General features: G+C 36.6%; 2 protein-coding genes across 2 annotated transcripts; one reads left to right on the forward strand and one right to left on the reverse strand.

Annotated features, from left to right (window-relative positions):
• Window positions 1-4,538: 4,538 nt before the first annotated feature.
• LOC113006250 lies at window positions 4,539-6,919 on the reverse strand. Its single transcript, XM_039453945.1, has 3 exons — window positions 5,943-6,919; window positions 5,671-5,795; window positions 4,539-5,586 (listed from the first exon to the last, which is right to left on the reverse strand). Exon 3 carries the CDS (start codon window positions 5,571-5,573, stop codon window positions 4,851-4,853), a length of 723 nt encoding a protein of 240 aa, XP_039309879.1. The 5' UTR covers window positions 5,574-5,586; window positions 5,671-5,795; window positions 5,943-6,919; the 3' UTR covers window positions 4,539-4,850.
• A 3,736-nt stretch (window positions 6,920-10,655) lies between these two features.
• On the forward strand, window positions 10,656-108,024 carry LOC105198758 (cilia- and flagella-associated protein 58). The gene is made up of 12 exons (XM_039448497.1): window positions 10,656-10,930; window positions 11,178-11,264; window positions 22,345-22,473; window positions 22,595-22,827; window positions 30,146-30,422; window positions 65,216-65,448; window positions 65,557-65,968; window positions 77,094-77,364; window positions 95,299-95,558; window positions 102,998-103,252; window positions 105,538-105,759; window positions 107,637-108,024. The coding sequence occupies exons 1-12, from the start codon at window positions 10,895-10,897 to the stop codon at window positions 107,910-107,912; spliced, it is 2,691 nt and encodes an 896-aa protein (XP_039304431.1). The 5' UTR covers window positions 10,656-10,894; the 3' UTR covers window positions 107,913-108,024.
• The last annotated feature ends 36,155 nt before the right edge of the window (window positions 108,025-144,179 follow it).

Here is a 144,179-nt window from a genome sequence, read left to right on the forward strand (position 1 = left end):
AAACACGTAGTTTTCAAGGAAAATTAATTTTTTTTTATTCAAAATATTGGCCATCGACTTCTATATTCGCCCATCTTTCAGGTAATTTATGAATACCATGCCAGAAAAACTGCTTGTCTTTTGCGGCAAACCATTTGTCGAGCCATTTTCCAACTTCCTCGAAATTGCTGAAGTGCTGCTCTGCGAGCGCGTACCCTATTGATGCGAAGAGGTGATAGTCAGATGGCGCCAGGTCTGGGGAGTACGGCGGGTGCGGAAGGATGTCCCATCCAAGAGATTTTTAGGTGTCTTTCATTGGTTTTGCTATGTGAGACGGCGCATTGTCGTGTAACAAAATCACTTTGCCATGTCTTCTGGCTCATTCCGGTCGTCTTTCGATTAATGCGTGGTTTAAATTAATCATTTGTTGGCGATAGCGTTGTGTATTAACGGTTTCGACGAGCTTCAAGAGTTCATAATACACAATACCGCTCTGGTCCCACCAGACACAGAGCATGGTCTTCTTCCCGAAGCGATTCGGCCTTGGTGTTGATGGACCGGCTTCGCCAGGTGAAAGCCACGATTTTTTCCGCTTCGGGCTTTCAAAATAAATCCATTTTTTGTCACCCGTCACAATTCGATACAAAAATGATTTCCTTTCGTGGCGTTGAAGCAGCATTTCACAAGTGACTTTGCGATTTTCCATTTGACGTTCATTCAAATTGTGTGGGACCCATTTACCGAGTTTAGTGATCTTTCCCATTGCTTGTAAACGTCTGCTGATGGTTTCTTGTGATACATGTAATGCTTCTGCTAATTGCCGTTGAGTTGGGTCATCATCCAATAATTCCTGCAATTGCTCGTCTTCGCATTTTTGTGGTCTACCAGAGCGCTCACTGTCTTTCACATTAAAATCACCACTTTTAAATTGTCGAAACTATGTCTCACATGTTCTAATCAATGGAGCGTGTTCACCATGTTTCTACCAGCAAACGATGACTTTCAACACCTTTTTCTTTTGATTAAATAAAAAAAGCAATGCGTGCCGCAAATGTTGTTTTTCAGGCACAAAACTCGACATGATCATTGAACAATAAAACAAAGACGCTAGTTTTTGGCGGACTCAACTTGTGTGTGTTTGTAGTTCTATGTCAGACGAACAAAATGACGTATGTGTCAAATTAATACGCTGCGTACTTTTCGTTGGCGCCATCTCTTAGTGAAACCGGAAAAAACTTTTGCATACACCTGGTAAGTGTTACGTCCAGCTTTAAAAAACAAATGGTTAAGGAAAGGACATTTGGAATTTGGAGAAGGCAGAGAAGGACGCAATAAAATCCTTAACTTGTGGTCGTACTAAATGGACGTACGACACGAGGACAAACGTACTTTTATGACTCTGGAAATTTTGGTCACCGTGCCACAACAGGCTTTGACGCCCTTCCAAGAGTCATACAATCGTCGGTCCTTATTTGAGTCAGAGAATCTAATCTCATTAACTTGGGATCGGACCTCGCGTGATCTTTTCATTACAATCCAATGTTACTGCAGTGTTCCCTTTATCAGCACGTGTGAAAATAATTTTCTAAAGCGGGTTATCTTTAACATTTTGCATGACTTAACCAATTTGTTGATTTCAAGATTTGTGTTGTTAATGGAAGATGTATTATGTTGGCGGGAAAGATTTTTAATAATCGGAATTATGCGTTTCCTAATATTCAATTTATTCTTCGTGTCATATTTATTAAAATTACACTCAATGTTTTTAATGAGTTCTATGGTCCCTTTTTTCATATTATGTAATAGGAGGAAAAAATTTGTGTCTAGTTGTAATAGACGTTGTACATATGTACATACACCAGCAACTTTGATTCTGTCCATGGGGAAATTTTCCAAACTGAGAAGTCGCTATCTTTCTACATACTTGCAGTTCATGATTAATGTAACAACTAGAGCTTATTGGTCGTTACCATAATCATGAACTGCGAGTATGTAGAAGGATGGTGACTTTTCAATTTGGAAAATTTTCCCATGGACAGAATTAAAGTTTTTGGGTGTATTTTGTGTGGAATCGTGTTTGAGGTTAAATTCATAAGCCATTTGTTTTTTAAAGTGTTAAATAAAAACATTAAATTATTTTTAAAAGAATTGGCCTCTGTCTCTATCCTAACACTTTGAATGTCTAAAGAGGGGTTATCAAGAAAGTTATTCAAAGTAACCTTGGAATAAGCTACGGTATTGTCATTTAAATTAATAAAAGAACTGTGTTACTTGAAATCAGTGTTCTATTTAATTATTACTGACGACGTTGTTAATCCATTGTTCATTTATTTAATTATTTAATTTTTGTGGATTTAATTTGGTTTGCGTGATTTAATTCAAATGTGTTATTTTAACTAAAGCTTTTTGTTACAGATTTGATAAATAACATATTTGATTTTTGCAGTGTATGTACTACATACACGCGATGCGGCAAATTCAAACCGTCGCGCCGTGCCAATTCAGACAATGACGCATTACTTTTCTCATCGCGCTCCGTTGCCTACGAGCTAGGCGCGATGACGCGGCGTCGCCGCACATTTTATTTTATGACTTAATAATTATAGCGAATATCGCAAAATGATATAAAGGTTCCTTTTCATACGTCGTTAAGTCGCTCAAATTTTAGCGACAAAATTTTTCGATCGCTATTTTACTTTTGGCGATCATGAAAATAGAATGCGCGATAAAAAGTAGCGATTACAGTTAACTTTTGTTTCACACAGTCGACAATTTCTTTTGAGCTGAATAAAATTATGTCATTTATTGCCAAGTATAGGGAGTGGTACAGTCGTACTGTTGAATATGTACACAAATATCAGGAATGGCAAAAAAAATGTTTAGAAATTGTGATAAAGCAAGAAGAAATTAGGAAGAAACGACTGTTTAGTGCAGCATTTGCTGCAATTGTATGTATTGAAAGAAAAACATATAGAAAAAAAAGATTTTGGGAGACTCCTATTTGTGCAGAAAGAAGATTTCATGGTTTTTATAATGCAATTCTTCCATCACTTCGACTGGAAAATTTAGGCTTTCATAACTATTTTCGGATGTCAGCGACAAAATTAGAAGAGTTGTTGCAGTTAGTTCAACCTGATTTAACAAAAGAATATCGTGTAAGACAACCAATTGCTGCGGAAGAAAGATTAATGTTGACATTAAGGTATGTAATAAACATAAAGCATTCCTGATGAAATATATTCCTTATTAATCCTAGATATGCAATACATATATTATATATGCAGTATATATTTGCATATTTATATGCAATTTGTGAGATTATTATGGAAAAAATTGTTACTAGATGTATATAGAATTAATTTAAATAATCAATTGTTATTGACATTGCTATTATTTAAAAAATAATAACTTAATTGTTCTGTTCAGATATCTGGCTTCGGGTGACTCTATGATACATTATCAATATCTAGTAGGATTGACAACAGCAAGCGCAATTATATCGGAAACTTGTGCTGTCATATGGAAAAAACTTTGGTTCTCCCATCGACTATAAACACTGAAGAATGGCTACGTATTGCTAAAACCTTCAGCGATACTTGGAATTTTCCTCATTGTATCGGAGCAATAGATGGAAAGCATATAGTTATTCAAGTAAGATTCGTGTTAAACAAAGTAAAATATATTCGGTTGAATTCGTTATTCTGAACACTGTAAACTAATATATTCTTTTTTTTAATTATAGTGTCCCAATAATTGTGGATCTATGTACTATAACTACAAAAATAGCCATAGTCTAGTATTATTAGCTGTCTGCGATGCCAACTATGTATTCCGGTTTGTGGATATAGGTGCTTATGGGCGAAGAAGTGACGGAGGCATCTTTAAAGATTCAATAATGGGTACAAAGTTGGAAAATAAACAAATGCGTATTCCAGAAGCAGCACCTATTTCAGATGAAAGAGAGACACCCTTACCATATTGCATTGTTGATGATGAGGCGTTTCCACTGAAAACGTACTTGCTTCGTCCATATCCTGGAAAACAGAAACTTACACCGCAAAAACGTATTTTCAATTACCGTTTAAGTCGTGCTAGACGAGTAATTGAAAATACTTTTGGTATCTTGGTCAACAAATGGCGCATTTTTCGTAAACCAATAATAGCGAATATATCCAATGCGTATAATACAAGCATTTATAGTTCTTCATAATTGGTTGCGTAAAGATGATCTGAGTAATTGTTCAAATCTTTCGTATGTTGAATCACACTTAGTTGATAGAGATTCTGAAAATAGATCCATTGCATATACTTGGGAAGATGAAGATACGACGGCATTTTCTGACATTACTCGTGCCGGTACTAACACAAGCACTCGAACAGCAATGGAAGTACGAGAAGAATTTTGTGCCTACTTTAATAACGAAGGTGCCGTTAGTTGGCAGAATGATTATTTGTAAACTATATTATATTAATAATTAATAATTTTTAAAATTTTCAGTAATTGTACAAGAAAATCGTGTACTACAATTTCAAGACATGATAATAATAATTAATAAGTTTATTTTTTTATTTATTTAGAATTAGTGAGCTCAGTAATTCGAGACAATTAATACAACTTATATAATAGAGATAAAAAGTTTTTAAGAAAACTAAAATAACATTCAACTAAAATAACATTCTTCAACAAATCTATTAAGTAACATACAATGTGACTAACAAATAAAAATAAGACTGAGCATTCTGTTTCTTTTTGGTTTTGTTTATATAATACTTTATATAATATTTTTAAGTTTTAATATTTTATGTAATTTTATAAATTGTTTTATAATTTAATAATGATAAAATATTTGTTACGTTTTATAAAGTTAATATTAATTTGTATCTTTCTTTTTTTCCTTGTGAATATATGTATGGATATTTAACATGATATCGCTTCTTGTGTTATCGTTAAGTGAACGTAATTCATGTCCAATCATAGTCAAAAATGCATCAACAGCATCCATAGGAGGTGGAGGTGGTGGAAAAACAGGTGGTGCAGGAAACTGTACAGGTGGCTGTGATGCATTTAGAGCGTCAGTTAATCTGTCGATTGCTTCTTCTTTGGTTCTACTTTTCTTCCGCTTTGATGATTGATTTTCTGGGGCTTCATTTTCGTCATGCTCATCGTCATCTTCATAACTATCACGCGTGTTAATATTCGACACAGTAATTATCTCAGAAAGTTCAATATCACGCATGAATCCCATTTGCTCGTAATACATCCATTTATTTTTTTTCTTTCTCGCAGATCCACTACGAACACTTTTTTCTTCTTTAGCATATCTACGGTGAGTATCACAGAGATTTTTCCACTTCTTCTTAGCTGATTCTATTGTATATTTTCCATTCATTTCTTTACACACTTCCTTCCATAAGGAAGATTTTATTTCTTTGCTCCTTTGTGCAGTTGGCAACTTAATATTCCATAAAGGTTCATGAATCTCTATCGCTGAGATAAACGCTTCATCTGAGGAACAATTTTTGGAATTACTGACTACCTCAGTGTTAACCTCAGTATTTACGATTAATTCCTTTTCACCAACTGCTCTTTTCATAACGTACCATCATCTGTAACATTTGTTTCCTTTATTACATTTATACATATTTACATAATTTAGTTATAACGTACTTAAAAAATAATAAACTATTTACCACACTGAGGATAAAAATAATAAGAATTATTGTCTAGAAAATAAGCTTTGAACCCATGCAAGCATGGATGTAATATCATCACAAATAGTTTCACATAATCCACATGTGAAAACTGGTTCCAATTCCTAAACACAGATTTTTAATTATTATTTAATGTACATTTACTTAGGTATATATCTTTTAGAGGTTAAAAGAAATATACTACACTAAGTGCTATTTTATACGATTATTTATAAACCTACATTAATAAATATCAACATTATATTGCTTACCTCGTTTTCCTGCTCGGAATCACTCATTTTGACAGAAAAAACAAATTGTGTTTGGTTAACGCTTAGAACATATATTACTGGAAGGAACATAGACCTATGTTCTCTGTACATTCGAGTTGACGCAGAGAAGATTGACAAAGATGGAGATACAATACGCAAAAGATTGACGAGGATGGATATAGAATGCGCCCAGTCGGCAATGCGCATGCTCCGATAAATAAAACCATAGATACGCGCGAGCCGCGCGAGCACTGCGGGGTTATGAAAAGCAGCAACAGCTAAGCCTAATTGTAAGTGGAAAGAAACAGTGAGAAAAATAATAAAATTTTGTATAAGTGATTTGAACGCGGTGATATAGATGTATTGCTATATCTGCAAAGAGCGAGATAAGGCGTCTACCTATCATGTGTAAGTATAACTGTATTATATATTGAAATCTTGAACTCTGGTAATGCGAATTTTGAAGTTATATTGCTAATTTATTTCATTATTTCTAGCTATAAAAATAAATTATGAACAATTAATAAATTAAAAAAAAACAAGTGTCTGAGAGTAGTATTTGTGATAAATAAAATAATATATGGAATTCTTATAGATTTCCGAAGAACCTTGAAATCCGCACAAAATGGTTAGCAGCATTTGGATTAAAGGAAATAGATATTTCAAAATCCACGCGAATATGTGGAAAACATTTTAAAGAATCATGTTTTCATATTGTAAATATTCAAGGAGAAAAAAAAATGTTAAAAAAAGGATCAAATCCAGAGTTGCTTCTTTCTAAAGAGAGAAAGAAATCATTAAAAAGGTACATATTTTTTTGATACAATGATTTACTTATTACCCTCTGTAGGCCGCAACTTGGGGGCCTCTGGGCCTTCTCAAGTGTGCTCAAATTTGTTTGCAATGTGATTGATGAAAGATTGATAAAATGTAGGTTAATTATCTGAAATATAAGTTATTTTGTTTCAGAAAACTAGATGAAATGTTCGATTCTCCTGAAACTTCTTCAACTGTTCCGGCATCCGTACAACTATGTGTTCCGTTAGAAGATAAGAACGAGAACCCAGAATCCCAACAAGAAGAAGCAACAGTGGAAGATTTCGTAAATGATATTCACATGGAACATAATGTAGAGGATGAAACATGTATATCACTTAGATCGCCAAAATCAAATATTATTAAGCAGAAAAGATGGCGCCCAGCTTATGTTTCGCAAATAGATATAGATCATGCATTTGATACACCCCGTCGTGCAAAAAGAAACTTTGGTATAGTTGTCAGTAAATTAAATGCCTTGAAAAAGAAAGTGGTTAACTTAAATCAGAAAAATCGTAGACTGACTAAAAAGGTCGAACATTTACAGTCACTACTCAAGCTTTTAAAAGACAGAAAATTGATTTCAGAAGAAGCAGAAATGACTATACAGGTATATTGTATATAAAATAATTTTTTTAATCATGCTGAGATTTTTTAATATAAAGTAATATCGTTGCTATTTGAAATTGTAAAATAATAAGATACTAATGTATGATTATTTAATATATTCTTTTACACATTGTATGTATTTATCAATATATTATTTTCACTGTTATTTTCACATTTTTATTTTCCCTTGTAGACAATGACATCAGATAGCATGAAGGATATTATCGCTAGAAAGTTACAATCAAAAACGGCTAAAATTTCTCCCAGTTTAAGAGCATTTGCTATGACGTTGCATTTTTATTCGGCAAAAGCGTATAATTATGTTAGAAAACAGTTTAAGAATTTGTTGCCGCACGAAAAAACTATAGCTAAATGGTATAAAGTAATCGATGGTAATCCTGGCTTTACAAAACAAGCTTTTGATTCAATTGCCCAAAAAGTTAAAAAAGAGAAAAATGTTATTGTCAATCTTACAATGGACGAAATGTCAATTCGTGAAAACATTCACTGGGATGGTTGTAAATTCTACGGTTACACTGATTTAGGTATCGACGGAAATGATAATCAAAGTGAACAAGTACCAAAAGCTAAAAACGCCCTGGTATTTATGGCTGTTGCACTGAATAGTAATTGGAAAGTTCCGATAGGATATTTTCTTATAAATAGTTTAAATTCCATTGAAAGAGCAAATTTATTATCTAAATGTTTAACAATGTTACACAATACGGGTGCAATATGTAATTCTATTACATTTGATGGTGCAGCTGTTAATTTAAGCATGTGCACCAACTTGAAATGTAATTTTAATTATGGAAAGCAGTTTCAACCATGGTTCGAATCCAGTTACCAAAGAAATGGTACACATTTTATCTATAGCAATTCAAATAATACTTAAAAAAAAGAAATAAAATACCTAAAAGAAATGTATTAGATTTTGAAATCTTTTACAGGTTTTCGTTTTCTGGGATGCATGTCATATGCTCAAATTGATTAAAAATTGTTTTGGATCAAAGAAAATGTTGATTGATGCTCAAGAACAGAAAATACTGTGGCACTATTTGCAAATGCTCCAAGATTTGCAAAAGCGCGAAGGATTAAGATGCGGCAATAAGCTAAAGCAAAGACATCTCAATTGGCAAGCCGAAAAAATGAATGTTCGGTTAGCTGCACAGTTATTAAGTAACAGTGTAGCTGATTCACTGACGTATTGCGAAAATCAAAATATTATAGGTTTTGCAGATGCTAGTCATACTGCAGTATTTTGCAAAACTATAAATAACTGTTTTGATATTTTGAATAGCCGTAATATTTTTAGCAAAAATCCCTTTAGTCAAAAAATCAGTTTGCAAAATATAGATAGCGTCATTGACATCATAAAACATTATATTGCTTACATAGAAGGTTTGAAATTGCAAGATGGACGTTCAATTATTAATTCGGAAAGAAAAACTGGATTTTTGGGTTTTATTATATGTTTGCAAAACTCTATTGAACTATTTAAATTATTAAATCTAAAAACGGACGGACAATTTAAATATTTGTTAACGTATAAGCTCAGTCGAGACCATTTGGAGGTATTTTTTAGTGCATTACGGAGTCGTGGTGGTTTTAATAATAATCCGACAGCATATCAATTTCGTAATGCTTACAGACGACTTCTAGGTAGGCATCAAATTTCCGGATCTGAAAAAGGAAATTGCTTAAATTTTGAGGGAATAGAAATTCTCAATGTTGAAAGTAGTAATGCTGAATGTTCACCAGATTCCATTTTTGATGAATCTGCTACTGTGTCACAAGACACAGTATCAGATCACGATTATATATCCACAATGTGGAAACTTACGCCGTACGTCGAGGATACTTTAAAATATATAAGTGGGTTTGTCAGCAAAGCAGTAAAGAAATTAATTCATTGTGAGTTTTGTGTGCAATTGCTATTTGGCTGTGAAGATACATGCGCACTTAATCGTATCAAAAATAGAGGAGGATTAACAATTTCATCAAAAGATGTTCAATTAATTTGTCGAACTTGCGAAATGCATTATCGACCAATAGAAAATAATTTGAAAAATTCCGATATTACAAAATTTCAAAATAACATTTTCCAATTAATAAATACAATAGTATTTAACAAAAAAGAAATTTTTAATCACATTTCAGAACAAGATATTTTTTCAAATCACAGAACACAGTTAATTAGATTAATTATAAAAAAATATTTACAAGTTCGCATACACCATACCAACAAACAAATAAGTGAAAAAAATAATTATATAAGACACAAATTTACTAAATTAATATTATTCAATAATCAATAAATATAATATATATTATACGAACAATAAAATTTATCGCAACATATATGTGGTTTTCTTTTCATATCCCCAAACTCCGCGCGCATCGGTTTGTTTTGTTTTAAGCATGCGCTCTGTCGACTAAGCGCATTATATATCCATCCTTGTCAATCTTCTCTGTGTCAACTTTTTAAGCCTATGTTCCTTCCAGTAATATATGTTCTAAGGGTTAACGTTGTAGCGACAATAGCTATTTCGCTATTGTCGCTACAACATCGATGAAATCGAACTATAGAAGCGACTACTTTCAAGCGACTAATGAAGTCACGTGACTCTTCAATTGCCAGAAAAATAGCGATAATCGCCTCCATGAAATGGTACCTTAAGACTTTTTGTCGCTTTTCATCTCCTTTGTGTTCTCAAAGCGGTAGGTTTCTTAGTTCCCGGACACCTTGTATACACGTGTTTATACTAAATATATAAAATTATAAGTTTATTTCTTACTTTAGAAAATGTTACATTCATTTTTAACATAAAATATGTATAGCCAACTGTCCATTAATACTGTGGTCATCTTTTCCTCAAAAATTTGATAAAATGGCCAATGCATATGTTATAATATCCTAATAATATTAGATTTCTAATAAATGTTTTTTCTTTAAATTTAATAGTACTATTAATTTTAAACTTCAGTGAAGTGACATATCAAACATTAAAAATTAACTAAAATAAAAATATTTGCATTTTAAAAAACTTACTGGGCATCTTACTCGAATTTACTTTACTAGTTAACAAATATGTTATTGATAATAATCATTATTACCAGTTAACAAATAATAAAAATTTATTTTGAATCATTATACTGTATAAAATTCTAAGGCAAAAGGCCTATAAAGATATTTTCTTATCGATTATTTTGTAATATGTGAATGTAAGTAGGTGAGTGCTTTGTTGTCATAGTGATAGTCAACAGTTTGACACGTACCTCAGAATATGGAAGCATTCCAAAGCATTTCTTCCTTCATATAGTCAATGTGTTTATATAAAAAGCTATTTAATATTACAACAACTAGATAATTTAAAAACTTGCAAAACATTTGCAATTTTGCAATTATAACAAAAAAATAAAATTTTAGGGTCTAATATAAATCAGTATTTTAAAATAATATTTATCACGTAAAATATAAAAATTTATCTACACATATTTATTGAAAAACTTTAACCTCGTTGATCATGATGGATATGGAGATGAATGCTGAATTGGACGGTGTAAGTACTATTTAAAAATTTATAATTTATTTATTTAGCAATTAAAAATTTTTTGGCATGTTTTTGTGACTTGAGCTTTGAAATTTGTATTAAAAATGTTTCAAGAGCACAATAGATTTAGTACTATCACTCGTATAACCCTTCTATCTTTAATGTTATTTTTATCGGGCTGTCTATGTGAGGTTTTGGATAAGCAATCTTTCTCATAGAAATATTCTGGAATAGCAATGAGTAATACTATTTTCAGGATGACGGAAGTGAAAGCAGTCAACCGTCTTTGGAGGGTAGTTCGGCAAGTAGCACGTTTTGTAACTTGGAGAAAGACTATGCAAGGGTAAGAGCATTTTTTTTCCAAAAGTTCTTAAAAAGTATTTTCTTGTTTCCTCAATTTTATTGCATTTTTGATGTGTATGATTTATTTTTTAAGATTCGATTTTTACACCCTACTTTCTCTTAAAACCTATCACAATGATTCTGATACATGAGAAATGTACCATTAATTTCAAGAATTATTTTATGTGTGATATATTGAAGCAGATGTCTCAATTTTATGGGTATTTTATAGGTTTTAAGATTACGAAATTATTATATTTTAAGGAAAACTAAAATGTAAACTTGTATATAGCAATTAATTTATTGCATGTCATTTATCATCTCTGAAATGTATACAATGTTGTACTGTGAAAGAGTTGAATCTTACCTTTTAATTTCTGTATGTATACTTCTTTGCTAGTAATATTTTATTTGAAATATTTTGGCTCTTTTCTTTATTTATAATATATTTATCTGAAAATTCTTTAAAACTTAATTATTTACTGTTAATTAATTTTATAACAAATATACTTTAATATATGCTTTGTTTGATTTATATCTAGCACACGCAAAGTTATATAACAGTAATATGATTTAACAGAATAAAATAAAAAATGACACGCAATATAATCTTTACATTACAACGTCCATGTCAGTTATAATTTCCCACTCATAGAAAATTATAATTATACGCAGTAGTTAATTTTTTTAAATCTTGAATTTATGCATATTTTAGACCGGGTTAGAGTGGTCTGATCCCTTAAAAAAAAAGATTAATGATAGTGGTCCGCTTATGCTTATAATTAATTGCACGATTCATCAATTATGAATCTATGTTAAAATTGTCAAATATAATATGTAATATGTCAAATACAAACAATCATTGTTTTACAAGTAAGATGGTGGAAAAAATAATGCGATATTTATATGTATTTTTTCGTAGAATTTAGTGATGCTATTAGATAAATCAAATATATTGTTTAAACAATCATTGTTCAAACAAATTATATTTTACAATTCTGACAATACATTCATAATCGGTAATTCCAGAAAATGTTATGTACAGGTGAGTATTTAAATTGCGTTACCAGACCATGTTTCTTATTTTAACTATAATGATTAATTTTAATTTGCAGTTAATATAATCAGAACAAAATTACCTTGTAAAAGAAAAGATAAGAAAAAGCGCCAATTGTGTGTATGTGTGTGTGTGTGTGTGTGTGCGTGTGCGCGCGCGTGTGTTTGTGCGTGCGTGCGCGCGCGCGTGTGTGTGTGTGTGTGTGTGTGTACCTCTCAAATCTTTATTCTTTTCTACAAAACCCAAATGGCACTGTCTTTGTATCCACATTGAAAAATTTTCCTATTCTAATCATGTGGTACTCTCAATAATTTCTACACAAAACCTAAATGATACTCTCTCTCTCTCTCTCCCCCTCCCTCCCTCCTTCCCTCCCTTCCTCTCTCTCCCTCCCTCCCTCCCCCTCTCTCCCTCTTCCTTTCCTTCTCTCTCTCTCTCTCTCTCTCTCTCTCTCTCTCTCTCTCTGTATTACGATTGAAAAATCTTCCTACTTCAATCTAAATGGTATTTATTTAAAAATAAATATTTTAGATTTAATCAAATCTAAATGTATTTTTTTTTAATGTATGAAATCTTTAAAATGTGCCAATTATAAGGAGAATATATTGTTTTTTGAAATAACTGCTGTACTATTTTTAACAAATAAAATAAAAGAGAATATTTTTATTTTTTTAATAAAACCCAAGTAGTAGTATATTTAATTTTTTTTAAATAAAATTTAAATGATACTATCTGTTTATTTCTAATGAAAAATCTGTTCTAACCCAAATAGATGTATTTAATTGAAAAAAAAGATTCAATGGAATACATATAACAATATACATATAACATTTAATCTTAAAGAATTAAAGAGGAAACAAAAATATAAAATTTTATTGAAATAAAAAGTTTTTAAACCACAAAAATTTGGCGCTGCTAGATGTCTAAATATAATGATGTAACAATAAAAATAAAAATTATTTTTAAGCTGAAAATATCTAATAATAAATTATAACAAGTGACAAACAAGGTCAAGTAGAGCGAAATATTCATCAATAATACTTTAAAATTTAAAGTTTCTCTATAAGCAGATTACGCATACAATTATTTGCATAACCATGTTTTAGACTTACTTGTCCGTCTTCAATATGTTACAATTTCAATTATGTTGTAAAATATAATAGTAAGGACCTCGTAGAATCCTTATGAGAAATAGCTTTCGGCTAATTTTTTTAAAAATTTGATATGTTATAGTTCTCAACACGTAGAATGAAAGTGTTCATGGCCGAGATTCGATCACGGGTACTTTTTGAGATACAGCACTGCAAAGTTAAACTTTTCCTACCTTATTGCAGCGCAAAGTTGAACTTTGCAGTGCTGTATTTCGAAAAGTACCCGTGATCGAATCTCGGCTATGAACATTCTATTCTACGTGTTGAGAACTACAACATATTAAATTTAAAAAGAAATTAGCCGAAAACTATTTCTCATAAAGGTTCTGTGGGGTCCTTACTATAATTATTATATTTTACAACATTACCGGAATTGTAACACATTGAAGACAGACAAGTGATCAGACCTCGAGACCATGAACACTTTTGTTCTACGTGTTGAGAACTACAAAATATCAAATTTTTAAACAAATTAGCCGGAAGTCATTTCCCGTAAGAATTCTGCGGGGTCTTTTAGAAAATGATAATGACTTACAATGTTACTTATTATAAATATTAGAAGAATTTAATCTTTAACTTATTTCGCATAATTATAACGCGTATGTTATATTTATCGCATTCATTTTTATGTCAATTCCTTTCATTGTTGTTCTTTTCAAGTAGCGCCAAGTTTTTGTAGTTTAAAAATTTTTTATTTCAATAAAATTTTATAGGCGAAGGTCGGATAATATCGGACACCTAAACTTTTTTACAAATAATTTTTTTTTGAATAGCTAAATTTGAACACACTATATGCAATGCAAAACTTTATTCTTATACTTAAACACTTCTGGAAACCCATTTTTTAAAATAAAAATATCTTTATAATATATTTAGTATAAAATGCTTAACTCTGCGTAGCGTAGACGTTCGTAACGCAGTCAACGTAAGGTTAGAGTTACCCATAGGCGCTGCAATCAGTATGAACGAATCGCCCCGGTGCTCGATATTACGAATAGCCCCAACGTCAACTGTGCGCATTATTGCGTATGATCGACAAAAATAGACATCACACAGCAAAAAGTAAACATGAAATGTTTCAAATACATTCAACTGAACACGATACATTCAAAGTTTTCAGAAAAACTTTATAATCTTACTTAAATTTCAAAGAAATGCTGACTATCAGAAATTACTTCGAATGTTGCAAAACACATTTTTCACTATGATATTTTTACTATGACTTCAATATGACACTGTTGCCAATAAAACTTTGTTAGCAACATCGTTACATTAGGACGTGTTTACAGTGTTTAAAGTAAATTTTTAGTATGTACCCATAAAAAGATATTTTCTATTATCGAATTACTCCGTCTAACGATTATTTTATAACAATATAAAATTATAATAATAATAATTTTATATATATATATATATAATTTTATATTGTTATAAGTAACATTAGTTAATAAATGAAAATAAACATTTTTTAACGTAAAAAAATAAACAAGTCTTTGAAAATAAACAGTTTTTTAACATTTTGTTCTATATAATATGAAATAAAATAACTATATCTTATTTACTGTTTTTGGTACAAGTATCACATTTATAAAAGGATTGCTATTTTCAAGGTCAGCACAGTTTTCGTAAGCCTAATCTTTACAAAAATTGCATTGAATCCAATCTTCTTTGAACGTTTTACCACAGATAATGCAGTGAGTTTTTTGGCTTTCTTCCCTCTTTTCTTCTTCAAATTTTAGTGCCTTTTTAGCTTTTATTTTTAACAAATCTTCCTCTATTTTTCGCTTTTTTTTCGTCTTTTTAATTAGTTTTGATCTCTTGGCTTAAATTGTTTTCTTTAATAATTCTTTTTTTTTCTTTATTTAAACGATTTTCTCCTTTTAGTCTTTTCTTATCTACAGCAATTCTTTCTTTTTTCTCTTTTATTTTTTTTCACGTTGAACTTTATATGGAGTTGAGGTTAAAATTTCACTTTTTTCTCTATGACTTTGTCTTGAGATGAATTTGATATTTGAACTACTAGAAAGAGGTGAAATTTTTTCTAACATCTTTCGGAATGCATTTGGCTAGGGAGAACACTGCTTTTTTTGAAGTTAAGATGATGAGAAAACCTCAGTCATAGGTACAGTCGTGTTCATTATAGTTGCGATATTTTTTCTTAGATGCGTCTCTGAACACGCAACTATAACAAGAGCTGAGAACATGATTGGTTCTTACTTGTGGAGCCAACCAATTACATTCTCCGCTCGATGAGCAAGGCTACATTCCAAAAACCATCGAAGAAAGTGTCGCAACTATAATGAACACGACTGTACGTTTGTAATCTTTTTACCAACTGCTCGCACTTCCTCCATCTGCTCGTCTACTGCTGATTTTGAGGGCCCAGGTAAATTCAAAATCGTGGTAGATGAGGAAGGAACAGCTTCATCTTTTATAAGCTTGGTGGACGCATCACAAATATTCTGTGATTGTTTGGATGAGGACAATGAAGAAGCATAATCCAAATCATCGAAAACATTGCAGTTTAATGGATAAATGCCTGTACATTTGAAACCTGACTTGGCCAGTTTTATTCTACATTTTTTTAAAAAGACAATATTTACCAAGCTAGCTATATCTTTGAGGATAATCTTTATGTTTTGGTACTTTCGCATCCAAAGTGAGCATGTCTTGTTATACGCATTTTTGAAAGGCTTCATAGCTATTCTATCAAGCAGCTGCAGCTTATGTGATGTATGAGGGGGCAAGCTGAGCATGTGAATATAATGCTATTTTGGAAATGTAATCACATCAAGGGCTTTGTGACTTGCGTGACCATCCAAGATTAATATGACAGGATCTTTCTCACTTGACTTTGCCCGTTCCACAAACATTTTCAGCCATTTAAGGAAATCTTCTTTCGTTATTCATCTACTTGGTTAAATATCAAAAATACTTTCTAACGGTGCATCCTTTTTCAAATCATTGTTTAATCTCCTACGTGAAAATACAAAAAATAGAGGAATAAATTGATCCCCAGAAGCATTGATCATCTTCAGCCTGTTTTAATAATATTAAATTAGATTAATAATCATCACATTAATTTATTTTCTATTATAAATGTTACGTCTAGCGTTCAAAAAAAGTTTTTTTTTTATCACGCCATTCAATAATATTTTTCAATTAACACATTCTTAAAACAACCGCGTTACCAATTGTTTAAGTAGTTACAAATTCACACAATTCACAAGTAGTTAATTATTATATCAAACTCATTTGGCCTAAATATATTGAAAATTGTGATTTAAAAATATTAGAATTTTACAAAGTACGCTCGCGAGCGCGCGCGGTCGTCCAGCGGTTTTTGAATGTTTGGCAACGCGCGGCCACCCGGCCGAACGCGACAGCCCTCCTCCACCTCTGCGGCTCGCCCCCGCGCGAGCATCCATAAACGTGGGAGCCGGCGCTGACCACAAGGGCGCGTTGCGGCGACTTTTTCAAACCCATAATCACCCTCGCGTACACGGAGGGTATAAAAGAAGCGCGCGCGGAGCATTTTTTGGACAGATCGCTCTCGGCAGTCGGAGTGCGCGCTTACCAGGCAACAGCCAACGGTAAAACTGCCAAAGGGATAACAACGACAGGAGGGTTATTTTCAAGAACGGAGTAGCCAGGGAATACCATTGGGATGTCTCCTTTTTTCCCCTCCCCTCCTACGTAGGACATGGAAGTTGAACCATGCCGAGCATATGCTTGAGTGCGGCCTCGGCCTAAACTCTGTTCCCTCTCTCTCCTTCCTCGTTCTCCTTTCCCTAGGTGCAGGAGTCGATCGCGGCGTAACTTGCTTGCACCACCTTCCGGTACTTACTATTCCGCCCCCTTCCAATTTTTTTTCTCATCTTAAAAAAGGTTTTTTGAGTTGCGCGCACTAAGCTCACACTTGTATTGTACCTTCTTCGTCACCTTTTTTCTTTCTATGTCATGTTTCCTAATCTCATTTCCTTCTTTTTAACCCCCACCGGTATCCTGAGTTATTCTCGTTCCGCATTAAAACTTCGTATTCTTCTTTTATAGCTGCTTTTCAGCTTCTTTTTTGTAGAGCTTCTTACACGTTTGGTGGTTTGTTTAAATCAACTGTAGACATATTAAAGGTTACAAAATCTAACCAACTTTTCGGTTTTCTTGTTTGTTTGTTTCGTCTAACTTCTGGATTTTCTTGTTTTTTTTTGTTCTATCTTCGATTCTATCTTCTATGTTTTTATTCTTAACTTCATTTACTATTTGATCATTATTTGTTTTGTGAAGTCCTTCATCATTTAACTTTTCGTCAATATTTATTTCACAAACTGTATTATCGTTTTCTTCATTGTTGTCTTCATTATCATCTATATTATCAATTCGTTCTTCATTCTCGATCAAGTGTACCTCCACTGAATCAGAATCCTCTGTAGAATCGTTAGTAGCAGGTAATATTATTAGATCATAACTTGATGAAGATTTTTTTTTCTTGTAAATATATTTCTTATTTTCATCTTTTGATATCTGCTTTTCATTTTCTTTTCCTTCTGTATTTTTATTTTTTTCTTGATAAATGATGACATCTCTACTTTTGAAAACTTTTATTTTCTTTTTATCCCATAATCGGTATCCTTGAGTGTGTTGCAGGTATCCGAGAAAAATACAGGGTTTCGATTTTTCATCCCACTTTTGCTTGATCTCTTTTGGAATATGTGCTAATGCCTTGCATCCGAATGTTTTTAAATGAGATAAGTCCGGTTTTTTTCCTGTCCACATCTCATACGGTGTCTGATTCCGTAAGTTTTTTGACGGTGAACGATTTATTAGATAAATCGCCGTTGATGAAGATTCGACCAAAATTTCTTTGGTAGTTTTGTGTCAATGAGCAAGCAGCGTTTTTTCTCTACAACCGATCTGTTGCTTCTTTCAGTTAAGCCGTTTTGTTGCGGTGTGTAGGGAATAGTAAACTAATGCTGGATTCTTTCCTCTTCAAGAAATCTTTCAAATTCTTCATTAATGTACACCCAAGGATTTTGATTCTGTCCATGGAGAAATTTTCCAAACTGAGAACTCACCACTTTCTACATACTCGCAGTTCATGATTAATGAAACAACTAGAGCTTATTGGTTGTTACGTTAATCATGAACTGTAAGTATGTAGAAAGATAGCGACTTTTCAGTTTGAAAAATTTTCCCATGGACAGAATCAAAGTCCTTGGGTGTACTCTTTTCCGTTGTTTGATCGTAAAGCTAAAATTCTCTCATCCGTCTTTTTCTCTACATATGTCTTATATTTTTTAAATATTTTTAACGCTTCCGACTTACTTTTTAAAAAATACATGCTTAAATATCTCGAATGATCGTCAACAAAAAGTATAAAATATTTTGCTCTACCGATCGATTTTATTTCTATCAGTCCGCAAATATCAGTGTGCACTATTTCTAACAGTTTTGACGTTTTCTTTTCTCTATCGCTATATTTAATAAAAGGTTGTCGCGTGTGTTTATCTTTAATGCATATTTTGCAAGGTTCTTCTCCCGGATCTTTAAAGTTTAATCCGCGCGCGTATTGATCTCGCAAAATTTTTATTCCGTATTGATTTAAATGTCCTAGTCTCCTATGCCATTGTATGGTGCTAACTAGCTTAGAACTACACGCAAATTCCGTCTTACTCTTACACGCAAATTTTTTTTGATTAATTGATATAAATTATTTTTAATTTTTGCAATTGCTATTACATTGTTATATTTATCCGATATTTCGCAAAAATCTTTATTGAATTTTACAGTCAGATTCTTTTCCGTCATTTTGCGCACAGATAAGTTAATTTTTAAATCAGGTACAAAAAATACATCTCTCACCGTGATTTTGTTGATCTGCCCATTTAAATCAATTGCAAGATTTACTGTACCTTTGTCTTTGATATCTAACCGCATGTCGTCTGCTACCGCACTTCCGCGTTGGCCAGTGGGGTGAAAGAAACAAACAGCTCCTTCATAAATGACATGTGCGCCGTTGCCGCTGAGTCGACGATCCAAGTCCCGTTCTTGTACGAAACGCTGTCTGCTATGAAAACAGTCATCAGGAATGCTGCTTTGATGCTTTTTTCATTTTTCTTTCTCTCTGTTCAGGCTTCTTCTCCTTTTCTTCCTTTTTCTTCTTGCCGCGTGACCGGGTTTGCCGCAATTCCAGCAGACAAACTTCTTTGGTTTAAATTTCAATTTTCCGTCTTTGAAATGACCCCTTGTGTTATAGACCGCGTCTCCTTCTGCTGTGATTTTCTGGCAAATTGTCTCTTGTAATAACTTGGTTTTAATGGAATCTCCAGTGATTTGAATTCCTAAAACTTCCAACGTCATTATTAACGGTTGATATTTCTCAGGAAGGCCCACTAACGAACCGTTCCCAGCCTTTTTGATTTATTTCAAAGTCGATCGAAGTCAGTTGGTGCGCCGTAGACATAATCTCACCGACGTATTTTTCAATTGAACCGCCGCAGGTTTCTAATCTCGTGATCGTTATTTTTTGCAGGAGACCAACCTTCTTCGTGAGTCCAAAGTCTTCGAACGTTGATTTTAGATTCTTCCACGCTTGTTGTGCCGTCGTTACTTTTGAAACATGCACAAAGATTGACTCATCTACGCTGAAGATAATCTTTGCTCTTGCCTCATAATCTTCTCCTCGTTGGTCTTCGTTCCCTGAACCGTTTTCCACAGACCGTCTAATTAAGGTAGACTCTTCAAAGCGATCTTCTATGTGGAATAGTTTTCTCTTCCTTTTAATTTTGTAATGGGAGGATGATTATACGATGATTCCGTCATTATATTTTCTTTGAATCTTTTCTTTAAATTTTGGAAATTCAACGGGAACAAGGTCTTCTTTGTAACACCGTTCTTCTTGACGTAATCATTATATCTTCTTTGAATCTCTTCTTTAAATTTCGGAAATTCAACGGAAACAAGATCTTCTTTGTAAAACCGTTTTTCTTAACTAATTCCTTTCACTATTTTTTGAATGAGCCCTAAAGTATGTTCAGGGTCAATAACCAAGGTTAGTTTAAATTCTATGAAAGAATTAGGTGTTTTACAGTTCACAACTTAATTATTATATAAGCAAACTACAAAACGTTTTATCACAACGAGGAAAAATATAGAAGTGAAGAGAATCGCAGAGATAAATAAAAGATACTGTTTTAGTAGTAACACAGCAACTAATTTTATTTTGTTTATGAGATTAGCATGATCATAGATTTGTGCAAAGCTCATGCAAACTAAAATCGAACTACGTTAACTACTTGCAATATTGATTTCAATATGTGCTATACATATGTAGTAATCGACTTTATATATGTCAAAAACGTTAAATTTATACCTTTTTTAATCTAATCTTTGTCCAATATGGCATTTAAAGTTAGCAATGGGTGCCAATATATGCTTTATACAAATATTTGTTTTTTTTTTACAAAATGAGTGTATTATAAGGTGCAGATTTCATGCAAAAATAACATAAAATTTCCAAAATTTGTCTTAAAAATCTAATATAAAAGACTTACGTCTACGAAATTTTGTGTATGCAACGAAGATGAACCATGGTAAATAGAGCAATTATTGTGGGACACAGTAGATGATAGAACTTGTATTAGATGGTGCTAAAGTTGAAGAACAAGAACAGATAATATATTCATGAATGCGTTGGATAAAGAGCACTAGCCTACTCTTCCGGCCTTAGCGCTATTCCCGTTATCCTTTGCACACGACCGCGTGCCGCTCGACTCTTGCTCGAAAAAAGAATCTGTAATACCGACATCAAGTGAGTTCGGGTATCACTTCAACATTTCTTTAAGTTAAATATTTACTCTTAATACGTTACTCTTAATACGTTACTCTTAATACGTTACTCTTTAATACGTTTTTCTGTTATATGAAATTTATGAAAGTAATAGTTAAACTTTGTTAAAAAATATATTTAACATCTTATTAGTATGTATAAAATAATTGAAAATACAAATTTATTTACTTTATAAAGAAATATATAAAAAATTCTAGGTATTTGTTTTTTTTAATATAAAGATATGTAGTAATGGAGTAATAACTAATTGTTCTCAAAATTCTGAAGTTTTTCTGTGATTATTCTAATATCTCTATAAATGCGAATTGTTTGAAATGTTGTTAGACCTCTTACAAGGAACCATTTTGGTTTGTACAACAAGTTATCAAAAATCTTTGAAATTATTAATAGTTAACAGCTTAAAATGTGAATTAAAAGAGAAAGCGAGACCGTATAAGTCATAGGTTCCAAGAAATTGGGTATTATAACGCGTGATAAAAGTTTGAAATGACTAATAATTTCAAAGAATATTGACTTATCTAAAAAAATGTATGATACAAAATTAATAGAGTTTAAAAGAACTATTGTTGATATTTATTTAATACACTTGGAATGGACCTTGAGAAGGAAGGGTGATAGTCGCTGCTTGAGTTGTAGCGTTTGTGCGACGTGCGCAGAACATATTACCAGATATTTTCATCACTTTTAACATCGACTTATAGTACCATCTCTCTTCTAGTCTCATTATATCAGATAGTAAATCTTAGATATGTCTTAGATAAATAAATATTTTTTGAAATTATTAGCCTTTTCAGAACTTTTATCAGGCGCTATAATACTCAATTTCTTGGAACCTATGACCTATACGATCTCAGTTCCTTTTCTAATTCATATTTTAAGCTGTCAACTATTACTGATTTTAAGGATTTTTACTAACTTGTTGTACAAACCAAAACGGTTTTTTGTTAGATCTAAGTTTACATTAATGTTTTACGCATTCATTAGTGTTTTAGAATTAAAAATATGTTGTTTATTTTTATCGATCTAGATAATGAAGGAAATGAGTACTAATGAAGCACTTGCTCCTTTCGAAGCTGAATATAGAAGACTCTACGAATCCTTGTATAAATCTCACAAAAAGGAGAAAGAACTATCAGGACAATGCATATTACTCCAGGTAAAATTGAATAGTATCGAATTGCTCGAAAAAACTAAATTTAGTTTCTATCTCTGTTTTCCGTCTTTATCTCTATCTCTATGTTTTAAATTCTTGTGACTTATTGCAAATGCTTTTTTAGAATGAAATTGTGGACAACACATACAAGATGGATGAGATTAAAAAAACACTAGAGACCTACGTATACGAGATAGCTCAATTAAAAGAAGAAGTTACTAAAACAACGAAACTGGCCGATGCGGCACATACGCGTGAACAAAATGCACAGGAAATGATTGAGAATTTACGTATAAATATTAAAAAGTTAGGTGTGGAGATTGAGCAAAAAAATAAACAACTGGCAGCTGAGAAGGAGTAAGTCTATTTGTACGTAAGATAACTAAAAAAACTTCCATTGCGAGATGAAATTATAATGTGAGTAGCAATGTATAGGATGAGCAAATATTATCAAACCGGTAAAATATTTTGAAAACAATACATCAGAATTATATTTCCTTCTACATAATACTGATTCCTCGATTCTGCAAATAAAAATATTAAGTTATAAAAAATAGAGTTATCAAAAAATAATATACAAGACACTTTATTTTGTGTAGAAATATGCATCAATAAAATATAGATTAGAAGAGAATATTTATTTTCTTTAGCAATGTGACAGTCAAGAAGATCCACACAACACAAGGATGTCCTTTGGACGCCCAAGGGACATCGCGGTCCGACATATCTTGACGTCTAGATGACATACTAATTGTGTCTTGTAGACGTCAGAAAACGATCTAGAAAACATCCTTTGGACGTATAATATATCGTCTTTCGACGTTAAATGAACATCATTATGTTGTCTTGGCAGGATATAAAAAGGTTTTTTATAGACGTTGTTTGGACATTATTTTATAATGTGCGATTAAGACTTTATTTAGTAAAAAATGATATTTGTTGATAAAAGTAATATTAATATTCTCAAATAATGTAATACAACATCATTAAAATGTAAAAATTAACCCTTAAACGTGTAACGATACGCCCCTCTACCGTTCGCGCGCCTTTGTTCCGTCCACCGAATGACGAATACCGAGCGTGGCAGGAGATCACGTGCGTGCATAGCCTAACTTCGCCGCACGACCACGCGTAGAGTCCCTAGAAGTAGAGAGTTTGGACATTTTGGGGTTCCACGTGATTGGATGCACGTGATTGTGCACCTAAAATGACAGCACCAATACGGATCCTTGTTTAATCCTCTTTAGCCAATGCGATAACAGCATACAACACGTTCAAGTGCACACAACGATAAACATACACACACATAAAGCTCACGTACATACACTGACATATTCATCACCGACATTTTAGGGGCAGATGTCCAGACTCTCTACTTCTAGGGACTCTAACCACGCGGCCACACGCGCGCCGACCGTGGCGTTCCACAACGCACCCACTCTGACTTGGCCGACCGAGCGCGCGAACTGGCTCGCCCAACCGCGCGTTCGAATATATAAGCCGGCAGTGGGAACGCAAAGGCAGAGCCGTCCGACTCTCCGACCTGTCCAGGCGACCGAGCACTCTCGATCGCTCCCGAAGACAAGCATATTCGTCGATCTCCTGTTCCCCGACGGGCATTCCCGTCGCTATCCTCGGCCGAGTATTCTCGACCGGTCGACTCCGATATCCTCGACGAGCATTCTCGTTACTATCACCGGCCGAGCATTCTCGACCAATCACCGTCATCCTCGAGTATCTCGACACCAGAGATAATTTTTTTTTTAAAGTATGACTCTTTAGCTTTAAAACGCCGTATATTGTAAAGTCTTTAAAAGTTTTTTACTGCAAAGATATGATTTAAAAAAGAAAAAAGATTTTTAGACACCCAATAATACCTCATATTCTCCTTGTTATATAATTCTACTTTTCAAAAGGAATGACAATACTATAACTTTTTTTAAAAGTATGACTTTTTAACTTTAAAATGCCGTATTTGAAAGTCCTTATAAGTTTTTTATTGCAGAGATATGATTTTTTAAAGGAAAAGTGGATTTTTGAACATTTTCTAATATTTGCTTAATGGTTTTTCTTTTATAACTTAACAATAAGTCATTTTTCGGCAATATCAATTAGGCAGTCACATTTTTGAGATTCTGAACTCCCATATAAAAAAAAGATTGTTAAAAAATGTTGATTAGAACCAAAGTTATATACGAGGTGTGTTCAAAAAGTATCGCGAATTTTGAATTTTCGCGGGTTACGTATATTCGAATTTCGATCTTTTTGTGGCGTTATGTTGGTACTCATGTCTCTTACTTATGCCGACAAGCTCGGCCATTTTGAATGTTCACTTAATTGTTGACAGCTGCTTTGCTTGCACGTGTTTTGGATCGTCTTCGATTTTTACCTATTCAAAAAAATGGATCAAAGAACCTGTATCAAATTTTGTGTGAAAAACGAAATTAAGTGCGCGGATGCATTCCGAATGTTGACTGTGGCATACGGAGAAGCTACCTTGGACCGAAGCAACGTTTATCGGTGGTACAAAATGTTCTCAGAAGGCTGAGAAGATGTGAACGACGAAGAGCGTGCTGGACGCCCGAGCACTTCAACAACAGACGAAAAAATTAATGAAGTGGAGAAAATGGTATTGGCCAATCGTCGAATCACCGTTAGAGAAGTTGCTGAGGACCTAAACATATCGATTGGCTCGTGCCATTCGATTTTTATCAATGATTTGGGCATGAGACGGGTCGCCGCGAAATTCGTACCAAAATTGCTCAATTGCGACCAAAAACAGCATCGCATGAACATTGCTAATGAGATGTTGGACTCTGTCCGCGACGACCCAAATTTGCTCCAGAGGGTCATAACTGGTGACGAATCGTGGGTTTATGGTTATGACGTGGAAACCAAAGCTCAATCATCTCAATGGAAGCTGCCGCACGAACCAAGACCGAAAAAAGCGCGCCAAGTTCGGTCGAATGTGAAAGTTTTGCTGACAGTTTTCTTCGATTGCAGGGGCGTGGTGCATCATGAGTTCTTGCCACAGGGTAGAACGGTCAATAAGGAATATTACCTGCAAGTTATGCGCAATTTGCGCGAAGCAATCCGCCAGAAACGCCCGGATTTGTGGAAGAACAAAAATTGGCTTTTGCACCACGATAACGCCCCTGCTCACACATCGTTGCTTGTGCGCGACTTTTTGGCCAAAAACAACACACTAATGATGCCGCAGCCACCGTATTCCCCAGATCTGGCCCCCTGTGACTTTTTCTTGTTCCCTAAACTGAAGAGGCCCATGAAAGGACGACGTTACGCTACGCTTGACGAGATAAAGACGGCATCGAAGGAGGAGCTGAACAAGATAAAAAAAAATGATTTTTTGAAGTGCTTCGAAGATTGGAAAAACCGTTGGCACAAGTGTATAATATCTCATGGGGATTATTTTGAAGGGGACAAAATTCATGAATAAATAAATAATTTTTGAAAAAACACAAAATTCGCGATACTTTTTGAACACACCTCGTATTCCTCTGCTCCGTTTGATTTTTGTCTTATTTCCTTTCTCAGTTTTCTCTTTAAGGTTCTTGAGAGGATTGTCTTCGACTGTCTGATAAACCATTTATTAACACATAGTCTTCTAGATCCTTATCAGACTGGTTTCAGGAAAAAGTCATAGCACGCAGTCTGCCTTAATCAAACTTGTGGATGACGTTAGACTGGCTATTGACAAGCGTATGGTCACCCTGCTCGTCTTGTTTGAACTCATTAAGGCTTTTGACTCAGTCTCTCACTGCATTTTAATCGAAAAATTAAAAAACCTTAATATTTCGTCATCTACCTTAGCGTGGCTTCAGTCATACTTTTTCGGGAGATTCCAACGGGTCAAGGGGCCTAATGACTCCCTCTCATCCTGATCGCCGGTTAGTGCCAAGGTTTCTCAAGGCTCCATACTAGGCCCCTTGTTGTTCTCTATTTCTATTAATAGTCTGAGGCACTCACTTCGTCATTGTCATCACTTACTTTATGCTGATGATCTTCAGATCTACTTTCATTTCTTCCCACATGATCTTACCAAAGTTGTCATGTTGATCAATAAAGACATAGTTGCGGTTGAACGCTGGGTTGGGAGCAATCGGCTCAGGCTCAATGTAAGTAAAACAAAAGCCGTACTTTTGGGCAGCGCCAAATTTGTGAATGTTATCTCTCTTTCAAACATAAAGCTTTATAAACTAGAAAATTATTCGATCGATACATGTAACATACAATCTAAATAAGAAGGCCTATTCGGTCATAGCTGGATTTTATTGCTTTATGTATACGGGTGATTTTATATATTTTCTCAGACTCAACCAAACTGCGCGCCATTACTTTTGGTCATATAACGCAGTTATTATCAAATAAGAGTTAGTAATATCACATTTATTAAATTAAAATTAATTTAATAATACTTGATGCTTACTAGCATCTATATTAACCCTTTTCCTCTTGAAAAAACTGTAAAGAATTTATTGCAAAAAATATCGCCTTAGCCAGGGTTCGAACCTGAAATCTCCCGAATCTCCGGTACGGGTGTCTTAGCCAGGTTCAAACCCTGGCTATGGTGATATTTTTCGCAATAAATTCTTTACAGTTTTTTCAGAGGGGAAAGATTTAATAGATGCAGTAAGCATCAAGTAAGCATCAAGTATTAATAAATTAATTTTAATTTAATAAAAGTAATATTACTAACTCTTATTCGATTATAACTGTGTTATATGACCGAAAATAACGGCGCGCAGTTTGGTTGAGTCTGAGAAAGTATATAAAATCACATGTATACATAAAGCACTAAAATCCAGCTATGACCGAATAGGCCTTCTTATTTAGATTGTATAAAGCTTTATCTCAATAACAATCCAATAGAACTAACGGATTCCGTTTGTAACCTGGGACTCCAAATGACAAGCAGTCTGAGCTGGAGCGATCAAGTTTGTGATATATCATGTCGGGTAAACGGGGTACTTTTTCGATAATCCATTCCGGTTTTCCTCTCTTTCTGGCACAGAACCTGCTTCTAGATCTCTCTCCCATCTTCGCTTTTCTTTTTCTCCTTAAGACTTGGCTGTCCCGTCCTGTCGCACCTCTACCTACCAGCATTCTTTCCTTCTTTCTGGTTGCCCCATGTGGGACGCTCTCCCGCTTCGCGTAAAAGAAGCGAACTCATTAAAATCATTCATCTTTTTCTTCAGTTATCTGCGGCAGAGGAGAGGGGACTGACCTCACGTTTTTTACTCTTTATACTTTACTTTTCTATTTTATTCCTTGCATTTTTCTTGCACACTTTTATATTTACTTTTTCATTTTTCTTTCTGCGTCTTTTTTCAATGTATATACTTAAATAATCTTTCTTTTATTATGTTTGGCCTTTTTGTTTACATTATGTTAGATTTCTAGTTTTATTTTTAGTTTTATTTAGTTATAATTTTCTTTTGTTGTCTTAATTTTAAGCACGGTATAACTGTCTAAATAACCTTGTTTTTGTAATATTCTTAGAGGGCTGTGCCCTAGAATATAATAAAAGCTCAGTCAGTCAGTCAATCAATTTCACTTTAATTATGCTATATTTAATTTGTCAAATATCGATCTCCGTCATCCGGCCGTCAAATACCGATTTCTGTCATCCGGCCGTCAAATACCGGGATGACCGTGAAATTTTCAAGTTTACGGTTACAGGTGCGACACATGAGTGCAACAGTATTGTTGCGTACAACTACATTAATAACGCACATAGCAACAGAAAATTAAGATTCCTATTGCTATGCAGTGGATTTGAATACGCGAAAGAATCGAAAGACTCTAATGGTTAGGCTTCCGGCCCGAAATACTATCGCGCTACGCCAGCTACTGCTGAGTCGCTTTCCGGTATTCGGATTTCAGCTAAGCCAGGGAGCTACATGCTGCAGGAACACAATTGGCCGAACCAAACGACAGATTTCTGTATAAATATCGCGACAAAATCGGAAAGCGACGGAAGAGTCTAACGAACAACTATCCGATGTGTTACTCGCCGTGCGTGATTTACACGTCGAGCCTGTAACACAATCCGGAGATAACAACCGACCTATATATACCGGGCCGTCCGACAAGAAAGAGTACGAGTAAGAAGCCTCAACATTGAGCAAGTGTAACCGGGAACATTAGACAAAAATATACATTATAATAACGTTGGAACAGCAAGTGTTTTATCTTCGACCACCAAGCGGCCCTTCCTAAGAGTCCTAATTCCTAAGGCGCTGTAACGATCCCGATATACCTACCGACGTGCCTCGAGCCACCACCGGACACAACAGTATTATAATGAATGTACGCCCGCGAATAATAAAATTTAATGTAAATGGAATTACTTAATATCATTTACAAGTTAAAAGTAGCATTTAAAACGCACAAGAAGCGAAGGAAGAAAAGGGAGAGAGTTTGAGAAGTTTGAGGGTGTTCAAACAAGTTTGAGCACGTGTACTCACACACTATCCCGTACGGCGATTAATTTATTGTTTCCACGATGCAACAATTCAATTAAAATTTGTCCTTTATTCTTTAAAGTTGTTTCACATTTCACTGCATTTATATTATTTACTCACTTGATCGATAAACGCGGAACGACGCGACGAACTGATCGATCAGTTTTATTAATTACTATTAATCACTACTGATTACTACATTATTCGACGCGTTAAAATTACTTAAACAAACACGTGTTACGTTACAATCACACAACTCGATGATAGCAAGCAGTCGAATGGATGTTATTGGTTCTGTTGTTATAACAGTGGAATGATTGGTTAAAGACGTAAATTAAAACGCGGCAATTCAAAATAAAAATATTAATTAATACGATTTACATTAATACAATTTATTTAAAAAATGTTGCAAATGCATGTTTACATTATTTGTTAAAAATTGTGTGATCTATGTATGTCTATCAAGATAATTATTATTTATTCAAAATATTTAAGAATTGATTTTATTAAAATCAATTTCTTCTAAATATTTTTTTATTTTTAATTATTTGCAAAAACCATGAAAATATTTCTCAAAATAAAATATTTTATTTGGTTACCCTGAAAAAAGCAGATTAAATGTATCCGATTTCACGGTTATCCCGGTATTTGACGGCTGAATGACAGGGATCAATATTTGACAAGTTAGATATATCCTAATTAAAGTAAGAGAGAGAGAGAGAGAGAATGTTTAAATGGAAATGTGTTTCCGTGTACTATTGTGTCATTTGAGCGCAGCAGGCGCCTCACGGAAACATCCGCGTGTAATAGTGAGTCGCGCCTGTCTACCACTTGTATCCGACCCGTCATACGCTAACTATTCCTTCTCATAACTTAAAAACTAAGTTCCGGACAAACTTTTATTAAAGAAAAAAACGTCTCAGAATTCGATTACGAATACGTCTGTAAAAGGAACAATATTTATTCTGACTCACCGTGTATTCTTTTTTCTCATTTTAATATCTTTTAGCTATATTTTTTGCCCTACATGTTTTAATTTTTTTTTCCTAGCTCTTATACCCTAACACATGGCACCCTTACTTTTCCATTTTCTTTTGTTTGTACTTCTAAAAAGTTTATAAAAATTTCTTTTTTATGAATAATATCATGATTCTATTTGTAATCTTTTTTTTTTAATTTCACAATTATAGTATCACCGTTAGCAAGAGGAAGGAAAATCTGTTGAAAGAAAAAGAGATGCTCATTGGTGAGATAGAAACTATGCGTCAACGCATGAAAAATATGTCCCTTTACATAGAAAATCTTGAGAAAAAAAATAGCGAAATCGATCAGCAAATGACAGAAATGCAAGAAGTTATCAGCATGCAGCTAAATGAAATCTCACGAGAAAAAAGAATCCGCGAGAGAGCAGAAACGGAGATACGACAGCTTCAGGAAGAAATCATCATAAAGAAAAACGATCTTGAGGTAAAATTCTCGTAAATGGTTATTAGAAATTAACAGGAAGATATCGTTGTATATGTAATTTAGACATACAATTTAAAATAATAATTTGGTTATTAATTAATATATCTCTATACTATTTATATAGGGTGATTTAGTTTAATCTTAGAAAAGTATGCGTTTTAAAAAAATTTTTATAATAGATTGAAGTTATAAGAGTTATAAGAAAATAAATAATAAAGGAAAGAAGAAACTCATGTGCAGATCGTAGGGGTGAGGTGATGAAATGTCATGTTATCTTATATGATTCGCGTTGAATTTTAAGAGTCACCGTTAAAATTAATTTATTACAGTGTTACGGAACGCCGCAATTATTACTCGCCAATTTTCGTTATCAATTCTAAAGAATGTTGCGAAACATTGCAATTATAATTTTGAGCTATTGATTCTTAACTTTAGAATTGTGTTATTATTTGCTGACCGAAGTAGCGCGGCCAAGGAATCGGTTCACGGTTCGTATGATCGGACGCGTGGTCAAGCGCTACGCGCCGTCACCAGCCAATTAGCGCTCGCTATGCGACGATTTTGTTCGTGTATTCAAACAACTAAGACCGGCACGATTTGTTCCCTACGAAACCGCGAAAGTTTCATGTGAAACCTTCGGGAACCAATTGTGCCGTAAACTATATAGGTTCCCACAAACGGCGAAAAAATGCCTTTTCGCATTAGTTAGCGAGGAGTAAAAATCGTGGTAATAGAGTAAATTTCAGAGTAATCTCAGTATTAATAAAACTTATATTTTTCTTTAATTGCATCAAGCGTCTTTCATTTGATTTCTTCGGCATTTCCATCTTGCCGCATTGTGTCCGTGTCCATTCGCGTTGCAGAGCATCAAACACACAATCTATTTAAATTTGTAGAGTGGTTACTGGTCTAATTAATGTTAACTACGTTTTTATATAATAAAAGTTAAATTTTAATTTTGCAGGTAGCAATAATTTTTACATCTATACTATATATTCTTTACATAATTTTAAAAAGTATGTTAAATGTTATTCTTTAACTTTAGTTCAGCTTAAAAGCCTTGAATGTAGCTTTCAAATAATCGAATAATGTGTGCCGTACTGTGTATATCTGAATTTGGCATCTAAAGTAGTATTATGTATGAAAGAAGATCGTGAACATCGCAAATCTTAAGAAGTCATTTGTCATACGCTATAAGATTGGTTATTACGTACAGACAACGTAGGACGCCAGTTTTCTTCAACAGCAAAGTAGTAATAACTACACGAAGGAAAATGATTTTGGGCACGGACAACTAGTACTACAGCGTAGTATATTTTGATGCGTTAAGGAGATGCAAAAGTAAAAGACGAACTCAATCAGTGTCGATAATACAGAAGTCCAGCGCATGCGGGAACAGCCTGTCAGTCGCCAAGCCTGAGGCGCCATGGCAGGCGACGCGTTGAGGAGAAAGAAGTAGCAATATCTATCGGCCAGCAGCGGCGTAAGATTCCCGTTCTGAGCCGCTTATTCCCTTGTTCTCTTGCCGCGCCGCCTGCATCTAACTAGGCGGTTCTCGCATATGGTGAGTAGGGAAAATACGCGCTCATTCACCAACTATACTAATTTTTATCGGTAATTTCTGCAAATTTTGAAAAATGGTAAAAGACTTCTTCTCAGTTTGACTTGCTCTATCAATCCACGAGAGCATAAGTGAACTTTACCTGATACCGAATATATATACATACAAAAAAGAAGAAAAGTCTTTTACCATTTTTCAAAATTTGCAATAGTTACAAGATAAAAATTAGTAAAGTCGGCAAATAAACGCGTACTTTTCTTACTAATCGCGTGCGGGAACCGTCTAGCAATTGCCTAGCTAGGAGTAAGTCGCGCGGTGAGGGTGTTAATGGCACTCTTAGTATTTATTACAACAGTATCGTTGAAATAGACGCTGTTGGTATTTATTTTATTAATTAAAGGTGACGCTCTATAGCAGTATCGTCAAAATAGACGCCATTGGTATTTATTTTATTAATCAAAATTGACGCTATTAGTAAATTCTTTTATGCTAAACTTGAAACGGCGCGCGACCAAATATTGTGGTATCTCAATTGCATAATGCAGAAAGACGCGAATAGTTGCCCAGTATCACCTCGTATCATGCTTTCTCTCTCGATCGTGTATCAAGCGAGAAGTATGCATTATAGTAGTGTTCTCCACCACTTTCCTTCCTACTCTTCGATCTCCTCCGCGCTACTAAGAGACATGTATGTACGTGCGCGACTTTACGTCTGTGCTGAGGTGGAGCTCCGAGAGCTAAGGGACATTTATGTCGATGCATGTACAAAACCCAGCTTGCAAGCCAAAGTGCTTCCATCTCTCCGTCCGTTGCCTTGATAGAATAAGACAGAGAGTAAATAAAAAAGGATAGAGGCTCTTAGTTCTGCCTGCATTCGAATCTTAAGAATCTATCATTCTTTGTTTATTTTCTGTCTTGCTCTATCGAGGCAACAGAGAGGTGATAGCGAATTGGCTCACGAGTCGGATTTTGCACAGGACTGATATTTTAAAGATGATATGATAACTTATGTAAAAATACTACAGACATCAAGATTCGGTTTGACTGAAAAATGGCACTTCTTATTTTTTAACTTTTTATTTGTATATTAGTTTGATATTCTACTTATTATTGTATTATTTTTGAAAATCAATAACACACAAACGCGAAGACGCGCACGCATGCACGCACACAAATATAAAAGCATTATTAATATTAAAAAATAATACCAGGGTGAGTCAAATAAAAACGAGACAGACTGTATCCGTTACGTTATACAGTCTGTCTCGTTTTCATTTGACTTACCCTAATACAAGTGTACAATCTAATGTACAAGTGTATAACATAATGATATAAGAAAAGGAATCAATGACGGAAGAATGTGAAGCGTACTATTTCGTAGAAAATTCGTGGATCAATAATTTTTTAGAGTTCTGCCTTTGTTTTCAATAGTTTTATAATTCCTGATAGTATAAACAAATAGTTCGGATCATTAACAAAAAATTACGTAATTAGAACAAAATAAGGTGCTAGATTCACACAGCTTCAGTCTTAGTCCTGCGAAAGTTGTCGACATAATTTTTGCTTGGTTTTGAAAGATCTACAGTTCTATATTAGTCATAAAAAGAGTTCTGGCGATAACCATTTTTTAATTTTTAATTATTTTTATTATTTTCATAAAAACGAAAGTAAGATGCAGAACGGTTTTCCCAAATTTTATGCATTAGAAAATGTATCTTATGTATTGAATGTATTTAATCATTCTTTAAAAAGTTACAAATATTAATATTATTAATTGTTAAACAAAAAATTTTTATTGTCTAAGAAAGACATATCCATGAAAACATAGGTGAGATTTTCAGATTTTAAGAGTTCGTAATTATAATTAAAAATTACACTGTGACGACTTTATTGATCTTGCGACACAATTTTCGCCGTCCATGCAGGATATTCGCAACAGTATACGTCAAAATTTAAAATGTTATTACTCGAGCGATTCCGCGTCCAAAACAGAATTACCGCCGAACGTAGTTGTAGAACGGGAATTTTTATTTAACAAACTAGACCCAAGCATAATTCAAAACGGACACAACAAAAATCCAGTACCGCCGACGGACAAACAATCAGTTAAAAATGTAGGCTCGAATATTAGCATTACCTTACGGAGGGAATTCTCTCTGTCATTGTTTGATAGCAGTGTATTCAACCCGGAAGAGTTTTACACCGCGGTGCGTAACCTAAGAAAAATGGTGAGTCAACCAGAAGTCACATCGCGCGCGGGTGACAAAAGTCCAACGCAGAGATATTTTGGTTAAGAACCGCGAGCGCACGAAGACGCACCAGACAGTAGCAACCCGCGCCGCAGCGGGATCAACGAAATATACTAGACGTGTTAGATCAAGTAATCGACGGAATGCGAGCTTTACAAGATGGAATGACGAGAGTAGAAAGCGCACACTACGGAAATCAAAACACGTCGGACTTACGCAAAAATCCAGAATCTCTGGAACTGCCAAAAATAGCATACAGTCGCACGGTAACTGACATTAAAAATTCGCGTGGACTTGTATACATGTATATGAAGCTAAAAGAAGCACGCGACATGATCCCTACAATGGACGAAACAGTTCAAGCTGACGTAATAGAATTTTTAAACCCAAGCTCCTACGCAATAAAAGAAATAAATCCGCAAGACAAAGACTCGTTATTAAGAGTTAATAACTAATTAGATATTAAGCACATAGCTAAAATGTAAAACCTTACATGATTTTCAAACGCGCGATATACACCCAATTAAAACAAGAAATAGAGATGTGTAATTTAGCAAAGCGCGGCACCGCGCATATCACAAATGGATTTAATCAAGCTCGCCAAAAATCTGGCGAGAACGCACAGGAATACGGCTTTCGCGTAGATAAACTTGCCATGAAGCTATGTCAGTCTATGATCGAGGGGAAAAGACAAACGCCCGAGCAGAAAAAAGGGATCCTGGATACAATTCAAGCATTAGCACAAGAGAACTTCCAGCTAGGATTGCAAGAAGATATAAAATTAATAGTGCGATCCCGAAATTACGTGTCGCTGACGGACGCAATACAAGGCGCGTCCAACAAAGAAAAACTGAAAGGAGTAAACGCAAAATCGGATAAACCTACTGACCGCTACATAGGCAACAAAGAAGAACAGTACGGTGACAAGCAATTAAAGTGTTTTAAATGTGGTAAAATAGGTCATCACGGGTGCAAATGCAGATCGGGCCAAAACCGATATCACTTGCCCTGGCCAAAAAAAACGGCTAGTACTAACACGGTGGATAAATACTGCACGGTAAGCCACGAAGAGAAAAACCGAGGCTGTCAAAGAAGAAAAGAAGAATAAACACTGCTGCAGTAGACCAAAGAGGCAAGCAGCGCCGTAATAAAGAAAGCAAAGCATCATACAATAGCAATGACAGCGAAGAAGAAAGAAGGAAAAAGAGGACAAGAAAACGCGCCATGCGCGAGTATACAGTTGTACAAGTGACATGCAAGCAACGTAATCACAACGGTCTAGACCTAATAACATTACCAGTACGAGAGCTCAGGAAAAAAAAATTGAGCCTATTACTAGATACAGATGCAACCATCACCTTGATAAAGGCAAAAACCTTGAAAGGAGAGACCAAGATGCGCGAGAAACACGTGGTTCTTACCGGCGTGACAGAACACAAAATTTACACGATTGGAAAGTTATGAGTTACAATAAACATTGGAAGTCAAGAAATACGGCACACGATGCACATTGTAAAAGATGCTTTTCCCATGGACTATGAGGATATGCTAGAAAGAGATTTTTTAAATAAACAAGGCGAAAAATACGACTACTGTAAAAAACAAGTCCGAATAGGAGAAATAATTTCTAAGTTACATCTATATAAAAAATTTACGTTAACACCCCATAGCAAAACAATAATACAGACCGAGAGCAACCAAATAGGAATTATCAAAAAAAACAAAGCCTGGAATATTCATCGAAAGCTGTCTCATACGCCCAGCGGACAATACTTGTCCGGTCAGCGTAATGAATACAACCGTAAACATCATAGAAATAACTATACCGAATCACTGTAGAAGAGATAAAAACAGAAGGCACCAAGCACGCTCATGTTACGGGAAGCCGAAAACAGCAATAAATCGACACAAGAAAGAAAAAACGACTATTTAAGCAATTAAGAACAAAACATTTAAATGTGGAAAAAGAAGAAACTTGTCGGAAAATTTGCGAAGAATTTTGCGACATCTTCCATCTAGAAAGGAATGTACTAACCCACACGAAGGCAGTGGCGCACGAGTTACCTATACACACAGACAGTGTACTGCTTAATGTAAGACCGTAAAGATTACCAGTAAAACACAAGAAGGAAGTGAACCGACAAGTTAAAAAAATGTTGGCTGATGACATCATCTGACCGAGTATTAGCCAGTGGAACGCACCATTACTGGTTGTTCCCAAAAAAACAGACGCCTCAGGACAGAAGAAACTGAGAATAGTAATAGATTTTTGCAAATTAAATAACTTAACTATCGGTGACTTGTTCTCTCTAACATTACGAAGATTTTGGATCAGCTGGAAAACGCAAAATACTTTTCTATCCTCAACCTAGCGTCGGGATACCACCAAATTCCAATGAAGGAGGAGCATAAAAATAGAACGGCATTTTCAACACCCCACAGACATTACGAATTCAATCAAATGCCGTTTGGGTTAAAAAACACGCCACATTTTAAAGGTTGATGAATGCGGTATTAACAGAGTTACAAAGGCTATCAAGGTGTATGGAACTAAATTCAAAATAATAACGGATCACAGACCGTTAGTGTGGCTTTTTAACATTACAGATCCAGGCTCGAGATTTATCCAGTGGCGATTGAAACTCGAGGAGTACAATTACAAAATCGTGCAGTGCACGGTTAAAGGCAATGTCAATGCTCTTAGCAGATATCCGGTTACTAGTAACAAAGCAGTGAATGACCTCAGAGACGAAGATAACGAAGCAGAGAATAAAGAAACAAAGGAAAAATATATCGAGGAAGAAAAACGTCAGATACTATTTGAATATCACAATGCTCTTTTAGGAGGGCACCAAGGAATGGCAAAAACACTTAATAGAATTAGATTAAATCACAACTAGCGGGGCATAACAAGAGACGTGAAGGAATACGTCAGCCAATGCCAGTACTGCCAGAAAAATAAACTGAGCAGAAAAGCAAAAATGCCCATGGTGGTCACAGACACACCCGAGAAGTTTTTTGAAAAATGCGCACTGGACATAGTGGGGCCATTAACAATAACGACCCGCGGAAATAAATACCGGTATCGGTAATGCCGACACCGTGACACGGTAACCGGTACCGGGAACGCTGAACAGGCGATCTTCTTGAGTGGACAACGGATCTGCCGATTTGGCAAGGCCAAATCGGCCAGCTCTCCAATAAGTAGAGAGCCGACGGCAGACGCGACAGATTCAGACCAAAAACGTGCAACAGTACCGCATCGCGTTCGGTGTTAGATTATCTACCTCAAATAAAAAGATAGTGTGATTAAATTGAATAAAAAACTTTATTGTTATCCGCACAAGTGTTTAATTCAATCATCTCCGATCGACGAGCTCCTACCAAACGCATCCAAAAAACCCTCATAACATAGCGGAGTTTGGGGAAAAGATATTAAAAAAAGCGTTCTTTGGGACAAGATGAAAATTAGGATATGTGAAGGGGAGAGAGGCGGGAATCGTGGCTTCAGGAGGAAGTGTTGGAAGGATGGAGCAAAGCTTTTTGAAAACAAAATCGTGTGTTCCGAGGGCATACGTGCCTCGAGGAGAGGAGATGGAACGACAGAGTACAATGTTAGTAGCGATTTTAGCGTCTGGTAAGGACCTGGAGTGAAGTGAAATTGAGGAGGGGGAGGTACGGGATTTCTTCTAATATTACTGTACTGGGAGAGGCGGAAGGAGAGCAGAGACAAATAATTTCGTTTAAGAATTTCACGCTGGTGGTGAAATTTGCTGGGGGAACAGGACTGTTTGGACTCGTTGATTATGAGAGACTGGGAATTGAGGAGGGAGGAGTATCAGGAGCAATTCTATACGTAAGTACCGAAGAAATTGAGAGGGTGAGTGAAGGGGGTTGGTGTTCAGGTTGTACGAGAGGGGAAGGTGATGGAGACGGAAGACGTTGAGAAACCTGTTCAAGTTCTTGAGTGCTTTGATTTATTGTTTGAAGGAATTTTTCGTAAGTCCGCTCGAGAAGGTATTGCGTTCCGGCGAGTTGTTCCAAACGGTAACGCTTCGTGCGTCGTTTAGTTGGGTTAGGACGTGATCTTCTCACTTGAAATTGATTATAAATTAGTTAAAAAAAGAAAAAAAGGAGGAGCGAACGGAATAAATAACAAGTTACTTACTACTTTTGCGTGTAGCTGGAGAACTTTCAAAGCAATTCTGCGTTACCACCCGTTTACAATAGTTGCCAACAAATTGTTGATTTAGAGATTTTCGTGAACAAATTTGCTTGCAGTAAATGGTTGGACTCATGACAGTTGGATTTAGTAATGGTCGGCGGATGCAGTTACAGATGTAGTACACTCGCGACAGAATTACTTATAAATTTTCTAGTAAACGGTTCGACACTTAACACTGGCAGAACTTGTTGCCAACCAAATAACTGAGTACTAATGTAAATCCGAACGCACAGACTTGAGTATGAAAGATACCACGGACTGTGCGTCGAACAGGAATGAAATAGTAATGCCCACTCTGTTTGAAAATTCTTCTATTTATAACATTGCTTCTTTTGTTTTAAGAGAGCCGTGTGCACCGATTTTTATTATCTAATCGTCTTCGCGCGAGCTTTCGGCTTAACCCTTTGCTTACGGGATACGTGTCCGGTATCGAATTACGCTGTCCGTTCAATGGGTCTCGTCATTTCTTTTCCGGTAATTATTATCATGAGAACGTGAGCCACCCGTCATCTAATTACTGAGAATCATGACAGATTTTTTATTTAATGTTATATGAGCACTGAGTTTTTGGAAGCCGAAAGTGGTGTATACTTGTGTTTTTTAACTTCCTGATTTTAATGTTTGCTGACGGAGCTTGTACATCTTCGATGTTGAGCAACGGTGTTATCTTGAAAGATACCCATAAATTACTTTTTGTGACGAGTTCATTCATCCGGCTAACATAATGATTCGCGGTGGATTAGTTGATATTATTACTTGACACTTTGGTAATTATGCAATAATAAAAACCACCCTCCAATGACCTTGACCTTGACATGTGTTGTCAAAATCGTGACCCTGAGTAACGTCCAATAAGTTTTAGCCGTCGCTTGTCCTTTGTTAAAAAGTTATAATTATAAAAAATTTGTGAAAATTAGAATGAATTTTCGACTTTCCAAGCGTTTGTCAATTGTTACTACTGTTTCATATGGGCACAAAGGACACGTGGGGGGAGGGAAGTCTCCATCTCTCCCCCTGCACCTCCTCCTCATATTTTTCTAAACCTAACCTAATCCAATTCTATTTTAGTTGTAATTTGGCCAAGGATATCCAATTAACCACGTTGCGATATTCGATTTAAAATTATGGCCAAATTGTAACTAAAATAGAATTAGGTTAGATTAGAAAAAATACGGGTTGGGAGTGCAAGAGGAGAAGTGGAGTCTCTCTCCCGTCCAAGCGTTCTTTGCACCACATGTGAAAATTTGACGCACACACACACACACACACACACACACGCGCGCGCGCGCGCGCGCGCGTGCACGCACAATCTAACAAAATTATGAAAATTACAGTATTTTTTCATATTTTTACTTTACATAAATTTAGCCAAATAATGATTAAAATGTATTTCTTTACGACCATATTGAGGAATAACTTCGCAAATATCTCTCAACATACATTCAATACTTTGAGTGTGGACGCCTGTGTTTGGATCAACAAAATGCTATGAATGATTGACTGTTTTGTGTTGATATATTTAATTGATTTGTTGATATGCCTTCGAACAATCAATATAAATTATTGATCCCGGAGCAATGACTTCTCAATAAGTGGTTATAATGTTTCTGCTGTACGGGATTCAACCGGTATAACAAACATTTTTTTTTTTTAATTTGTTCTATCCCACCAAAAAGCTATTGTCTTTTAATGAGATGTCTGCGATTATATTTTTGATCCAACGTCCAAATTTTGCTTCGCCAATTTTTACAATAATTCAGTCTCCATCATTTTGGCTTTGGTTTTTTATCAACCATTCATTCATGAGCTAAAAAGACAGATTGTTGTAATTAAATATGTAGTTTCTTTTGTAGAATTGTTTGTTAAGGAGTATTTAATATTAACACATAACAGTTTAATCGACAAGCTGTATCAATTTTTAAAAGGGTTTGTGAAAACCAAATCCTATTTAAAGCACTTAATTTAAAATTAGAAATAACTCTTTTATGTTTTTGTCCTTGTATTTGTTTGTAATAATGCTGTGTACAATAAAAAAATAACTGTCCACTATTTAGTTCAGCAACATTTTGACAACGCGGACACTTAATTTTTTTAAGAATCACCTTTTTCGCCCATAAGTAGTTAATTAATTTATTATACTTGTTGTTAGGGCAAGAAACTCGTAAAATTTCATGTTTACCCAGATAACAAAATGCTTGCATAGTGATATCATGATATGGTATTAGGAGTACAAATTGAAAACCGCCGCTTTTTGTCAAAATTTGAGGATTGATTGTTGAAAAATGGTTACATACTTATTCTTGAAAGTATTGTCCATCGCTGGCCACTATTTTCTCCCACCATTCGGGCAGCATATGAATCCCGCGTCGAAAAAACTGCTCGTCTTTTGCGGCGATCCACGAATCGACCCAGTTTTTGGCCTCTTCGTAATAATGGAAGTGCTGCTCAGCCAGGCCATGAGCCATTGATCGGAACAAGTAGTAATCTGAAGGGGCGATGTCAGGAGAATACGGCGGATGAGGTAAGACGTTCCATTTCAATGTTTCCAGATAGGTTTTAACGACCTGAGCAACATGTGACCGAGCGTTGTCGTGCAGCAACATCACTTTTTCGTGTCTTTGCTCGTATTGTGGCCGTTTTTCCTGCAATGCTCGGCTCAAATGCATTAGTTGTATTCGGTAGCGAGCTCCTGTGATAGTTTCACCCGGTTGCAACAGCTCATAATAAATCACGCCGAGCTGGTCCCATCAAATACACAGCATGAGCTTCGAGCCATGGATGTTTGGCTTGGCCGTCGATGTTGATGCATGGCCGCGGTAGCCCCACGATTTTTTTCGCTTTGGATTATCATAATGGATCCACTTTTTATCGCCGGTTACAATACGATGCAGAAAACCCTTCCGTTTTTGCCGTTGGAGCAGCCGTTCGCACACGAAAAAACGCCGTTCGACGTCTCTCGGCTTTAATTCGTATGGCACCCAGTGTCCATGCTTTTGGATCATTCCCATGGTTTTCAAACGATGTGAAATAGCTTGTTGAGTCACGCCCAATGAATCTGCAAGCTCCTGTTGCGTTTGAGATGAATCTTCATTCAGTAATGTTTCCAATTGTGCGTCTTCAAACTTTTTCACCTGTCCGGGACGCTCCTTGTCTTCTACGCCGAAATCACCACTTTTGAAGCGTTGGAACCATTCTCGACACGTTCTTTCACTAATGGAAGCCTCACCATAAGTTTTTACAATCATTCGACGCGCCTCAGCCGCAGATTTTTTCGAATTGAAGGCAAAAAGCAAAACTTCCCGCAAATGACGCTTATTGGGCACAAATTTCGACATTTTCGATCACAAAAAAATATATAACGCCGATAAAAATTCACAACTGCAATGATAAGGAATTGTTGCCAGATGCCCAACCTTACATTAAAAATTTTTGATCTAACGTTTGGCGCCAGCATTTACCGCTGGCGCCATCTACTGGAAAACGGCGGTTTTCAATTTGTACTCCTAATATATTAGAACATATGGTATATTAGAACAAAACAGGCGCGTGCTACGCGCGCGCTACAGAGTTTTTAATATTATATAGAAGAAAAGAGAGTAATATGGCATTCATTTTCATTTTATTGAATAACTTTGTTTATAATTAATATTTCTATTGAACGATTACATTCGTCAGAGTGTTGTTTCACAGATTCTAGACTCAAAGTAATGAAATATTTGTTATTTAGGATGTGATTTATAAAAATCTACTGCACTGCATAATCAGTGAAAGAAAGAAAGTTGTTGTAATGTAGCTACCCATAAAAATAATTTTAAAAAATTAGTTTAGTTAAAAAAAACACAGTACCTTGTTACAAAATTATATATTTTTGATTTTCCATTGTTTAGAATTTTTCTGATTTAGAATTTCTCTGCGTTTGGAAGCTTTAAAAATACCATTAGAAATTTCATTAAAAATATCATTTTATCGCTGTTTAACATTAAACAACAAGCATAAAATGATGTCTCTAATGTTTTTAAGCACCGCTCTTTAGAATGACAATCGATTTATCGAAGAAATATTTATATCGAATATTTTGATATAAAAATTTCGTTTAAAAAACCATATTAACAAAATTCCATGTTATTTTAACTTTGTATAACTCGAAATGTATACGGTCAAATAAAAAGTTAAATAACAAAAAGACACTCGACTGTATGTTCCTTTGTATGAAAATACACTAAAAACTTTACTAAAATACATAATACTCTATTAGAGAAATTTTTATTTTTATGACACAAAATATCAAAGTATCATGTAAAATTTGCCCATTATTAAAAAAATAAAAACCTTTAATCTGGTGTTTAATTCATATCTAAACTTTACTCATCTTGTATTTAAAAATTTTTACCTTCTCCAACACCTTCAATTCCTTTCTCTATTTAATTTTATTTCTATTCTACACTCCTTCAATTCTTCCTTTTTATATTATTCTATTTCTCATCTTTCTATACCTTCATTTTACATTTTTAAATAACTTTACTAAAACATAACATTTTATTAGAGAAATATTCATTTTTATGACACAAAATATCAAAATAGTATGTAATATTCGCCCATTATTAAAAAAACAAAAACCTTTAATCTGGTGTTTAATTCATATCTTAACTTTATTCATCCTGTATTTAAAAATGTATACCTTTCCAACACCTTTAATTCTTTTCTCCATTTAATTTTATTTCTATTTTACACTCTTGATTTTTCTTTTGATATTATTTTATTCCTCTTCTTTTCTATATCTTCATTTCACGTTTTTAAAAAATTTACTAAAATACATAATGTTTTATTAGAGAAATTTTTATTTTTATGATACAAAAATCATGTAATAATCGCATTATTAAAAAAACTTTTGATCTGGTGTTTAATTGATGTCTTTATGATGAAATTTATTCTTTTTTATTTAAAAATTTTTACCTTCTCCAACACCTTCAATTCCGTATGCGACTGGACCTTCTTTTTTTATGACATAAAAAAGACGCTCCTGGAGTGTTAGTTGGCGAGCATGAGCCGCCGACTTGAGGCGACATTGTAGAAAAGATGGCGACAGAAGAAAGTCACGAAGACAATCGCGTACAAATAAAATTGTTGAAACCAGGCAACCAGTTTTTCATTTCACAACAAATAAACATTCAACTCCAAAACAATTTGATGCCTAAACAGGGACTCGTATGAGATTACGAGTTATATCAAGAAAGTGAGTATAAGAGACAATTATATCTCACAAGTGAACCACGTGTACCGGTATCTACAGCGTCGTGGAAAGTCGTCGCCAGGCTAACGAAAAGCAAGCAATTGTTACAAGAAGCATTTATGTAAACAATTGCATTGTTCCACGTATTCGTCTGTGTGTTGAAGCAAGGTTCACACACATAAGCAACGTCACACGTACGCGTCGTTCCACTTATTCATCCATGTGTTGAAGCAAAGTTCACACACATAAGCAGCGTCACACGTACGTATTGTTCTAAGTATTCGTCGGTGTGTTAAAGCAAGTTTCGCACACATAAACAGGCGTCACACGTACGCAGCATTCATATATATTCGAGCAATGTGTTGAAGCAAGGCCCGCGCGCATACAAGCGGTGCCCAGTCGTAGCAATACAAAGAAGATTGCATAGAAACCGGCTCGTGCATTAATCTCAACGGGCGTCAGGCGGCGCTTTTGCATTGAAAGAAGACTCTGGAAACAGCGACAGGAGGCTAGCGCTCGCACACAAAGGCGATTGCAACAACAGAAGTCAGAACCAATGAAGCGAGTGAATTTTGACAAGAGATTACGGCCAACTGCTAGACAGACGACGGAAAGATCTTCAAAGATATACAGGTTAGTCAGTTTCCTTTCTTATCCTTTCGAACATTCCTATATTCAATTTAATTATTAAAATGGATAACTTAAAAGCATTAAACTTGAAGCGGTCAAATGAAGGTGCAACTCACGAAGTTTGGCTCATTTTTGGAATCGGAAGTCACGAATGATACATTAAAAATAGAGCTTAGATTATCTAAAATCAATTATTTATGGAATAAATTTGAGGAAGTTCAAGAAGCAATAAAGCTTCTTAACATAAACAAGGAAGGCGATATTGTAGATGTAGATATTGCTGAAAAGAATGAAGAAGAACGTTCTGCATTCAAAGATGGTTACATGGATTTAAAAGCGCGGGCAACCGTGAAGCTTAGAGCAACAACAAATGAAATAGGAAATAGAGAAAATTGACCGCAAAATGTTGACGAATTAGTTAGTAACTGTCTGTTTTGGTCCCTCGTGAACTTGAGACAGATCAAATAAAGAAACGTCAGTCAATGTTGTGCTAAACACCGTTAGGTTGGATTCTAGGTGGAGAATTCATAAGTCCACCAAAGCGAACAACGTCGCGAGTTTGTCACTTGGTGACAAAACTGGAATTACAGCAACAATTAGAGCAATTTTAGATACAAAAAAATATAGTAAACATACATTCGTCACGAAACTCGAAGAGAATTGCAAAAAATTTTTTGCCGATACGGTAGAAAAGCAAGTTGACGGAAGATTCATAGTGAAGTTGCTTAAAAATACAGAAGTTTTGTTAAGAGATTTAAGAAAACAGGTTTTTCAAAGATATATTCCTTAGAGCGGCGGAAGAAGAGACAACCGCAACTGCAACAGGATTATTTTGCATTCATGAACGAATACATTAACCTAGGACACATGTCACTCAAGAAATTGGAAGATACAAATGAACAATCGAAGACATACTTCTTACCACATTAAGCTGTGATTTGTCCTGATCATGTCACTACAAAGATAAGAGTTGTTTTCGATGCGTCAGCAAAAACCTCTACAGGAGCGTCTCTTAATGATAGACTCTTAGTAAGTCCAAATTTACAAAAAGAATTATTAGACATTCTAATAAGATTTTGTACATATCAATATGTGCTTACTGCCAATATAGCGATAATGTTTAGGCAGGTCTTAATTAATGAAAAATACCAAAGTCTACAGCAAATTCTATAGAGAACCGATGTGCACTTACCTGTCTTTGTGCTAAACGCCCTTACGTACGGCACTACTTGTGCCCCATTCCTAGCGATGCGCTGTCTAAAGCAATTGGTGATTGAAGGAGCGGAAGATTTATTGTTAACAACCAAAGTTCTAAGAAGAAACTTTTACGTGGACGATTATATCACAGGAGCAAACAGTATTGAGGAAGCGATCAAATTGCAGAAACAATTAGATCAACTTCTATCTAGAGAACATTTCAGTCTAAGGAAGTGGCGATCCAACAATCCAAGGATTCTCGAATGTTTGGCAGAAGAAGCAAAAACTAATGATATGTTGATCTTTAACAAAAAAGATACGCAAAAAACACCGGGATTATTGTGGAATTCTAGGGAAGATACACTACATTACACGATAAAAACGTCACAGGATCAGAAGATTACGAAATAAAATATTCTATCCAGAATTGCACAAATTTTTGATTCCTTGGGACTCATAGAACCCGTGTTAATTAATACAAAAATAATAATACAGAGATTATGGGAATTGAACCTAGACTGGAACGAGTCTTTACCCACGGAACTACATTTCATATGGAAAACATATTATGACTCGCTGGACAAAATTAACGACATAGGTATCTCTGAAAATGTTAATCCAAGAAACCAGACTGAAAAGATAGATATAGTAAGATTTGGAAGTTATTCAGAAAAAGCATATGGCACATGTTTATACGCGATCAGCATCAACAAAGAAGGGAAGATCACTTCCAGCTTAATCTGCTCGAAATCAAAAGTAGCCTCTTTGAAGACTATTTTCTTACCCAGATTAGAAGTCGGCTCGGCATTATTGCTGGCAAAGCTAATTCAGATCATAAAAAATGTTTGTCAAAAGAAAATTAAAAATATTTATCTGTGGAGTGATTCAACGGTAGTATTAGATTGGATTGGAACTCTTCCCAATCAATTAAAAACATTCAAACCTAATTGAATTGCAAAGATACAAAAATTGACATTAGAAGCTATGTGGTATCATGTGCCATCTATAAATCTAACCTTATAAGCCTAACCTAACCTTGCAGATAAGCTATCTAGGGGTATTTCGCCACATTTGTTAATCGACAGAAAACTCTGGTGCAAAGGACCACAATGGTTTACAAACAAAGAAGATTGGCCGGAACAGTCAGTCAATTATGCAGCAGATATGTCCAAAAAAAACTAAGCTGGTAATGGCGATATCGTTTACACCACCATCGAAATTTTCATCATACAACAAATTACGCAATGTGATAGCCTTTTGTTTCAGGTTTATTAAATTGTTAAGAAAAAGGGAAAACAAAGGACCGTTGCAAGTCAAAAAATTGCTGAAACTTCAATTGCATAGATGATGCAGAGGAAAATATTTTCAAGCAAAATCAAGAAATTGTAATAAGATTTGCCTGCTAAAAGGGACAGCAAGCTTGTAAAATTAGATCAATTTTTAGACAAGCAAGGACTTATTCGTGTAGGAGGCCTGCGGAACGCAGACATTTTAGAAGAACAAAGGCATCCGATAGTTCTGCCAGACAAACACCACGTAAGTACATTAATTTTAAGAAACGAGCACATTAGATTGCTGCACTGTGGGCCAGAGCAGTTATTAAGTTCAGTTTGCCAAAGGTATTGACCAATAACTGGTCGTAGGGAAGCAAAAAAGATAACGCGTAGCTGTGTTCAGTGTTTCCATTACAAACCTCGTACACCGGAATTAAAGATAGTAGATTTACCTACAGCAAAAGTCGGTGAAGAGTCAAGAGCATTTGTTATATCCAGTGTTGACTACGCTGGACCATTTCAAATCAGAGAAAGTCAAAAACGTGGGAGAGTTAATGTCTTAAAGGCATATATAGTGGTGTCAGTCTGCTTTCATACAAAAGCAGTACATTTGGAACTTGTTACAGATCTGACCTCGAAAGCGTTCATAGCAACATTAAAGTGTTTCATCGCAAGAAGAGGCTTGTGCTTACAGTTGCACTCGGATAATGGTACAAATTTTGTCGGAGCAACAAGAAAACTACGCGAAATTTACGAATTTTTAGCAGAAAAAGAAAAAGTAATAGCTATAGCTCTAGCAAACCAGAAGAAACAATGGAAGTTCATAGCACCTAGACCGCCTCACTTCAGAGGACTATGAGGGGACGGCTGTGAAAACAATAAAACGTCATACTTACTGTATCTCGCGGGTTGTTACTGATCTTCAAAGAGTATTACACTTTGTTAGTAGAAATAGAAGCCGTGTTGAATTTAATTCCTTAATTCCTATTTCCTCTGATCCAAATAATTTACCCGCTTTAACACCTTCACAATTCCTTACTGGGAACTCTCAAGTAGAGCCTGTTAAAAAAAACTATCTTAATGTACCTGATAATTGTTTGCCAGCAGTGTTGGCAGCATTTTCAAAAGCTAACATTTCTGGCGATGTTGGAGCAGAAAATATTTGCAAACTTTACAGGTCCGCAGCAAATGATTTTCTGGGAAAGAGAACATAGAACCTGGTACAATGGTACTAGTCAAAGAAAACAATTTGCCACCATTACAATGGGTGTTTGGAAGAGTGAGCGAAACCTTTTCCGGCAGCGACGGAATAGTACGAGTTGTATCTGTAAAGACCAGTGGTGGAGAATTCAAAAGACCTATAAAAAAGTTGTGTCTTCTACCAATAGACAATTAAAACATTATTTCCAAAGTTACTATTTGTAAATTAATGAGGTGCAACGTACGCATACCAAAGTTATTGTAATGAGTTCAGTTTTTAAATGTACATTTATGTATTATGTTCCTTATGAATATCAAATATTTCTTTATGTTATATTCACGTATAAGTATGTTAACGTCGTTTATGTTATGTTTATTTGTGAGTTCAGATATTTTCTTTAAGTTTATTTAATATAATAGTCATCATATATTTTTTTAAATGTACACATTTTCTAACGTGCTAATACGTATCTTAATATTAAATGTAAATTATTATGACAAACAATATTATATTATAGATTTTAAATGCCAACTGTTACAAAGAAATTGTAAATCGTAAAGATTTATATAATATAACTTTTAATTTTGTTTGTTCAGTGCTTCACCTCCATCATTTTCTTCCTTGCTATTTCTTTTTTTTTTATTATTAGCTTCATTTTTATTTTTATTTTTTTGACTCTGCTCGTTGCTTTACCCTTAAAACTTCTTGGATCGCTGCTTTAAATAGAGTTTTATTTAATGGTCCCTCAAAAAGAAGGCAGCTTTGTGATGCATCTAAAAAAAGAAAAATATATAATATGTTATATACATATATAATATGGTCATGTTAATACGTGCACATAAAGACATTATTACAAGACTAATTCACGGTGTTTTAAAGGGGGACATCATAGTGATGAGTAAAAAAATATTGACTTTGGCGTTTAATTATGTTCTTAATAACATACGTTGAACGTTTAATGTAATAGGAATGAAAAATTTTTACGTTTCATACAATATTTAAAAAAAAGTTAAAAAAATATTGCTTATCACAAAGATATAAAACATTAAAGAAAACTTGTTTTTTTAACGTGGTTGACACCAAATTTCTCAAAAGCCATTGAATCAATCGCTTTCAATTTTTAACAATATATTTAAAAATAATATGGCTGTCACTCGATTGTAGCTTATTTTTAAAATATTTTCTTTTTATAAAATAGCAACTTTCTAAAATTGATTAGTTACGATTTTTAGAAAAATTTATTTGTTTTTAAGTGTTAAAATAACAACTTAAAATATTTAAAAAAGTTACAATCGAGCGATAAATGATATATTTTTAAATATAGAGGAGAAAATGGTAATATGGCATACGTTTTTGTTTTATTGAATAATTTTGTTTATAATTGTAAAATCAAACGAACTTACCAAGTGAAGTTCGATTTGAAGTTCGATGCCTGTTCGTCTCGTCCGGATTAATTATGTAGTGGTGCTTCTGCATCACGCTTTTGCCAACAGATTTTAGGAACACCGTCAAATCGACAAGAGCGACGTCCCCCGCTTCCGTTGCTAGCGCCCTCGCGCTTGTGCCCTACTTCATTATTGAGAAAAGGAAACAAATCGCCAAAACATCTTTAACGCTTTAGGGGTTGGGCTTGAGCTGAGAGTGGGGAGGGTATTCGGACGAGACGAACAGGCATAATTCAAATCGAACTTCACTTGATAAGTTCGTTTGATTTTACAATTATGCCTTGTTCGTCTCGTCCGGATTAATTATGTAGATGTTTAGAAATCGGCGATTTTTTTTTTTTTTTTTAAAGGTGTCCGTTTTATTATAAAGACATACAAGATATTTGAACATTTTCCAAGGTATAAGACTAAATATGAAAAGTACAGAACTGAGCTAATAATACTAATATAATGCTCTTAAGACCGCAGAATGGCATTACTAAATTCTTCCGGGTTTATTATAGGCCGGTTGTAAAAACGAGCAAATGTGCGGGATAAGCCCGACCAACCTGTTGCTTTCTTTATTAAATCGAGAGGTACTTCTCTATGTTCCGCTAACGATGTCGCCGCGTGACGCGTGCTATGTGAGGAGAAAAGATTTGTATCTATCCCACTTTCTGCAAGGCCTGATCTTATCCACCGGCTTATTGTCTAGTGGCCTACTGGTTTGTGTGGCCATGCGATTGAAAGAAAGAATGCATCGCAGGACGGATTTCGTAGCCCTTCTGTTATTTGCAAATAATGTTTAACTATGTTATAAATGCATATATTTTCGTTGCTCTCAAATGGAGAGAACGAGAAGAAAGGTTGGAAACGTCCCGGCGCTGAGGTTTTAGTCCGGTCCGGAAATCGGATGACTAACTTGTCTATGAGAGAAATTTGGGACAGGCGCAAAGATGCCAGAGTTTGCACACGTTGCCCCGTACCCAGAGCTAACAGAAGGATTAGTTTCTTTGATACCGTTTTCAGCGGAAACTTGTCGTGTGGATAAAGGGCTGCTAGACTGGCAATAACCGGAGCAGAGTCCCAAATATAGTCATAGCGCGGGTGCGGAGGTTTGAGCATTCCTGCTCCCTTGCAAAATCTCTTAATAAGCGAGTGTGAGCCGATGTTGTTTTCCGTCACCAGGAAAACTGCCGAGCGGATGTTATTAATTGACGAGTAAGAATTCACCCTCTTCCATTCTTGCGCTAGAAATTCTAAGAACTGTGCTGCACTTGGCTTGAATATGGGAATCTCCGAGGTTTGACAAAAAACCCACCAGTCTCGTAGCGGCTTAGAATATTGCTTAATCGTCAAAGATGTGATTGACGCCATTGTTACGTCCATTGCATCCGGTGGTATCTTGCGGTTAACTAAAGCTAACCTGATAATTTCCCTGCCGCTAGGGAAAGCGATTTCCATGCCGGGTGACGATTCCTGAAAGGAGACGAAAGCAGTTTCTTAAAGGGAGAGAAGATAATGGGATCTCCTACCAATAAGCGAGAAAAAACTGGAAACCATGCCTGGGATGGCCACCAGGGGGCCACAACTACTCCTTAAGCTTTCTCGTTAATAATTTTCCTGAGAACGCGGGGAATAAGGATAAAAGGGGGGAAAGCAAAAAATTTTTGTCCCGCCCACGAAATAGTAAAGGCATCTACTGCTACTACGCCTGGATCTGGGAGCCAGGACACATAGTTCGGGCACTTCGCATTAATTAAGGATGCAAACAAATCTATTTCGAATGGACCCAGCTCATCCGATATCTGTGAAAAAACTTCTTGCGATAATGACCATTCGGTATGTTTGCTGATGGCTCTAGACTCTCGATCTGCTATTGTGTTGTCCACTGATGCTATATAAGATGCAAAAATAAAAATGTTGCAACATTCGCACCATTGCCAAATTTTTCTAGCTATCTCGGATAAGTAAGGGTATTGAACCGAGCCGAATCGATTGATATAGGAGATTGCCGTGATGTTATCGATCCGGAGAAGAATTTCGCAGTCCTGAAGATCGGCTGCAAAGCAGAGTAAAGCGTAGTAAGCGACCCTGAGCTCTAAATAATTAATATGGTTAGATCTTTCAGATTCTGACCACCAATCGTGTGTACGGTATGGGCCGCAGAATGCGCTCCAACCTGATAGAGAGGCGTCTGAGAAGATCTCTCGCGTTGGTATTCCTGATCGAATTATATTGTGCTGGTTCGAGTCTGAAAAGACTGCAGTCCACCACTGAAAATCTTGAGCTAAACTTCGTGGAATGATCATTTTAGCGTTATAATTTTCCTGAGTTCTTGAGAGAGCTATAAATTTCTCTCTCTCAAAGTTTTTGATGTATAAGATTCCGTATTGGACTGCGGGGCATATAGAAATCAAAGATCCTATCATACTAGCAAAGTCTCGAATTCTGCTTTTCGACTGTTTCGAATAATAAGATATCATTTTAAGAAGATTATTACGTCTCTCTAGAGGAATTGCTATTGATTATTGTCTCGAATTGAAGATGAAGCCCAAGAACCTACAATTCTGAGTAGGTTTTAGTTGCGACTTTCTGCAATTAATTTGGAAACCCAGTGACGATAGTAGGTGCCAGGTTAGTGAAAGGTTTCGTTGGCATTCTTCTCTTGAAGTTCCGAGGAGAAGGAAGTCATCGAGGTATGCTACAGAACATTGACTTTTGCTTCTTAGTAGTGCCAAAACTGGTCGTAATATTTTCGTAAAAATATACGGGGCTGTACTCAGACCGAATGGTAAGGCAGTAAATTCGTAAGTCCTCTGGCGCCATTGAAATCGAAGGTACCGACGATATTCCTGTGCTACCGGCACCGTAAGATACGCGTCTTCCAAGTCCAACATCGCCATCCATGAATCTTGAGTCATTAATTGGACGACCTTGCGCCAATCTTCCATTTGGAAATGCTGAGAATGTAAGAAATTGTTAAGATCTTTGAGATTTAAAATGAAACGCATTCCCCCTGACGCTTTTTGAATTAGAAAGAAGGAGGACAAGAATTGTTCTGGTGAAGAGTCCATAGGAACAATTGCCCCCTTAGCGAGCAATCGAGCTATTTCGTTATCGCATGCAACTGCCATTGATTGCGGAAATACTGGCTCTAATAGAGCGGCACGAGGCGGAGGGAGAGAAGAAAATGGAATGCGATATCCTTTAATCGCCTGCAATATCTCCGAATCCTGCGTTATTTCTCTCCATTTAGAAAGAAAAAAGGATAACCTTTCCGCGGTTCTTACTTCGTCTAATGGCGTGCTCGAGAGCGGCGGTGCGAATGGCGGCTCGTCTTGTGCGTAGTCCCTGTCTGACGAACCTTGGCTTGAGATCGTTGAGCAGGGACTCTGTAGTTTCCCGAACGCTGAGCCGACGAATGCTGCGCCGGTTGCCGTGTGATCGGTTGATGAGTTACTTTAGGCAGAGCCGCTGGAATCTGGATGGACCTTGATAACTCTCGTCCTGTTTTTTCCAGAGCTTGCGCTGATTTAACTTTGTTCGCAAAGGTTGAACCAAATAGTCACTCGTCCACAGTCGAATGATCTGCTGCGGACTTGCCTACGTAAGCTAGACACGGTTTGATGAAAGCTCGTCTTGCGAGAGAAAGTCTATATTGGTGATCCGCGAGTAGGTGTATGCCCTCTGCTATCTTGGTCAATGCCTCTTTCTCATTTGCAGACAAATCAGATCGAGTTTTCAAAAATTTTGAGACACCCGTGCATAGTGCGTTAAGACACGCGCCAACTTGCTCCTGAGCTTTGGATTGATAATTGTCTCTTTTCAGTATGCTTTGGCGTTTGGAAAGCGCAGATGTAACCTCTCTATTTAACTTAGGCGGGCCTAAGCATGTCAACTCGCCCTTGAGTTGGTGCTTGGATAATAGGGCTGAGCGTAGCTCTTCTTTTAAGCCTGCGTGAATCTCATCCTTTGTTGATGATAATATGACTGGATCCCAAGCCTCTTCGCTTGGAGCCGATTGCTGATCTCCAAACAATTCGTTGGCAAGTGACAACTCATTTTCCTTATTCGCATCGTGCATTTCCAGCGGATCTGCAAACGCCACACTGCATCCAGGCGCTACGTGAAAGTTACAGAATCAGATTTTTGTAGTTGGTTATGTTCTCTCTGTGCTTAAACGAGAAAGCATACCTGGTTCGCTGCCCCGGTCCTGGAGGACCGTCTGCTCATTTGTCTGTGTTAGTACCCCTGGAAAGATCGTCTGGTCATCGACTTCTAGGGAAAGAACAGAATCCGCTGATTCTTCTACTCGTGAGGAGGTTGCTAGAGTTATATAATACGAGGTGTGTTCAAAAAGTATCGCGAATTTTGTGTTTTTTCAAAAATTATTTATTTATTCATGAATATCTATTTTGTCCCCTTCAAAGTAATCCCCATGAGATATTATACACTTGTGCCAACGGTTTTTCCAATCTTCGAAGCACTTCAAAAAATCATTTTTTTTTATCTTGTTCAGCTCCTCCTTCGATGCCGTCTTTATCTCGTCAAGCGTAGCGTAACGTCGTCCTTTCATGGGCCTCTTCAGTTTAGGGAACAAGAAAAAGTCACAGGGGGCCAGATCTGGGGAATACGGTGGCTGCGGCATCATTAGTGTGTTGTTTTTGGCCAAAAAGTCGCGCACAAGCAACGATGTGTGAGCAGGGGCGTTATCGTGGTGCAAAAGCCAATTTTTGTTCTTCCACAAATCCGGGCGTTTCTGGCGGATTGCTTCGCGCAAATTGCGCATAACTTGCAGGTAATATTCCTTATTGACCGTTCTACCCTGTGGCAAGAACTCATGATGCACCACGCCCCTGCAATCGAAGAAAACTGTCAGCAAAACTTTCACATTCGACCGAACTTGGCGCGCTTTTTTCGGTCTTGGTTCGTGCGGCAGCTTCCATTGAGATGATTGAGCTTTGGTTTCCACGTCATAACCATAAACCCACGATTCGTCACTAGTTATGACCCTCTGGAGCAAATTTGGGTCGTCGCGGACAGAGTCCAACATCTCATTAGCAATGTTCATGCGATGCTGTTTTTGGTCGCAATTGAGCAATTTTGGTACGAATTTCGCGGCGACCCGTCTCATGCCCAAATCATTGATAAAAATCGAATGGCACGAGCCAATCGATATGTTTAGGTCCTCAGCAACTTCTCTAACGGTGATTCGACGATTGGCCAATACCATTTTCTCCACTTCATTAATTTTTTCGTCTGTTGTTGAAGTGCTCGGGCGTCCGGCACGCTCTTCGTCGTTCACATCTTCTCGGCCTTCTGAGAACATTTTGTACCACCGATAAACGTTGCTTCGGTCCAAGGTAGCTTCTCCGTATGCCACAGTCAACATTCGGAATGCATCCGCGCACTTAATTTCGTTTTTCACACAAAATTTGATACAGGTTCTTTGATCCATTTTTTTGAATAGGTAAAAATCGAAGACGATCCAAAACACGTGCAAGCAAAGCAGCTGTCAACAATTAAGTGAACATTCAAAATGGCCGAGCTTGTCGGCATAAGTGAGACATGAGTACCAACATAACGCCACAAAAAGATCGAAATTCGAATATACGTAACCCGCGAAAATTCAAAATTCGCGATACTTTTTGAACACACCTCGTACATAAATAGCACAGAGTCCATGTATATAGCGAAAGCCGTCATGGATATATATATATATATATATATATATATATATATATATATATATATGTATATGATGTACTTATACATAGATATACACATACACGTTTTTCTCGTGATATGAAGTTTGCAATACTTACTGGATCTTTCCGTAGAGGTTTGTATTTTCATAAACGAGAATATTTCTCGCAGGGCCGAAGCCACCTCGTTACCTGAAGCTGAATAATCCGGAGGTTTCCTATCCGATCCTAACCTCTAACGAATGATCGCTAGAAACGGATCTTTCTCTCGAGGATCGCGATCGTTTACGGGAACGATGTGGAGAACCGCTTCTATGCTTGCGTTTCGTCATGTTGAAAGATGATATAACACCAGAAAATCTGAATATGATAAAGGAAACGGACACGACTAACTGTTCGCTAAGCGCAACAAAAACACAATGAAGTAGGGCACAAGCGCGAGAGCGCTAGCGACGGAAGCGGGGGACGTCGCTCTTGTCGATTTGACGATGTTTCTAAAATCTGTTGGCAAAAGCGTGATGCAGAAGCACCACTACATAATTAATCAGGACGAGACGAACAAGGCATAATTAATATTTTCTATTAAAACTTGAACGATTTATTCATTAAAGTGTTGTTTGACAAATTCTATAAGACTCAAAATAATGAAATATTTATTATTTAGGACGTGATTTATAAAAATCTAATGCACTGCATAATCGGTGGAATTTAAAAAGTGGTTATAATATGGTTATAAAAATAATTTTAAAAAATTAGTTTAGTTTAAAAGAAACACAGTACTTTGTTACAAAATTACATATATTTTTAATTTTTTATTGTTTAAAATTTTCCTGCATTCAGAAATTTTAGGAATACCATTAGAAGTTTTATTAGAAATATTACTATATTCCTGTTAAACATTAAACAACAAAAATAAAATTATAATGCTTCTAAACATCGCCAACTAGAATGACAATTAATTGAAGAAATATTTTAATTATTTAAAAATTTAATTTAAAAATTTCGCTTAAAAAACCATGTTAACAAAGTTTCATGTTATTGTTTTAACTTTGTTAACTCGAAATGTGTACAACCAAATACAAAGTTAAATAACAAAAAAACACTTGAGTGTATGTACATTTGTATGGTAATACACACAAATTTAAGAATAATGAGGAAATATGTATAATTAAAACTTAAAAATGTACCTTGAAAAAATGTAAAGTGCTCAAAAGTAAAAATGCCTTATAACAATTGTCAGTCATTATGTATTGGTATTTGAGCATTACTAAAAAACTACTAAACGAATAACTTTATAAGCAATTAGAATACGTCACTTAATAATGAAAATAATAGGGGTAGCCGTATTGTCGACAGTTATAACCATAATACACTCTTCTCCTCTAATAATATTGTACTAATTTTTTAACAATATTAGCACTTTTATTTATGTGTATTATTAAAATTATTAATAGAATTGCTGGTATTCTTGTTTTCTTTATTTATAATATTGTTACGTTCACGTTACAGTCGTGAACCACGTACTCTCACGAAACCACGTTCTCACTCGCGCACAAAATAACGAGATAAACTTTGTAAAAATGTACGCTTTTAATCTTCGTAAGTCTTACAAATCAAATCAAGACGAAACAACAACACGAACTCTGTCACTCATTGACACAAGATGTTTTCAACTTAATTCACGCCTATACCGGGCGTAACAATATTGTTATGACCGGGTGAATCGACTCGTGCTCTCGCACTCGCACATCTTCAGTAACACTCGCGCACACTAATAAAAAACCTTTTATTAAAAAGAACTATTTTATTAGCAAGACAAACTGTCCAAAACCAAAAGTCCGAACATAACAACAACACGTCGCTAACGAACGACAGTCTCTTCATTTAATCGATCTACACTTTACAACATTCACGGCCGTAACACTGCCCCCCTTTTTCAAATTATTGTCCCGACAACCCAGAGAGTTTTTGAAAGACTTTTACAACTTTTTGCTCTTTCCAAATTGCTGCAAAGGGATTTATGAGCTGCGTATCTTTGTCTTTGAGTAGCCCGTTCTCACTCTTTATTTGAGTCTTAAGCACTTTTTTCTTAATTCTTTGGACAAAGGGGGGGGGGGGAATAAATTTTCCCGTGGACCCAGCGTCTCCTGAGAGACTCCCCAAGTCCCCGTCTCGGCATTCACCCTAAGTCCCTTCGGAAAAACCACGGGTCAAAAAAACCCGTGGAAAAGACGGACTTTTTTCAAAAGTTATTGACTTAAAGTAATCAACTCCTTTTCGTCGTGATGCTTCTTGCTTCAATCCGAAGATTTGAAGAAAACAAATTTCTGCAAAAAAAAAACACAATCAACAGCAAAGAGTGTTTTTCAAGCCATTAAAGAACTTAAAAATAATAATAACAAAAAAAAAATATTCTAGGCTCCATCAATATTTTAAACAAATTTCTCTTTCCCTACAAAGATTTCCTGTCTTAAAATACAGCAAATCTATCTAAATGAACAACCTTGTTCCTATGCTTTTCAGATTTCCGCACGCGATAAACTACCTCATTAATTTTCTTAATTATCTTGTAAGGCCTTTCCCAATTACTTTGTAATTTAGGAGCCCTGCCAAGTATTCTTTGAGGAATATACAACCAAACTTTCTGACCTGGTTCAAAAAACAAACGCCTATCTTTTGATCATACAACAATTTCAATTTTTGAGAGTTGATTCCCAAACGCTGTCTGACAACATCATGAATTGAAACTAATTTTTCTCTAAGTTTAGAGATGTATCCTTTCTCCGATTCTGAATTTTCTTCTGGAGGACGTCCACAAAGAAGATCTAAAGGTAACCTTAACTCTATACCTTGACATAATTCAGAAGGAGTAAAACCAGTACTTTTATGCTTCAAAAACCTGTAAGCTAACAAACTCAGAAAAATCTGACAAACTCAATCTTTTTAATTCTCTGAAACAAATTTTATTAAGAAATTCGAAAGTATACAATGCTGACGCTCCTCTTGTCCATTAGATTGAGGATGAAGCGGAGTAGTACAAGTTTCTTTGATTCCCAACAAACGAGAAAGTTCCTGAAATAACCGAGATTCAAAATTTCTGCCCTGATCAGTATGAATTTCTAAAGGAACGCAAAATCTAAAAACTACCTGGTTAACAAAAATTTCTTCTACAGTATTTGCTTTAATATTTCCAACAAGAAAAGCTTTAACTCACTTAGAGAAGCAATCAGCAATAATTAATAAATATTTTTTTCCAGACGAAGAAATAGGAAGAGGACCAAGAATATCTATTTGGACTCTTTCAAAAAGAACTCCAACATTATAGATCTGAAAAGAAGATTTTCCCTTTTCAGAAGGATTTTTTCAGAAAAACAAACTTTACAAGTTTTACACCAATGTTTGACATCTTGCTTACAAGAAGCCCAATCGTTTTCAAATTTTTGCTAAAGTTTTGTTCACTGCAAAATGCCCACCAGAAAGAGAATCATGAACTTCTTTCAATACCTGTCGAATTAATTTCTTTGGAACTATTGTCTGAAAAACTTCCGTATGATAATCCGAAGAAATCCATTTCCTAAATAATACTCCATCTTTGATGACCAGAGAATTCCACAAAGTGCAATAAACCTTCGAGGAAGAGTCATTAGGAGCTAACTCCTGACGAGAAAGACGAACACCAATCTATTTTCCATGATAAATCTTCACAATAGATTGATCCTCCAACTGAGCCTTTTTCCAATTTTCAGATTTAATTTCCTCAAAAACAATTCTCCACAAAAAATTATTTTTCAACTCCTCCTCCCTAGATTTTATTGCAATATCTGCAAGAAAATTCAGCACAAGGACGCCTAGACAATGCATCAGCATTACCATGTAACTTCTCTGCTCGATGAACAATTTCAAAATCATATTGTTGGAGATGTTTCAACCATCGTGCCAATTGACCATCAAGCATTTTAAAAGACAACAAGCAACGTAAAGAAATATGAACCATTCTAATCGTGAATTTTTGTCTATAAAGATAATGAAAAATTTTTCAAAGAAGCAACAATTGCTAAAAGTTTACGACAAGTAACACAATAATTCTTCTCCGATTTACTTAATACTCAACTAAAAAAGCGATAACCGATAATTTTCTTTTCTTTCCTGTTTTTGAGACAAAACTGCACCAATGCCATGATTAGAAGCATCAGTATCAAGAACAAATTTTTCTATTTCAGAAAGAAAAGATAAAATTGATGAAAACAACAAAAATTGTTTAAATTTTTCAAAAACCGATTGACATTGCTCATTTCAAATAAATTGACTTTGATTTTCGGTTAAAACATACAAAGGTTTAGCAAACAGAAAAGAACCCTTGATAAACTTTCTGTAATAAGAACAAAAACCAAGAAAACTGCGTAATTGCTTTTTGTTACGAGGAATAGGCCAATCTCAAGTAGATTTAATTTTTTCAGGATCAGTAAAGATTCCATCTTCTGAAATAATATGACCCAAACAATTAACCTTTCTTTCGAAAAAAGAACATTTTTTAGGATTTAATTTTAAATTCGCTTCTCGAAAACAAAGAAAAACTTCTCTAAAATTAGCTAACTGACTTTCAAAAGTCTTACTGAAAATAATCACATTATCAAGATAAACGAGGCAAAATTTATTAATAATTTGACGAAGAACTTTTTCCATCAAATGCTCAAAAGTTGCTGGAGCATTGCATAAACCAAAAGGTATGACAGTAAACTGCCACAACCCTTTTTCTATCGAAAATGCAGTCTTTTCTTTGTGTTAAGGACTTATTTAGCTTGCCAATAACCGCTCTTTAAATCCAATGTAGAAAACCAGGAGCTTTCGGATAAATAATCAAAAAGATCGTCAATTCTAGGCATAGAATAAAAATCCTTTTTAGTCATAGCGTTTAACTTTCTGTAATCTACGAAAAACCGAAGAGAACCGTCCTTTTTTTAAACTAAAACACCAGGAGAAACCCAAAGACTATGAGACTCCTCGATAACCCCTTGAAGTTTCATTTCTTCTAAAATTTCCACTTTGTGACGCAATTGAAATGGTATTCGTCTTGGTGTTTGTCTAATAGGATTTTTTTCCTCTAAATTAATAGAATGTTCCACGACTGTGCAATTTCCTGCAATGACTTCCTCAGAAAAGATATCCTGAAATTCCTTAAAAAAGTTCGCCAACTGTCTCTTTTCAGAAATATTGAACTCAGAAGAATTTTTCTTAAAACAATCCCACAGAAAAGATGGAACTTTGAGACTATTAATCCGAGCACAAAAAAAATTTTCAAATTTTGCACGATTTTTTCCAAAAGCTGAAGCAAAAATTTTCCAGTGACCGGTTTTAATTAAGAAATCTGCACCCAAAATATAATCATCCCCAATTTCTGAAACAAACATGGGAAACTCTAAAGAGTGTTTTCCTTAAACAATTTTTGCATTGAGTTTAAAATCAATGGGGACCTCTTTTTCAGTAGGATACCTTAAATTACAATGTTAACGAAAATCCGCTGTTTATTTTCTTTAACGAACTTTTTGTTGAGAACGGAAACATCGGGACCTGTATCTATTTTAAAAGTACAAGATTGACTATCTAGACAGCCAGGGAAACAAAAATTATCACTTAGCATAAAATTAGACTTCAAAGAAATTTTTTTCTTAATTTTTTTTCCGTCGAGCCATGCAAAATTACCTTGCAAAGCTCGGCTACTCCGAGTTTTCTTCCTTCTCCGCTAACCTAACTGATGGACATTTTAAACGAAAACGTCCTTTGGAACCACATTGCCAGCATTCAATATTTTTCCAAAAAAATTTTTTTCTTTCCTTAAAATTTTTAATTTGTAACGTTGGTAATTTTCGTGCAGTTTGGAAGAAACGGGGGGGAAAGGTGGTTACGGATAAACTCGCCGGATTGCCGGGTTTGCAAAAATAATCGCACTTGGATTGGTAGAAAATAAAATATAATAGATTTATTGAAAAAAAATCTTATACTTTTTTACTGGTCGGTTTACTGGTTGGTGTCGGGGAGAGCTTCCCGGGTGTGATTTTCTCGAGGATGCAGCGGATTGGTCAGGTATGCCTGGCCTAAGGATTCGACGAGGATACTTGTCGTGATTGGTTACGACGAGGATGCTCACCGAGGAGAGGCTCTTGGTCTCGCCGAGAATTCTCGGCTGCAGGAAACGACAAGGATTCTCGTCGAGAATGTGGCGGAAGAGGCGAGTATGCTCGTCCTCGAGGAAGTCGGGAGCGTCGAGGATGCTCGAAGAGTCAGGTTCGGTAGACCGGGAAAATCTGCTTTTGATGTTCCTACTGCCGGATTATATATCCGAGGGCGTGGCTGGACGAACCAATCCTTGCGCTCGATCGGCTGGAATGAGAACGTTGCAAAACGCCACGAACGGCGCGCGTGCTGCCGCGTGATCGCGCGTCGAGAGGTTAGCCGGTGCGCGCACGTGGTTCTCGCTGCTGCGGTGCTTGGGTGTACGGAGCAGAGTGGCAGTGCGCGCAAAGTGGAGGGGCGTTTTGTTACAAATTTTTAAAAACTTATTAATAGAATCTTTCCTTTCTGTACTTTTCTGTATAAATTTTGATTTTTGTGGAAATCTAGAAAAACTATTTTCTTTAATAACTTTAATAGCCATTGCTCTTTCTACGGCTGCACGTAAAGAGATTATTCCTTCTAATTGAATGGTTCGCTTAACAAAATTATTTGAAAGCGCAGCAACAAATTGAGAACACGCAATTTTATCTTGAACTATCGCGAAGCGATAAACAAAACGAGATAATCGTTTGAGATTAGCTCCTAGAGTGTAATATCTTCACCAAAACGCTGCCTTCTATTAACGAATTGTGTGTAACATGATTGAGTTAAATGACTTTCTCCAAAACGTAATTCTAAACGCGATTCTAATTCTTAAAATTGTATTTTTCCAAATCCAAAATTCTATCCAAAACCGACCGTGCCTTCCCTCAGACATAAAGTCAAAACCGCTACTTTAACCGAATCGGACCAATTATTCACACGAGCGAGTAAATGAAATTGCGTGAGAAATTCGCGTAACGGAACACATCATATACATCTGGCTTTAATTTAAATCCAATATTATTTTCAACAATTAAATGAGTTAAAATTGGTGAACGACTGGTTTTGTTCCGCTCGTTGTAACCGTTTACAAAGCTCCTCCTCACGCTGCTAAAAACGGAGACGGTCCTTTTTCATCTTACGGAGCTCCTCCAAAGCAGCTCCGCAGTGCCCGTCGTTTCATCACCCACCGTCGGTTCGATGACATCTTCCGTTGTTCGATGACATCTTCCGTTGTTCGTTTGACAGTATCACCCGAAGGCCGTGTGCATGGATGTTTTCCGTCTTCCAAAGGACGTCCAGTAATTGTTGAGGAACGCGTGCACATACCCCTCCGTGGGCTCCGTGGAATATGTGCAAAAGCCATGACTCGAAGTTCGTTTACACGTAAACGAAAAGATAGTCCGTCTCGATCCCGGACGAGCCTCCAAAATGTTACGACCGGATGAATCGCCTCGTACTCTCGCACTCGCACACCTTCAGTAACACTCGCACACACTAATAAAAGAACAGGCTTTTATTAAAAAGAACAACTTTATTTGCAAGACGAACTGACAAAACCCAAAAGTCCGAACATAACATCAACACGTTGCTAACGAGCGAGTCTCTTCATTGAATCGATCTACACTTTACAACATTAACGGCCGTAACAATATAAACCAAAAACTATTTGTATGATAATAATTGAAAGTAAATGAATAAAGTCTCGCAATAATTGAACGTAACTAACAAAAAGAGAATTGAAATGATCAGACTTGATCTAATCGAAAATAACGTTGACTCCTGGTCTTGGCACGCGCAGTTTATAACTATCTATATATACTGTTTTATAGCTATCTATCTAATGTTATCTTCGCCAGGGTTATACAGACACGGCGTTGTCGGGAAATCGTGGAACGCGTTGTTGGTTTGTAATGCGCGTGGTGATCGGCGCGACAAACGCGGATTGGTCGGTGTGCCGATGGCGATTCCGCGGTTTGTCCGAGCGGCCTCATGCAAGGTGAGGCAATCAAATCGTCAGGGTGCAAATGCCTTGGCGAAATTTTGGTTTATGAGTGGCCCGGTCGGCGTCGAAGATATTCGACGGCTGTGCCTTCCACGAGTATGCTCAAGGATGGAGCTGAATGGCCAGGAATACGCCTTGCAGGCTTGACGAGAATGCTCGTAGGACGAGGATGGGTTTGGCCGAGAATGCTCGGCCTCAGGATTCGACGAGGATGCTCGCCGTGATTAGCTGTGATGAGAATGTTCGTCGAAAAAGCGGTTACGGGTTAGCCGAGAATCCTTGGCTGCTTAAGACGACGAGGATTTTTGTCGAGAGTACGGGATGAGGCGAGTATACTCATCCTCGAAGGAGTTGGGAGTCGAGTATGCTCGACTAAAACACGTCGGTAGAGCAGAAAGATTTAACACTTTGGTGTTCCCGCTGCCGGCTTATATATTTAAGTGCGCGGTTGGGTATACCAATTCGCACGCTCGGTCGGCTGGCTTGAAGTGAGAACGTTGCAAAACGCCATGGCTGGCACGCGTGTTGCCGTGTAATCACACTGAGAGGTTAGGCCGGTGCGTGCACGTCGTCCGCGGAACTCGGACGGTTGAAGCAGAGTGACGATGCACGCAAGATGGAGGGGCGTTTTGTTAGACTTCTTATTCTTCAAATCGAGAAATGAATATTTAAATGCTGTCTCCTTTAGTTTTTAAAGCAAAAAATTTCTATTGCAACAAATAAATACCTTAAACTTGTTTTTATACACAGAAAGCAACTTTTCCCACATTTGATGAAACGTTTTACTTGATAGCAAGTATACTAATGGACCTTCTTCCATCCTCGTGACAATTATTTCCTGAGTTTTTGCGTAAAGTTTATCCCATTCTTCGATAACTTCCGCCGGTCGTTTCTTTGTACCTAACTGATCACAACGTTGTATGCATTCTTCGCCTTCAGAATTACCGCAACTTGAAATTTTAACGTAATCCGAGTTTTTCCAGTGAATTTAATTACCGCTTGGCTTGAACTCCATTTCTGCTGTTGTACACTAAGCCTCTTAACTAATTTAATCTCTATATCTATGTCTCTAGTCGTAGTGATATTTTTGGGTATCTCTCTTCTTTTTACTTCGCAAGTGTCTGAGCCCATAACCTGTTATCTTGAGAGGATATTCCAATATAATTCACTTATTTATGGAGTATATAATATAGGATTTATTATACTTCTGTTACAACAATCGGTGGGCGCGGAAAGTGCAAATACAAAAAAAGGAAAAGACAGAAAGTGAGAGAAAGCGCGCGTATATATAAAAAGCGTTTAAAGTGACAAAAGAGGAGGCTAACATCACGCTTTCTTAGAAACACATAAAAATGTATCAATCTGCCATTAACAAGTTAATTTTTTTTTTAGTTTTAAATTGTTTCTATTTTAAAATGTTCAATTTTAATTTGTAGTCTGTTATTATAAAATTTGTTGTTTAATGTACAGAAATACATTACACTACTCATATTAGTAATTTATTTCATAATTAACTCCTCCACTGTAAGGTCACGTATGAATTCTGCTATTTCTGCCTATTATATCATTATTTGATAGAAGATACTTTGTAATTCATGTTTGAATTTATGTTTTCAAAACTTTATTTTTAGATTTTCTTTCTAAGAAATACAGTCTAAGAATAAAATGACATAACTGCCTTGTTGATCTTTCTCCATTATTAATTGTACTATATGTGTTATATTTCTTTGGAATTATTAAATGTATGGAGTAACTTAATTTTTTGTGAAAGTAAGAAAAATTTGATAAATAAACAAATAAATAGATTTTTAATTAGTATAGAAAATTATTATGATTAAACTTAATTTTTTTTTTCTAATAAGTATACAAATTAAGAGATTATTTCAAGGTTACTGATGTTGAAAATTATTTGTAACTCAAATTAATATTTACTGTATAAATTTAACACAATTCATATTTAATAATCATATTTAAAAAATGTGTTGAATAAAAATAGATTGCAAACGCATCTATTGAGAGCAATTCGAATACTTTAACGAGGTTAGAGAGTTTGATAAAGAATCAAAAAATAGCAAACGAGAAGATGCAAAAGGAGATAAACAAGCTCATGCTAAAAAAAACAAATCTGCAAACAGATCTTGATAATGCAATCTGCGAGATAGAAAAACTAGAAAAAGAACTATCTGATAAAGAAAAACATGTAAAAAGCATCAAATATGAGATTAACAGGTAATAGAAGAAACTCATATAGTATTATAGAAATATTCATATTACATATTTACGTAAATAAACATTTCTTACATAGTTAAACATTACAAATTACAATAAATGTTTTAGAGCAAAAGAGGATAGTGCTAAATATAAGCACGAGAAGGATTTGATAGACAAGCGATTGCTGAAAACAGAATCCGAGCGATCCAGGTTAGAGCGCGAATTAAAGCAAACTCTGATCAATATAAAGAATACTGAACACAACATTCAAACTTGTCGCAAACAACAACTCGAGGACAAGCAACGTATTGAAATTCTGTTGCGAGAGAAAAATACTATCGCCCGCAGCAAAGAGACTGCCTACGACCAAATTAAGCGATTGAATCACGAGCTGTTATTGTGCGGACATGGCAAAACAAAGATTGAACAGGAGTTAAATATACTGGCACAAACTATCGACGATATGAAGAAACAAATGGAAGTTGTGGAAAAAGAAAGAGACAGATACAGCTCGGCGGTAAAAGCATTAGAACAGCAGGTAAGTTGTAAAATATTTGTTATGTGTAAAAGTTTTTGCGATTTTTTGCAACTTTTTTATTACAATATAAATTAATATAAAAATCGGTACAATATAAATTAATCGAAATAATTAATAAGAAAAAATTGGGCAATTAGAAGTCGTTGATTTAACTCATAATAATCTTTAATTAAACATTTTGAAATTTACACGATTATTTTGCAAGTACAATACAGATTCGGATTAACTTTAACCTATCTTCAGTGTATGATATGATGATGCAATATGGCAGTTTGTAACAACAAAAGATAAAATTAAACCATTACCTCCGTTTAAAAGCAAAGCTGCAGCACGTTTGTGTCTTAGCCGGTTCCATAGCTGTAGGAATAGGAATTTGTCTTATTCCTATATGAACATACGTGATAAGTTTTTTTCTTATTTGTTATTTGTAACATAATGAATCCTAGCTATTAATTACACAGGTCTATAAAATTAAGGAAAATATTGAACTTTAAAGAATGTTTTTATAGGATTTTTATAAGCTAAAAACGACTATGTTGTTCGTTTTCTTCATCATCCTCCATTTCTTAAATAATCGCAAAAATGTTGTTCGTTTGTACCTGACCTTTAATAGTTATATTATTGTATAACAATAATGAGTAAATGATAAATATTTAACAATTAACATTACTTCTCACTTACACTAGCTTATTTACACTTTATCTTAATAGTTATCAATTTTTGCCACATGCACGCTAGGGACCTTTACTTCTATCACTATACCCTTCTCGTATTATTTTCCTCGTTTCCTCTTTACGTTATGAGGTATGTTCAAAAAATATTGAATTTTACTTTTTTCTATCAAAATAAATAAAATTCTGGAGGCATGTTCTAGTGGAAAAAAATAAAAAACCCTATTACGCATGCGTAAATTTTCTCACGTTTGTAGAGAGCGTCAATCGCTGGCAGTTGATTTGTGAATGCATAAATGTAGTAGTCATACGTCGGATTTTCAGTTGCCGCAAAATGACAATATAACTCTTGAGCAGCGGTACTGCATCAAATTTTGTCAAAAGTTTGGCGACAGTCAAATGAAAACTATTCATCTGTCGCTAAACTGAACTCTTTTTTCTTTCTAGCCATAAGACCAAAAGCGTTCCGTTTGACCACGTTGCGATTGACCACAGCCATTCACAGCCAATGCCTAGAGTTTTTCCACTGTTCTAGCGCTATGGGTGACTGATGATCAATGGCAATGTGATCAAAAGACTCCCACATCTCAAACGACTGTATCTGCAGAACTTTCCACCATAACAACAGCATTTTTAGAACCTGCATAAACTCTGTCCACTATCCTTGCGTCAATGTCTTCCCCTCGAGGTCTTGCTACGAGAACCTTCATCTTCTCTTCAATTTCTTTGTTATCATTGACATCTGATTCCATCTTGGTCCCACGAGTAACTAGGAAACTAACAGTCTGCCACGCAGAGCCCCGCATGTATGGGTAAGGTTAAATACTCTTAGGTTTCGCTCGGTTTCCTAGAGGAGAGACACTGCTTCTTCAGAGGTGGAAGTCTTTTGACCACGTTGCGATTGATCATCAGCCACTCACAATGTTTGAACAAAGGAAAAACTCTATGCGCCGACCGCTGTGAATAGCTGTGGTCATTCGGAACGTGGGCAAACAAAACGCTTCCTTTCTTCATTATCATACAGTTGTCAATACAATAGCTCCTAGCTTGGCTTAGGGAACTGGTCCGCGACAATAGTCTTTTCCAATCCAAGATGGGGTTTTACCCATCGAACCAGGTTATAATTGCTATTACCGCATTATCTCCTCTAGAGACCACACACTCCTGGATATCTCCTGTCCACCTAGAGACGCGCCTGGTATGTAGACAGACCTTCCGGGATCTTCTATCCATACTACGGCAAAAAAATTGATCCAATTCCATTTTGTATTTAGCTTTCAGCATTATCGTTTTCTATACTTTTTTATTTCCGATCACATAATCTAATACTGATTTCTTCCGTCCTCCTAAATAGGTTTATATTCTCCTTTATCGCATTCATTATAAATGTATCATTCCACCTCTTCTAAACTATTTGCAAGATAATTCTTTTCTTTTTTCATTTTTTTAGTCCTTGAATTTTTTCTTCTTTTTTCCATCGCTCATTCTTCCCTTTTTATCAATCCTCTAACTCATTCGTCCTTGCATTAAAATCTCCCCGTGCTAATGTTCTCATTCTCTTTTCTTTATCTTCTACTTAGATCTTAATCTTTCCCCATTTTTTCTCATTATTACACTTTTAGAATTCTCGTTTTTTTCTCCCTAATTCTCATAATTCTTAATATCATTTTTACTATCACATTTTCCTCTTCTCTATTACATTTCACTGTATTCCTCCTTCTCTATTTCTTTTTACTCTTTCCTCATTTTTGTTTTTTTACCTTTCTTCTCTATCTTCCAATTTTCTCCTTTTTGCTTTCTTTTCTTTTTTCTTCTTCCACTCCTCAAACTTCTCATTCTTCACTTCAAGTTTTCAATTTTCTTCTTTTTTGTCTTTATCTTTTTTCTCATTTTCTCTCAAATTTATTTTTTTATCTTCTCTCTCTCCACCTTAATTTTCTTTTTTCTTTCCTCATTCTAGTTCCCTCATTATCATCTTGTAACAATACACCCCTGCATCGTTCCTCCTGGGGCCAATAACCATCCCGCTGTCCCGTTGACCATCCGCCGAATAGCAGGACAAGCGCACAGCGTCGATAATCTCACCATACGCGAGCGTCAGAACTAGAAACGCGCCGCTACCAAAACACAAACAGCGCGTACACGCACAATACAACGTGTGTTCCTGGCGTTGGTGCGAGCCCGTAGATGCGAGCAAGCGCGCAAAACCGAAACCGATCTCGGAACAGCGGGGATGCTGTATTCCGAACAGAGTCAAACTCTACCCAAGCTTCCCCGACTTTCCAAGATAAAAGGGGACAATTCTATGAAAAAATCGCTCTTTCTTGGTCCGAATCTTCTCAGAGCCAGACCGATAGGAAAAACTGCGAGGTAGAGTGAGCTCTGCCTTTTCAGAGCGATCTCGGTGTTTTCTGCTATTTCTTTCCGATATTCCGGAGTGGGAAAAATTGCGAGGTGGAAAGAACTCCGTTTCGGTCGAACTATCTCGACGCTCACTCTAGCTCCCCGCAAACTCCAATTCCTAGCAACAACTGTCACCCAAGAAGTAAAGAGATCTCTGCCTCCATCGAGAGCTCTCAGGACAGTCGCCGTCACTTCGACATTGCCGTGAGACACGCTACGATCGGTATCCCTATTAAAGAAATTTTCCGCGCCAAAACATCTGTTGCGAACAATTATTCGGCGCGTCAGAGTTAGGCAAAATTCGGCGAGGCCTTGTCTACGAGTCCCCCGCGAATACGTAAACACACGTTGCGGAAATACGCTGTCACTTGCGTAGAAAAAACTGTCGATACACACTCTATTTAGAGACAAGATCAGCTGTTCTGCTAAACAGCGGATTGTCCTGTAAATATATCCCGTCCGTTGTAAATATACTGTGATTAATGTTTTCTCTAGATTAGTAATTTGTAAAACAGTAGATTATCATTACATTTATTATAATAAATTAGTATTTTAGTTTTCACCGAAATTGTCTCAGCGTTGATTTATACGGTAAGCTTCCCTTCGAGCCCTGAGTACCACGTGCTCGAAAAAACACGCGTTGGTTTAATCTTAACCTTTTCCTTTATTTTCTCTTACTTTTTCTTAAACTTCTCTATCCATTCTTTCAATAATCCCATTATTAACAATTTTTTTTCCCATTTCTTTCACCGGCAATCTTTCTAATTTTTTTATTTTTAAAAGAATATTTCCTTGCATTTCTGGCGCTTTCATTCCTTCTTATCCTTTTCTCTTTCTTATCCGCTTCCCCAACATTTCCTGTATGTTCCCTCCCCTTGTCTTCATCTATCCTCTCAGAAATTTGTTTAACGCAGGCAATTTTGCAGACAAGAATTCGATGCAACAATCGAGAACTTTTGGCGTGAAACTCCAAACTTGACAATGTTTGTCGCATCGATGGATGCGGAAAATATTTAAGAACAAGTTTTAGTGGAATTCTCAAGAGTCAGCCAAGACACTTGACTGTTTAGTATTGAAGAAAACGCTCACAGACAAGAAACATTAAGCGTTCCACATAGAAATTTTTATTTTTCTCCAAATAAAAGTTTCTTATTAATACATCTCATTTTTTTGTTCATCCGTTAACTTTTCATATTTTGAAGTTGACTAATATTGTAATATTATAATTATAAAAATAATCTCGAAGTACACATGAAAAAAAAATGGTTTCTTACAACTTCCATAAAAATTTACAACGGCTTTTTTGATGGCATAGAAAAACACCTCATTTTTTAACGAATTGCAGTAACATGTAAGCGATATTTATAACATATGTACTGTCGGTTAGAGATGAATTACATTGTTTTTACCGAAGATGACCGCACTTACAACTCAAAAAGTTTAAAATTTAAATATATTATTATTATTAATTGTTTATGTTAGCACAATAATTGTTTATATTAGACGATCCAGCTCTGCTCCTATAGTCCTTGCTAATTGTTGGTTTTATTATAATTATGTGGTAATATACCATAAAATAATGCATATTTAATAAACTTTGCAGCAAATCCCTTCTATGTACAGAATATATCGAAATTATTATTGTTGCTTTTCCACGATGCTGATTACTTCTCTTGCTGTGCTAACTTTGTGAGCGGCTGTCATCGCGGAGATCTCGCGTATTTTGTTTATGTGTACTGAGGGATTAATAGTGCTTTCTTCTTGGTTTTACGGACAAGGGAGGGATAAATAACTTTCAGGGACCCAACGCCCTAAAGGCTCCCATGTCCCCGCCTCGGCATTTGCCTCCAAGTCCACGGAAAAACCCTGAATCAAAAACCAGGGCGAGGCGGTCTTCTTAAAAAAAAAGAATTTCGTAGACTTCCCTCTACGCGTCGAAATTCGCGTCCAAAACGCGGTTCCACCTTGCCTCCAAACTGAAATAAAATAAGATCTAACGAGTGCTCAATTCACGAAACATTAGTCTGCCTCCCTCTCTCTCTCCTTCTTTCACACCCCTCAATTTTGGAAAAAAAAACAATCTTCAAAATCCCTTTTCCCCAAGGCAAGGATTTCTAGAGAAGGACGACGATTTCCTGCTCTACCCCAGGCTCCTGCCACATGTTACAGAGCGTCGCTCGCGTTAACCTCACACCAACACCTTTTTAGAAGAAAAAGAAAACCTTAGATCGTCACAACTTCCAACAGACTAGAAACTTCAAAACAAAACATAGCACTTCAGACCAAAATTAACGATCTTCTGCTATACCTTGGACTCCTGCCTCAGGTTACCGAGCATCGTCCTTTCCCGCAAACTAGAAGAAAAAGAATCGAAACTCATTTTCAACTCCTGACAAAAGAACGATTTTTTAGAATTCATTCTCCCAAGGTGAAGATTTCCAGGGAGGCTCGACGACATCTACCCTGGACCCCTGCCGCAGGTTATCGAGCGACGTCAGTGTCATTTCCAAACCAGCACCTTTTTGGAAGAAAAAGAAATCCTAGATTTTCTTCTGCTTCATCCCAACTTTTGCCACGGGTAACCGAGCGTCGTCCTACACGATTCAAACCAAAATGACGACCCACTGCTCTACCCTGGGCTCCTGCCACAGGTTACCGAGCGTCGTCCACGTCTGCAATCACAATCTGCTCGATGACCTTCTGCTCTACCTTGGGCTCCTGCCACAGGTTACCGAACATCGTCTCAAGCAATAACAATTTTCTGCCCTTCCCGGGCCTCTGCTTTGGAAAACTGAACACAGTTCGTTGCAAATCCATTCCCTTGTGCTTTTTCAAAAAATTCTAAAAAAGAAGAATCAAAACTCATTCTCAGTTTCCGAAAAAAGAACAATTCTCCAAACCCGTCCTCCAAAGCGTGGATTTTCAGGGAAGCACGACAACTTCCTACTCTACCCCGGGCTCCTGTCACGGATTACCGAGCGTTGCCCGTGTTATTCCCAATCCAATGCCCTCCAGGGAGAAAAAAAACGAGAGAACGTCTCCCTCCCCCTCTGAGACAAAATTTCAATTTCGAAAAGAAGAAATCTTAAACCTAAAACCGTAACTCTCTCTCAAATCTTCTATTTTAAATTACAAAACCTAAACTGAAACATTCTCTATTTCTTTATTTTTCCCTTTCTGAGAAAAACTGTTTTCTTGAATAGTTTTAATTATTTTCGCCCTCTCAATTGCAGAATTCAAGGAGGAAATTCCTTCTAATTGGAAAGTGCGTCTCAAAAATCCATCAGAGACTGCAATAATAAATTGACCACAAGCAATCTTGTCGCGCACTCCTTGAGGACACTCCGGATAAGCTAAACGTGACAGTCATTCTAAATCAGCTCTTAACGAAGCTAAATCTTCCTCAAATTTTTGTCTACGATTCATAAATTAAAGTTTGAGACAAATGATCTTCTCCAAAACGTAATTTGAGCTTCGATTTAATTTCTCCATAACTTAAATTTTCTAATTCCGTTATTCCGTCTAAAACTGAACGCGCTTTCCCCCGCAAACTCGAGGCTAACGCGACCGCTTTCGTAGAACTTTCCCAGTTACTCGTTTGCGCAATTAATTCAAATTGTGTAAAATATTTGCGCAGCAGAACATTCCCATCAAAAATATCTGACTTTAATTTAAAATTGACGCCCGCGTTTCCGGAATCCCGAGGAATCTCCGCGGTTGGAGGACAAATAGAAAAAGGTAACGACTGGCCTGAAAAGTGTTGTAGCTGTTCCTCTAGACACTGAAGTCTTTCATTGCGCTTTTGGAGCAGTGCCTGCATTTCCTCCTCACGTTGCTGCTGCTTTCGTCTCTCAGCACGAAGCTGACGCAATTCCACGGCAACCGCTCGAAGAAAATTTGCTTCGGTGGAGAGTCGAGGTTTCGCAGATGTACGGAGATGCATTCTCTTACGAAGAAGACGTTCCTCCGCTCTCGCAGAAGTTGGTGCCGTAAAGTTTTCTGAGATGTCCATTTTGTGGTTTGATTCCGAACAAGTCCCCAAAATGTTACGACCGTCTGTGGCACAGGACACTCACGCGCACTCTCGCACAAAAAGCGACTCGCGTACAATAAATGATTGAGCAGACTTTTAAAGAAACTTAGACGTTTATTGAAACACGTCCGTTACCAAACGAGGCTTCAGACAACAGCAGCATAACAACAAACGTCGCTAATAAGCAACTGTCATTAATATTGATTACAAAAACTACACGGTAACACCTTACAAATATCGCACGGCCGTAACAATAGTGTAATATTAAATTTGTTATTTGTATGAAATTATGTAATATCAAAAGCTTTGTAGGGCGCGCTTGTTAGATCTAGTTTTTATAAAAACGGTTTATTTCAACCCAAGTTGCACTAATATTCATTTTCATCAATGTAGAGTAACATTAATCTCGGTTTAATTTACTCTTTACCCTTTTTTAATTCTGAAAATTAGAAAAAAGTAAAGAATAAGCTAAACTGAATGAAATTTACATTGTGGAAGTGATTATAAATAAACGTGTTGCTAATTCTTCATGGTCTAAACATGGTTCTAATTCTACAGCTCTTCTCAATTCCTATGACACATCTTTTAACCATATTCTAAATATACAACGCGTTTTTAAGTGATAAATTTAAGGACGTTTACCGGCTGTAATCGTAGCCAAAAGTTTACTGCACGCTTGCTTCTCGATGCATAGCGCATTTCTCCCCCCACTCCACATCTCATGCAAATACTTTTTCTAAATGTACTTATGAACAAGCAAACGCAGTTTGATATCTTGTATGTATACACACACACTAGCTGCGCTAATGTTACTGCGTACATCTGCTGCGAGCACGGCGTGACGTTGCCGCATCTCAACGGCGGCTCTTCTTCCATGCGGCAACTTGCATCAAAGTGCTGTCGGTTACACCACTTCAAACTTTGTTAACTTAACAACGGCACCGCTACGCATTTCCTTTTTATGTTAATTTTAACATCGTTCTGCATCATATCCTACTTTTTTAAAACAATCGTATAGATATCACAATCGCTATGAATTAAAATGTCACTTAAGCGCACGCTTGGGCTTTACCTTACATGTTAAAAGTTGCAACTTTGAAAATTAATAACTCGAATTCGGTACCGTTGTTTTCTGGAATTTGGGGGATATATCGATAATGATATTAACAACATATAGTCCAAATTTGAAGCATTTTGTATAGAAATCGAATAGCCGATGAACGTCCTTAAAAATGAGCTTTATTCAGCTCAAGTACCCCAGTAAACATTAGATATTCTATCTATATATATGTAATGTTCGTAATGTGAAAACAATATCCTGTATTTGTTATGTATATACATAGAATATTCAGAAATGTATATATATATTTATGAACATTCATATATACATTTATGAATATTTATAGAATATCGTATGGATATACGTGGTATGCATATTCATTCAAGATGATAGCTGGAATATACATAGTATATACGTCATGTACATTTCATGTATGTACACGCACCGGCAGAAATGGTGTTCCTCTGCGCTGACGCTCGGCTATCGCACACACGCGAACTACGCGAGGCGCGCACGTACGTGTTTCGTGACAGCGCGGCGAAAGTTAGGGTGCCAGCAGAAAGTAGTGAGGAGCGTTTCGATACCGCATCTTCCATGCTCGACGCTGGATCGAGAGAGAAGACACGAATCGAGGTGCTCGAGAAACTGCCAGAAATGATGTTCCTTGCGCCTATACGGGCGGTACACGGGATACCGCGATTGGTCGCGCGCTATTGTAATTTTTAATTACATAATAAAATTTACTCGGATACGAAGATTTGTTTGAAAAATAATGTAAATAGAATTACAATTTTTAATAATAAATTAAAATTGTGTTATCACGGCAATACAGCACTTATACAAAGAGAAAAATTTTCTTTGTTTAAGCAAATTATGTGTGTTTAAGATCATAAATTCTTCTAAGAAGATTTTATATTGTTGCTTATATATGAATGAATTGTTGAGTTGATATTAATTTTTTTCTGTACAATAATAAATTAAAATTATGTCATCACGGCAATATATTAGTTTCAATTTGTGGGACTGTTACTTTTAGTAGTTCGCGTTTGTGCGGCAGCCGAGCATCAGCGCGGAGGGACACCATTTTGGCCGGTGCGTGTACATACAACGCGTTGCATTTGCATATACCTGCGATATTCAATGTGTGTGTATCACTGTACGTGCATAGGATATGTAATATCCACTGAACTATATGCAATGTATATACATTGCATGTTAAAATGTTTACTGAGGTATTAGGTTATTGCAAATAAAATGGCCTTTTTTTGTATTTTAAACTTTCTGCCTTTGTAGTTTATCTTTTTCTTGCACATAATACTAGATGCTGCTAATGAAAGGACGACGAGGCATTGGTTTAAAAAGTTTCGGTCTGGAGGCACAACTTTAACAATTTATTTTGGGTGTACGAGGTGTGTTCAAAAAGTATCGCGAATTTTGAATTTTCGCGGGTTACGTATATTCGAATTTCGATCTTTTTGTGGCGTTATGTTGGTACTCATGTCTCTCACTTATGCCGACAAGCTCGGCCATTTTGAATGTTCACTTAATTGTTGACAGCTGCTTTGCTTGCACGTGTTTTGGATCGTCTTCGATTTTTACCTATTCAAAAAAATGGATCAAAGAACCTGTATCAAATTTTGTGTGAAAAACGAAATTAAGTGCGCGGATGCATTCCGAATGTTGACTGTGGCATACGGAGAAGCTACCTTGGACCGAAGCAACGTTTATCGGTGGTACAAAATGTTCTCAGAAGGCCGAGAAGATGTGAACGACGAAGAGCGTGCCGGACGCCCGAGCACTTCAACAACAGACGAAAAAATTAATGAAGTGGAGAAAATGGTATTGGCCAATCGTCGAATCACCGTTAGAGAAGTTGCTGAGGACCTAAACATATCGATTGGCTCGTGCCATTCGATTTTTATCAATGATTTGGGCATGAGACGGGTCGCCGCGAAATTCGTACCAAAATTGCTCAATTGCGACCAAAAACAGCATCGCATGAACATTGCTAATGAGATGTTGGACTCTGTCCGCGACGACCCAAATTTGCTCCAGAGGGTCATAACTGGTGACGAATCGTGGGTTTATGGTTATGACGTGGAAACCAAAGCTCAATCATCTCAATGGAAGCTGCCGCACGAACCAAGACCGAAAAAAGCGCGCCAAGTTCGGTCGAATGTGAAAGTTTTGCTGACAGTTTTCTTCGATTGCAGGGGCGTGGTGCATCATGAGTTCTTGCCACAGGGTAGAACGGTCAATAAGGAATATTACCTGCAAGTTATGCACAATTTGCGCGAAGCAATCCGCCAGAAACGCCCGGATTTGTGGAAGAACAAAAATTGGCTTTTGCACCACGATAACGCCCCTGCTCACACATCGTTGCTTGTGCGCGACTTTTTGGCCAAAAACAACACACTAATGATGCCGCAGCCACCGTATTCCCCAGATCTGGCCCCCTGTGACTTTTTCTTGTTCCCTAAACTGAAGAGGCCCATGAAAGGACGACGTTACGCTACGCTTGACGAGATAAAGACGGCATCGAAGGAGGAGCTGAACAAGATAAAAAAAAATGATTTTTTGAAGTGCTTCGAAGATTGGAAAAACCGTTGGCACAAGTGTATAATATCTCATGGGGATTACTTTGAAGGGGACAAAATAGATATTCATGAATAAATAAATAATTTTTGAAAAAACACAAAATTCGCGATACTTTTTGAACACACCTCGTATGTGTCCTCCGTCATTGATAACGCTATTTTAATTTTTTAAAGAATGGTATTGGTAGACTTTTATCATGTTAGCAAAAGTGCATTAAAGTAAATGGAGACTATTTTGATTAATAAAGCGAGTGTTAAGTGTGTATAAAATATAAAAATAACAATTTTATTTGTAGCAATTTAATAACTTACATAAAACAAAATGATGCAAATGATAAGGTAGACTATAATATATTGACAGCTAGAAGGTTCTTTAAACGAGACCAAACGGAAACAAGCGGAAATTTTAGATTACAAGAAGCGTTTAACAGATGCTGATACGAAGTATCGTCAACATCAAAGCTTATTTGAAGCCATTCGTGCGGAACGAAATTTATGCAACAGAAGTCTGGTTGAGACACAGGAGGAAGTTCGAGATTTAAAAAACAAGTTAAAGATTACAAGTCAACAGATTGAGCAATTGAAAGAAGATATTGCGATGAAAGATGCCAATCTTATTAAGGAGGAATTCTGTAAGTCATTTCAACATTTTAAACTTCATATCAGTCTATTGACTCGTTTTAATTATTAATCAGTTCATTAACTATAAATATAATAAAAATTTATTATGTAATTTATCATTTTTTAAACTGCTCTTATGATTTATTTGAAATGTATATTGTCATATTTATACAGGGTGTCCCATTTTAAAAGATCCAGCCAAATATTTCGAAAACTAAACCCAGTAAACAAAAATGTTTTAGATAAAAGTATGATTTTGAGAGACATAAGATGGTGTCATTAATTTGACTTTGAATAGTTGCTTGAAGGTCACCTTCAATTTTTTTAATGGAACTGCCTCTTTTTTATTGCATATTCTTATAGTTTATCTCGAGACCTTTCCAAAACATTATAATTTTTTTTGGTTAAGTATTTTTCGAGTTACATGACTGGAAAGTCATAATACCGCGGCATTAGCGTTGTTTAAGATGTACCACATGGAGGTTGCCACGGTCAGATGTACATTTCGTGTGTGTCTGCGTGTGTGTCGGGACTGATCCGGCCGATTAAAGCAAGATCGGGACTGATCCGGACACTAACAATCTGACACTGCTTATTTCGGCGTTCTGCGCATGTGCCACCGATTTACATCGACTTATCCTGCCTTTTCGTCGAATGGTTTGGTGGCACACGGTCTGACACTCTACGCATTTCTGAATAAGCTCACTGGAACGCACACTGAGTACTCACGGGTGTTTCCGAACCGCTAGTGTGCATTAGTGGCACACTAGTGTGTGTTTCTGAACGCAGTCTAAAATACCGTATCTTAATCTATCCAACCTAAATTGATCCATAATGGCTGATAACAAAGTTTGATTAGTAAATGTGTAAATTTGCTTTAGTCGTCCAATATCATCCAGGATAATAAATCTATCGGCTCTTACTTTATTTTGTAACTTAATATACGCAAAATACCGGATTATACTTTGAACGAAATTATTGATATTGTTCTGATTCTTGGAGAATGCCATAATAATTATCGACAAGCAGCGGTATTGTACCGTAATCGATTTCTTCATAGACAACATCCAAATCATTGTACAATTTCTAGACTTGTATTGCGGCAACATCAACGTCAAACACGACAAAGACGTATTAACGTACCAGAAAGGAATGATCCAACAGTACTTGCCGTATTAGGAATGATAGCTATTAATCCATGCGTGTCAACGAGGCAAATCGAAAGAGAATTAGGTATTCCGAAATCAACAAGTCACAGGATCTTGACCACTTATAACTTCCATCCTTACCATATCACTCTAAAACAATAATTAACACTCAATGATTTTCAACAAAGACTAGAATTTTGTAGATGAGCACAAATATTGTTAAATCGTGATCGAATGTTTTTTAGATTTGTTTTATTTAGTGACGAAGCAACTTTTCATAACACTGGACAATTAAATCGACATAATTCTCATTATTAGTCTGTTGAAAACCCACGTTGGTATAGAGAAGTTAATCTTCAACATTGCTGGAGCCTCATTGTATAGTGTGGCATATTAAACGGAAACGTTATCGGCCCTTATTTCTTTGAAGAAAATGTTAATGGTAACAATTGTTTACACTTTCTACAACAAAGATTGCCGAAATTGTTTGAAGATATTGATCTAGATACAAGACAACGTATGTTCTTCCAAAAGGCTGGTGCGTCTGCGCACTGGAGTAAAAGAGTTAGAAACCATTTAAATCTCACATTTCTGGGTAGATGGATAGGACGCGGTGGACCAGTATCATGGTCTCCTAGATCTCCAGACTTGTCAAGTCTAGATTTCTTTTTATGAGGATACTTGAAAAACGTAGTATATTTAAAAACACCCACAAGAGAGAATATGATGAAGCGTATAACTCTTGCCTGCCGAAGCATTCCAAGAAATATACTTTTATTGACATTGAACGTCGACTTTGAACGTCGAGTCCAATTATGTGTAGATAATAATGAAGAGATATTCGAACACTTATTAAGATCATAATCCTTTCAGATGAAAACTAGAATCTGATATGAATCAGTTTGATCAGTCCCGATCTTGATCTAATCGGCCGGATCACTGCCGATCTTGCTTTAATCAACCGGATCAGTCCCGACACACACACACACACACACACACACACACACACACACACACATACACACACACACACACACACGCACACACACACACACACACACACGCACACACGCACACACACACACACGCACACGCACACACACACGCACACGCACACGCACACACACACACACACACACACACACACACACACACGTGGGATGTACATCTGACCGTGGCAACCTCTATGTGGTACATTTCGAATAACGCTAATGCCAGCGGTATTTTGACTTTTAAGTCTTATAACTCGAAAAATACTTAACGAAAAAAGAAAAAATTATAGTGTTTCGGAAAGGACTCGAGATAAGCTACAAAAATATGCAATAAAAAATAGGCAGTTTTATTTAAAAAATTGAAGGTAACCTTCGAGCAACTATTCAAGGTCACATTAATGACACCATCTTATGCCCCCCTCGAAATCATACAATTTTTGTCTGAAACATTATTGTCTACTGGGTTTAGTTTTCGAGATATTTAGCTGGATCATTTAAAATGGGACACCTTGTTTGAACAACATATATACATTGTAACTTTATATCTATTACAAAGAAAGAGAAGAGAAAAAATCAAATAAATAACACAGGAAAATGTAACGTTGGTGGTTTTCGGGCGGTGTCGGGAAAGCGAGGATGCGGTTACGGATACGCTCGCCGGATTGCCGGGTTCGGTGAAATAATCGCACTTGGAGTTAAATAAAACAAAGTACTAGATTCTTTATTTAGAAGAACTTAATAGTTACATATAAGATGGTTTGTTAACAAAAAAGCCTCATAACGAATGAACTTGATACAGCGGAAATGTGATTGGCTCCTGAGAACCGAAATAAACAAAACGCCTTGAAGATGCAAAAACGCTAACTACAATGAACGAAAATATCAAGCGCGATTCAAAGTAACGAAATGACCACTTGATTAGACGTGAGAACGAGCATAAACGAAAAGATAATAACTATTGTCGCTAATTTGTTATGCGGAAATACATTTCAGTCGCAGGTTATACGGACACGGTGTCCGCAGTAGTCGGGGACTCGCGGAACACGTTGTCGGTGCGATGGACGCGGATTGGTCGGCGCGCCGGTGGCGATTCCGCGCTTTGCCCGACCCTCCTCGTGCAAAATGAGGCGATGAAATCGTCAGAGCGCGAATGCCCTGACGATATTTTGGTTTACAATTTTGGAGGAACGAGTCTTCCCTGGAAGTAGGACGGAACTGGTGGGCGGGGATACCTAGGATACCTAGCCTACGGACTCGACGAGGATGCTCGTCGTGGGCGGTGATGTGATTCGCCGAGGATGCTCGGCTACGGGACACGCCGAGGATGCTCGCCGTGATTGGCTGAGGCGAAAGTGTTCGGTTTGGAAGCTCGTCAGCCGAGGATTTTCGGCCGGTAAGGACGACGAGGATTCTTGTCGAGGATACGGAAAGAGGCGAGTATTCTCGTTCTTGACGGAGTCGGAAGCGCGGTCGAGGATTCTCGACCCGTATGGTTCGGTGGACCGGGAAGATCTGTTCTCGGTTTCCACTGCCGACTTATATATCCGAACGCGCGGCTGGCTCGGAGTGGGAACGTTGCAAAACGCCACGGACGGCGCGCGTGCTGCTGCGTGCTCGCAACGAAAGGTTAGCTGGTGCTCGCACGTGGTTCTCGCTGTCGCGGTGCTCAGGTGTTTGGAGCGGAGCGGCAGAGCATGCGAGGTGGAGGGGCGTTTTGTTACAAAGAAGGTCAAATGCGTGTAAGTGCGTAAATGAACTTTTTCACTTTATTATAGTCAATAATATGAATAATGAATAATGTGAATAATAAATAACTCGAATAATGAATAACGCAAATAATAAATAATAGTCAACAATATGAATAATAAAAAATGCAAATAATAAATGAAGCAAATAATGAATAATGCAAATAATATATAATAGTCAATAATATGAATAATGAATAATGCAAATAATAAATAATGTCTATAATAAAAATAACAAATACCGCGAATAATAAATAATAGACAATAATATAAATAACAAATGATGCGAATAATGAATAATGCAAATAACAAATAAAATTTTATTTAAATAATCATCTAAATAAAAATTATTCAAAAAATAACGAATAATAACCCAACTCTGTTTAACTCTAAGAAAATAAAAAAAATCAGTTGATAAAATAATTAATAACATTTTCACTGGATGGCCATGCTTGCACAGGTTTTGGCCTTCTACTGCTCCACTTACTGCCATCAACGTTTCGTTTAGTTACCGAGTGTATGACTCGCAAAATTTTTAATAAATATAAATAATTTTTTTAATAATAGATATGGCATTTATATAAAAATATATTTATCTACTTTTAACAATAATTGAAAACATTGTAAATATAAAAATAGTTGTTCAAAAGTTCTTTTTCATGGTCTATTTTTTTCACGATTTTCATATCGAATTTTTTTGTTATTTTTTTGTCATGATAGTTCTCAGGGACTCCTTTTTTGAGTACATTTCCTCTTTTTTTTGTCGTACATTGTGTTTTCAAGGATTTATCAGTGTGTGCACTTTTGTCTTGAATTTCACTGTCTTTTTTACTTTTTTTGTCACTCTGTTTTTTTTTTCATTTAATTTCTCAAATTTGATTCGTTTTTCATTTTCTTGTGTTACTACTATTTCTATTCACTTATCGGATGTAATGATATACGGCAGTTTCTCGTGCTTATATTGTATTTTTTTGGAAGGCTTTGAGTTAGGGTAAATGAAAATTATTGACAAAATTTTGTCTAGTGATTTGTTCATTATTATATTCGAGTCCACGGATGTTAGCCAATTGTTTCACAGAGTAAAGTAAAAATGCTTTGTTGATTAGAAAGCTCATTAGACTAGTTTTAATCAGCTGTTTAAATAACTTTTCTTCGATGTAAAAACCAAAAACTAGAAGAGGGCTTATGTGTCCCGATGTTTCTGGCGCAGAGTCTTTAATTTTTCGTCTCAATATTGTACGTGAAACACCAAAAGATTTACTTGCCAATGAAAAAGAACTCTTATTGCATATAGCATTCAAAACATTTTGGACGTGATACGAAAAGTACGTAAACAATTTTCTTCTCATTGTCTCTTTGTTCTTTTTGGTTGATTTTTTTCGTGGTAGGCTAAAAACACAAAAAAATTTTAATTATTATCATAATTGTTATGACAAATAAGCACCATTTTTAATAACATGGCCAAAACTAACAATAAGTCAAAGTGAGAATTTAATATACCGGTTTTGGCTATCGTTATTAATACAAATAATTTTTAGTATCTTTACTTTAAATGTTTTTAAAGCTTTTAGAGAAACGTTATTCAACCAATATGTATAAAGATTCAAAAGCAATTATAAAATTTATAACCTAAAAATGTTAAGCACTTTACCTCGAGATTTTCTTGGCTAACGTAACAGTTGCAAAATTATTTGATATTTGTTCTTTCACTTTTTTTATACCGTGGACTATTTTCAATAATATGTTATTGAAACGTTTAACAAATGCATGTTATTCAACTTTGAATGTTGCTAAAATAGACAAACTCTCAAAAAATTACTGTTTCATATTGTATTCACTGACCATATGTAGATACAAAAACTTTTTGAAAATATTTGTGATGGCCATATCGGTACAGTGGCCAAAACTAATACTTCTACCCTATATCAACAGAGATATTAGAAAAACTAGTTCGCATTAACGAGAATAATAATGCATTGCAATAAAGAACGTTTCTCATTTTTTATTAATTTTATTTTATTAATTTTATTTTAGAAAACGTGCGTACGCATAAATATATAAAGTTAAACATGGAGAAAATTTGAAAACTGAAATTTCTGAGAAAAGGATAATCTGATGCATTTAAAATTTTTAAAAAATCTTCCTTTTCTGATCGCGTTTTTAAAGAAAGATCACCTTGCAAATCACAAAGTTCTGCCTGAAGATTTAAACTTTACTTCTCGATTTGCGCATGAGAGGATTTTCATAAAAGATTAAATCCTTTCTGAGGCTATTAAAACGGAAATTAAATTGCTCTATTAAGAACCCTATTATACATAAACGTTTTTTAATAGTTTGGTTGGTCTTTTACAGCTTTAGATTTAAATTATTTAAATAATTCGTTAAATCTGTAATAAAAGCAAGCTTGTAAGTAGTATATGGGCAACCATGGGGCTTCAAAACTAATAACGTCAGGAAAAAGGAGAGAAAGGGAACGCAGAGTGGGGTCCTAGGCCCCGTCCAAACAAACGACGCCACAGACAAGAGCAAGAGGGAACGCAGCAGGGGTCCTGGATCCTGTCAAAAAGTCATTAACAAGGTCTAGCGACGGAGAGTAGAGAACTCGCTGCTTACTGAAACAATTTGATGGTAGATACAGTCGTAGCGTAGGTGGTTTCCAGTGGGAGTAGAACGTTTTAATTAAAAGTTCCCATAGCTGGCCACGAGTTGATTGGTTGTTTCCAAAGCTGCCCACGAGTTGATTAGTTAGACACTGAGATTCCGGAAAAAATTTTTGCATCGCAAGGGAGGAGGCGGGGAAAAGAGGTTCAGAAGGAAAGGTCTAGTGGGGAGTAGCAAAACAAAATGTCAGAAATTCTTTCAAAAGTTAAAAAAATATTTTTCAAATAAAATATTAATACAAAAGAACGTTAATAGAATGGAATTTTAGAAACAATACAAAATTTTCGAAGTTTTGATTCAGTTTTGAGACATCTTCAGTTACAATCTTTTTTCTTCAGCGTAGTTACAAAAGTTTGTTTTTGCGAGAAGCGGCTGGGCAATCCGGTTAGTACCCCTCCTCTTTTTTTTTTTATAACGGAGAGGAAATGTGTTACCGCATACCCCAGACCCCGGGGGAGGCCTGGTGGTTATGTGGGGCTCTTCCCCGCCGACGACATGTCGCCGGGAACATACCCACTAAAACCTCTCCGGGTGTCCTGCCCTGGTCCGTGACTGGGGGGCTCCGGGAACGCGTGCAGCATACTTCCGGAGCCCCCCGGACCCAGTCGGCCTAGGCCGATTCGACACGCCGGGTGCACTCTAACGTGGGCGCACCTGGCAGGGCTTGTGGGCCTGATCTGCCCTAGGTCGGGGGAGGGGGACACCAGCCCCCCCCCCGCCTCTTCCCCTGGTGATTTGGGGGTAAAGGCCTCCTCTCCCTAATGGTTTCGGCCTCTTCCTTCTGCCGCATTACTTGCTCGCAGAAGGAGGAGACCGCGATCCAGGCGCTCTCCCTGCAGACCATCTGGCGAATGATGGCCCGCAGGGAGAGATCGTCTCCGATCTCTCTTCTCAGGACTCCGCGCAGTTCCTCCCACGCTGGACAATGTTCCAGCGTGTGCTGCGCGGAGTCCCGTTCGGCGTCGCAATGGTGGCACTCCGGTTAATACTCACGAACAATTTTTATGAGCTTTAATTTCTGGCCACTGTATAAAACATGAACGTTGACTTTTTAATCTCTTGTTAACAATTTTTTGTAAAAGTTTTGTCCATTACTCTCCCACTGTAGAATTACTCACCAGGGAATAATCTTCTCTCATTTTAGGAGAATAATCTGTTGTAGTCTAAGCTAACATCAGTGCATAGCAATAAAAAACAATTTTGTTGCTATGTATAATAATTTTAAGAAATACTCGCGTTACAGAATCGACTAAAATACGAGAACAACGGAAGGCGCAGATTGTCTTTTGAAACTTTTGAAAGATTCGTAGAAAACGTGACAACGACAGAAGACGTAGATAGTCTTTCGCTGGAAGCCGAACCGATTCAGCTCGCCGACCTGCATCAGCAATATTGCAGGATAAAAAAGCCTCTAAATCCGGAAACGGCGGAGACCGTTTAAACTTGAACAACCGTCAGAGTAATATCACGGCCGTACGTAACTGTTAAAGTAGGAGTGTGTACATTTATATTAGTCGATTTGTAGCGTGGCGCTATCTATACGGAGAAAAGGTATGTTAGTGTAGCGAGCGTCTTCTTTCTATGCATACGCTTCACTTCGGTACAAAGAGTCGTCGGATGAACATGTTGAAACACGTGACTGTATTTCTTTATTAAATATAAATGTTCATATATTAACAAACGTGTGTAATCTGAATACCTAAATCCATGAAACGGCTCAGTATTTATTATAACAGTAACATATACGTCAAACCGTAACGCAATATGATAGAAGATAACACGCTTTGCTGCTCAATATAAGCACCTAATAATAAGCACTATATGTACAACAAGAGCATTAAGAATAAATCAACGTTATATATTGTGATAAAAAAGTGTGTCTTGATTGGCAACCCGTTTGAGCTGCTGCTGTCCCGTGAATTCTAACTCTTTGGGCAAAAGCAAATCCCGAATAAATAATATTTAGTATCGTGCTTACCACACGGGTACAACAAATCTTTTCAATGATTTCTTTTTATTAAATTTTGGAAACTACAAAAAAAGAAGACTGCGTTGCTTTAAAGCCAGGTAATGCTGAAAACATGAGATAAAATTTTTGCATTACGGTATAGATTGAGCAAAAACAATAGTATAGATTTAGAAGTTACAAAAGTAAAAGTATTTATACAATAATCTTATGTACATTCTTATGTAATAGTAATAATAATATTAAGTGCGCAACTAATTAAGTTCTTGCTGTTTTTTTTTGTGAAAATACAACTTTATTGTGAAAAAATGGTTATAAATGAATCATTTAAAGTATTGCCTATCGTTAGTTACAACTTTTGCCCATCTTTCTGGCAGAGCTTGAATACCGTTACAATAAAAATGTTTGTCTTTTGAGGTTATCCATGAATCAAGCCATTTTTTGATGTCTTCATATAAACGGAACTACTGATCAGCCAGACCATGTGTCATCGAACAAAACAAGTAATAATCAGACGGCACAATATCTGGGGAATATGGCGGGTAGGGTAGGACTTCCCATTTGAGCGTTTCCACGAGCGTAGGTTTTAACGGGTTTGGCAACATGAGGCCGAGCGTGGTCATGCAGTAGAATCACTTTGTTGTGCCTCTGCTCATATTGTGGCCATTTTTCGCTCAGTGCTCGGCTCAGTCGCATCAATTGAAGTCGATACCGTTCCCTAGTGATGATTTCGTTTGGTTAACAGCTCATAATAAATAACACCGACCTGGTCCCACCAAATACACATCATAACCTTTACAGCGTGGATATTCGGCCGAGCCGACGACGTAGAATCATGACCGGGCAGTCCCCATGACTTTCTTTTCTTTCGGTTGCTGTAATGAATCCATTTTTCATCACCCGTTATGATGCGATGAAGAAAACCCTTTCTTTTTTGCCGCTGGAGCAGTTGTTCACAGGTGAAAAAACGACGCTCAATGTCTTTTGGCTTCAAATCATAAGGAACCCAAGTTCTTTGCTTTTGAATCATTCCCAACGCGTGCAATCGCTTGGAAATGGCTTGGCGGGTAACTCCTAATGCTGAAGCAAGCTGTTCTTGCGTTTGGCATGGATCTTTATTGAGCAATGCCTCCAATTCAGGGCCTTAGAATGTTTTTGGCCTTCCTTTACGCGGGCGGTTGTCAACATCAAAATCACCGTCTTTGAAGGGATGGAACCAATCACGGCACGTTGTTTCACTTAGAGCAGCATCTTCTAATCTTTTTAGAGCTCTTGATGCGCTTTAACTGCCGTTTTCTTCAAATAAAATAAGAAAATCAACACTTCCCGCAAATAACGATTATTTGGCACAAAATTAAACATTTTCACACAATTAAAAGTATAAGACGCCACAACAAAATTATTAACGTGTCAACACGGTTTGTTTACCATATGTCTAAGCTTGGTTCATGACGTTTTGGATATGTCTAAATCGACCAGCGCTTACTGGTGGAGCCATCTACTGACAAACAGCTGAAACTTAGTTGCGCACCTAATAATAATAATGGAACCTAAGAGGCAATTCTCACGGCTGAGGATCCGCCTGTGGAATGCAGACTACAGTTTATTGTGCCTCCCTCTAGTCATTTGCTGCTTACGGGAGCCCTGATTCTCTCCAAAAGGGACTCAGATCTCTCATCGACATCGCTTGCTTATCTGCCCTGGCTCGGAAAAGGCCGAGCCAGCAGTTTTAGCTTTAGCCCAGCATAAGCCAGGCAGTCACAGAGAATGTGGAGACTTGTCTCCCCCTGGTCACACGCTCTACATTCGGCCGTATCGGTTTGGTCTAGCTTATACATGTGGTAATTAAGGACCTTATGGCTAGTCAGTATTTGCTCTGCTAGCCTGGCATCCTTTCTATTCAAAGACCTAATGTCTCTGGCCAGGTCCTCGTTAGGTGCTTCCCCCAGCAAAGCTCCAATCTGCCAACATTTGGTTCTCATCTTGTTCTTCCAGAACTCAAGGTGCTTGTCCCGTAACCAGGCCCGGATTCTCCTCCTGCCTAGGCAGAACAAGACTTCCATCGCCAGTCCCGGTCTAACTATCTCCATCTTTGATAAGGCCCTGGCAAGCCAATCGGCGCCCTAGATCCCCGAATGATCGGGGAGCCAGGTCAAGGTGACTTTTTTTATTTTTTGCCAGCCTTTTCAGTGCATCTCTGCAAACCCACATCAGCTGCAAGGTACAAATCGTAGCCTCAAGCGCATTGATAGCAACTTGACTGTCCAAACATATCCTGATACGCCTTTCCCTTCTTCTCTAGGGTCAGTTGGGCGCATTTTAAAATCGCCACGATCTTTGTTTGGAATATCGTTACGTACTCATCCAGAGGCACGTTTTCCACCACTTCCTCCCAACGACAAACAATACCCGCACCGGCACTGTTTGGAGCCTGTTTTGGATTCTTTAAATTAGGGATCCGATAACGTACATTGCGATAGCCCACGTCCTAATAACATACGTCCAATTTAAAATAATTCCCGATAACCGACGTCTCGATAACGCACAAAGTAAAATACGCAGATACCTGATAACGCACAAAGTAAAATGCGAACGTGCTCGATAACGTACGTTCCAATAGCATACGTGAATTTAAAATAATTTTCAATAACCCACGTCCTTTGAACAAACGTTCCGATAACCAACGAAGTAAAATGCGCACCTGCCCGATAATGCACGTCTTAAAACAAGTTTAATTACACGCATTCGGCCTAATTAGCTTTATTTTAGATTCGAGGAGCGAGGTCCACCTTATCATGGAAAGTTGCAAACCCATTTAGAACAGTACATCTGTAGACCTTGTTTTGCTCGCAAGGACAAGGGGGGGGGGGATGAGGTTGACTTCTCTTTGCACCCCCCTACCTATTTGTGTGTGTGTATGTGCACGCGCGCGTACGCATGCTAACGTGACTACAGCGCATGCTCAGTTTGTTACATTACGCCGAGATGATAGGTATTCTAACCTCAATAATCCTCAACTTTGGTGCTTGATATCTCGTTTCGCGGGGCAGTCCGACACTTTTTCTGTCAGATTTGTTCATTTCAGGCAAAAACGCGTCAAATGAACCTACTTTCGTCAAAAAGTGATGAGGGTATTCTACATAATTACCAAATATAGTCATGAATTAAAGTTAATTAGGCCAAATGCGTATAATTAAATCTGTTTTGGACGTGCGTTATCGGGCATGTGTGCATTCTACTTCGTGCTTTATCAAGACGTGTGCTAAAAAGACGTAGATTATCGGGAATTATTTTAAACTTAACGTGTGTTATCGGGACGTGGGCTATCGCACCGTGTGTTAATAAAATCCGCCTGTAAACCAAATGTCCCTGTCCCGAGCCCGATCCAGGGTCCCTCAAGTCTCTTCCAATCTTTGAGCCTGTGATATGTACTTTGAAGCGCCTATTCAAAGCCTGAACTGCTGGCATTCTGTCCTGTCTCATTCTAAAGATAGGATCAGCCAGAATGCCTCTGGGGAATCTAGTGTACCCGATCCTTTCTTTCGACTTCAGTTCACAGGTTAATTGATGTGAAGCGGCCGCCGCTGGTCCCATCACCGGACGGGATCCAATAGCGCACGGTGCAGCTCACCAACCAATCAACTTGACTTCTGACCCAACTAACGGAAAAACTCTAGGCATCGGCCGCTGTGAGTGGTGTTGTGCTATCGGTCCCGTGTGTTATCGGGATCCACTTATCCCCTCCCCCCCATTACCACCTGATGAAGCGGTTCAATCCTGAATAAAATGCCCATGGCTGCCTCTGGCGTGGTTTGCATTGTACCCAGAACCGCTTTTAAAATCAAAGCCCTGACATGTTCCAGCGCCCCCATAACCGTGTTTTTTTGTATCTTAAGCCACCACACAATTGCTGCGTACGTAAGCCTGGGTCAAAGTATTGCTGTGTAGATCCAATAAACTTTTTTGGCTTTCAACCCCCAAGTCTGGCCAAAGACTTTCTTATACGTTCAGAAGTAAGAGCATAGGCTCTTACAGCGATTGTCGAGGTGTCTCCTCCAAGACAACTTCTTATCCAGAGTTCCTCCTAAATATTTTACCAACTTGGCTGGAACTAATCTTATCCTTTCAAAAACGGGCCGTTCTACAGTACTCACTTTGTATTTGCATGTGAAGACAACGAACCTTCTTTTCAGCGGATTCACTGACAAACTGGTCTCTCTACATCACCGCTCTACTGTTTTCAGTGCACTCTGCATGAGCTCCAGAAACGGCTCAAGAAAGTCCCGGCACCAGCAGAGCTATATTATTAACATAGCCCTGCACAACAAAGCTCCTCTCCCTTAGCCGCTCAAGTAGCCAATCCACCACCAATCACCATAAAAGCGAAGAAAGCACCCTGCCCTGAATCTCCCTCCATTCATCCGCTAACTTTTGCTGTTTTTAGCGAAGTTGTGACCCGCCGTCCAAGCATGCCTCGGATCCTCTCAATGAAGCATTGAGTGAAACATCCTCTATATCTAAGAAAGAGCCTATCTCATAGCCGTTCTTCTGACTTTCAATAAACGACACTGCAGCATGAAGAGCAATTTCCGTAGAGTAGTCCATGCAGTACGCATGTTGCGAGTGATGCAACAGATGCCGTTGAAGAACAAAGTTCTTCACATACGGATCAACCAATTTCTCCAAAGTTTTCAGGAAAAACGAGGACAGACTTATCGGTCTGAAATCCTTATCGGGTGAGTAGCTTGTTTTTCCCGCTTTCGGGATGAACACCACCCTCGGCATATAACCTAAAGCCAAGCATGCCGTTAATGTCCTTGTCAGAGGTCCCACGATCAGTTTCAGCCACTCTTGAAGAAGAGCCGGAAAGATCTGATCTGGTTTCGCCGACTTAAAGGGTTTGAAAGTATTTATTGCCCATTTCATCTTTTTAGGTTTGACGATACCAGTCGCTAGTCCCTAATCCGCTCTACGAACTCTGTGCAAGCCCGCCGTTTCATAGACAAACAGTTTTCCGTGTTCTCTACGAAAGCCGGGAAAACTGGTCTTTAGCAGGTGCACCAGACACCGTTCCCCGGTCACCATTGTCTCATCAGGGAGACTAACAAAATCCAGGACAGCGTCAGAGTTTCTGAATAGAACCCTGCATAGTCTTGCGGTTTTAGGCATGCCCTTTACTGACTCGCAGAATTTTCTCCAGTTTTTTCTCTTTGTCCTCACTATAGAATCCCTATAGTCTTTCTGAGCTTTTTTATAAAGTTTCTAATCCGATTGGCGGCCCGTGTTCCTGGCTTGATTCCAAGCACTCCAAGCCGCACTTCTGCTGAGCTCCTGCAGCTTTGGAGTTACCCCTGAAACTTTTAACCGCCTTCTCCGGGCAATTCTTCTCATAATTCTCCACCAAAGCCCTCTGCAGATAATCTACGTAGAGTTCCAGTTCTTCCTTTGTCCCATGCCTCTTGGAAAAGCCAAAACTGCTATCCAGATCCTCCCAATATGAATCCTAGTCAATCCTCTTGGATCCCTGAATTTTGCCGCCTCCCTTCTAGCTCATGCCAGTTTGAAAATAAATTATCTATGGTCAAATAAAAAAGGCTTGTTTGACCCTTCACCCGACTACATCCTTCGATATCCATCTAGAACAAACAGAGAACTTTTCTCCTCACAGCCGTGTAAAAAGTAGGCTCGTTGCCTCTGTTGAGAATCTCTAGCTCCGTTGACGCCAGAAGTTCCAACAGCTTCTTTGTTATTGGTATCCGCGCTTCTCCAGACCGTGTAGTGCGAATCGTTACGTCGCTGAACATAACAGTATCTATTGTCATATGCTAAAAACGTTGACATCCAAAACCAACGAGGCTCAATAATTAATTTTCTGTCACTAAAAGACACGCGCAACATGATACTAGACATCGATGGAATGTGGCAATATCGAATTAAGGAATTTCTCAACGCTAATTCTTACACAATAAAGAACATACACCCCGCAGAAGAGCATATGCTACTAGAAGCAAAGCTATGAATAAAATTCAAAAAGAAGATCATGATTCACTTCCATATGCGGGATATACAAACCTATAAAAACAATTGAAAAGAGAACTTGCAGCTAAAATTTAATTCTCTTCGACAAAAGCCCGAAGAAAGCGCGCAGGAATTTGGCCGCCGAGTAGATACCTTGGCCTTGGATCTGTATGAGTCAATAGAAGAAGGTAAGGAATACGCTAGAGCAATATAACGAGTGATACTGGAGTATTAAGGAACAGGCTCTCTACAATTTTTGGTTTACATGATGACATTATACACCTCGTACACGCTCAGCGTCACACCACACTAGCAGAAGCAATCATCGGTGCCGCCGCTGTAATGAATTTGTTTGCCATACTAGATTAACAGCTTTGGGAAATCATTGACATGAGTTTCCGCTTCTTAAATGGACCAAGAAGCACAAGATTGTTTAAATGATGACTGAATTGTACTAATAGCAATTTATATTTATTGCTTGAGACCGATGTTTTAGTTGTTACAATAGATAGCGCAACGTGGCTTGGTTCAAAAAAAAAGAAGAAAGTTATTGAGTTTTGAATATTTTTGTTTTAGTTTAGTTCAAGTTCCTTTTTTCCGTAAGGAGGCATTTGTACGTTTCTTTTTCTGTCTGGACATAGTGGTGGGCGTTTGGCTGAAGGGTCTGTAGCCTAAAACTTAAATGTTTCGGCACTTCTTGTCCTGATTTCTTAAAATAAACACCTATTGTGATATTCACTGGGGAATTTTTGTGTGTTTCTTTATTCAATCCTTACCACGTTCTGTTACGCAGCACGATATTGTCAATAGGTTATGGGCCCAGTTGACGCCAAAATAGTGATCATTGGAAATTTATGTTTTTCCCGCGGTTTGTGAAGTTTGTGTTATAAATACTGGGTAAAGATGATTCCATCATTTTAATCTCATTGCTGTAAGTTTGATGTAGTTTTGTATGAACGGAAGAAATGTCGATTTTTCCTTGAATTGTTTGGAATTGTACGGTACATTCGAATTAATAATTAGTGCGATTTGTGGAACATTCTGGAACGAGAAAATCGTAATTTGAACGAGCTGGTTGACGTTTGGAATGTTTCTAGAGTGATTTTTTAAAAATAATTTGTCGCTGTTCTCCCGACATACAAAGAAGGTTATGAGACTTAGAAAAAAATGTAGAAAGAAAGGGGAATCGATACTGGTTGCGAAAGACACCCTTGCAAGCCAAAAACCACCCACAAACACACTTAAAAAATTCTAGACACCGTACAAATGAATTGTTGCTTTCCTCCTTTCTGTGAGAAAAAGTTATGAGGCCTAGAAAGAATGTAGAAAAAAAGCGGAACCGATACAGGTTGCGGAAGACACCTTTACAAGCCAAAAACCACCCTCAAACACATTTAAAAAATTCTAGACACCGTATAAATGAATTGTCACTTTTTTTCTTTTTCTGAGAGAAAAAAATGAGCTCTAGAAAGAATGTAAAAAAAAAGCGGAACCGATACCGGTTGCGGAAGACACCCTTTCAAGCTAAAAATCACCTTCAAACACACTTAAAAAATTCTAAACACCGCAAAAATTAATTGTCGCTTTTCTTCTTTTTTGAGAAAAGGCTATGAGCTCTAGAAAAAATGTAGAAAAAAAGTGGACCCGATACAGGTCGCGGAAGACACCCTTACGAGCAAAAAACTACCCTCAAACACATTTAAAAAATTCTAGACACCGCACAAATGAATTGTCGCTTTTCTTCTTTCTCTAAGATAACCTTCTCTCAGAGCTAGGAGAAAAGTGACAATTTATTTGTACGGTGTCTAGAATTTTTTAAATGTGTTTGAGGGTGGCTTTTGGCTCGTAACGGTGTCTTCCGTAACCTGTATCGGGCCGTTTTTTTTCTACATTTTTTTAAGGACTTATAATCTTCCTTCCAAGAAAGATGAAAAGCGACAATTCATTTGTACGGTATCTAGAATTTTTTAAATGTGTTTAAGGGTGGTTGTTGGCTCGTAAGGATGTCTTCCGCAACCTGTATCAAGTCCGCTTCTTTTCTACATTGTTTCTAAGGCTCATAACCTTCTCTCAGAAAAAAGAGAAAAGCGACAATTTATTTTTGCGGTGTTTAGAATTTTTTAAATGTGTTTGAGGGTGGTCGTTGGCTCAAAAAGATGTCTTCCTGTATTGAGTCCGTTTATTTTCTACATTTTTTCTAGGGCTCATAACCTTCTCTTAGAGAAATGAGAAAAGCGACAATTCATTTGTACGGTGCTTTTGAAGTGTGTTTGAGGGTGGTTTTTGGCTTAAAAAGTGTTTTCCACAACCTGTATCGGGTCCACTTTTTTCTACATTCTTTCTAGAGTTCATAGCCTTTTCTCAGAGAAAAGATAAAAGCGACAATTTATTTGTACGGTGTCTAGAATTTTTTAAATGTGTTTGAAAGTGGTTTTTGTCTTGTAAGAGTGTCTTCCGCAATCTGTATCGCGTCCGCTTTTTTTCTAGATTTTTTCTAGGGCTCATAACCTTTTATCAGAGAAAGGAGCAAAGCGACAATTCATTTATACGGTGTCTAGAATTTTTTAAGTGTGTTTGAGGGTAGTTTTTGTCTTGCAAAGGTGTCTTCGGCAACCAGTATCGGTTCCCTCTTTTTTCTAGATTTTTTCTGAGCCTCATAGCCTTCTCTGTATGTCAGGAAAACAGCGACAAATTATTTTTTGAAAATCGCTCTAGGAACGTTCCAAACTTCAACCAGTTCTGAAATATTGCAAATATGGACTGACGCAATTGGAATAGAAGGTTATCAACCAACCAAAAATTACCTTATTTGCAGTGTGCATTTTAAAGCTGAGGCCTACATGGACAGATCAAGCACAAGCGGTATGCTTGGTATATTTTCTAAGATTCCTGCTCCTACAGTCGTACCTATAAACAGCCATTTAGTTGTAGGTAACATGGTTGAAACCGGAAATCCTTTCTACGTCAATACTGTTATGTGCTAATGCCACAAGTTAGCAATCTAAGTTTAATATAGATATCTGTGATTATACTGCAACAGTGAGGATAATTGTTTTATAAAAATTGAACAAAAATGCCTTTTACGGTCGCAGCTAGGTCTTCGTGCTTGTATTAATATAAACATAAAGACCTAGCTGCAACCGAAGAAGGCATTCTTGTTTAATTTAAATTGATACAGCAACGGTCAAAATATCTCTTTCTACTACGTTTTATAAAAGTCAAAATGTCTGTTGCAATTTTCTTATCATTAAAACTGTAAACACTTAATAATTATTTATTTGTATTTTAGTTATTATCAACCAACCTTACTTTTACAGGTCAATTTAGATTAATTAATACAATTGTTGAAAAGATAAGTTAAGAGAAAGTATTATTCAGAACTTATAATGAGTTAAAAAAATTATTCACTTTGTAGTGTTAGGAAAGACTGAAAAAGAGAAAGAGGAACTTAAAATTGATCTACTAGCTTCTCGTATGGAGGTATCCAGTATGCGACAACAATTTGAAGAAGCAAAGAAAAATGAAAAAAATCTTAGAGGGATTATACAACAGGCAGAGAAAGATATCGGACGTCGAGAGAAGGATATTGATAATGTTATGAATGAACGTGATATACTCGGCACGCAATTGGTCCGAAGAAATGATGAACTTGGTCTACAATACAGCAGGATAAAGGTTTGATTGTCATAGAAAAATTGTTATCGTTTTTTCAGTTTATTAAGGTTTCTTAAGGTTTTTTAAGATACAATGCATTTGCTTACCTCTAGTTATTTTGGGATCAGTTTCTATTATTCGAAAATTTGTATAATTGAATGAGTGACACTTACAATTTAACATATGTTTGATTAATATGTTTGAACTCTGAAATTAAAATTTGTGACAACTATGGAAAAAAAGACGTAAATTAACATAGGTAATAGGTGTTAAACTTAATTCCTGCCGCTTGCTACTAGAGATGCTGGCTCCAACGCTGGCGAGTTTCGATAATAAAGTCATATGTCTTTTGTAGTTTAGACATTGCTGAAAGTGATTCAATCCTTATAGATTAAATTTCTTGACGCCAAAGACATTTTCCAATCGACTGAAAATGAATAGCAATAAGCTGTTTTTCCGGCATGTGCTTCTTTACTATTTTGACCTCAAGAAAACCGCAGCTGAAGCGCATCGCTTATTACCCAAAGTGTATGGTAATGAAACTCTATCGGAAAAAACATGTAGAATTTGGTTTGAACTCTTCCGAAACGGTGATTTTGATGTGAGAGACAAAGAACGTCCAGGATAGCCGAAAAAATTTAAAGATGTTGAGCTGCAAGAATTGCTCGATGAGAATCCACTCCAAACGCTTTTAGAGTTACCGGAACAGTTAAATGTTACTCTAATGGCCGTCTCAAAACGCTTGCATGCCATGAGAAAAATTCATAAGGAAGGGAAATGGCTATCACATAAGTTGTCAGGAAATGTCATTTTGAATCGTTTGACTATTGCGACTTCTTTGCTTGCCAGGCAAAGAAAAAAAGTTTTTTGTGGTGCATCGTGACTGGCGATTTATTTTGATAATCTCAAGCGAAAAAATATATAGGTGGACCCCGGCCAACCATCCGCTTAAACGCCGAAGAGGAATATTCAGGGGTACAAGACCTTGCTGTGCGTTTGATGGGACCAGAAAGGTGTGTTGTATTACAAATTCTTGGGTCCAAATGAACCCAATGAACCAAATGATCCAAATGAACCGTTACAGCTGATTAATACCAACAACAATTATACCGATTGAGTGACGTATTAATGCAAAAAAGATCCGTAGCCAACAATCAATGCAAAGTCATTTTGTTGCATGTTAACGCTCGACCGCATGTCGCGAAAAACGTGAAGCAGATACTTCGCGAGCTTGAATGGGAAGTTTTGCCGCATCCAGCGTACTCTCCAGACTTGGCACCGTTGGATTACTATCTCTTCCGATCGATACAACACACACTTACGGACACACACTTCTTCAATTACAACAAAGTCCAAAAATGGGTGGATGAATGGTTCGAAAGACACCGCGTTCTGCCGTCGTAGGATTTCCCTGTTGCTGGAGAGATGGGAAAAAGTAGTAGAAAATGAAGGAAATTACTTTGATTAAAGTATTCATTTATCTTCCCTTCGGAACAAATCGATTTTATAGACAAAAAAACGGCAAGAATTAAGTTTAACACTTAATAATTGGTAACATATGTACAGTGAGATGATTGTTATAGCGATATGTTTGAATAAAAAGTAAAATTCTGATTATTTTTATCAAATTTATCACAAATTATGTTTTTTTATATAAAAAATGAATATAAGAAAAGATGAGTAAAAACTATAAATACATCAAATTCTTCAAAAACAAAGATATCAGAAATTTGAATTCTGAAAATATGTATACTGTGTCCCAAATTTCATTCAACGTTCAACAGCGTTGATCTTAATTATAAAAATTAATATTTAAGTGACATTTGCCTAGATAGCACAGTAAAATCGCAAAATATTTTTCAAGTTTCTTATTTTTGGAATTATAATTTTTTAAGAATTCATAAGAAAACATAATAAGAAGTTACCATGCACCATGTTTAGAATTCCTGAAAACTTCTTAGAGCATTCATGAAAAGTTTCGCCTATATCAACAGATGTATATTTTATGAATTCAAGAAGAATAGTGCTTAGAATGAAAAGAGAACAACAAAATATTCAGTAAACATTCATTAATAAAGATAATATACTAATATATATTAATCATTTCTTTCAACTCCACTCAACAGTGTAATTTCATTCAACAGTGTAAGTGCATATAACATATAAAACGCAAAACATAATACACACAATACACATTGGTTAAAGTGAAAAGATATCTCATAACGGTTATGACACGGTAGACTTGCAATCCTTCTCATTTTGTTGATAAAATCTTTGACTTGAAGATTCTAGTAGACGTCAATTCCATCACATGTTCAAAGTAAATGATAGGAATAAATGGTTAGCGTAGTTCTCTTAGATAAAACTAAACTATTTTGGTAACGTTATTGATGTCCAAGGCGTGATATTCACAGGTGGAGCCTTGCCATGCTCGAATCACTCGCAGAAATTGTTAATCTTCTGCGAGCCAGAAGATAGTCTGATGGTACAAGCCGTACTTCAGAATGATCACGTTAATGCAGTTTGACTGTATGAGAGTCTGGATATTCGAGTTTCTTATGAATTCTCAGGGTATTTAAAGTATTAAATTTTAAGTCGCAAAGTATTTATTACAATGATTTTTTGAAAAATACTTCAAGACAAACTTAATTTCACTTAATTTATCAAGAATTCTTCAGATATACATTTTTTTAATTCTGTATGTATTCTTTAAAATAAATTTGCTATGAACTCCTATTTATCTTTGTGCTGTCTGGGTAGAGAACATTCAATTTTAGAATAATACTGTAATGAGTTTATATTCATCTATTGAGTATCATATTCAAATGTTGAAAGTAAACTCTAAATGTTAAGAATTAACCAATACCCTTTGAGTGTAAACATTCACTTATTGAGAGCATATATTTATTTTTTTAATGTATACTGTCACGTCCAGCTATTATTGTTACGGTCGTTGAATAGATAGAAAGAAGGAAGCCTCATAGCGTGGAGGCTAGGTCGGCCTCCGCTGGTCGGCGTCGTTGGTGATCGGGCCAGATTTTTCTCGGTGGTTCATTGAGATTTATATTTTATTCTTGATATTAAAATTAACAATAAAATTGATGCTCGAACCGGCTGAATATCGCAAAGAGCTTGTAACGAAAATAAAGAAAGAAATACGTGTTGCTGAATTTGAAACTTATTGTACAAGAATTGAATAACCTCGATTAAAAAGAATTAACACGCGTATTAAAATGTCGGATGGTGACGACCGGACTTAATGAGTTGCGGACAAAGAATGAATCAATCCGAATAGAAGAAAGGTACGTATGCTCTTGGGCATAAGGGCGCTGTATTAGTCCGCCGTGCGCGCGAACGTGCCGTGGTGCAGCCGCTCGGCGTTCTGCGCACGGCTTATCGCACTCTAACACTCGGGAAGTCTTCTTTTGTTCCCTAACGCAACTTATTAATTAATCGCAGATTAAAATTTACGCAACTTAAAATTAACGCAATTTAGAATTAACTAGTAATATGTCTTAGTAATTAACGCACGCAGGAGGAGTTGAAAGAGAAGTGAACAGATATATGATTTAGGAGTCGCGACTGATAGGGTCGGACGTATAACGATTAGCTGGATACAAGGTGGTAACGAATTTCTAGAGAACAAAATTTGAAAGAATTGAATAATTGTCAGTACGAACAAAGGGTGTAAATTGTGAAGTTAATTATAAAATGTAGGTGTAGATTTCCCCCAACGCTCTTATATCTAGTTAAGAAGTAACACATGCACAAAAGAAAATGCGATCTCAGAACTTTTAAATCAACAAAAAAAAAGGCTAAAAGTTATTTCTTAATTCTAATACACATTGTCGAGTAATATAATATGCGTGTGAAGCCAAACGGCTAGTTTCTCACGGACATCCGATCGCCGGAGGCGTGCTTCTTAGAACTTTTATCGTGACTGTCGCGACTTGCAGTCGGCAGATATTAACAGGAGTGACTTCTATTCTTTGTTACGTTTAACGTTTGGAAATTTGACGCTTAAAAGTATTCTATGAAGGTTTTGAAGGTTTTGATTTAGGTTAAACAAAAATATCCGACTCGCTACTGGTACTCGCTACTTGCTTCCTCACGCGTTAAATTGTTAATTAATAAACTTATTGGCTAACAAATAATATAGATGCAGGTGCGATTTACGTAATAAAAAAAGAGGGAAGGGGGGGGATTGTGTTGGACATTACAATACACTCAATTTTAAGTATAAACATTCAACCTTTGAGTATATACTCACTATTTGGGTATAAAACGTAAAATTTAAGTATAGGCTCAATTGTGAGAGTAAACTCCCAAAATTGTGTGTTAAAACTTAAATTTGAGCCAGTAAAGTTGACACCACATTTTTTAAAAATAAATTTTTTACATGAAAGTTCCATTTGCACCCGCAATAGTTCTACAGTTCCTGATAGATTAAAACAATAGTTCTGTCAATTTGAACAAAAAATTCAATTTTATATGGGGTGCCAACTTATATAAAATATAAAAATATGAGGTGCCAACTTTTCATAGAACCCCAAGTTACAAAAAAAATGTATTAAATCACAAAATCTTATAGTTCTCGAAGAGATCTATAGTTCTTGATAAATTTTAAGAATAGTTCAACATATTTAGTATTTTTAAACAATTTTTTAATCTGATTGCTGGCACCTCAAGTTATGAAAAAAATAAATTAAATCATAAAATCTTAATTCCTGAAGAGTTTTATAGTTCTCGATAAGTTTTAAAAATAGTTTTGCATATTTAATATTTTTAAATAATATTTAATTTGACAACTGGCACACTATCCAGCGTAGAACGCGATGTTGACAGTTCCGATCGATTTGTTAGAGGACCAGGATAATTCTCGCATACTTTTAACTATTTCGAAAAAAGTTTTATCGACTATTTATTTACAAACAATTTTTAAACCTAAACGGTGGTATCTCATCACAAAAGTTAAGTATTGTTTTATTGCAAGCTCAGGACGGCTCTTTGGTATTTTTCGATAGTTCTGCGATAATTTTAAAGCTTTCTATAGGTTTCGCCAAGAGTTTCGGCGTTTATAAATTTTTAAACAATTTTTAAACCTAAATGGTGGCACCCCACACAAGAATAAAGTACCATTTTACTGCGAGTTTTGGACGGTTTTTTGGCATTTTTTAATAGTTCTGCGACAGTTCTAAAGCTTTCTATAGATTTTGTCAAAAGTTCCGGCGTTGATAAATTTTTTAACAATTTTTAAATTCAAACGACATCTCATTACAAAAATAAAGTATCATTTTACTACGAGTTCTGGTCGGCTCTTTGGCATTTTCCGTTTGTATAATCTTAGTGCATCAATAAGTCGTCCGGAACTCGCTTCAAGACAGTACTTCTCTCTTGTGTGGAGTGCCAACTCGTGGGATTAAAAATTGTTTAAAAGTTTATAAAGTCAGAACTCTAGACAAAACCTATAACAAATTTTAGAACTATCGCTGAACTATTGGAAAATGACAAGGAGCCGTACAGAACTCGCAATAAAATGGTACTTTACTCTTGTGATGATATATTTCATTTAAAATTAAAAATTGTTTAAAAATATGTAAACACCGGAACTGTTGACGAAACTTATAAAAAGCTCTATAACTATCGCAAAACTATCCGAAAATGTCAAAGAGCCGTCCACAGCTCGCATTAAAATGGTACTTTATCTTGTTTGGGGTGCCAGCATTTAGGTTTAAAAATTTGTTTTAGCTTAGCCATAACACGGTGCATGGCAACAAGAATCAGTTACCATGCACTGGACGTAAAATTACTTAGCAAACACTTTTGCAGCACAGGGCAAAGTTGAAATCCCGAAAACCCGACGGGCAACGACCGAATACGTGCTGCGAAAGCGCTGACCAAGCAACGGCTTAGCACGATCACTTTAGTATATAAGCACCAATGGACAATCAATTGGGAAGGAGGGGCGGGGGGGGGTTATAATCAAGCATTCGTACGTTACACATCTATCCGTTGCAAGCTACAAGAAGCAGTCAACCACTTCAAGAATTACACACAGAATTACACACAGAATTACACACAAAGGACCAACATCGACGCTCCAATCACACCGACAAGCAGGCACTCTTGCCTCACTCAAGCCGTGAACAATGTAACACAAGCTTACACTCGTGAGAGATAAAAGTCTGTGCCGAAATAAACGTCTTCATTACAAACGGACTCTTTCTTCTGTAAATCATCTTATCGACCTTTATTCCCCCTTCGTGGCGTCAATCGGGTTTAGGTCCGATATAGTGCGTTACAAAATACAACAAATGATTTAAAAATTTATAAACGCAGGAAATTTTGACGAAACCTATAGAAAGCTTTGGAACTATCGCAGAACTATAGGAAATTGCCAGTGAGTCGTCCAGAACTCGCAGTAAAATGGTACTTTTCTTTTATGATGAGATAATTCATTTGGTTTTAAAAATTGTTTAAAAATATGTAAACGCCAGAACTCTTAACAAAATCTATAGAAAGCTTTAGAACTATCGCAGTACTATTAGAAAATGTCAACAAGCCGTCCAAAACTCGCATTAAAATGATACTTTACTTTTGTGTGGGGTGCCAGCATTTAAGATTAAAAATAGTTTTAAATTTGTATATACTGAAACTCTTAACAAAAACCTATAGAAAGCTTTAGAGCTATCGCAGAACTATAGGAAAATGCCAGTGAGTCGCCCAGAACTCATAGTAAAATGATACTTTGTTCTTGTGATGAGATATTTTATTTTGTTTTAAAAATTGTTTAAAAATATGTAAGTACTATCGGAAAATGCCAATGAGCCGTCCAGAACTCGCAATAAAACGATACTTTACTCTTGTGATAAGATACCAACGCTTAGGTTTAAAAATTATTGTAAATAAATAATCGATAAAATTCTTTTCGAAATAGTCAAAGTATGCAAAAACTATCAAGATCCTCTAACAAATCGATCGAAACTGTCAGCACCGCGTTCTTTGATGAATGGTGTGCCAGCTGTCAGATTACAAAATTGTTTAAAAATATTAAATATGCAGAACTATTTTTAAAATTGATCAAGAAACCGCCCTACTATAGAACTCTTCAAGAACTATAAGATTTTGTGATTTAATATATTTTTTTTGTAACTTGAGGTGCTACGGAAAGTTGGCACCTCATATTTTTAAAATTGAGTTATTTTGTTTAAATCGACAGAATTGTTGTTTTAATCTATTAGGAACTGTAGAACTATTGTGAGTGCAAACACAACTTTGATTAAAATGTATATTTTTAAAAAATAGGGTGCCAACTTCATATCGGCTAAATTTGAGTGTAAACATTCAATGTTTTTTCCATAAAAGAGCATTTCTCCATAAAATTAATAATTTCGATGATAATTAAACATTTCTATATTTTTAAATTACCTTTCTGTATAGATTAATATTTATATACGTAGGTCTTAAACAGAACATTGCAATGTGGAGAGATACAATATAATAAAAAATTAGAAGATATTCGATTACTCAAGTTTGAAGTGAAGAGACTTAGAACTGAAAAAATGTTGCTTACAAAGAATATTTTCAATGTTAGTGATTTACGCCAAGAAGTTTTTCATCTAAATCGCAACTTAGCAAAAGAAAGGCTTAAAGTTACCGCACTTGAGGAGGAAATTCAAATTCCATTGAACATACATAGATGGCGAAAACTTGAGGTAAGTTTATTTTTCGAAAACTAGAATTTAAGAAAATTTAAGTGGTTGCACATTAAAAAAAGAAGAAATGTATTAATTTTTTTGTACAAGTATTTTGATAAATTAAAAATTTATATACTTTTTATATAAGGATGTTCCTTGGGAAACAAAAATGTATAGCTTACTATATATACGAGGTGTGTTCAAAAAGTAACGGGAATTTTTTAATTTTGCGGGTTTGGAGAGTCCGACAGTCAAATTTTTTTTTGTTTATGTTGGTATACATGCCCCTGAAGTATGCTGAAATGTTGAGCTGTATTCATTGTTTATTTTGTCTGTGGCAGCCGTTAAGGTTACACGTGTTTTTATGAGCTCGGCGATTTTCGTTTCTGAAAAAAAATGGATCAAAGAATTTGTATCAAATTTTGCGTAAAACATAACATAAAGTGTAACAAAGTGTGTGAAATGTTAACAAAGGTGAGTTAACTACGGTGAGTCTGCTATGAGTAAAACAAGAGTTTACGAGTGGTATAATCGTTTCCAAGATGACCGTGAAGACGTTGAAGATGACGAACGCCAAGGACGCCCCGGCACATCAAGAACCGATGAAAACGTCGAAAAAGTGAAAGAAATGGTTATGAACAATCGCCGAATCACAATCAGAGAAGTCGCTGATGATGTTAGCATATCAATTGGCATATCAATGGAAAAACAATTCATGGCTTTTGCACCACGATAATGCACCTGCTCACACTTGATTGCTTGTTCGTGAATTTTTGGCCAAAAACAATACTGTAATGATGCCCCAGCCTCCATATTCGCCAGACATGGCTCCGTGTGACTTTTTCCTATTTCCAAAAATAAAGAGAACCTTAAAGGGCCGTCGTTTTACAAGCATAGATGACATTAAAAGCGCATCGCTGAAAGAGCTAAAGGCTCTTTCATATCCCAAAGATCGAGTTTGAGAAGTGTTTCGGGGATTGGAAGAAGCGCTGGCATAAGTGCATAATATCTAATGGTGACTATTTTGAAGGTGACAACATTAATGTAGACGAATAAATAAATATTTTTTTCAAAAAACGAAAATTCCCGGTATTTTTTGAACACACCTCGTACATTAATATAAAGTTTATTAATAAATATTAAAATATAAAATAATTTTATAACAATCTTCAAGAAACAGTTATAATGAAATATACTGGATTCTTAATTTATGCATTTCATACGATTCTTTCTACGCAACTAAGAATTGTTAAATAAAATTTGGTAATCCAAAAAAAAAAACGTAACAGAAAAACTCACGTATATTGCAAAAATATTTATTTCATATATTAGCACGAAAGCAATAATTACAAAAGTTAAAAAAAATAAAACTCGTTTCGTACCTGATAGCACATATATGTGTCAAACTTTTAAAAATTCATAAATAAAGATAGAAATTGAAAATGTAAAATCTATAGCTTAAGAGAATTAGAAATATATTCTATTTTATTGTGGGATAAGTAGGCTCTATTTATAGTTTGTGCTCTTTATAAGGCGCAAAAGAATCTGATCGTAAAACCAAAAGTACCGTTGAAAAGATAATTTAATTCCCTTCATTTTTACTTTAGTTAATTTTGACGTATTTCTCACCTGCGTTGAATTATAATGGACTTTGTAAAAATACATTTTCCGTCCAATTTGAAATCAGTGATTCCAAATCGGACCATCTCCTGGTCTAAATTGGTCACTTCTATTTTTACCAAATTTTAGAAAAAATTTTAAAAGATTTTATTGTATTTTTTTTAGTTTTGAGTAAAAACGAGTAATTTGATACTAAAAAAAAGAAGTTTTACTAAAAAGAAAAAAATACATTAGTAACAGTTTGTATAATTAGACGTTCCCTAGTCGTGTTACGATATGGTTAATGTAAAATTAGAGTTGAAATCAAAATTTAATTCTTCAAAATCTGATAATTCATAGCAATTTAATTTAATATTTCTAAGACTAGATTTAGTCATCTGATCACCAGTGCTACGATCAAATTACAATTCCGTTGTAAAAGTCCAAATTAGACAAAAGTTCTTTCAAACTTTGGAACAAATTGTATAATAAGTCGCAAAAATGATCACAAAATGCTTGATATTTTTTAATTCTCTACTGTTATAAATGGCATGCAAATCTATTTAACTGTATTCATTTAAATGTTTGATTGAAATATCTGTCTGATTTACCTCACTTTCCCTTATTATATTTTACATAAACAATAAATTATCTTTTTTAAAGGTTTGATTATTTCATTATGAATATGCTTTTTTTTATAACAGGGCACAGATCCTACCAATTTTGAGCTCATTAAGAAAGTACAAATTCTGCAAAAACGTATTTTGAAAATGTCGTCTGACATAATCGATAAAGAGAGGAAATTAAAAGATACTGAAAAACTATACATGAATGTTCGTGATGTTCTATCGAAGCAACCAAACTTGCAAACGACAAACTTAAATAAAGTTCAAAATGTGTTACGTAAAAGAGGGGAGAAGATTAAAGTAAGTATTGAAACTTACGTGGATAGTTTAGCAACCCAAAAATTCCAAAACATTTATTATAGAAATAGAAATAAAGTACGTATAAACCTAATTACATAGCAAGTTTTTGTTTTGTCTGTTAAATAATATTAACATATCTTTAAAATTTAAATTACTAAAAGATTAAGAAAATGGAAAAAACTTTAATTTCTTATTATATTAACTATCAAGTACATAGGTAGGGTGGCCATAGCACGTTAGGCAACGAGAAAATAGAGGATTAGAAATCTTGTTCTGAAAAAGAAAAATAAAAAGTATTGTCTATAAGTCTAAAGTTTATGTTTTTATATTTCTCTATCTCTTAAGAATTTAACTAACGTAAATTTTAATATAACATCATATAGTAATGGAAAATATCACTGTTTGGCAAGTTCGCCGTTACGTAGTACGGCAACTACCCAATCAGCACACAATATTTAAAAAACATTTTTAATAACATTTATAAAAACATTAAAAATAATGGATTAAGTGCCCTTTTTTTCATTAAAAAAAAAAAAATGTTTATTTTAATGTTAAAAAAATGTTTTTTAAATATTATAAAAACATTTTGTAAACATTTAAAGAAAACGTTTATTAAACGTTAAAACAACATTTTTTTTAACGAAGCATAAATGAGTAAAACAATATTTAAAATAAAACATTTTTAAAACTTTTGCAATAAAATAATTTTTCGAAAACGTGAAAATTAATGGATTCACACCCTTTTTACATTAAACAAATTTTTTTTTAATATTAAAATTTTATCTTAAGACTTTTTTGGGAACTTTCCACGCGGTCACTCATTTAAGTCGCGACCCCGGTGAACGTTGCTTGACATCTGTGATCGCTGCGAAATTGATCTCTCGTGATGATCTGTAAACATTTTGCTAATACATGTGCATCACTGATAGATCAGGTCAATATATGGGCCTTATCGCTCTCCGGGATGACGCTGACGAAGCGTTATGTCACAAAGTAATTGATGTAAAATAAGTATTAAATTAATGTTGAATAAATGTTAAAGTATTTTATCTTCTCATGGTTTTGCTTAAAAGCTTTTATACGATAATCAACATATTTAAAGATCAACTGATCGTTTTGTATAATTCCTATAGAAATCACGTACATTAAGGTTTTTAAGATTTACCCTGAACATTTTATGGTTTAACAATTAAAAAACTGAGGGTCAACATTTAGTGAAGGTGAGCACTAAAACTTGGAGGTTGACACCAAATCATTTAATAGAGGATATACCATCTAAGTTTCAAGTTCAAAACCAAAAATTAAGAGTCAATACTTAAACTACAGGTTGTTTTCCAAAATAGTTAAAAGTTTTTTCAAAAATAGTTGCTCTTAAAGATTTTTTATCCGCTGACGAATAAAAGTATCTTGAGATCATTTGGAGTATACTTATTGTTAAAATATCAAATTTTTTAGCATATTTGTTTAATCTTTCTTCAAATTGCGTGAAATTCTGTGTCAAATTTTGATGAACTGTCACATTCCACATTTTATTTCATTGTATACAAACATGCTTTTAAACTGCTGGACGGCTTCCTTCATAATTAATTTTAAACATAAGGAAGGATAATGTTGGTGAACTTTTAATAAAATTTGAGCAAATTTTTGTAGAAACAATCTAACTTTTACGTCTTCGAATAAATTTGTGACTTCAATTTGTAGCGAACATATTATATGTTTCAAAAATCATGTTATTTTTCGATTGTAATAACATAATATCATTACGCTACGCAATATGAACATTTGGTCGTTATTTTGTTATTATACAGTTAACATAATAATATTCAATTAGATCATAATAATATTCTAGGGGTTTTAAACATTTGTTTCTTCCACAGTGTCTCACCGCAGAGCTAAATATGTACGAATCGCAAGTAGGCGGATATAAAGAAGATATGGTAACAATGACTAGTGAGATGTGCGAGTTAAAAAAAATGTATCAGACACAAAAAAGAAAACTCCAAAATTTGAAGGAGACAAACCTGAAATCTACCTACAAAGCTGTTGGTCCACATATTTTAATGTCTAGTAAGAAGTTTTATGGGGGTGGTTTTAAGATAACGACACCTTCTCCCAAAATTTGTTGTATTGTAGACTCTTCAGCAAGCAGATAAAAAAACATTTAATAAAATAATTCTACAATTTTTTCAATATCAAATATCTTAGAAATTTTGTTTCTATGAAGTTTTTAAATTATTTAATTTTATATTAAACTATTTGATTATACATTACACGTCCTTTCTAATTCTCACTTATCTCAATCATTATAATATCATCTAATAAACAAACATTTCAAAACATTAGAAAATGTTTGAAATTGTTTGTTAACAATTTTATCATCTTAAAATCATCAAATTTTATGAAATTTGAAATTTGTTTAAGAAAATATAAAATCATTGATAAAAATTTGTAATTATTATGATAATTGAGATTATCCATAGAGTACAGATTAATACAAAATATTACAGCAATATTTGCATCTCTAAATATTATTAAATATTGGTTTCAATATTGTTGAAATATTACAATATGATTAAAATATTATTGAAGTATTCTGTAATAATCTATGATATTTATTAATAATCAATATTACTTAAGATTAACTTTAGCTTCCCATGGGTCTGACGGATTCGATTTCTTACATTGTAACACATTTATAATAAAATTTGAAAGCTAAGATTGAGATTCTAAATAAACTTTAACAATCTATAGATACGAAAAGCTTGCAAGCCTATTTTTTTATCATTCTTAATATAAAAATGCACGAAAGTTTAAATAGGGTCTTTAGGACCTTGGATCGTGGATAACTTTTTAAGTTTCCGACATACCGAATACCTGTACATTTTTTATTATAAAATGTGTATATATATATTTTTGTTGTATGTTTATTGCTTTAGCATTATAATATTGTTAAGAAGGGACTTGGTCTACAAAAAATTTCCTATCCCATTCATTCATCCATACTTCTTACATCTATTTCCTCATCTATCTTAAAATTAATTCCTACACCTGTATATTTTGTTTCTTTACTTTTTTTACACATTACGTTTTGTTGTACTTAATCTCTAATGACTATCCTTCGACTAGTTTCGTGTCGCCTTATCCTAATCTTTATCCTATTTCTTTACAATTATACAAATTTCTTTACTTATTTGCATTGTTTTACATTTTCTTCTTTCTGTTTGCCTCCTCTTCCAATTCTTTTTTTTTCTCCTTCCTCTTATTCGCTTCTTTTTCTCTTTCTTTCCATATTCTTCCTAAGATTCTACTTTTTACTTTACCTAGTTCATCATCCTATAATTTATCTGTAATTTTCTCTTTATCCCTACCTAATTTACTAAATTTATCTCCCAATTCCTTACATTTTCTCACATAATGCTTCAAATTGTCCCAACCTTCTTCACAAAACACGCACCTCTTTTCCCCTTCTTTCAGCTAATATTTATTTAATTCTACTATGTTACCACATCTTAAATTCATTAATGCTTTAATCCTCACCCGCTTTCCTATCTCATCTATATTCTCAGCCCTCAAATATTTTGGATCCTCCATACCATTTTTTATTTCTCTTTCTCTTTATTTTACATTATACTTAGATTCTGTGATTCTACTTTCCTTCTCCTGTCTTTATATATCCTTCTCTCTCTTAATTAATTCTGCATTTAAACTTTTTTTCTGCCTCATTCCACTTTTCTACCACTTTCAAACTCCACCCATTTCTGTTATAATATTTTTCCCTTTCATTATATTATTTAATTCTTCTATCTTTCTCCTTCTCTTTCCAACAACTCATTACTATATTTTTGGCTACCCATGATTTGATTCTGTCCTCATATTTCTTTGCTCTTATATCCCACCCTGTTCTCAATTTTTCCATTCCTAGTTCTCTGGCTATATACCTCGGTGTTCAAAATTTAATCTTGAATATCCACCTAACATAATCTAACATTATCCTCTCTAGCTCCGTTCTTTCTATCTGTCCGCGACTGCACGGCACTGAGAGAGATAACGTGCGCGAACGTGAAATCGCCGGGCTTGCTCGATTAAGTGCGAGTGAGACGCGTGATGTTGACAGCAAACAGCAGTTATTTAGGCCTGCCGCTGAGCGCAACAGAGTGATGTTGAGACGAGCGAGTGACGATGATGACCCGAGATCAGTTGAACCGCGAACGAGCGAAGTTTGGAAGCAAGGATTGCAAAATTAAACGGATGCGTCAATATTAAATTTGTTTACAATATAACAGTTTTATTAAGGTCTTTTACAAATAAAACAATAGTTGGCTCATAAGTATAAGTTTTGACAAATGGTTCTTTTTGACTGGTTCTTCAAAGAACAAGGCAATCACTCGAGTAACAAAATGTTTGACGACGGTTGTAACGTATTACCGAAACCTATTGGTTTTTAGCAATCAACTATTGAATTCGCGGATCGTTCTTGCTTGAGATGACAAACAAAATCCTTCTCGATGAAATCACTCGGATAGTCTGTCCGAGCGACTGGAAATTCGGTAAAGCGACTGTGTAACGAAAGCAAGTCGGGGGAAGAGATTTTTACGCGGGAGAATTTCTAATTGGCTAAGGCCGGTGTCACGCTCTGCGAGGATCACTGTAGCCGGACTCTTGCAGAAAAATATTAGGAGTATAAATAAGTTTCCGTCGTTTCACAAAAAATGGCGCCACTAGTATGTTATGGTTGAAATTGTCTGTTGTCAAACGTTATATCGTAAGGTTGGACATCTGGCAACAACATAACCTTAAAATATTAGCGATTTTGTATCAGCATCATATATCTTTTTTCGTGCGAAAATGTCGAGTTTTGAGCCGAATAAGCGTCATTTGCGGGAGCTTTTGATTTACTTCTTTAATTTGAAGAAATCTGCAGCCGAGGCGCATCGATTGCTTGTACCCTAGTAGCATTTTCTGGCATTTTCTGCAGGACAGAATCTGCGTGCAGTTAATTGTGTTGGACAAGGTGGATGCGGTGAATGGATCTAACGCCTTCTTTGTATCTTGAACACTGTTTTATTATAATGTACCTTTCGGTTGGATATACATACAACGAAAGTGACGCTAGCGTGAACGCACACAAGAGAGTAAGAAAAGAAGGGGGAGAGACATTCAGCGCCTTTCCTGGTTGCGCAGAACCGAAGCGCCGCCGTACGGGCATACTACCGATCATAGATCGGTCTGTCGATGTATAACTACCGCGAATTACAAAATGCGCCTGGTTAGTAAGATAAAGGAAATAAATGTGAGAGCTATTTTAACACTCCCCCCGCTTGCACATTTTATGATATTAATAATTGAACAACAAACAAAAAAAAAATCGGCTATGGTTTATGAGTTTAAAGCGTCCTGTCGGTCTATAATGCCGATTTTGTTTCGCAAGTATTTGAATCTATCTCGTGGTAGACCTTTCGTGAGAATATCCGCTAATTGGTCTTGACTGGAAATATATTCCACATTGATATCGAGATTTTTGAGCTTTTCTCTGATAAAATGATAACGCACGTCAATGTGTTTAGTGCGACTGTGAAATTCTGCGTTTTTGATAAGCTTTATTGCGCTTTGATTGTCTATCATGAGTGTCGTCGCATTGTCACAAGGACGTCCGATATCAGACAGGAATTTTCTTAACCAAATCGCCTCTTTGGTCGCCATGCTTGCGGCGATATACTCGGCTTCGGTTGTGCTGAGACTTACTGTTGCTTGACGCTTGGAACTCCAAGTGACTGGACCGTTCGTAATTTTAAAAATAAACCCGCTGGTCGAACGGCGTGTGTCAATATCCGCGGCATAATCGGAGTCGCAATAGCCTGTTAACTTTATAGCAAATTTGTTATCACTATTATTGTATACAATGCCGAATTCTGGAGTTTTCAGTAAGTATTTGAAAATACGCTTCACTGCGTTCCAGTGAGTTGCGTCGTAATTATTTAAGTATCTACTGACTATTCCGACTGCGTAAGAGATATCGGGCCTCGATACGGACGCTAAAAACAGTAAGGCTCCGACAGCTTCACGATATGGTATGTTACAGCAAGTCATATCCTCGGTATCTGCGGATCGCAGATTTACATTATGGTCGGCGGGAATGGATACAGGGTTCGCGTCGAACATGCCAAAACGCGCCAACAGACGATTAATATAATGTTTCTGATGGATAAAAATAGTGTTATTCAGTCGATCGCGCTCGATCTCCATTCCGATAAATGTTTTCCCGTTCCCTGTGGTCGTTTCGAAAGCGGAACTTAAGGTTTGCAAAATTTTATTCAATACGTCTTTTGATGAGGTTAGAATGAGTCCATCGTCCACGTAAAGTGCAAGGTATACCTTTTCGTTCTCGAATTGACCAAGATACACACACTGATCGGCGTTGCTTTGTTGAAAGTTAAATTTTTGTAGAAATTCGTCGAACTGTTTGTTCCAGCATCTTGCTGCTTGTTTGAGACCGTATAAGGCTTTGTTCAACTTGCATACTACATTGTGATCGTCTGTTTCTATACCTTCGGGTAGTCGCATATAAATTTCCTCGTTTAGAATTCCGTTAATGAAGGCTGTTTTAATGTCGAATTGACCGATTTCTAAATTTTCATGCGCGGCAACCGCCAGGAGCGTACGAATTGAGTCGTAGCGAACTACAGGGGAGAAAGTTTCGGTAAAGTCTATCCCGGCTTTTTGTGAAAAGCCTTTTGCACATAGGCGTGCCTTAAAACGAATGACATTTTCTGAGGGATTTTCTTTTATTTTGAATACCCATTTGCATCCGATTATATTATAATCTTTAGGCGGAGAAACTAAAGTCCACGTGTTATTCTTTTCGTGAGCTTCAAGCTCCTTTTTAATTGCTGATTTCCATTGAATCGCGTTTTCCCCTGTAGTTGCCTCGATAAACGTTGCTGGTTCGTCAAGTATTGCAATGCTCGCCTCATAACGTTCTGGCGGTTTAACTGACTGTCGGTTTCTTAAATTATAAGTGTTCGCGACGGGTTTAATTCGATCCGAGTTGTCAATTTCATTAATTGGCTCTGTTGAGTCATTCTGTATATTTTGAAGAGGTTCAAAAATATTTTCATCTTGAGATGTAATTTTTATAGATGCATTGTCAGATTTTATATTTGAATCGTTATCCGAATTTTCGTTAATTATTACATCCCTTGTTATAATAATTTTATTTGTTAATGGATCGAAAAGCCGACAGTTAGTAGATTCGCCTTCATAGCCTACTAGAATTAATTTCTTGGACTTGGGGTCCCATTTCTTTCTATGTTCCTTAGTTACATGCGCAAATGCGTCGCTACCGAATTTTCGTATGTGTGATAAGTTCGGTTTTTCTTTGTGCCATAACTCGAAAGGAGTGATCTCGCGCGTTTGTGAAGAGATGCAACGATTTAAAATGTAAACGGCTGTATTGACTGCCTCAGCCCAAAAACGCGTGGGCAAATTTTTGGCTTGTAGCATTGTCCGGGCACATTCTGTAATTGTCCTAATTTCCCTCTCTGAACGACCGTTTTGCTCGTGAGTGTACGGAGCGGATGTCTGAAGGGTGATTCCGTGACGGGCAAAATAATTGCGCATATTGTTGTTGCAAAATTCGGTACCATTATCGGCTCTGACGGTCTTTATTCGTGTTCCGAATTTATTGAATATTAATTCTTCGAATTCTTTGAATTTTTCGAAAGTTTCGCTTTTATACGTTAGAAAATAAATACGACGGAAACTTGACTTGTCGTCTTTGAAAAGTAAAAAATATCTAGAGCCTCCGATAGATGCTTCGGACATTGGACCGCATACGTCCGTATGGATAAATTCACCTATTCTCCTGTCACGGAATCTCTTTTCGGACTTGAATGGTAAACGATGTTGCTTACCGAATTGACAGCTTTCACAGAAGAACTTATCACTATTGGATAATGAAACGCCGTTAATTAAATTTTTCTTAATCATTTCGCGAAGTGATTGACAATTTATGTGGCCTAATCGTTCGTGCCAAGTTTTTAAACTATTACTTGAGACTGCATTTGCTTCATTGACGATGTCGACTTTAATTAATAATCGGAATAAATTATTATGTTGTTTGATTCCGCAAGCCATCACTGATTTATCGCGAATAATTTTTATTGTTCGATTCAAATTTTAAAATATAACCTTTTGAAGTACAGATACCGGTTGAAAAAAGATTTTTGCGTAATGATGGTATGTATAGTACATCATCCATTTTGCCGTTAAGCCACTTGCCGTTGACATACATTTTAATATGAATCGTACCGCGTCCCATTACCTCGCATGTCGAGTTGTCTCCGAGACTTACAGATTCGCGGTAACTATTGTCTAATTCGCTGAACCATTCGCGGCGGAAACACATGTGCTTTGAAGCACCGCTATCTAATAACCATACCTCCTTTGAATCGTGTTTGAGCATGCGTGACGCGAAGTCGTCATTGGATATCGTGAACGCACCGAAATTGGCCGTGTTGTCATCCTTCTCCTTCGCTGAGTTGTCGCTATCTCTTTTGTTTCTGATGTCGTCGCGCTTCTTGTAGCATCGCTTCTCTGGATGACCTCGTTTGCGACAATACCGGCAGGAGATTTCTTCTTTCTCGTACCTCGAGTCTTTTGTTGTTTGCGTTTCCTTCCTTGATCTGCTGGCGTGTGCAGCGCCGCTTTTCTTGTGAATTTTGATCGTGGCTAAGGCAGTCGTCGCTTCCTCGAAATTTGATAAACGTTTCTCCTCTATGAGGAGACGTTCTATGAGATTGTCTTTGGTTTGATTAGGCTGACTGACGCTATCCCAGGCGGTTATCAACGGACTGAATTTTTGTGGGAGGGTGCCGAGAATTTTTGCCATAATCATGACTTCGGATAGTTCCTCACCGACGTCCTTTAATTGTCTAGCCATATTTTCTATTTTGGCAACGTGCTGTGCGACAGAGTCGGCCGATGCCATCTTGTATTCGTGGAATTTTGTCATTAGCGTTAACTTGTTCGTGGCACTTTTTTGCTCGTGGATGGAACTGAGTTTAGCCCACATTTCGGCGGCGTCCTCGCACGTGACTAAATATTCGAGCTGCGAATATTCTACCGCCGATGATAGAATGCACATGGCCTTGGCATTCTTTGTATTCCATGCTGCGTAATTGTCTGTCGCAGGCTCGGGTTTTGGGGTCGTTCCATCTGCGATGTCCATCAAGCCGCTTGCCGTGAGGACGATCTTCATTTGGAATTTCCATAATTGGAAATTTGTACCGTCGAATTTGGTTATGTTTTTCAGATCGATTGTACTGTCTGCCATGGTAATAAAGAGGATTCACACAAAGTGTCGTTTATAGAAAAGATCACTGGAAGGCTTCTGAGAGCGTAAAAAAAAATTCTTCGATCACGTGTGCAGTGTCGTGCGAAAGGACGATGGCGTTGCTGCGCCTCGGCTCTCGAATCGGTTAGATTTGCTGACTCTCTCGTTTATAGATACTGATATTCACCGATTGCGTCGCCTGGGCCCATAACCTGTTGGACAAGGTGGATGCGGTGAATGGATCTAACGCCTTCTTTGTATCTTGAACACTGTTTTATTATAATGTACCTTTCGGTTGGATATACATACAACGAAAGTGACGCTAGCGTGAACGCACACAAGAGAGTAAGAAAAGAAGGGGGAGAGACATTCAGCGCCTTTCCTGGTTGCGCAGAACCGAAGCGCCGCCGTACGGGCATACTACCGATCATAGATCGGTCTGTCGATGTATAACTACCGCGAATTACAAAATGCGCCTGGTTAGTAAGATAAAGGAAATAAATGTGAGAGCTATTTTAACAAATTGCAGTAGAATTGAGTCAGATGTGCAGAAGATTATTCCCTAAAGAGCCATGCTGCCAGATTGCTAGCAGACTGCTTCAATATTCGTGCACTGTACTTGTATATGAACTGCTTGCAGAAACTTGGTACAGATTATGAGCTATCTTGAAGCAGATTCTTCCGCAACTACAGTCTGTAAGCAGTCTGTAGCAAAGTTCTTCAGCAGAATGACATAAGATTCTTTTAACAGAAGTAGCGCGCAGATCTTGTGCAAATATTGCACAAATATGATCTGCAGATTTCTGTAAGTTTCTTACAACAGAAATAGCGCGCAGATCTTGTACAGATATTGTACAGATTCTGCTTAATCAGAAAGATCTGCTGTCACCGCTAGGTAGCCACGCCGCGGAAGATCTTTTCGTGAGTCGAGTGCGGCCACAGGCGTTATATCTAGGCCCCACTGCGGCCGACTTCTCAGCTCATACTCCAGTGAGATTTTTATGAGCTCTGAGTTGTAACCTCGAGACGAATACTCGCTCTTATTTTTTTTAAACATGACGTGTATGTGGAACGCTGTACCACATAAAATTTTATATTTTTACATGTAAATAACAATTTGTATTGTTATTTAATCTTGTACATAAATGAGATGTTTAATTCAAATTTAATCCGTTTTTAATCCATTTTAAGACTATACTAGCAGATATATATACAAATTTCTTGCAAGAATTTGACTGGCAGAATCTTTAAGAATTTACTGCAAGATTTACAGCAGTCTTGCAGAAAATTGCTATTAGAGTATGTAGCAAATATCTTGAAAGACTGTTGCTAGATTTACAGCAGATACATTCAAGTTTCTTGCAAGAATCTGCCAACAGAGATATGTGCAAGTTTCTTGCAAGTTTCTTGCAAGAATCTGACTGAAAAATCTTTCAAATGAATTGAACAGAATGAGAAAGCAGATCATAACGTCCTGTTGGCAGAATCTTCCAAGAATCTGCTGCAAGATTTACAGCAGTCTTGCAGAAAATTGTTACTAGGGTAGAAGCATATGGTGAGGCTGCCTTAAGTGAGAGAAGTTGCCGTGAGTGGTTTCACAAGTTTAAGAACGGTGAATTTGACGTCGAAGACAAAGAACGTAGCGGAAGGCCGAAAGTGTACGAAGACGCGGAATTGGAAACATTATTAGATGAAGATTCGTACCAAACGCAAGAAGCACTTACACTTACATTAGGAGTGACTCAACCAGTAATTTCACATCGCTTAAAATCATTGGGAATGATTCAAAAACAAGGAAACTAGGTTCCATATGAACTGAAGCCGAGAAACGTTGAACGCCGATTTTTCACATGTGAAATGCTGCTTCCCAGGCATAAACGAAAGGATTTTTTGCATCGTATAGTCACTGGTAATGAAAAATGGATCCACTACGATAAACCAAAGAAGAAGAAATCATGGGGACCATCTGGCCATGCTTCAACATCGACAGCCAAGCCGAACATTCATGGAAAAAAGCTCATGTTGTGTATTTGGTGGGATCAGCTTGGTGTCGTGTATTATGAGTTGCTCAAACCGAATGAAACCATTACTGGGGCTCTCTACCGAACACAATTGATGAGATTGAGCCAAATACTCAAGGAAAAACGTGCCCACTACTACTCCAGACACGACAAAGTTATTCTTCTGCATGATAATGCTGGTCCACATGTTGCGGCGCCGGTCAAAACCTACCTGGAAACACTCAATTGGGAAGTTTTACCCCACCCGCCGTATTCACCAGACATGCTTCTTCTGATTACTACCTGTTTCGATCGATGGCGCATGGCCTGTCTGAGCAACACTTCACATCATATGAAGATACAAAAAATTAGGTCGAGTTGTGGTTAGCTTCAAAAGATGAAGCATTCTTCCGACGCGGTATCCGTATGCTGCCAGAAAGATGGGAAAAAGTAGTGGCTAGCGATGGACAATACTTCGAATAAAACATTAGGTACCGTTCTTTCACAATAAATATCCAATTTTTGATAAAAAACGGCGGAAACTTATTTATACTCCTAATATATATATATATATATATATATATATATATATATATATATATATATATTAGGTGCCTAACTAAGTTCTCGCTGTTTCTTTTTTTTTACGAAAATGCAACTTTATTGTGAAAAAATGGTTACAAATGAATTATTCAAAGTATTGCCCATCGCTAGCTACAACTTTTGCCCATCTCTCTGGCAAAGCTCGAATACCGTTACGATAAAAGTGTTCGTTTTTTGAGGCTATCCACAAATCAAGCCATTTTTTGATGTCTTCATATGAGCGGAACTGTTGATCAGCCAGACCATGTGCCATCAAACGGAGCAAGTAATAATCGGACGGCGCAATATCTGGGGAATATGGCGGGTGGGGTAGAACTTCCCATTTGAGCGTTTCCACGTAGGTTTTAACGGGTTTGGCAACATGAGGCCGAGCGTTGTCATACAGTAGAATCACTTTGTCGTGCCTCTGCTCGTATTGTGGCCGTTTTTTGCGCAGTGCTCGGCTCAGTCGCATCAATTGAAGTCGATACCGTTCCCCAGTGATGGTTTCGTTCAATTTCAACAGCTCATAATAAATAACACCGACCTGGTCCCAATAAATACACAGCATAACATTTGCAGCGTGGATATTTAGTCGAGCCGACGACGTAGAAGCATGACCGGGCAGTCCCCATGACTTTCTTTTTTTTGGGTTACTGTAATGAATCCATTTTTCATCACCTGTCGATGCGATGAAGAAAACCCTTCCTTTTTTTCCGCTGGAGCAGTTGTTCACAAGTGAAAAAACGACGCTCAACGTCCCTTGGCTTCAAATCGTAAGGAACCCAAGTTCCTTGCTTTTGAATCATTACCAACGCATGCAATTGCTTGGAAATGGCTCGGCGGGCAACTCCTAATGCTGAAGCAAGCTGTTCTTGCGTTTGGCATGGATCCTCATCGAGCAATGCCTCCAATTCAGCGTCTTCGAATGTTTTTGGCCTTCCTTCACGCGGACGGTCGTCAACATCGAAATCACCATCTTTGAAGCGACAGAACCAATCACGGCACGTTGTTTCACTTAGAGCATCATCTCCGTAAATTTTTTGGAGCTCTCGATGCGCTTCAGCCGCCGTTTTCTTTGAATGAAATAAGAAAATCAACACTTCCCGCAAATAACGATTATTTGGTACAAAATCAAACTTTTTCACACAATTAAAAGTATATGACGCCAAAACAAAATCACTAACGTGTCAACGCGGTTTGTTTACCATACGTCTAAGCTTGGTTCATGACGTTTTGGATATGTCTAAATCGACCAGCATGTGGCGTTGCTACGTATTTAGATAGCTTGGGAGAGCACGTAGAATTATGAGGGTAACGACAGAAACGACGGATGTATCGAATACTCGTTGCTTTATTAGTTTTTATAATAATTACTTTTCAACACGTGAACAGGCACAAATTATGTCGGAAGACCAGAGAGAGAATATCTAAAAGACTAGCGACTCGTTGCGCTTACAGCGCCCCTAAACTTAACGGAGGAGGCGCCACAAGCACTTACTGCTAGAGCCATCTATTAACAAACAGCGGGAACTTAGTTGGGCACCTAATAGTATTCACTTACACCTTTATTGTAGTACAGCCGTTCATTGCACAACTTAGGCATTTTTGAGAAAATAACGATTAAATATTTCCAGCATTTATAGTACCATTACAGAAGAACGATTGTCGATTAAGCGACATAGCGTGGGACGTTAGAACATCGACTCGTACAGTTCCCACTTCGTGGGGTCCTAAGTTCGATCCTCGCGGTTGAGACTTTTTTAAAATTTAAGTCTTATATTTTTAAATTGTAATATATAATTTTTAAATTAGATGCTAGATAATTTTTGAGTAAAGGTGTGAGTGAATACTATACACCTATACAATTTTATTAAAATTAGTGAAGCACTTCTCAAGGATTTCTCTTGTCAGTGACACGTGCGGCATTCGCCATTGTCTCTTAAACAACTCGAGTACAGGCTCTATTGCCGAATTGATCGTCAGGCAATTGTTATCGTTGCGCGCTTGTATCAAGATTAACTCGTGACGAGCATCGATCACCACGCATCTATAATTCTCGCAGACAAACAGTATGTAGAGCGGCACACAGAAATTAAAGTAGCCATCCGCGGTAATCATCTGTTCTTTCCAGCTGGCATTTCGCAAAATCAAGTTTTTATTGGATGACAGCGTTACATAGTTTTGAGCGTGCTGGTTATGCCCATGTTTCTATTACGATTTCTACGCCGTCGAGCTCATATCTAATCTCATCAAACATGAACGCGACGCAATTATTTCCCAATACCACATTGGCTCCCTCGGTTCGGTCGGTTTATCGTTAATTTCCCTTCGATGTATAGAAAGTTCTCGTACGGCAACGTACGAGAGTTTTCTATACTTCGAAGGGAAATACAAATCTTGTTGCTGTATAGGTATTCTTATCTCGTCGCTGTGCCTGAACGTTGTGTTGTGCAAACGGATTATAAGCATGAGTCTCAATCTTGACGATTGGATCGTCGAAGATTGGCTCGTCTTCAATATTTAGGATATTGGCCGTCTCTCAAGATTTTCGTACCGCAAATCTCAGTGATTTTAAATACATAACGTTTGATGCGTTAAGCTTTTTCTTCCTATCAATTGATCGAGTAGGAATATCGATCGATGATGTTGTCTTATAAAGAATGCGTTATCTCTCTGCGCGCGCTCGGCTCCGTTAAACACGAGTATTTCATGTGTCATGCTCACGTTAATCGCCTTCAAACGTGCAGTCTAACGGTTATTTCTTCTCCTCGAAAATCAAGCAATCGTCCGTTTTGGTTAACAATCAGTATGGTGAGATCCGTAACGCTCCTTACGATAACCTAAGGCGCCAAGTATGTGTGCGCGCACTTTATCTTTATTTTTCTTCAAAATCTAAGTTTACTATTTTTGTATTTAAACAGAAAAATTTTTTTATGTTAGCTCATGTGGTAATTATCTTTAACTTTAATTCTACAAAATCCAAGTAGTATTATTTTGTACTTTGTATTCTTATTGAAAAACTTTTTCAACTTAAGTAGTACGTATTTGATTCTACAAAACCTAAGTGATAAGGTACCTGAGCCGAATAAGGCCCACCTAACTTATTTTATTTTTTATAAATTCTATTTACAAAGATATTGAAATAAACTAAATGAGAATAAAATGTTTATTTCAATCACTCGCCAAAATAAAATTATCTTCTATATAAAACATTTTTAAGTAAACAAAAAAAATATATTTTTAAACTCTGACATTGGGCCTTATTAAATTCTTGTGCTTTTAATAAGGCCCGAATTAAAAATAAATTAAAAATAACAAAGGAATTAAATATTGTTTTCCAACTCACTGTTAAAATAATTATTAATCACAAATACGAAATCTTTTAAGCTCTATTATACTAGTAAAACATCACAATTATTTTTAATTTTATTTATAATTAATATTTTAACTATAAGAAATTCTGGCTATTTTAGTGCAATTTTAGCTTATGGAAAGTTAGCATCATTGAAAATCGTTATTCTCTATTGCAAGCTACATACATAATGAACAAATGACAATGGCTATAATAACAATTAATGTACAAGTGGGCCTTATTTCTTAAAACATTATTTATAAAAAAGTATATTTATTTCAAAAAATTGATATACATATTTGTTTTTTCCTATAGTTAGAAAGTTAAATAATATTATAATATGTTGTAATAAACCATAAAATAATGCATACTTATTAAATTTACAACACATTTTTATAAAAACGACTGATTTACCCACTTTGTTACAAGCTTTTGTTGCACTGAATAAACGTGTTGCCAGCGGTATTAATTTCTTATTCAGTCTTTATCTACTTTCTATGGCATATCTTTTAAGCATATATTTTAAATATAAAGCGGGTTTTTAAATGGTAAATTTAAAAGTGGGCCTTATTTAGTACTGGGCTTTATTCAGCTCAAGTACCTTAGTATCTTTAATTTTCTGTCAAACCCAAATGATACTATTTCTTTATTGTCATTGAAAAATCTTACTTCAACCCAAATAATATGCTATTAATATTTTCTACAAAATCTCTTATTCCAACCTAAGTGATATTTACTTAAAATAAATATCTTGAAATTATGTAATTTAATTTAACCTAAATGATAACATTGAAATGTCTGTACTATTTTTAAGAAATAAATTCCAAGTGGTAGTACTTTGTATTTTTATTGAAAAATCTTATTCCAACCTGATAAATGGTATGTACTTAAAAAAAATCTTAAAATTATGTAATTTAATTCGAGTGATACATATTTCTAAAAAATGTGTGAAATTTTTAAATTGTGTTAATTATAAAGAACATATATTATTTCGAAATAACTGTTGTATAATAAATGCACTTCAAATCTTCATTTTTCTTCAAAACACAAATGTTACTATCTTTGTATTTTAACAAAAAAATTTTTCTCTGCTAACTTATTTGGTAATACCTTTAACCTTACTTCTACAAAACCCAAGTAGTAGTACTTTGTATTTTGTATTCTCATTGAAAAATTTTCTTATTCCAACCCAAGTGGTATGTATTTGATTCTATAAAACCTAAGTGGTAGTATCTTTAATTTTCTTTTAATCCCAAATGATACTATCTTTGTATTGTCATTGAAAAATCTTATTCTAAGTAAAATGATATATTATTAATATTTTCTATAAAATCTTTTATTCCAACCTAAGTGATATTCACTTAAAATAAATATCTTGAAATTGTGTAATTTAATTCAACCTAAATAATATGCATTTTTTCAAAAAAATGTTTGAAATCTTTAAATTACGCCAATTATAAAGACAATATATATAGACAATTATAAAGGCAATATACATCTTCTATAAAACTCAAGTGATAGTATCTGTATTTTCATTGAAAAATTTTCTTATTCTAACCCAAGTGGTGGTAGCTTTAAGTTTTATATAAAACCTGAGTGGTACTATTTTTGTATTGTAATTGAAAGATCTTCCTATTTTAAAAACTCAAGTAATAGTATCTTTATTTCTCATTAGAAAATTGTATTCCAACCCAAGTGGTATTTCCTTAAATAAATAATGTAATTAAACCTAAATATATTTTTCCAAAATATCTATTAGATAAAATCAAAGTGTACTATCTGTGAATTTCCATTAAAAAGATCTTCTGTTTTAACCCAAGTAAATATATTTAGTAAAAAAATTTTTATGGAGTATAACACTTAATTTAATCAAAAAGAATTAAAGAGGAAGTAGTGTACAAAATCAATTTTATGAAAACATTTTTTAATGAAACCCAAGTGGTGATATTATTAAGTTTTTTAAAACAAAATTCAAGGAATACTATGTTTGTACACTCCCATTGAAAAATTTTTCTGTTTTAACTCAAGTGGATGTATTTAATTTAAATAAGTTTTAATGGAATATATAACATTTAATTTCAAAGAATTAGAGAGGAAACAGAACAAAATGAGAAAATTTTATTCAAATAACACATTTTTAATGTATAAAAACTTGGGTCTACCAAAATCGTTGGCATATGCACAAGCTGTTTGTTACATTTATTATATTCTTTTTTATTGAATTCTGTTTATTGCTATTTTTATCTAGCCAAGTTTTTGTACATTAAAAATTTTTTATTTGAATAAAATTTTCTCATTTTGTTCTGATTCTTCTCTAATTCTTCAAAATTTAATCTTATATAATATATTCCATTAAAACTTGTTAAAATTAAATATATCCACTTGGGTTAAAACAGAAAAATTTTTCAATGGGAATATACAAACAGTACTACTTGAATTTTGTTTTCAAAGAAATTAATAATATCACCACTTGGGTTTCATTAAAAAATGTTTTCATAAAGTTGTTATTGTTACGGTACAAAAAAGTTACATTTTTTGTAAAATAAATAATTTTTTAAAATGTATCGAAACATTTTTTATCGTTTTTTAATTTTTTAAATCCTGCTTACAATTATATAAAATTACTTACAATTATATAAAAGTTTGATAGTTACAATTATATAAAAGTTTGAAAGATGTGTGATAAATTTCAAGATACCGATAAAACTATTATTGAAATTTTAAGTTTTCACGTAATTACTGTAACATTTAAAAAGTTAATAACTCTGAGTTTTTAGTATTTTTAGTTGTGAAAAATTTAAAGAGAATTAATTTTGAACACATTTTTCACGTATTTTTAAAATAATTATCTATAAAATATTGATTTTAAAAAATTTAAATTTTCTTAAAAATAAATAATTGAAAAAAAAATTATCTTTCAAAGAATGTAATTTTCCTTTTTTTGTATCAAAACATGTTTTATATTTTTACAATATTTTAAATCCTGCTGATATAATTTGATAAAAGTTTAAAACATGTATAATAAATTTCATGATACTGGTAAAACTGTTATTGAGATTTTATTGATACTATTTAACCATCATACGCAACTGTAAAATATTTGGAATAATGAAACACTTGACTCGCACAAAATATTTTACTATTTAAATATTTATTTTTAGATGGACCTACAGAATTAAACAGTTTTTTAATTTATTTATACCAAAATAAAATTAATATTTTATTAATTTTTTATATTTTAAGTAATACAATATGAAAGAGAAAATTGAGGCTTAATATTCACAGTTGATCTTTATATTTAAGACTAATATCTTATGTACATACAGTCTTAAAATGCCATGAACTAATTATAATATAATAGTATTGACATTACATGCAAATACTAATTAATGACTAGGAACAAGTGAGTAAGGAGCACGTCGGCACTGAGCACCATATAGACAAGAGCTATTCGTTAACTTTAACTAGCTTTCACGCAAAAACTACCAGTCTTATGCAATTTTGCTAAAGGAAAAAGTTGTTTGTTTTAGTATAAATTATTATTTTATGTATTCTGAATATGCGAATTTTGGGATACCCTGTATATGTATTTTTTCTTCCATATAATCCCTACTTACATATACAGTAAAAGAAAAGTTAAAAAGATAATAAGAAGAAATAAAGAGATTTGTTTTATTATATAAAGTAAATTTTCAGAAAATGAGAAGGAATCGAGGAAAATTGTGTAACCTAATTGCGACTTTACTTTTGTAAAAAATTAATTATTACTACGTTATGCAAAAAGTGTTTACAAATTATGTTATTTATAAATTATTAAGTTTAAGTTCAGTTTTAGTTGCTAGTCTTAGTTTAGTTTAAGTTACCATTTTTCGCATAACCATTAATCATAATGCACGAATATTTAAGAAAGAACACGCGTCTTGAACGTATGTCGATACTTCTATAAATTCAGATGGCTAGATATTTCTGACGGTGTGTATACATCGATAACCGTATTCATATAGTTACAGTCTCATATACAAAATTGTAAAATTGCGACAACATTCGACAAATAAATATTGTAAGCAAATAACTACGCAATCAATACGATGGCTGCGTCTGACGAGCGTAATTTTAAAATTCATAAAACAAATAAGGCGTTTTTGTGACGTAGATGAATAGAAAAATAAAAAAGGTTACTAAATTCGAAATAAATTCGACATTTCGTTCTAATAAAGACAAAGGCTCACTTTGACCATTGCACGTAATGTATTATTGTTATTATTACCACAGCATCGATTATTATTGCGTCGCTTTATATGACTGTCGTAACAGCAGTGTAATAATAATGACTCGTAATGGACACATATTGATCGGACGCGTATTATGTAATATCACGGCAATGAATCGTTCAAGAGAATGTTGCATTATATCGCTATTATGGTGCCGTGCATAGAATACTATGCAAATAGAGACAACAAATGTGAATAGTAAGTAATTGCGTGTGCATGCACACTGTGTGTATTTATGACAATGGTAAATTAATTACCCACGTATGCGCGCGATAAAGCATTGCATGTGGAGGAAAAGACTACAATATATAACATGTACAAAAGAATTTCGATTAATCGACGTTTACGTAAATTTTATTGGATTCAATCAGACGGCTTTTAAACTTTAAACGCAATTAAGAGAGATTAACACATGTTTCTTCTACATGTAATTACATTTGGAAAAAGGTTGAAAGTAAAATTTTATGTTTTTACACAAGCTCTTCTAAAATGCATTAATTATCATGTAAACATAAGAGATAACACAAAATATTGTTAAAAATAATTTTCATTACAACAAACTTTATGTAATTAATAATTTTCAACATTTAGCCCACGCTTCTTATTTTTTTCTAATATGATAAAATAAAACACAACGACAGAAATATAAGAAAGTTTCAAGGAACATGTAATTCTAGAATCTGTATCTTTTATAAGTGAGTGCAAGAAAACAACATAAAATATGTAATCCGTCCTTACTCTCTTCTCCGTATACTTTACAGTCATTTTCTCAGGAAGTCCGAGATTGTATAATAAAAATAAAAATAGAGAGATAAGGACATAATAACGAGCAAATAACATAGGTAACGATTTGAATAATATTGATATATATTCAGACATTCATTATAACAATAAGGGAATGTTTCAACTTTACAGAGTCTTCTTTAGCGCAACAACTAATATTCAAATAAATCAATTAGTGAAAGATTAAGATTGCACGAATTTACAATAAAACCATGTTATAATAAGTTTGTTAATCTTTGTCAATAAGTGTAACATAGGAACACTTGATATGAAAAGTGTCATAATAAATACGAATAAATAAACGAACGGAGTCTGTATAGGTAATGATAAAAAACGTAGTCATAAAGCATAAAAAACAGCCTTGTAAAACAAGTCATAATCTTCTTATCATTTCCAAATCGCAAATTGATCAAATCTGCATTTGTCCAATAATCGTTAATAAAGTATTAAATTGTCGTAGTCAATTATGCGATGTGTGAACGTTCTATATTAAATATATTGTATAATGTATAAGAAAAAATAAGAATAACAATGTCTTCAAATAATTGTTACGAACTATTTACAACAATTACTTATTATATATGTAATTTTTTATAAAAAAACATCCCACACAAAATCATAAGATTTTGGCCATCGGTAAAATTGACTAAAATTTTAGTATGTTGTAGTTCTTGACTCGCTGATCAAAAGTTTCCAAAGGCATAAAACTTTAAAATGATTAATTTTTTGTTACAGATGTTTAAAGTGTTATATCTCATAATCATTTTAGTAATGATCCAAATCAACCTTTGTAATAATTATAATCATGCATGAACAGATGTGATCATTCAGAGACAAAATCCACACATGATACCTAATTGCATGTGGACCGTTCATATATAATCATACATGATCTTGCACGTTTATAGATGACCATGTTTTCACGGGCAACTAATTTAACGTGAAACTAGCTGAAATGGTTTCCACATCCTCGCTAGTTTTCTCTGATTGGTATTAAAAATATACGACAAACATATTAAGCCCTATATTATAAGAATAGCGCAAACCTTTCTTATTGTCAGTGATGTCAGTTGATTATAATTGGCTGTCTTCCGTTTTTAATCACTATGGGCCTAATTGGCTTTTTATCCAATGAGTGTTCAGTGATTCTGGTTTCTACATTTATCAACATTAGAAAACTTATTAACATTAAGTCCAAAATTGCGGTTATTTACGCCACTTTTATAATGTGGAGCTTTAACAAGCATGTAGTTAAGAGAACTATTGTCAGTTACAGCGGATTTTGATATCTAATAATTTTTGTGTGTTAACTTTTACAATTTCCAGTTCACGTGAACTGTACATCGTATATTAATTGGTTTCAATCTTTGAAACACAATCCTTCATTAAAGCCGGTATGTATACGAGAGTGGTTTGAAGATTAACTTGATACTCACAAATAGCATAAGCAGCAACTATAATATATTCAAATAACCAAATGCAGTAAGTTTGTTGTCATGTTGCCAACAATGTTGCAGCAACTAATTTCGATAAAATTGGACAAGGTGAGACAACTGTATATCTGTCGGGTTGCACTGAAGTGAATTCCAATTCTATTAAGAGCAAGTAAGTAGCAATATTTTACTATCAAATTTACTATTTGAAAAAATTATTAATGTCAAGTTGCTATTGTGTTGCTAACAATATAATCAGTATTAGCTGATCATTTGCTCTTAAAATATTGATTCTATGCTGACATCGAAAGAACAAATTATGAATACAGCAGCCATGTTGCTGTATTCATAATTTGTTCTTCCGATGTCAGCAAATGTATACTTTACGAATATGAACTATTACATGATTATTGAAAAATTATTAGTAAAATTATTGAATTATTTGTCGCAGTTTTTTAGCGGATTATTGGGACGAACTATTAGTTGAATAGTAGAACTAATCCATATAACTATTGAATTTAACTATTAAAGGATTATTTGAGTTCAATAATCACTGCACGATTACAAAGTGACTATTGATTTCCAATAATCACTTTCGTAGTGATGTAGTGGTTATTGGGCCCATTAAACAAAGTAAAAATAAAATTTTAAATCAAGAAAGAATTTGTTTCACTGTGAAACTAGAATTCTATTATATTCTTATTTTTTAAATATGGAGGTGCTAGCTTCACAGGTTTTTTTTCAGGAATTTTTTTCAAAAATGTTTAAGCAGTTACTCATCCAAGTCGTTACCTCACCAAACGTTGCTTAACTTCTGCGACTTCTGTGAACTGATTCCTAGCGATGATCTGTGAATACTTTGTGTTAACACATGTATAAGGTAAAGTCGTCTATTATGGGATAGGTTCTTAATATGAGATAATGAGGTTTCTGCTATATTATAATAAATGCATATGGCTGGTACCATCATAAACTTATTACTCTTGGGGTCAAATCTATTTAGTAGAAAATTCATTATTAGATCATGCGTGTAGTCATTAAAAAAAATGTTTGAAAATAGATGTTGTCAAGATTTATTAAGACGAGTTTTCAAACCTTGTTTATTATAACAAACAATTACATAAACAAATATTTGATAATAAATTCTGCATGCAGTGATAGAGTAAAGTGGTACTAATAGAAAAATACGGGTTGTAATAATTTACTTAATTATAAATATTAGATTTGGTGATCTTGAATCCGCAAAGCGTAGAATTCATAATATGACACTTAAAATCTTCATTTATTGTTACATATTTTAACTTTGAGAGTTTTCCAAAATGTTATAATAAAGTTTTTCACTGGGAACTTTCAAATTATGAGGCTTGAAAGTTAGGACTTTTAACATTAGGACTGAGACTTTAAAATATCTCGAAGAGAATAGATTTTGGAGAAAAACGTTACGTACAAAAATTTTTGAGTATCAAAAGAGCTATTTGATTGATCAATTAGATTTTGAGTTTAGAGCTTAATTTGAACTTAATAAAGTCCAAATCCAAGGCCAATCTCATATGAAACACCTTTGTGTCACATATTAAGAACCCTTTTTTTGAATTAGCAAAATCGACAATTTTGATAAAAAATTTCGTATACAACAAAGTATAATTGTTATCGGTTTCTAATTTTTGGCGATAAAACTTATCTCTATTTACTATAATTTGGATACAAAAATAGGAGTTAATGATATAAATTAAATAAATTATAAGTTTTAGAAAAAGATATTTCATAATAGGCGACTTTACCCTATCACTGATAGATCAGGTCAATATACGTTAACAAAAAAATGAAACATATATCATTAAACCATATTATTTACAAACATAAAATTATAGTTATCTAAATTTTTTACAAGTAAAATAGTATCTTGAATAACTTTTCTGTTATTTATTTAAATGAGAATACAACTAGAAAAAAATAAATATGATACAAAATTAAATTAAATATGAATAAATTGTTATAGTTTAATTTTAAATCATTATTCCAAATAATTATGTAAAATAAATTAAAATTTAAAATGTTTTTTAAATGCATTTTAAAATAAATAATAATTAAAAAATAAATAGTTTAAATGTTAAGTAAACATTACATAAATATAAAATAAACATTTTAAAAGTATTTACTGAAATAGTTTTCTCACATAAGTATTTTATAAAAAATAAATGTTTATAAAAGGTTTAATAAACTTTAAAAGAATATTCATTAAAATCATTTTTTCAAATAAATAATTTATGAAAAATGAATGTTTAAACAATATTAAAATAACGTTTAAAAAACGTTTTTAAGAAATTATTATTTTAAATAAATAATCAATAAAAAATTAAATAAATAAACGGTAAATACATTTTTTTCCCATTTTTTCCCCTAACATGAGTTAAGAAAATAAATTTAATGGAAAATAAACATTTCAAACAATTAAAAAACATTGTTTGCTGTTTGGGTCACTACATCATTACAAAGTCACTGTTGATTTTTAGTAATCACTAATAGTGTAGTCGTAATAGATAATAATTACTAGATTATTGGGCCCAAAAATTCAAGGATAGTTTAATTACTGAAAGCTTATAATCATTGATATAACTATTAAAAGTAGTGTACTGTCATGATTATTGCAAATAATCTGATTAATGGATCCATAATTCTTCAATACAAAAACTATTAGGAAATAATTATTTCAAATAATATAATTTGGATTTAATAATCACTACAATTAAAAACTACTGAGCAGTGATTCTTGCAAATAATTTGATTATGAAATCAATGATCACTCACTCAAAAACATTTGTGGAATAATTATTACAAATAATCCGATTATTGGATGCTACATAATCACTATTAGAGAATGAATAATCACCATTGTAAACCAATAGTGCTTATTGATTTTCCAATAGTTTATTTCAGTAAGAGTAGCAAATGTATTACAACACATACAATGCATTAGTTTGTTCAATAAGTTATATCACGTTTGGTTATCTGTGTGTATATGACATGTAGTTTCTTGCCTTTTGATTGTAATAATTCACGCAAAGTTTTATTCTTTATCAATTCTTTGTTTGACAATTGTTTGAATGCCAGCGTTTCGTGCGATAATGTAAAATGGACAAAAATTAGAATTTTCATGTTCTTTGTATGAAACCGACTGGAATAAATTCGATTTTGGATAAACAAATTTAAGCATGGCAGAAGCATAAAAAATGCACGTTTCAGATGTCTGAATAGCTAAAAACTATCAATCATATTCATGATATGATATGCTTTTGTCCAACAGGCGAGAAAATGCGCGAGATATAAAGAAATGGACGTCTCAACTAGGCAAATTCATTTTAATTTGCATAATGATTTGAATATGCAAAAGTTTTCCGCAAATGAGTGTAACATTTGCTCTGTTTCTTGCATTGAAAATGTAGTCGATATGGGAAGGAAAATCTCGAAACGGAGATAAAAAAAGGCCCAAAATTAATAATAATAACATTTTAATGATAGAAGCAAAATTGAAAAATTTACAGGCACTGAGAATCAATGATAGCGCGGAACTGACACGTGGATCAACTGTGATTGAAACACGTTTCACGTCTGCGATATGGTAGAAAGTAGCAAACACGCGAATACATGCTCATATACGAGAGTTGCTAGCTCCCGAAAGTTCGAGCCGCCTGGTTAAGATTGCATGGCATTCCGACTAATTTGCTGATAAACAAAGAAAAGAAAACAAAACGTGCTTGTTGTTGTCTTTTGTTTACCAGTAGTGTTGTGCTTTGTGCTCGAAAGATCGGTTGAGGCTGTACGAAAACCGCTACTCGAGTAAACAGCAAGAAGTTGCCCCGTCAGAAGTTTCGTTATTTCTGTCTGAAACCTTCGATAGAACCTTTCAAAAAAATAAATTCTGTACAGGTCACTGCAGAGGAAAAATGAGCTCATATATGAACATAAGCTGATCCCATTGAAATTAAATCTGGATGTCCAATGAATGTCATGTACTGTCTGCGTTGATGGATAATAAAAATTAAACATAAAAAACACAGAGTACATATAGATTTAAGCCCATTGCACATGAAATGTATCATATACGTAGCATAAAGTTGCTGAACCAATGAGAACCTTATGTAAATCAATATGGCAACTAGATACTCATTGGTTCAGCGATCTTATGTTATGATTATGTTCTGTTATGCATTTTATGTAGAATGAGTTTCAATATAGAGGAATAACGGACATAGTTATTTTAAACTAATTTTAAAAATATTAAAAGTAAATAAATCACATTGATTTTTTACTAAAATATTCCTTGGAATATCTATTTTAAGAAAACACAAGTTTTATTGCAAAAAAATAGATTAAGAGAACAAAATTATTGCTTTATTGAAAACGCTAATCCCATTATGCCCGTTATGCGGGATATAATGGGACACCTCATAAAACTTGCTCATTTTTTAAAAATAATGTTGAAAATTTCTTAAAAGTAACTTAGAATACTTAATATAAGTAGAAAAATATTATTGAACTTCTAATTAATAATATATATATTTTATTAATAATTTTTCTGATACATTATATTACTGTTATTAAAAAATTAATAATAATTAAAATTTTGTAACATCTGTGATTATATATTATATAAAATTTAATGTAAATCACAATGTATATAAACATTTTTACTCGCGACTAATGTATGCCACCAGCGCATAGTACCACGGCGCACTATTTTTCCCCGTGTTTCAGTATCCCATTACGCCTCAAAGTGTATAAATTTACTTTAATAATATGGAACATTACAGGAAATAAATACGTTTGCATAAATATTTTATTAACGTGACAAGAAAAATCATTGAATAACATAAATGTACTTGCGGTAATAAAAAATAGAATTTGATTATTGCTTACTTTATGCAAATGTACTCAGAAATTCTAACTTGGTTACGGAGAGCACAGCAAATACATTAAATAATTTCTAACAACTTTAAGTTAAAAATAATATAAATACTGAAAACAGCATATGGTAAGATACATCTAATAGTAGTTATTGCATAACATTTCATTACATAGTAGCATCTCTGTGAAAAGTTATCAACTGACACACACCCATTCACCCCACGCAACGCTTTAATTCACGCATCCTTTCACATGCATATACTCGTAAATAAAAGACAAAAGGAAAAGCTCCTCACCTTCATCTTCATACAAATACTTAAAATTAATTCATTTCATATTTTTCTCTAAAATCGTTGTTGATTAATCGAGGAAGTCCCTCAGATTAACTAATAACTGGTGACAGCGACGCCCAGAAAACATTAAAAACCAATTACACCGCCAACAAACCGGCGGACGTAACACGGTTTTTATTTTTTTTTTTTTAACACGTTCCACCAAATTCAAAAATCTGAAAAAAATCTTAAATATAATATGTTAGATGACTCGTCCACTGAATTTTTTTTTTTAATGGACACTATTTTAGATCAAAAGATAATACGATTTAAAAATTCTAGATTTTTAAAAACAGAATTTTTAGCACAGAAAAACAAAAAAAATTAAAGTTGATGTATATACTCTTTATAACCATAAATTTTTTGTAAAGATTAATTTAGATTTAACGGAGAAAAAAATTATTAATAAAAAATCACATTTCTTGCGATATCTTGAAATTGTGGGGGCCTGTTGAAATGAAACTTTTCATTTACAAAATTTTCTTTTATCTAAGTGAATATTTGGCCTTTTATAACAATTGATTACACGCAGGGCCCAAAATTACCCTACTCTTCTTATTCCGTTATACCCTTTGTGCTAACAACAGTGTGTTTACACAAATTTTTAAAAACGAGAAACGATGAGCAAACACCACAGCAGCAAAGATATTGTCCTCCTTAATTCACAGATAGAAAAATTGAGGGGGGAGAAATAATGGAAAAAGATTGGCGACAACTAAGTGTATAAGATACATCGGAAATTGAGAGACACATCGAGCTACAAAAGATACTTATATGATGCGGGACATTTTATCGTTATACTTTATGATACTTGCTGACAAAATACCATGGCAATACTATATACACCAAGAACTACATCGTGATATAATATAAAATTAAAATTACAAAGTCTAATGCATAATATGTTATGCAATGTTATGCTAGTATTTAATGTTTATTTTTAATATATTATGTAGTGGAGACCGGGGCAATTTGGAAGACTTTTTTTCTTTTGCGTTTCCTGAATCCTATATTCATTAAAAAAAATTAAAGTTGGACGGTTTGAAAGGTTGAAACTTCTCCTTCATAATGCCGTTATAGATAGAACATGGAAACGTACTTGCTTTGAAGTACATATAAAAATGTGAACCAACGCCAAATATTTTGAATAACCCCGAGCCCGGGGTAATTCGAAACTAATCCGGGAATATTCTGAAATTTATGTTTAAAGAGAAAAAATTGTAAAAGAACTATTGTTAAGATTTTGTTTTGTAATGCTGGTACTTTCTCGGAGTCGGTTACGGGATTTTAGGTTCAGGATAGGATGCTCGGATGTGCTCGCCGGGTGTCCGGGTTCGTATTCAATGATAACGCCGTGGTTTGGTAGTGAAAACGAAAGAGGTTATATATTTGGCTATGCTTTAGTACAAAAATGAAATGATACAGATCCGATATTGTTATCGGGTAATACTGAATTACTCGAATAGTATTGCGGCACTTAATTGCGCGGTCGTCGGCCCGCGTGACATCAAGAGATCGGTCACAATATATTCGCGGTACACTTAATATCTAAAACACTTAGGAGTACGTATCTTAGGAACTCCGCGATTAGTAGTACGGCACGGGAGTGCTTAATTGCGCGGTCGTCGGTCCGCGTGAAACTAAGAGAACGGTCACGATGTATTCGCGGCGTACTTACTATTTAAACGGAGCGGATTCCAGAAGCTCCGGAACGAACGGACAGGAATTGTGCGCCCAAGCGCTCGGAAGTAATGATCGGAGGGCCGCGAAGCGGCTAACTTATCGTACAGATAAACGGGCCGTTATTGGCCCGCGCGGCGGACGGTCGCGATACGCGGAATCGGTAGTACTCGGTGCAGCGAACGGTTCCGCGATACGCGAGCGCGGTCGACGGTAGAGACCTAAGCGGTCTCTCCCTGCGGAGTGTTGTCACCCCGTAGGGAACAGGTTTGCGGAATGAGCCTTAGAACGGTGTCGGGCATCCCCGACGGTGGTGGTCTCGAGAATCCCCGAGAACGGAATTGCGGGACGGACGGTTCCTGTTGGCCGAGAATACCCAGCCGCGGAAACGACGAGTATTCCCGTCGCGGACGGAGGATGGGATTGGCCGAGTATTCCCAGCCGTTAGGACCGACGAGTATTCCCGTCGCGAGACAGTTAGAACGAGAATGCCCGTTCCGGGGAAGTGCTTGAGAATGCCCAAGCTAAGGAGCGTCGAGAATACCCGGCGCAGGAGCGGAGTAGGTTTGAGATCGGTGGCTCGGAGTGATCTGATCTCGGCTGCTCGCTGCCGGCTTATATAGCAGTCCGCGCGGTCGTATGTACTAGTCAGTGCGCGTGGTGGGGCCGGCCGGAGTAGGGACGCTTGCCGAGCGCGGCGCGCGGCACGCATGGTAGCGCGTGATCGCGGCATGCTTAGCTGAACGCGCGCGCGTGTTTGCTCTTACGCGTTGCGTTCGGCGGCGGAAAGGCGTAACGTTACACCACCTCCCCCTTTCGGAAGTGGCGAACTTTGGCCACTATATAGGATACTCCTGCTCGGAATCGGTGGGGTCGGCTTGGTCCCCCTCGTTATCGACGGTCTCGGTGCGTTCGGAATCGCTTTCCCCTTCCGGGTCGGTGTCTTCGGTGTATTCGGTACTGCTCTCCTCTCCCTGATTGGTGGGATCGGTTTCCTGGTGGTTTCGGTCCGGCTTCAGGTCCTGCACATGTATCCCACGGTGCCATTTGCCGGTTGCGTCTCTCAGGTCCACAATTACGGGAGAGAGAATTTTTCGCACTTCCATGGGCCCCTTGTACTTTGGCGCTAACTTCGCATTGAATGCGTCTTCTTTTCTGGATAATAGGTGTTCGCGCTTCCATACGAGGTCTCCAATCGTCGGTTTCCAGGCACGGCGTCGGAGGTTGTAGTACCTCTCCTGTCGGTTGAACGCACGGGCTAGATTGGTCCGTACTAGCTCGTAAGCGTCCTTTAGCTGGCGGTGCGTGGTGTCCGGTGCGGTGGCAGGTGTATTCTGGCGAGGATGCTCGCGGGGTGGCTCTGACAATTCTGGCCCGTTGTTGAGGTAGGCTGGGCTATACCCGGTGGCCTCGTGCTGTGCCGTGTTATAGGCGAATTGAAAGGCCGGGAGGTGTTGGTCCCAGTCCCGGTGGTTTTGCCCGACAAATTGCGATACCATGGTCTTGATGGTTCTGTTGGTGCGCTCCACTGGGTTACAATGGGGAGCGTAGGCGGGTGTAGTGCGGTGCTGGATCCTAAAGTCCCGGCACAGTTGTTTCATCTGTCCCGAGATGAATTGCCGGCCATTATCGGAGATTATGGTTGCGGGGCATCCGTGGCGGTAGACAATTTTGTCTAGCAGGTGCTGGGCTATTGCCGGGGCGGTGGCGCGGCGCAGCGGACTAAGTTCCACCCATTTTGTGAACCGGTCCTGCATCACAAGCAACCACGTGTGTCCGCGTGGTGACCGTGGTAGGGTCCCACCAGGTCGATGGTTACCTGTTCCCATGGAGTTTCCACGTGGGTGGTGTGAAGAGTGCCGGCTGGTCGGTCCTGCGAGCTCTTATGCGCCAAACAACTGGGGCATGAGCGTACATAGCGGGCCACGTCGGCAAACATTCGGGGCCAGTAGTATTTCCTGGCGGTCCGTGCGATAGTTTTCGCTATGCCCAGGTGTCCAGCCGCGGGTACGTCGTGCACCTGGTGCAAGATGGTGGCCCGGTCCTCCCTCGGTATGCACATCTTCCACTGTTCGTCCGCCGGTTCCTCGCGGAAATTAGTGGAATGCAGGATGTGCCGGAATAGCTTCCCCTGTCGGATTTCATATTCTGGGAAATCCGAGGGGCGGTCTCGCACGCGGCGCAACTGGCGTCTGTACCAGGTGCATCGGACGGGTCGGCGGGCGCTACCCACCGCTGGTAGACGCGAGAGGGCGTCGGCTACTTTGTTTAGTCGACCCTTGCGGTATTTGACGTCGAACTTAAATTGTTGTAGCTCGAGTGCCCATCGTCCGAGGCGTCCCGCGGGGGAGTCGAGGCGGCGCAGCCACTGGAGGGCCTGGTGGTCGGTGACCACGGTGAACTCATAGCCCTCCAGATAGCCACGCATGTGTCGGATCCCCCACACGACGGCCAGGCACTCGAGCTCGGTCGCACTGTAATTCTTTTCGGCCTTATTAAGGGATCGACTAGCATAGGCGATTACGCGTTCGCCCTCCTCAAAGTATTGTGATAATACTGCGCCGAGTCCGTCGGTACTCGCGTCGGTCTGCAGGAAGAACCTGCGTGAAAAGTCCGGGCAGGCGAGCGTGGGGGATGAGGTGAGGGAGTGTTTCAGGGTACGGAAAGCGGTCTCCTCGTTCTCCCCCCACCGCCAGGCGGCGTTTTTGCGGGTCAGGTGGGTGAGGGGCGCGGCGATGGTCGCGAAATCGGGTGTGAACCGTCGGTACCACGATGCCAGGCCGATGAATTGACGCACCTGTCGGACGTTTGTGGGTGCTGGCCACTGCGCCACGGCGCGTATCTTGTCGGGATCTGTCCGAATTCCTTGTCGGTCGACCACATGTCCCAAGTACTTCAGGTTGTTCACGCAGAATCGACACTTCTCAGGGTTGAGTTTCAGTCGGGCCTCCCGTAGGCGTCGGAATACTTCCGCTAGGTGTTGCAAGTGTTCGGAAAAGGTCGCGCTTACGATGATTATGTCGTCGAGGTAAGCAAACACGTTTGGTTCTAGCTCCGGACCCAATACGGTATCGAGCAGCCGCTGGAAGGTGGCCGGGGCTGAATGCAGCCCAAACGGCATGACCGTGAATTGCATGAGTCCCCGGCCCGGTACGGTGAACGCGGTTACGGGTCGGCTCTCGGGCGACAGAGGCACTTGCCAATATCCCTGTTGGAGGTCGAGGGTCGATAAGAACTGGGCACCCCGTAGTTTGTTCAGGGTGGCGGTAATGTTAGGCAAGGGATACGCGTCGCGTTCCGTGACCTCGTTTACCTTGCGGAAGTCTATACAGAAACGCGGCTTGCCGTCCTTTTTCCTCACTATAACGACGGGGGAGCTCCACGCGCTGGTGGACGGTTCGATAACGCCGGCTGCTTCCATGGCTCGTACCTCGTCGTCAAAAATTTGCTGCATTGCTGGGTTACGTGGTCGGTATCGTTGCTTGATCGGTGTATCGGTTTTTACGCGGATCACGTGAGTGGCTCGGTCGGTCGGTCCCCGCACGGTGTCAAACTTTGGAAGCTCTGAGTCGAGGAAGGCTCGGAGTTCCCGTTCCTCCTGCGGGGTGCGGTAGACAATGCCGGTAGCGATCGTGTACGCGGGTCGTGTGGGAGTCTCACCGGGCGTGATAGTGGCTGGAGGGGGAATCATTATTCCTAGTCGGGCCCACAAGTCGGTGCCAATTAGCATCGGGCTTTCCAGCGTCGGCAGGATATGAAAACGGTGGCGTAGCCGCCGCCCTGCGACTTGTATCGGGATGTTGACCCGTCCGAGAGTGGTGGCAGCGGTACCGTCTGCCAGGCTAATGGTTTCTTCTTGCGTCACTGGCCGGATCCTCATCGGTTGGATTAGCTCTGCGGTGTCTGCGTTGATCATGGAGATCTCGGATCCGGTGTCTAGTAGCGCGGAGATGCGGTGGGATCCCATTCGGACCCGTAGGTGCGGTCGTGGCTGGTATTTTAGCTGGATGCGGGCCGGGTGTCGGAATCGCCGGTCCCGGCCCCTGCGGCGTTTCCCGGCCTCGGATGGCAGTCTTTGGTTAGCACACCATCCTTCCCACACTGGGAGCAGAACTTTTTTGGCGGTCTTCGGCAGTTGAAGCGGTTGTGGCCTCGTTGCTTGCATCGCCAGCAAGCATAGGCGCGGTCGTACGGTGCGTCGGTGGCGGCGGCACTAACTTTTCGTTTATCGGCCCTATTTTCAGCCTCTTGTGCTTTTATAATTTCCTCGTACTCTGCCGCTTGTTCGGCTAGGCTGGTCAGGTAGGTGGTCTCGTCTAGTCGCACATAGAGTTTATACTCGGCGCGCAGATTTTCGTAGAGGCGATCCACTTTTTCGGCTTGGGTGAAGCCTCCGGCGCGACGCATCATGGAAAACATCGCCGTTGCGTATTGGGCGTAGGGTTCCTTCGTTTGCTGGCGTCGCTCTTGAATCTCCCTGGTTAGTTTAGCCTGATATTGGCGAGGCAGGTAATGGCGGCGTACTGCACGCAGGAAGTCTTGCCATGTTTCCCAAGCCTCCTTTTCGTTCCTATACCAGGCGAGTGCGTCGCCTCGCAGGAGTTCGGGAAGTCCGGCCTTCATTTGTGCGTCACTAAAGAGGTACTCTTGTTGGAGCTCGGTTACACGCTCGAGAAATGACAACGGGTCGCGTCCGTCAAAGTGACAGCCCCACTTGCGGATTTGGTTCATGGTTTTGGCGTGCATGTTGTCGGTCGTGATTCCTGATAAAAAGGGGTTCGCGGCCCCGACTTCGGATTCGTTCGGCGGTTCGACCTGTCCGGGCATCGTGAGGAAATGTTGAATCACTCGGTGGCGGATTTCGTCTACCGTACCGTTGGTCTCGATTTGGTAGGTTCGGGCCAAAACCTCGAGCTGTTCTCTCCGTAAGCTGGTTACCCAATTGGTCAGCGACATTGATTCGTGGATACGGTCACGGCTTGTTTTCCTTCTCTTTTCGGTTTAATACGGTCACCGTTTATCGGACAAAACAAAAAAGAAACCCGGTCTATCGGTAGGAACGGTCACGGTCTATCGAGAAAAAAAAACCCTCACACGGAAACAAACGGTCATCGGAAAAACGGTCCCTGTTCGGGCGCCATGTAACGCTGGTACTTTCTCGGAGTCGGTTACGGGATTTTAGGTTCAGGATAGGATGCTCGGATGTGCTCGCCGGGTGTCCGGGTTCGTATTCAATGATAACGCCGTAGTTTGGTAGTGAAAACAAAAGAGGTTATATATTTGGCTATGCTTTAGTACAAACATGAAATGACACAAATCCGATATTGTTATCGGGTAATACTGAACTACTCGAATAGTATTGCGGCACTTAATTGCACGGTCGTCGGCCCGCGTGACATCAAGAGATCGGTCACAATATATTCGCGGTACACTTAATATCTAAAACACTTAGGAGTACGTATCTTAGGAACTCCGCGATTAGTAGTACGGCACGGGAGTGCTTAATTGCGCGGTCGTCGGCCCGCGTGAAACTAAGAGAACGGTCACGATGTATTCGCGGCGTACTTACTATTTAAACGGAGCGGATTCCAGAAGCTCCGGAACGAACGGACAGGAATTGTGCGCCAAGCGCTCGGAAGTAATGATCGGAGGGCCGCGAAGCGGCTAACTTATCGTACAGTTAAACGGGCCGTTATTGGCCCGCGCGGCGGACGGTCGCGATACGCGGAATCGGTAGTACTCGGTGCAGCGAACGTTCCGCGATACGCGAGTGCGGTCGACGGTAGAGACCTAAGCGGTCTCTCCCTGCGGGGTGTTGTCACCCCGTAGGGAACAGGTTTGCGGAATGAGCCTTAGAACGGTGTCGGGCATCCCCGACGGTGGTGCGGGTCTCGAGAATCCCCGAGAACGGAATTGCGGGACGGACGGTTCCTGTTGGCCGAGAATACCCAGCCGCGGAAACGACGAGTATTCCCGTCGCGGACGGAGGATGGGATTGGCCGAGTATTCCCAGCCGTTAGGACCGACGAGTATTCCCGTCGCGAGAAAGTTAGAACGAGAATGCCCGTTCCGGGGAAGTGCTTGAGAATGCCCAAGCTAAGGAGCGTCGAGAATACCCGGCGCAGGAGCGGAGTAGGTTTGAGATCGGTGGCTCGGAGTGATCTGATCTCGGCTGCTCGCTGCCGGCTTATATAGCAGTCCGCGCGGTCGTATGTACTAGTCAGCGCGCGTGGTGGGGCCGGCCGGAGTAGGGACGCTTGCCGAGCGCGGCGCGCGGCACGCATGGTAGCGCGTGATCGCGGCATGCTTAGCTGAACGCGCGCGCGTGTTTGCTCTTACGCGTTGCGTTCGGCGGCGGAAAGGCGTAACGTTACAGTTTTATTCAGAAAAAAATATTGTTATACCCGTTCTTCGGCTGAGTTTGAGAAGCTGGCCGAAGAAACATCTTTCGTGGTTGTCATTTTTGTTTGATATTGCTCAAGATAACGCTCGGTAATATGTGGTAGGAGCCCAGGGTAGAGCAGGAGGTCGTCATTTTAGTCTGAATCGCAGAGGACTACGCTCGGTTACCCGTGGCAAAAGCTGGAGATGGAGCGGAAGAGAGTCTAAGATTTCTTTTTCCCCCAGAAAGGTGTTGGTTTGGAAGTGACGCTGGCGACGCTCGGTAACCCATGGTAGGAGCCCGGGGTAGAGCAAGAAGTCGTCGAGCTTCCCTAGAAATCCTCGACTTAGGAGATGAGTTCTAAAGGGCTCTTATAGATGCTTCTTAGCGTCTGTATTATTATACATTATCAATTTAATGTGATATCTCCGTGATATGACCGCGGCGCGTGCTGGTTGGGATGTCGCGCAGACGTTGCGCCGGTGCGCTTCTCGAAATTTAGTCTCGCGAGTCGCGACACGTGAATCCGGGATTTCCTTAGTAGAGAGCTTTGGTTAACGCGCCGATGCCGGCTGTCTCGAGATCTCTCGATGGAGGCAGTTCTTTCTCCCCCCTGGGTGGCAGTGGTCATCGCGGACTCTGAGGCAAAACCAGAGGTGGCCAGTGCCGACATCTCTCGGCCGTGACGGAGCTCGCTCCACCGCGGTAACTGATCTCCCGGGGATTTGGCGGAATCATCGAGATCTCTCGACGGTGGCAGAGCTTTCTCTACCGCTCGGATTTCTTGGGTGTTCAAGAAAGTGGGATCGGAAATCTCTGAGATCTCTCAGGGGTGACAGAGCTCGCTCTACCACACGGATTTCCTTGGTCTGGCTGGATCAGGAAAGAGTTGATCTTTCCACAAGATCGCCCGCCTTTTATACCCTGATCTCGGAGAGTCGGAGCTCACATAGAAATTGACCTCCAGTGGATGTCCATCGCTCTTCCATAGCTCCATGGGACGTCTATCTCCATGATGGAAGTCAGATGGACGTCCATTAGAAGTCCATAAAACCTCCATAGCTCCATGGGATTTTACTTCCATCATGAAAGTTAGATGGACGTCCATTAGAAGTCCATGAAACCTTCATAGCTCCATGAGATTTTACTTCCATCATGGAAGTCAAATAGATCTCCATTAGACATCCAACCAACCTCCATAGCTGCATGGAATTTTATTTCCATCATAGAAGTCAGATGGACGTCCATTAGAAGTCTATGAAACCTCCATAGCTCCATGGGATTTTACTTCCATCATGGAAGTTAGATGGATGTCCATTAGAAGTCCATAAAATTTTTATAGCTTCATGAGATTTTACTTTCATCATAGAAGTCAGATAGATTCCAAAAAGCGTATAATGTGCATGACGTAATCCTTGATAATCACCAAAAGTTAAACAAGGATAAAATGTTATATTACCTACATCATGCGCTCTCTTTACGGAATTTGATCATTATCTCTTTATCAAAACAATTATGCAACTAATTTGTTTATAACAATTATAATAACTATGACAATTAAAAAAGCGTCATATATGTTTTATTAGTAATTTTTCCCGGTGAATCGATTGGCGCAATCAATTCTCTTCTACAGTCATTTTTGACAATTTGTTCATAACAATTAATTGCAAAATTAACTTTGGTAACGGGCTCTTTACGTCATTAATGTTTTTTCATGCTCTGATACTATTTCTAATTGTTGTTTTTTGACTGATTTGTCCATGGGCAGAAACAGATTTTAACTATTTATATAATTTATATTAAAAATATCTAAGGCTAAATAAACAAAGGGTTAATAAGAGTGTTCGCGCGATATTCAAGACACCAGTTTCTCCTTGTTCAAATTAGCTTTTCTTCAAATATAACTTTTTATTAACAATCTCACAAGTGTACGTTTAGCTCAGTGTTAAGATACTAAGTTATCGTTCCGAAGATCTTAGGTTCGAATCCCACCGGCGCCGATGCGTTTCAAAAATTTATAAAATAATATGTAATTGTAATTAGTGAATTAAAATGTTATATGTGAAACAGTGAATACAGATTAAGCTATAAAAATAATAAAATTTGTTAAAAAATATTTTTCTTTACCGTCCATTAGACGTCCACTGAAAGTCCGAACCTCCAGGGCAGACGTCCATTAATAATCTATGTAACGTCTGCTGAGACTCCATAAAGCCTCTACTAATAATCCGACGTGACGTCGGTTTGTCATCCACTAAGGCTCTATGAACTCTTTATTAATGATCCGTAACGTTTAACGGACATCCATTGTTAACGTCTAATGGACGTCCAATGGACGTGCGCAATGCGGAACTGTGGATGCCTAGTGGCCGTCCATTGGATGTCCATGGGACGTTCACTGGAAGGTCCGAACCTCCACAGCAGATGTCCATTAGACGTCCATTGGAGATTTTAGTTCTATGTGGGAGATGCTCGGGTGGAGTTTGGTTCTCCTCGGAATACATCCCCGCTGCTCCAAAATCGGTCTGGTATTGCGCTTTTGCTGGCGTATACGCCTCTTCGTCGCTCCAACGTCAGGAGCGTGCGGCTCAGTGCGCGTGCACACGGTAACGGCGCGTTAGTTGAGCCGTTCGAACGCGCATATATGTAACGTTTATTGGCGCATAGCGCCTGTTTGCCTGTCCGGCGGGTGTTCGGCCGGACAGGGGGCGCTTCGTGGCCCCAGGGGGAACGCTGCGAAGGCACATTATTACAAAAGTTTTAAAATTAGTTGAACCTAATGACCCATGTCACGTACATCATACTACTTTCAATTGAAAATATGTCACTGCAGGGTAATTATATTATACACTTCACAATTTTATTTATGTTTCATCCGGAGGATTTCACAATTTCCCTTTTTGCATCCCTCATATAAAATATGAAATATAAAACAAGCTAAGATTTATAACACTTATACCGGGAACTCCGCGATTTCTCTTTTATAAATAACACTATTGCTCGGTTATTGTAAGAAAAAATCAAACATTGTCCTTAGAACAGGCATTGTCCACAACCTATAGCTCAAGTTTCTCCGCTTTCCCTCTACACGCGCGAGTTACGTGCACATACTGTAGCATAGTAGGGACCGAGAGCAGGATATGGAGGGGATAGATGGATCGCGGAGTCAGAAGGAAAGATGGGAAGAAGCAACTGTGCGAAAAGGGAGCATGTACTCCTCCTCGCATGCTTCGTAGGCGTTCACGGAGCCATGCATGCCTTAGAATATATAATGGCCATATATTACATCCGGAGCAATAAGTCCGTTAAATAGAAGCAAAAAAGAAAAAATCGTGCGACGACAAAACTACAAGCAACAATGCTTAT

This window comes from Solenopsis invicta, chromosome 1 (genome assembly GCF_016802725.1).
Source record: "Solenopsis invicta isolate M01_SB chromosome 1, UNIL_Sinv_3.0, whole genome shotgun sequence".
NCBI lineage: Eukaryota > Metazoa > Arthropoda > Insecta > Hymenoptera > Formicidae > Solenopsis > Solenopsis invicta.

What these genes read in the sequence shown, in the direction of transcription:
- LOC113006250 (XM_039453945.1), bottom strand. Translation starts at nt 5,573, where the DNA reads ATGAAAAGAGCAGTTGGTGAAAAGGAATTAATCGTAAATACTGAGGTT.
- LOC105198758 (XM_039448497.1), top strand. Translation starts at nt 10,895, where the DNA reads ATGATGGATATGGAGATGAATGCTGAATTGGACGGT. An exon ending in TCTTATTAAGGAGGAATTCT is followed by an intron (nt 77,365 to 95,298) that starts GTAAGTCATTTC and finishes TTCACTTTGTAG; the next exon opens with TGTTAGGAAAGACTGAAAAA. An exon ending in TACAATACAGCAGGATAAAG is followed by an intron (nt 95,559 to 102,997) that starts GTTTGATTGTCA and finishes TTATATACGTAG; the next exon opens with GTCTTAAACAGAACATTGCA.